At 45.8% G+C, this 123,729-nt stretch overlaps 2 protein-coding genes across 2 annotated transcripts; both read right to left on the bottom strand.

The window, feature by feature from the left end:
- Window positions 1-14,010: 14,010 nt before the first annotated feature.
- LOC144481610 (ceramide-1-phosphate transfer protein-like) lies at window positions 14,011-42,355 on the bottom strand. Its single transcript, XM_078200748.1, has 5 exons — window positions 42,120-42,355; window positions 28,312-28,382; window positions 19,452-19,615; window positions 15,388-16,011; window positions 14,011-14,581 (listed from the first exon to the last, which is right to left on the bottom strand). Exons 1-4 carry the CDS (start codon window positions 42,220-42,222, stop codon window positions 15,486-15,488), a joined length of 864 nt encoding a protein of 287 aa, XP_078056874.1. The 5' UTR covers window positions 42,223-42,355; the 3' UTR covers window positions 14,011-14,581; window positions 15,388-15,485.
- Window positions 42,356-54,078: 11,723 nt separating this feature from the next.
- Window positions 54,079-92,161, bottom strand: LOC144481749 (uncharacterized). The gene is made up of 5 exons (XM_078200898.1): window positions 92,104-92,161; window positions 76,257-76,299; window positions 66,588-66,720; window positions 63,674-63,810; window positions 54,079-54,285 (listed from the first exon to the last, which is right to left on the bottom strand). Exons 2-5 carry the CDS (start codon window positions 76,269-76,271, stop codon window positions 54,157-54,159), a joined length of 414 nt encoding a protein of 137 aa, XP_078057024.1. The 5' UTR covers window positions 76,272-76,299; window positions 92,104-92,161; the 3' UTR covers window positions 54,079-54,156.
- Between the last annotated feature and the right edge of the window lie 31,568 nt (window positions 92,162-123,729).

Raw genomic sequence — 123,729 nt, 5'->3', positions numbered from 1 at the left:
TAGGACACAGTAAGAAGTCTCTCAACACCAGGTTAAAGTCCAACAGGTTTATTTGGTAGCAAAAGCCACTAGCTTTCGGAGCGCTGCTCCTTCGTCGGGTAAGTAGGAGTTCTGTTCACAAACAGGGCATATAAAGACACAAACTCAATTTACAAAATAATGGTTGGAGTGCGAGTCTTTACAGGTAATCAAGTCTTAAAGGTACAGACAATTAGTGAAGAGAGGGTTAAGCACAGGTTAAAGAGATGTGTATTGTTTCCAGCTGGGACAGTTAGTGAGATTTTGCAAGCCCAGGCAAGTTGTGGGGGTTACAGATAGTGTGACATGAACCCAAGATCCCAGTTGAAACCGTCCTCATGTGTGCGGAACTTGGCTATCACTCTCTGCTTAGCGATTCTGCGCTGTCATGTGTCGTGAAGGCTGCCTTGGAGAGCGCTTACCCAAAGATCAGAGGCCGAATGCCCGTGACCGCTGAGGTGCTCCCCCACAGGAAGAGAACACTCTCTTAATAGGAGTGTTCGATAGGAGACAGAGGGTAGTGACTGGAGGCCAGTGACCAGTGGCGTACCACCAAGATCTGTGCTGGGCCCCGATTGTTTGTAATGACATAGTTGATTATGTGGGGGGTTGGATCAGTATGTTTGCCGACATAACAAAGATTGGCCGGGTGGCTAACAGTGAGGTTGAGTGTCTTGGGTTACAGGAAGATATGGACAAGATGGTCAAATGGGCGGATAAGTGGCAGATGGAATTTAACCCTGAAAAGTGTGAGGTGATGCACTTTGGAAGGAGTAATTTGACAAGGAAGTATACCATGAAAGGTCTGACACTGGGAAGTTTTGAAGAACAAAGGGACCTTGGTGTGTTTGTCCATAGATCCCTGAAGGCGGAAAGGCAGGTTAATAGGGTGGTGAAAAAGACATATGGCTCACTCACCTTTATCAATTGGGGTATAGATTACAAAAGCAGGAAAGTAGAAATAGACATAGAAACCCTACAGTGCAGAAAGAGGCCATTCGGCCCATCGAGTTTGCACCGACCACAATCCCACCCAGGCCCTACCCCCATATCTCTACATTTTTACCCACTAATCCCTCTAACCTACGCATCTCAGGACACTAAGGGGCAATTTTAGCATGGCCAATCAACCTAACCCGCACATCTTTGGACTGTGGGAGGAAACCGGAGCACCCGGAGGAAACCCACGCAGACACGAGGAGAACGTGCAAACTCCACACAGACAGTGGCCCAAACCGGGAATCGAACCCAGGTCCCTGGAGCTGTGAAGCAGCAGTGCTAACCACTGTGCTACCGTGCCGCCCAACGTTAGAATTGTATAGAACTTTGGTGAGGCCACAGCTGGAGTACTGTGTGCAGTTCTGGTCGCCACATTATTGGAAGGACGTGATTACACTGGAGGGAGTGCAGAGCAGATTCACCAGGAGGCTGCCTGGGATGGAACATTTAAATTAGAAACATTAAAAAACTACAGCACAATACAGGCCCTTCAGCCCACAAAGTTGTGCCGAACATGTCCCTACCTTAGCGATTACTAGGCTTACCTATAACCCTCTATCTTACTAAGTTCCATGTACTTATCTAAAAGTCTCTTAAAAGACCCTATCGAATCCGCCTCCACCACCGTTGATAGCAGCCCATTCCACGCACCCACCACCCTCTGAGTGGAAAACTTACCCCTGACATCTCTGTACCTACTCCCCAGCACCTTAAACCTGTGTCCTCTTGTGGCAACCATTTCAGCCCTGGGAGAAAGCCTCTGACTATCCACTTGATGAATACCTCTCAACATCTTATACACCTCTATCGGGTCACCCCTCATCCTTCGTCTCTCCAAGGAGAAAAGGCCGAGCTCACTCAACCTATCCTCATAAGGCATGCTCCCCAACCCAGGCAACATCCTTGTAAATCTCCTCTGCACCCTTTCTATGGCTTCCACATCCTTCCTGTAATGAGGTGACCAGAACTGAGCACAGTACTCCAAGTGTGGTCTGACCAGGGTCTTGTATAGCTGCAACATTATCTCACGACTCCTAAACTCAATTCCTCGATTGATGAAGGCCAGTACACCATACACCTTCTTAACCACAGCCTCAACCTGCACAGCTGCTTTGAGCGTCCTATGAACTCGGACCCCAAGATCCTTCTGATCTTCCACTCTGCCAAGAGTCCTATCATTAATATTATATTCCGCCATCCTATTTGACCTGCCAGAATGAACCACCTCACACTTATCTGGGTTGAACTCCATCTGCCACTTCCCTGCCCAGTCTTGCATCCTATCAATGTCTCGCTACAACTTCTGACATCCCTCCACACTATCCACAACACCTCCAACCTTTGTGTCATCAGCAAACTTACCAACCCATCCCTCCACTTCCTCATCCAGGTCATTTATAAAAATCACGAAGAGTAAGGGTCCCAGAACAGATCCCTAGGGCACTCCACTGGTGACCGACCTCCATGCACAATATGACCCATCTATAACCACTCTTTGCCTTCTGTGGGCAAGCCAGTTCTGGATCCACAAAGCAATGTCCCCCTTGGATCCCATGCCCCCTCACTTTCTCAATAAGCCTTGCATGGGGCACCTGATCAAATGCCTTGTTGAAGTCCATATATACTACATCTACTGCCCTTCCTTCATCAATGTGTTTAGTCACATCCTCAAAATTCAATCAGGCTCGTAAGGCATGATCTGCCTTTGACAAAGCCATGCTGACTATTCTTAAGCATATTATACCTCTCCAAATGTTCATAAATCCTGCCTCTCAGGATCTTCTCCATCAACTTACCAACCACTGAGGTTAGACTCACTGGTCTATAATTTCCAGGGCTATCTCTGCTCCCTTTCTTGAATAAAGGAACAACATCCACAATCCTCCGGAACCTCTCCCGTCTCCATTGATGTAAAGATCATCGCCAGAGGCTCGGCAATCTCCTCCCACAGTAGCCTGGAGTACATCTCATCCGGTCCCAGCGACTTATCTAACTTGATGCTTTTCAAAAGTTCCAACACATCCTCTTTCTTAATATCTACATGCTCAAGCTTTTCAGTCCGCTGCAAGTCTGCACTACAACCACCAAGATCCTTTTCCATAGTGAATACTGAAGTAAAGTATTCATTAAGTACCTCTGCTATTTCTTCCGGTTCCATACAAACTTTCCCACCGTCACACTTGATAGGTCCTATTCTTTCACGTCTTATCCTCTCGCTCTTCACATACATGTAGAATGCCTTGGGGTTTTCCTTAATCCTGCCTGCCAAGGCCTTCTCATGACCTCTTCTGGCTCTCCTAATTTCCTTCTTGCGATCCTTCCTATTAGCCGTATACTCTTCAAGATCTCTAACATTACCTAGCTCCCTGAACCTTTTGTAAGCTTTTCTTCTTGACTAGATTCATTACAGCCTTTGTACACCACGGTTCCTGTAACCTACCAAAACTTCCCTGTCTCATTGGAACGTTGCTATGCAGAACTCCAGACAAATATTCCCTGAAAATTTGCTAAATTTCCCAGAGAAAACTGCTTTCCAATTTAAGCCTCCAATTTCCTGCCTGATAGCCTCATAATTTCCCCTTACTCCAATTAAACACTTTTCTAACTTGTCTGATCCTATCTCTCTCCAATGCTATTGTAAAGGAGATAGAATTATGATCACTATCTCCAAAATAAACCATAGAACCCCTACACTGCAGAAAGAGGCCATTCAGCCCATCGAGTCTGCACCGACAACAATCCCACCCAGGCCCTATCCCCATACCCCCTACATATTTACCTGCTAATCCCTCTAACCCTCATATTTACCCGCTAATCCCTCTAATCTACGCATCCTGGGACACTAAGGGGCAATTTAGCTTGGCCAATCAACCTAACCCGCACATCTTTGGACTGTGGGAGGAAACCGGAGCACCCAGAGGAAACCCACGCAGACACTGGGAGAATGTGCAAACTCCGCACAGTGACCCGAGCTGGGAATCGAACCCAGGTCCCTGGAGCTGTGAAGCAGCAGTGTTAACCACTGTGCTATCGTGCCACCCCAGTGCTCTCCCACTGAGAGATCTGACACCTGCCCAGGTTCATTTCCCAATACCAAATCAAGTACAGCCTCTCTTGTAGGCTTATCTACATGCTGTGTCAAGAAACCCTCCTGAACACACCTAACAAACTCCTCCCCATCTACACTCCTTACTCTAGGGAGATTCCAATCAATATTTGGGAAATTAAAATCTCCCATCACGACAACTCTTATTATTACACCTTTCCAGGATCTGTTTCCCTATCTGCTCCTCAACATCCCTGTTACTATTGGGTGGCCTATAGAAAACACCCAGTAAAGTTATTGACCCCTTCCTGTTCCTAACCTCCACCCACAGAGACTCTGTAGACAATCCCTCCATGGTGTCCATCTTTTCTGCAGCCCAAGCCTGATCTCTGATCAACAGTGCCACTCTCCCACCTCTTTTGCCTCTCTCCCTGTCCCTTCTGAAACATCTGAAACCCGGCACTTGAAGTAACCAGTCCTGTCCCTGAGTCATCCAAGTCTCTGTAATGGCCGCCACATCATATTTCCAAGTAGTGATCCATGCTCTAAGCTCATTCACTTTGTTCACAACACTCCTTGCGTTAAAATAGACACATCTCAAACCTTTGGTCTGAGCGCTCCCCTTCTCTATCACCTGCCTATCCTCCCTCTCGCACTGTCGACAAGGTTTCTCTATTTGTGAGCTAACCTCCTCTCTCCCGGTCACTTCAATTTGATTCCCACCCCCCAACCATTCTAGTTTAAACTCTCCCCAGTAGCCTTAGCAAATCTCCCCGCCAGGATATTGGTCCCCCTGGGATTCAAGTGCAACCCGCCCTTATTGTACAGGTCACACTGCCCCAAAAGAGGTCCCAATGATCCAGAAACCTGAATCCCTGCCCCCTGCTCCAATCCCTCAGCCATGCATTTATCCTCCACCTCATTCCATTCCTACTCTCTCTGTCGCGTGGCACAGGCAGCAATCCCTAGATTACTACCTTTGCGGTCCTTCTCAACTCCCTTCCCAACTCCCTATATTCTCCTTTCAGGACCTCTTCCTTTTTCCTACCTATGTCATTGGTACCAATATGTACCACGACCTCTGGCTCTTCTCCCTCCCACTTCAGGATATCTTGGACACGATCAGAAACATCCCAGATCCTGGCACCGGGGAGGCAAACTACCATTCGAGTTTCTTGACCGCGTCCACCGAATCGCCTGTCCGACCCCCTCACCTAGAGTCCCCTATCACTACTGCCTTCCTCCTCCTTTCCCTACCCTTCTGAGTTACAGGGCCGGACTCTGTGCCAAAGGCACGGCCACTGTTGCTTCCCCCAGGTAGGCTGTGATGGTCTGGAATGCGCTGCCTGGGAGCTGGTAGAGGCAAGTTGCCTCGCATCCTTTAAAAAATACCTGAATGAGCACTTGGTACGTCATAAGTGACAAAAACGGTTGACGAAGGAAGGGCCGTGGATGTCGTCTATATGGATTTCAGTAAGGCATTTGACAAAGTCCCTCCTGGCAGGTTGGTTAAGAAGGTTAAGGCTCATGGGATACAAGGAGAAGTGGCTAGATGGGTGGAGAACTGGCTTGGCCATAGGAGACAGAGGGTAGTGGTCGAAGGGTCTTTTTCCTGCTGGAGGTCTGTGACCAGTGGTGTTCCGCAGGGCTCTGTACTGGGACCTCTGCTATTTGTGATAAATATAGAAATGATTTGGAAGAAGGTGTAACTGGTGTTATCAGCAAGACAGGCTGGAAAATTGGGCGGAGAGGTGGCAGATGGAATTTAATCCGGATAAATGCAAAGTGATGCATTTTGGAAGAAATAACGTAGGGAGGAGTTATACAATAAATGGCAGAGTCATCAGGCGTATAGAAACAGGGACCTAGGTGTGCAAGTGCACAAACCCTTGAAGGTGGCAACACAGGTGGAGAAGGTGGTGAAGAAGGCATATGGTATGCTTGCCTTTATAGGACGGGGCATAGAGTATAAAAGCTGGAGTCTGATGATGCAGCTGTATAGAACGCTGGTTAGGCCACATTTGGAGTACTGCGTCCAGTTCTGGTCGCCGCACTACCAGAAGGATGTGGAGGCTTTAGAGAGAGTGCAGAGAAGGTTTACCAGGATGTTGCCTGGTATGGAGGGTCTTAGCTATGAGGAGAGATTGGGTAGACTGGGGTTGTTCTCCCTGGAAAGACGGAGAATGAGGGGAGATCTAATAGAGGTGTACAAGATTATGAAGGGGATAGATAGGGTGAACAGTGGGAAGCTTTTTCCCAGATCAGAAGTGACGATCATGAGGGGTCATGGGCTCAAGGTGAGAGGGGTGAAGTATAACACCGATATTAGAGGGATGTTTTTTTACACAGGGTGGTGGGGGCCTGGAATGCGCTGCCAAGTAGGGTGGTGGAGGCAGACACGCTGACATCTTTTAAGACTTACCTGGATAGTCACATGAGCAGCCTGGGAATAGAGGGATACCAACGATTGGTCTAGTTGGACCAAGGAGCGGCACAGGCTTGGAGGGCCGAAGGGCCTGTTTCCTGTGCTGTACTGTTCTTTGTTTTATAACATTCAGGGCTATGTGCCAAGTTCTGATAAATGGGATTAGGTAGGAGGTCAGGTGTTTCTCGCATGTCAGTGCAGACTTGATGGGCCAAAGGGCCTCTTCTGCACTCTGATTCAAGGATCAGTATAGAGCAGACAGAGGAACTGTTCCCATTGGGGAATGAGATCTAGACAGAGTTCAGATCAAAACAGAATTCTGTAGTGTTGTAAATCTGATATAAAAACAAAACACGCTGGGAAAACCCAACAAGGTACTGGTGAGACCCCATCAGGACTGCTGTGAGCAGTTTTGGTCCCCAGAGTACTGGGCTAATGGTAAGATACTTGGTAGTGTGGATGAGCAGAGAGATCTCGGTGTCCATGTGCATAGATCCCTGAAAGTTGGCACCCAGGTTGATAGATTTGTTAAGAAGGCGTACGGTGTGTTAGCTTTTATTGGTAGAGGGATTGAGTTTCGGAGCCATGAGGTCATGTTGCAGCTGTACAAAACTCTAGTGCGTCTGCACTTGGAGTATTGCGTACAGTCCTGGTCACCGCATTATAGGAAGGATGTGGATGCATTGGAAAGGGTGCAGAGGAGATTTACCAGGATGTTACCTGGTATGGTGGGAAAATCGTATGAGGAAAGGCTGAGGGACTTGAGGTTGTTTTCATTGGAGAGAAGAAGGTTAAGAGGACTTCATAGAGGCATACAAGACGATCAGAGGATTAGATAGGGTGGATAGTGAGAGCCTTTTTCCTCAGATGGTGTTGGCTAGCACGAGGGGACATAGCTTTAAATTGAGGGGTGATAGATATAGGACAGATGTCAGAGGTAGGTTCTTTACTCAGAGTAGTAAGGGCGTGGAATGCCCTGCCTGCAACAGTAGTGGACTTGCCAACATTAAGGGCATTTAAATGGTCATTGGATAAACTTATGGATGATATTGGAATAGTGTAGGTTAGATGGGCTTTAGATTGGTTTCACTGGTCGGCGCAACATCGAGGGCCGAAGGGCTTGTACTGCGCTGTAATGTTTTATGTAGGGAAATATATTATTTTATGGGAGGCAGTTCAGAAAAGGTTCATGAGGATGCTGCTACCCAACTCCATGGCTGACTGCTGTTGGATTGTGACCTTGTTTTATAGAATATTTTAAGGTGTAATTTTAAGCTACAGTATTACATTTTTAATCTTTATTTGTAAGGAATAAGGGGAACTCTATAGATTTCCCTCCCCCACCCTCACAGCGTGTTTGGTAGCGGGATCTTGCCATCCCACCAATGTCAATGTGGTGATTCCCTATGTTTTACATAGGGGTCACCATCAGCAGAACTGGATGACCCTGCCAGCAGGACGGACCGGAAATTTTAACCAGTGTTAGCATTCTTGAGTCCAACATGACTGATGGAGCTGGAACAGGGGAGAAATGTGATGGATTTTATTCTGTGAGAAAAACATTGAGGGGCAGGTGGATCAAAAGGAAAAGTCAGGGATAGGTTAGAGGGCAGCAGAGATTACAAATAAAAAAACCATGGAAGGGGAGTGGTGACCATCGTATAAGGATGAAAGCTTTGGTCCAGAGTAGGTGTTAATAGCAGAAAAAGGGTCAGTGCTGCATGAAAGCAAAGAGGAGAAAGCAAGACACAGACTGGTACTTGTGGGGGAGGGGCCAAAAATTTAAATAGAGGACATGGCTGGAATTGCTGATAGCGAAGAGCATTGTCGGGCAATACAGCAGGATATAGATAGGCTGGAAAATTGGGCGGAGAGGTGGCAGATGGAGTTTAATCCGGATAAATGCGAAGTGATGCATTTTGGAAGAAATAATGTCGGGAGGAGTTGTACAATAAATGGCAGAGTCATCAGGAGTATAGAAACACAGAGGGACCTAGGTGCGCAAGTCCACAAATCCTTGAAGGTGGCAACACAGGTGGAGAAGGTGGTGAAGAAGGCATATGGTATGCTTGCCTTTATAGGACGGGGTATAGAGTATAAAAGCTGGAGTCTGATGATGCAGCTGTATAGAACGCTGGTTAGGCCACATTTGGAGTACTGCGTCCAGTTCTGGTCGCCGCACTACCAGAAGGACGTGGAGGCATTGGAGAGAGTGCAGAGAAGGTTTACCAGGATGTTGCCTGGTATGGAGGGTCTTAGCTATGAGGAGAGATTGGGTAGACTGGGGTTGTTCTCCTTGGAAAGACGGAGAATGAGGGGAGATCTAATAGAGGTATACAAGATTATGAAGGGTATAGATAGGGTGAACAGTGGGAAGCTTTTTCCCAGGTCGGAGGTGACGATCACGAGGGGTCACGGGCTCAAGCTGAGAGGGGCGAAGTATAACTCAGACATCAGAGGGACGTTTTTTTACACAGAGGGTGGTGGGGGCCTGGAATGCACTGTCAAGTAGGGTGGTGGAGGCAGGCACGCTGACATCGTTTAAGACTTACCTGGATAGTCACATGAGCAGCCTGGGAATGGAGGGATACAAACGATTGGTCTAGTTGGACCAATGAGCGGCACAGGCTTGGAGGGCCGAAGGGCCTGTTTCCTGTACTGTTCTTTGTTCTTTTGACAGAGGTCATGGTCTGAATTTGTTGAACTGAATGTTGAATCCAGAAATCTGTAAATTGACTCGTCGGAAGATGAGGTGCTGTTCCTCCAGCAACTTGTGTTGGGCTTCAGTGGACAATTGTCGAAGATTGTAGAAGATTGTACTACACTCCTATGACTGGCCAAATTCCCCTCCAATTCAATTTTCAGGTTTGCTGACGACACCACCATAGTGGGTCGGATCTCAAACAATGACGAGACAGAGTACAGGAATGAGAGAGAGAGAATCTGGTGAACTGGTGCAGCAACAATAATCTCTCCCTCAATGTCAACAAAATGAAGGAGATTGTCATCGACTTCAAGAAGTGTAAAGGAGAACATGCCCCTGTCTACATCAATGGGGATGAAGCACACAGGGTCGAGAGCTTCAAGTTTTTAGGTGTCCAGATCACCAACAACTAACCTGGTCCTCCCATGCTGACACTATAGTTAAGAAAACTCACCAATGCCTCTACTTTCTCAGAAGACTAAGGAAATTTGGCATGTCAGCTACGACTCTCTCCAACTTTTACAGATGCACCATAGAAAGCATTCTTTCTGGTTGTATCACAGCTTGGTATGGCTTCTGCTCTGCCCAAGACCACAAGGAACTATAAAAGGTTGTGAATGTAGCCCAATCCATCATGCAAACCAGTCTCCCATTCATTGACTCCGTCTACACTTCCTGTTGCCTCAGCAAAGCAGCCAGCATAATTAAGGACCCCACAAACCCCAGACATTCTCTCTTCCACCTTCTTCCGTCGGGTGAAAGATACAAAAGTCTGGGGTCACATACGAACTGACTCAAGAACAGCTTCTTCCCTGCTGCTGTCAGACTTTTGAATGGACCTACCTTGCATTAAGTTGATCTTTCTCTACATCCTAGCTATGACTGTAACGCTACATTCTGCGCACCCTCCTTTCCTTCTCTATGAACGGTATGTTTTGTCTGTATGGCACCCAAAAAACAATACTTTTCACTGTATCCCAGTACATGTGACAATAAATCAACTCAAAGGTAATTAGCAGATTTATGGTCATTTGCAAAGAACCAATGGCATGAGGAAAAATCTGTTCATGCAGCAAGTGGTAACAGTCTGGAATAAACGTACTGCCTGAGACTGTGTTGGAGTCCAGTTTGATCAACTGTCCAGTAAACATGAAACTCTTTGGCATGGGGTCCCAACAGGCGGGCAAGGGTTCAGACAAACTTATGCCATAGGAAAACAGGTGTCACACATACAGCCCAGAACAGGGATAATAGCCTCAATTGCAAGACCATCCTGTAAAATCTGGGATGGTTGGTCAGCCAGATACTGACAGAATCAATCTTGCCTTTAAAAAGAGAATTGGATAATTGTCTGGAGAAAAATGTCTTTGTAAGAGTGACTGGGACAGAGTGAATTACACACATCGGGTTCTGTGCTTAAACATTCTATGATATTAAGAGTTGATGTTGAAAAGCTTGGGCAAGGACATGTGTTTTAAGGAGCAGCTTTTCTTTCATTCATGGGCTATGAACATTGTAGAAAGACCAAGTTTATGACCTATCCCTAAATACTCTTGAAGGTGGTGGTGAACCCTGCAGTCCATATGGTGTAGGTACTGTTAGAGGGTTCCAGGATTTTGACCCAGTGACAGTGAAGAAATGTAACTTATTTCCAAGTCAGAAAGTTGAGTGGCTTGGAGGAACTTGCAGGTGGTGGTGTTCCCAAATATCTGTTGTCCTTCTAAATGGTAGAGGTCACAGGTTTGGATGCTGTCAAAGGAACCTTGGTGAGTTCCTGCATCTTGTAGATGGTGCACACGGCTGCCACTGTGCATCGGTGGTGGAGGGAATTAATAATTAAAGTGGACCGAGGGGGCAGTCAAGCGGGCTGCTTTGCATTGGATGGTATCATCTCCCTTGAGTGTTGTTGGAGCTGCACCCATCCAGGCAAATGGAGAGTATTCCATCAAAGTCCTGACTTGTGCCTTGCAAATGGTTAGGGAGTTTGGGGAGTTAGGAGATTAATTACTCTCTGCAGAATTCACGACAGCTCTGGGAGCCACAGTATTTTTGTGGCTGGGTCTAGTTCAACATCTGGTTAAAGCTAAAAGAGGGTGGGATGATTCTATCTTGTTGGAAATCATTTCCAGGGAGTATGAATGTTACTTGCCACTTCTCAGCCCAAGCCTGAATGTTATCCATGTTAAAAAGAAAAAGGAGGCTTATGTTCGGATGAGACGTGAGCACTCGGGTAGTGCACTAGAAAGCTTTAGATTGGCTAAGAGGGAGTTGAAGAGCGAGCTTAGAAGGGCTAAAAGGGGACATGAGAAGACTTTGGCGGATAGGGTTAAAGTGAATCCTAAGGCGTTCTATAGGTATGTCAAGAACAGAAGGTTGGTTAGGGCAAGTTTAGGGCCAGTTATAGATGGCAGAGGGAAGTTATGTGTGGAACCGGAGGAGATTGGTGAAGCATTGAACCAATATTTCTCTTCGGTGTTCACGCAAGGGGACATGAATATAGCTGAGGAGGACACTGGGTTGCAAGGGAGTAGAATAGACAGTATTACAGTTGATAAGGAGGATGTGCAGGATATTCTGGAGGGTCTGAAAATAGATAAATCCCCTGGTCCGGATGGGATTTATCCAAGGATTCTCTGGGAGGCAAGAGAAGTGATTGCAGAGCCTCTGGCTCTGATCTTCAGGTCGTCGTTGGCCTCTGGTATAGTACCAGAAGATTGGAGGTTAGCGAATGTTGTCCCATTGTTTAAGAAGGGGAACAGAGACTTCCCCGGGAATTATAGACCGGTGAGTCTCACTTCTGTTGTCGGCAAGATGTTGGAAAAAATTATAAGGGATAGGATTTATAGTTATTTGGAGAGTAATGAATTGATAGGTGATAGTCAGCATGGTTTTGTGGCAGGTAGGTCGTGCCTTACTAACCTTATTGAGTTTTTTGAGAAAGTGACCAAGGAGGTGGATGGGGGCAAGGCAGTGGACGTGGTATATATGGATTTTAGTAAGGCGTTTGATAAGGTTCACCATGGTAGGCTTCTGCAGAAAATGCAGATGTATGGGATTGGGGGTGATCTAGGAAATTGGATCAGGAATTGGCTAGCGGATAGGAAACAGAGGGTGGTGGTTGATAGTAAATATTCATCATGGAGTGCGGTTACAAGTGGTGTACCTCAGGGATCTGTTTTGGGGCCACTGCTGTTTGTAATATTTATTAATGATCTGGATGAGGGTATAGTTGGGTGGATTAGCAAATTTGCTGATGACACCAAAGTCGGTGGTGTGGTAGACAGTGAGGAAGGGTGTCGTAGTTTGCAGGAAGACTTAGACAGGTTGCAAAGTAGGGCCGAGAGGTGGCGGATGGAGTTTAATGCGGAGAAGTGTGAGGTAATTCACTTTGGTAGGAATAACAGATGTGTTGAGTATAGGGCTAACGGGAGGACTTTGAATAGTGTGGAGGAGCAGAGGGATCTAGGTGTATGTGTGCATAGATCCCTGAAAGTTGGGAATCAAGTAGATAAGGTTGTTAAGAAGGCATATGGCGTCTTGGCGTTTATTGGTAGGGGGATTGAATTTAGGAGTCGTAGCGTTATGTTGCAACTGTACACAACTCTGGTGCGGCCGCACTTGGAGTACTGTGTGCAGTTCTGGTCCCCACATTACAGGAAGGATGTGGAGGCTTTGGAGAGGGTGCAGAGGAGGTTTACCAGGATGTTGCCTGGTATGGAGGGGAGATCCTATGAGGAGAGGCTGAGGGATTTGGGATTGTTTTCGCTGGAAAGGCGGCGGCTAAGAGGGGATCTTATTGAAACATATAAGATGATTAGAGGTTTAGATAGGGTGGATAGTGATAGCCTTTTTCCTCTGATGGAGAAATCCAGCACGAGGGGGCATGGCTTTAAATTGAGGGGGGGTAGTTATAGAACCGATGTCAGGGGTAGGTTCTTTACCCAGAGGGTGGTGAGGGATTGGAATGCCCTGCCAGCATCAGTAGTAAATGCGCCTAGTTTGGGGGCGTTTAAGAGATCCGTAGATAGGTTCATGGACGAAAAGAAATTGGTTTAGGTTGGAGGGTCACAGTTTTTTTTTAACTGGTCGGTGCAACATCGTGGGCCGAAGGGCCTGTTCTGCGCTGTAATGTTCTATGTTCTATGTTCTATGTCTTGTTGTATGCGGGCATGGGCTACTTCAGTATCTGAGGAACTGTAAATGCTACTGAAAGTGTGGAATCATCAGCGAACATCCCCAGTTCTGTTTGCACGCTGGAGGGAAGACTCTTCATAAAGAAGCTGCAAATGTGCAGACCTGTGATTTAACACAAGAATTGTTGCAGTGATGTCTTAAGGCTGAGAGGATTGACCTAAGTACCAAAACCATCTTCTCCCTTTGTGCTCACTATGATAAAAATCAGTGGCATGTTTGCATAATTCCTATTAACTGTATAAAAGCAAATTACTGCGGATGCTGGAATCTGAAACCATTAACTGTCATTTTGATTGGGCTCCCTGATGCGGTACTCCAGTCAAAAGCTACCTTTATGTCTGGGCAGTCACTCACCTCTGGAATAAAGGCTTTTCATCCATCTTTGGACCAAGGTTGGAATGAGGTCTGGAGTCTGACAGATCCCAAACTGAGCTTATTATTTCTAAACAGGTGACACTTTATAGCGCTGCCAATGAGACTCCCCATCACTTTATTTTATTCCTGTAGTGATTTGATACAACTGACTGAATAGCTAATTGCCGAGAGCAGTGCTATTCGATGCGAGATCCAGCAGGTTAATCATGTATTTTTTTTTATTTATATATAAATTGAGTTTCAAGAGGGAGGCAGTGGCACAGTGGTATTGTCAATGGACTAGTGACTTGGGGACCTGGGCAAAGATCTGGGGACCGTGGTTCGAATCTCACCACGGCAGATGGTGAAATTTGAATTCAATAAAGAACTGGAATTAAAAGTTAACGATGACCATGAAACCATTGTTGATTGTCGTAAAAACCCATCTTCCTTTAGGGAAGAAATCTGCCATCCTTACTTGGTCTGGTCTACATGTGACTCCAGACCCACAACAGTGTGGTTTACACTCAAATGCCTTCTGAAGTGGAGGGCAACTGGGGAAGGGCAATAAATGCTGTCCCAGCCAGTGACCCAGCCCATATCCCCGAAATGAATAAAAAAATCTATACTGACTGCTCTATCATTAGATCTTTCAGTCCCAGGTAAGTCACTCATGTCTTCCAGGAACATAGGCTCTACACTCTGTTTCACAGCTGTATATTCAGGTTAGGGTTATTGAATATTTTTCAGCTGTTGGTTCATTGTGTGAAATGCAACCATTACATTCCTGCCTTTCTAAAGCAGTCCTAATTAATCCCATTGACACACAGCGATTGGTCCTCTAATATACAGTGATTGCCCCTCTGATATACGGTGATTACAGTGATTGCCCCTCTGATATACAGTGATTACAGTGATTGCCCCTCTGATATACGGTGATTACAGTGATTGCCCCTCTGATATACGGTGATTACAGTGATTGCCCCTCTGATATACGGTGATTACAGTGATTGCCCCTCTGATATACGGTGATTACAGTGATTGCCCCTCTGATATACGGTGATTACAGTGATTGCCCCTCTGATATACGGTGATTACAGTGATTGCCCCTCTGATATACGGTGATTACAGTGATTGCCCCTCTGATATACGGTGATTACAGTGATTGCCCCTCTGATATACGGTGATTACAGTGACTGCCCCTCTGATATACGGTGATTACAGTGACTGCCCCTCTGATATACGGTGATTACAGTGATTGCCCCTCTGATATACGGTGATTACAGTGATTGCCCCTCTGATATACGGTGATTACAGTGATTGCCCCTCTGATATACGGTGATTACAGTGATTGCCCCTCTGATATACGGTGATTACAGTGATTGCCCCTCTGATATACGGTGATTACAGTGATTGCCCCTCTGATATACGGTGATTACAGTGATTGCCCCTCTGATATACGGTGATTACAGTGATTGCCCCTCTGATATACGGTGATTACAGTGATTGCCCCTCTGATATACGGTGATTACAGTGATTGCCCCTCTGATATACGGTGATTACAGTGATTGCCCCTCTGATATACGGTGATTACAGTGATTGCCCCTCTGATATACGGTGATTACAGTGATTGCCCCTCTGATATACGGTGATTACAGTGATTGCCCCTCTGATATACGGTGATTACAGTGATTCCTTTTCTGATGCCACATTGTATTTGTCTGATTTGATGACAGAATTTGGGCCTAAGGTAATTCAAGCATATTATGTTGTTCATACTTGTGTTGTGTAATATTATAAACTCTTTCAATCACATTCACTGCATTCCAGAGTTTGTTTTTGGTGTCCTTGTTGTCTTCCACACACAATATGTGAAGGAAGTCAGTCCGTAGCGGAAGGGCCAGGAACGCAATCCCAGCAGCTCTTTGTACAAACCAGCTGTGGTGTTTGCTAAGAGACTGTTGGTAGGCATCAGCACAAATGGCAGACATTGACTCATTCTCAGAGCTGATCCTTAGCTTATCGAGAAAGAGTTGGAGCCACCGTAATGCTCGGTGGAGACGCAGTAAAGTACGGCAGCCTGAGGCCAGGCGGTCACTGGAAAATTCATTGAAGTTAACCACATTGTTTGCCAATTCGTAATCTATCATGGACTGCATTGAAATGTATTCTTTCCCATGCATTCCTTGCTGATGTTGGATGATTATCCTCATCTTACTGCTGACCTCTTCAGATATAAATCCAAATAAGATGCCAAGTGCATTGATGAATCTGAAAAAACAATGAGCCAGAATGTGTTATAGGAACAATAGGTCTTGACCATCTTTGCAACAGGTCTCTGGAGCAAGGTTAGTGCCCAAATGTTTAGGTCAATTCATATCCTCAGCATAATGCTGGAACTTAGACAGCAGATATTGTGGTTCTCTTATTTATAAATTCCTTAGGGATAATGAACTACTGCAAATAGTCTTTCATTCTTTATCTGAGGTCCTGCACAATGTTAGATACAGAGCAAAGCTCCCTCTACACTGTTCCCATCAAACACTCCCAGGACAGGTACAGCACGGGATTAGATACAGCGTAAAGCTCCCTCCATTCTGCTCCTCAATATGCTCAAGTTCTGAAGTATCACTCATAAATAGCAACACTGATTCACAGAAAAACATAGAAACTAGAAGCAGGAGGAGGCCATTCAGCCCTTCGAGCCTGCTGTCATTCATTATGATAATGGCTGATTTATGATCATCCAACTCAATAACCTTACCCCCCATACCCTTTAATTCATGTTCACATGTAGCCTCTAAATTAATTTACCCAATGTGTAAATTCACAGCAACTTTAGTGTGGATCTGCCTGTGGAAGAATTCCTCTTGTTACTTTATGTCAACCTCATCGAGGAAGCTTTGTCCTTTGGTGTTAACTAATAAAACTATAGATAAGGTTTCTAGGTATCTTCACTAGCACATTTATGTAATCATTTGGAAAGCTCCCCCACATGAAGTGAAGCTGCTTTCAAATCATTTCATGTGGATAATATTGCACCTTCCACTCCACCCCCATCCAACCAACATATTCTCATTGACAGAAATCTGGCAAAGTGGGTGGATTTAATTGGTCAACAAACTGAGTTGGAGTTGACTGGACTATCCTTTGAGGTGGCTGGTAATGAACCAATTGATTGTTCTAAGAAATAGTTTGGTATTTCTTGGTGTCCAGTCAACAACTTTGCAATTTGAATGTCATGTCACTTTCATGCCAGCAGAGGGCATTGAATTCCACAAGCAGTCCAATGGAGAGGAACATGGACATGAAAGAGATCTTCCATTCCCTATCCGCTGATTCAATCCCTCTCCCCGTCTGGGCCAGACACCTTGCAGCCTTCAATATCAATATTCACCTTGAGCTTAGTTTCCAATCCCAGAGCCTCCCTGTCACCAAGACCACCCACTGAACCTCCATTACAATTCCCATCTCCACCCTGCCTCGACTGACCTGCTCCATAAACCATCATCCATGCTGCTGTTGCATCGACCTGGTTCTTCCAATGCTTTCCTGGCTGCTCCTCCCATTATCTACTCTGAATTAAGCTCAGTTCTGCTGCTTATATCCTAACTTTCACCATCCCATTCCCACAATCCCCTGTTCCCTGGCACAGCTACACATTCTAAATTCTTAAGTTCATAAGATATAGAAGCAAAATTAGGCCAATCCGCTCCACCATTCAATCCTGGCTGATATGTTCCTCATCCCCATTTTCCTGCCTTCTCCCCATAACCCTTCAACCCATTAGCCATTAAAAATCTGTGTAACTCCTCCTCAAATTTACTCACTGTCCCAGCATCCACCACACTTTGGGACAGCGAATTCCACAGATTCACAATCCTTTGGGAGAAGTAGTTTCTCCTCAACTCTGTTTTAAATTTGCTATCCCTTATCCTGAGACTAAGACCTCTCGTCCTAGAATGCCCACAAGAGGAAGCATCCACTCCACGTCTACTTTATCGATACCTTTTTATCATCTTGTATACCTCAATTTGATCTTCCCTCATTCTTCTAAGTTCCAGAGAGTATCGGCCTAAACTGTTCAATCTCTCTTCATACAACAAACCCCTCATCTCTGGAATCAATCCAGTGAACCTCCTCTGAACTGCCTCCAATGCCACTACATCTTTCCCCAAATACAGGGATCAAAACTGTGCACAATACTCCAGGTGTGGCCTCACCAATGCCTTGTATAGTTGCAACAATATTTCCTTACCTTTTTATATTCCATTTCTTTAGCTTTAAATGCTTTATTTATTATTTGCTGTACCTACATGCTACTTTTCTGTGACTCATGAACGAGGACACCCAGATCCCTCTGCACCAGAACACCCCAGTCTCTCCCCATTTAGATAATAAGTCACCTTCCCATTTTTGCGACCAAATGCATGACCTCACACTTACCCCCGTTAAACTCCATCTGCCACATTTTGGCCCACTCATCTTTGTGTTCAAATCTCTCCATGGCCTCACTCCTCCCTAACTCTGAAACTACCTACAAGCATCTGAGAACAGAATATTTCTCAACTCCAGCCTCTTAGAGGCTTAATCCGTACTCCTTTTTTCTTCATCATTTTCTTAGCTTTAACAATCTGGGCCCAAAACTGGAAATCTTTCAAACTTTTTTTCCCCCAAGATGGCGCGGGAGCGAGGCAACTTCTTGCAAGCTGTGCCCAGCATACATTTCTAATTCTATCTTTTATTCTCGTTCTATGCTTCTGAAATTTCATTCTAACTCTTTTAAACACTCTAACAATGCTTTAATGCAATTTCTTTGGCACTGCACTCTCATTTCCTTCTCTATGAACAGTATGTTTTGTCTGTATAGCACGCAAGAAACAATACTTTTCACCATGTTAATACATGTGACAATAATAAATCAAATCAAAACTCTCAAGTGCTTTAAAATCTACAAGATTTTGGCTTTCTATATTCTTTAACTCAGTGTCAATTTTTGGCAAATTGGCTCATGAGAAGTACTTCCTATCTTAAATGTATAGGCAATTTTTCTGATTTTATCTTTTGATTCAAAGTTCATCTACCCCCACATTTCATGTGTTGCCACAACTGCTTCCTTCCATTTCCATGTACATTGCTGTTTATGTCCTGCTCTACTATCCTGGTTCTTGCTGTTTGAGAATTAACATTTCTCAAGACCTCCTAGTTAGTCTCTCTGCCTCAGCCCTCTGCAAGATTTTAACTAAGGTTACCTATCCAATCAGCCAACTTTCCCTCTATCCCACACCTCCTCACTTTCATCATAAGCCGACCATGGGGGATCTTATCAAACGCCTTACTAAAATCCATGTATATGACATCAACTGCCCTACCTTCATCAACACAGTTACCACCTCAAATCACCACAGCGACTCAGATCTCCACGTAACAAGGTCTCATGTCCCTTTCACACCTGTTCCCTCCAAGCTCCATTAGATTCCTTTGGTCCTTCATGCAAACTTCAAAGTATTTGTCCTTTGTCTTGTTCATAATATTTCAGTAATCTTTCCTGTCTTATTTCACTCCTCAAATATTCTCAATTCCTCTAACTGCAGGATTCTTGTCCCATGTTCTCTCTCTCATGTAAATCTCCTAACCCCCTGGACTTCCCTAACCATTTACTGTTGCCTTGCCAACTCTTGTCAAATGACGAAATTTGAATATTTGCTTACTTTTGGAGTTCAGTCCATCCTTCAAGGTAGCTTTTAAGTAAAATATCTTCATTCTTTGTCACACAGGCCTGGAAAGCTGCTTGGACATGTTTGATCTGGAACTTGCTACAGTCGCACTTGTCTCTTGTATCCACAGAATCCTCTGACTCTGAAACATCCGTGTGCTAGAACATAGAACATAGAACAGTACAGCACAGAACAGGCCCTTCGGCCCACTATGTTGTGCCGAGCTTTATCTGAAACCAAGATCAAGCTATCCCACTCCCTATCGTCCTGGTGTGCTCCATGTGCCTATCCAATAACCGCTTAAATGTTCCTAAAGTGTCTGACTCCACTATCACTGCAGGCAGTCCATTCCACACCCCAACCACTCTCTGCATAAAGAACCTACCCCTGATATCCTTCCTGTATCTCCCACCACGAACCCTATAGTTATGCCCCCTTGTAATAGCTCCATCCAGCTGAGGAAATAGTCTTTGAACGTTCACTCTATCTATCCCCTTCATCATTTTATAAACCTCTATTAAGTCTCCCCTCAGCCTCCTCCGCTCCAGAGAGAACAGCCCGAGCTCCCCCAACCTTTCCTCATAAGACCTACCCTCCAAACCAGGCAGCATCCTGGTAAATCTCCTCTGCGCTCTTTCCAGTGCTTCCACATCCTTCTTATAGTGAGGTGACTAGAACTGCACACAATATTCCAAATGTGGTCTCATCAAGGTCCTGTACAGTTGCAGCATAACCCCACGGCTCTTAAACTCCAACACCCTGTTAATAAAAGCTAACACACTATAGGCCTTCTTCACAGCTCTATCCACTTGAGTGGCAACCTTTAGAGATCTGTGGATATGAACCCCAAGATCTCTCTGTTCCTCCACAGTCTTCAGAACCCTACCTTTGACCCTGTAATCCACATTTAAATTAGTCCTACCAAAATGAATCACCTCACATTTATCAGGGTTAAGAACATAGGAACATAAGAAATAGGAGCAGGAGTAGGCCATCTGACCCTTCGAGCCTGCCCCGCCATTCAACAAGATCATGGCTGATCTGAAGCGAATCAGTTCCACTTACTCGCCTGCTCCCCATATCCCCTAATTCCCTTATCGATCAGAAAACTATCTACCCGTGATTTAAACTCCATTTGCCATTTTTCAGCCCAGGTTTGCATCCTATCTGTCTCTTTGCAGCCTACAACAGCCCTCCACCTCATCCACTACTCTACCAATCTTGGTGTCATCAGCAAATTTACTGATCCACCCTTCAGCCCCCTCCTCTAAGTCATTAATAAAAATCACAAAAAGCAGAGGACCAAGCACTGATCCCTGCGGCACTCCGCTAGCAACCTGTCTCCAATCCGAAAATTTTCCATCGACCACCACCCTCTGTCTTCGATCAGACAGCCAGTTACCTATCCAATCAGCCAACTTTCCCTCTATCCCACACCTCCTCACTTTCATCATAAGCCGACCATGGGGGATCTTATCAAACGCCTTACTAAAATCCATGTATATGACATCAACTGCCCTACCTTCATCAACACAGTTACCACCTCAAAAAATTCTATCAAATTTGTGAGGCACGACTTGCCCTTCACGAATCCGTGCTGACTATCCCGGATTAATCTGCATCTTTCTAAATGGTCGTAAATCCCATCTCTAAGGACCTTTTTCCATCAATTTACCAACCACCGAAGTAAGACTAACCGGTCTATAATTACCAGGGTCATTTCTATTCCCTTTCTTAAACAGGGGAACAACATTCACCATTCTCCAGTCCTCTGGCACCATCCCTGTGGACAGCGAGGACCCAAAGATCAAAGCCAAAGGCTCTGCAATCTCATCCCTTGCCTCCCAAAGAATCCTAGGATACATTTCATCAGGCCCAGGGGACTTATCAACCTTCAGTTTATTCAAAACTGCCAGGACATCCTCCCTCCCCGAACATCTATTTCCTCCAGCCTATTAGCCTGTAACACCTTCTCTTCCTCAAAAACATGGCCCCTCTCCTTGGTGAACACTGAAGAAAAGTATTCATTCATCACCTCGCCTATCTCTACTGACTCCATACACAAGGTCCCACTACTGTCCTTGACCGGCCCTAACCTCACCCTGGTCATTCTTTTATTCCTCACATAAGAGTAAAAAGCCTTGGGGTTTTCCTTGATCCGACCCGCCAAGGACTTCTCGTGTCCCCTCCTAGCTCTCCTAAGCCCCTTTTTCAGCTCATTCCTTGCTAACTTGTAACCCTCAATCGAGCCATCTGAACCTTGTTTCCTCATCCCTACATAAGCTTCCCTCTTCCTTTTCACAAGACATTCCACCTCTTTTGTGAACCATGGTTCCCTCACTCGGCCATTTCCTCCCTGCCTGACAGGGACATACCTATCAAGGACATCCAGTATTTGTTCCTTGAAAAAGTTCCACTTTTCATTAGTTCCTTTCTCTGACAGTTTCTGTTCCCAACTTATGCCCCCTAATTCTTGCCTAATCGCATCATAATTACCTCTTCCCCAATTGTAAACCTTGCCCTGCCGTACGGTCCTATCCCTCTCCATTGCAATAACAAAAGACACCGAATTGTGGTCACTATCTCCAAAGTGCTCTCCCACAACCAAATCTAACACTTGGCCCGGTTCATTTCCCAGTACCAAATCTAATGTGGCCTCACCTCTTGTCGGCCTATCCACATATTGTGTCAGGAAACTCTCCTGCACACACTGCACAAAAACTGCCCCATTCGAACTATTTGACCTACAAAGGTTCCAATCAATATTTGGAAAGTTAAAGTCCCCCATGACAACTACCCTGTGACCCCCACACATATCCATAATCTGCTTAGCAATTTCTTCCTCCACATCTCTGCTATTTGGGGGCCTATAGTAAACTCCTAACAACGTGACCGCTCCTTTCCTATTTCTAACCTCAGCCCATATTACCTCAGTGTGCAGATCCCCCTCGAAGTGCCTTTCCGCAGCCATTAAACTATCCTTGATTAACAATGCCACTCCCCCACCTCTTTTACCAGCTTCCCTACACTTACTGAAACATCTATACCCCGGAACGTCCAACAACCATTCCTGTCCTTGTTCTACCCACGTCTCCGTAATGGCCACAACATCGTAGTCCCAAGTACCAATCCACGCCCCAAGTTCATCTACCTTGTTCCGGATGCTCCTTGCATTGAAGTAGACACACTTCAACCCACCTTCCTGTCTACCGGTACCCACCCTTGACCCTGATACCTTCCCCAATACCTCATCACCCTCACTGACTTCTGGACTACAACTCCTTTTCCCACTCCCCTGACAAATTAGTTTAAACCCCCCTGAAGAGCCGTAACAAATTTCCCTCCTAGGATATTGGTGCCCCTCTGGTTCAGGTGCACCCCGTCCTGTTTGTACAGGTCCCACCTTCCCCAGAATGTGTTCCAATTATCCACGTTTTTTATTAACCTGCTATTAATGCTATTCCCATTCATCAAAGAATGCAAGAACAAGAAATTGCAATTAAAATGGAGTTAATTATCCTTCAAAGATCCTGCTTTGCATTATCCATCACTATGTTCCTTTCCCCTCTCTCCTCATTTTGCTTCATATACCCCATAGCTAACTCACTGTTATAGATATGTTCACATTGACATGGCTTGTACTGTCAGTGTACCCAGGTCACTTAGTCCTGTATCTAATAATGTAAATGTAAAACTAAATCATTTCATTTTATACAGCTTCTTTCATAATGCTGGGACATTCTCAAATGTTTCCCAGTCACATTAGAAGTGTAATTCTTTTGGAATGTAAGGAACCACAGTAACTTCCTACAAACTGCAACAAGATAAATGACTACATTTACTTTTGTATGTTGGCCAGAATAATAACTTCTTTGCTCTTTGAAAAGTACCCTGGGTTAGGGCAGAAAGATTTGATCAAATGTTTCATTAAAAATATAGGCAGGGGTTCTCCAGGATTTGTACTGAGACCTCAAACTTTCATCATTTATGTCAAGTAGGAAGTTGGTGAATATGTAAATAACCTGGATGAATGAATAGAATAAAAGTATATCAAAGCTTGCTGAAGACTGTAAAGTAGGAAGGCGAGTAAGTTGTGTATGTGGGAACATTTGAAAAGGATGCATTCAAATATTTTCTTCATAATGACGCATTAGTGGCGATAGAGAACCAATGGGATTTGAGTCTCCAAGTATACAGATACAAAATGTAGCTAAAAAGGCTGAATGAGTATTGGAATTTGTCTCGAGTGGCTGGAATTAAAAGAACTGGGAAACATGCCACAGTTGTATAGGGCTCAGTAAGACCACATCAGTAACCACTGTTCAATTCTGGATACCCTACCTCAGTTAGGAAACATTGGCTTTATGGGGGTGTAGCTCTGATTTGCCAGAATTATACAGAAAGTTAACTTGTGAGAATAAATGCGGTTGATGTAGTGTGCATGGATTTCAGCAAAGCCTTTGACAAAGTCCCACATGGGAGACTTATTAAGAAGGCAAATGCACATGGGATACAGGGTGATCTGACAAGGTGGATTCATAATTGGCTTAGCGGTAGGAGACAGAGGGCTGCTTTAGTGACTGGAAGCCAGTGCCCAGTGGTGTACCACAGGGATCCGTGCGGGGCCCCCTATTTGTAATTTATATAAATGACATAGATGACTATGTAGTGGGTAGGATCAGTAAGTTTGCCGGGTGGTTAACAGTGAGGTTGAGTGTCTTGGGTTACAGGAAGATATAGATGAGATGGTCAAATGGGCGGATAAGTGGCAGATGGAATTTAACCCTGACAAGTGAGAGGTGATACACTTTGAAAGGAGTAATTTTGACAAGGAAGTATACTAAAGTTCCGACAGAGGGAAGTTCCGAAGAACAAAGAGACCTTGGTGTGTTTGTCCATAGATCTCTGAAGACGGAAAGGCAGGTTAATAGGGTGGTGAAAAAGGCATATGGCACACCTGTCTTTACAACCTCTCTTTACAACAATGTGGGGTCCCTATCTGCTTCAAGAAGATGACCATCATCCTGGTACCTAAGAAAAACCAAGCAGTGTGCCTTAATGACTATCGTCCGGTGGCTCTGACATCCATCATTATGAAGTGCTTCAAAAGGTTAGTCATGGCACAAATCAATTCCTGCCTGCCAGACTGCCTGGATCCACTACAGTTCACCTATCACCACAACAGGTCCACAGCAGACGCCATCTCCCTGGCCCTGCACTCAACCCTGGAACACCTAGATAACAAGGACACCTATGTCAGATTCCTATTTGTTGACTACAGCTCAGCCTTCAACACTTATTCCCACGTAACTCATCTCCACATTCCGTGGCCTGGGCCTTGGCTCCTCCCTCTGCGACTGGATCCTGAACTTCCTAACCCACAGACCACAATCAGTAAGGATAGGCATCCACACCTCTATGATCATCCTCAAGACTGTGTTCTCAGCCCCCTACTATACTCCTTATACATGAACAAAGAACAGTACAGCACAGGAAACAGGCCTTTCGGCCCTCCAAGCCTGTGCCGCTCATTGGTCCAACTAGACCATTCGTTTGTATCCCTCCATTCCCAGACTGCTCATGTGACTATCCAGGTAAGTCTTAAACGATGCCAGCGTGTCTGCCTCCACCACCCTATTTGGCAGCGCATTCCAGGCCCCCACCACTCCTCTGTTTAAAAAAAAATGTCCCTCTGATATCTGAGTTATACCTCGTCCATCTCACCTTGAGCCCGTGACCCCTCGTGATCGTCACCTCCGACCTGGGAAAAAGCTTCCCACTGTTCACCCTATCTATACCCTTCATAATTTTGTACACCTTTATTAGGTCTCCCCTCATTCTCCGTCTTTCCAGGGAGAACAACCCCAGTTTACCCAATCTCTCCTCATAGCTAAGACCCTCCATACCAGGCAACATCCTGGTAAACCTTCTCTGCACTCTCTCTAACGCCTCCACGTCCTTCTGGTAGTGTGGCAACCAGAACTGGATGCAGTACTCCAAATGTGGCCTAACCAGCGTTCTATACAGCTGCAACATCAGACTCCAGCTTTTATACTCTATGCCCCGTCCTATAAAGGCAAGCATACCATATGCCGCCTTCACCACCTTCTCCATCTGTGCTGCCACCTTCAAGGATTTGTGGACTTGCACACCTAGGTCCCTCTGTGTTTCTATACTCCTGATGACTCTGCCATTTATTGTATAACTCCTCCCTACATTATTTCTTCCAAAATGCATCACTTCGCATTTATCTGGATTAAATTCCAGATGCCATTTCTCCGCCCAATTTTCCAGCCTATCTATATCCTGCTGTATTGTCCGACACTGTTCATCGCTATCCGCAAGTCCAGCTTCTTCGTGTCATCCGCAAACTTGCTGATAACACAAGTTACACCTTCTTCCACATCATTTATATATATATATCACAAATAGCAGAGGTCCCAGTACAGAGCCCTGCGGAACACCACTGGTCACAGACCTCCAGCCGGAAAAAGACACTTCGACTGTTACCCTCTGTCTCCTGTGGCCAAGCTAGTTTTCTACCCATCTAGCCACCTCTCCTTGTATTCCATGAGTCTTAACCAACCTGCCACGAGGGACTTTGTCAAATGCCTTACTGAAATCCATATAGACGACATCCACGGCCCTTCCTTCGTCAACCGTTTTTGTCACTTCCTCAAAAAACTCCACCAAATTTGTAAGGCACGACCTTCCTCTTACAAAACCATGCTGTCTGTCACTAATGAGATTGTTCCATTCTAAATGCGCATACATCCTGTCTCTAAGAATCCTCTCCAACAACTTCCCTACCACGGAGGTCAAGCTCACTGGCCTATAATTACCGGGGTTATCCCTGCTACCCTTCTTAAATAACGGTACCACATTCGCTATCCTCCAATCCTCAGGGACCTCACCTGTGTCCAATGGAGAGACAAAGATTTCCATCAGAGGCCCAGCAATTACATCTCTTGTCTCCCTGAGCAGTCTAGGATAGATGCCATCAGGCCCTGGGGATTTGTCAGTTTTAATGTTACCTAAAATAACCTAACACTTCCTCCCTTGTAATGGAGAGGACTGTGACACCTATGACTGTGTGGCCAAATTCCCCTCCAATTTGATTTTCAAGTTTGCTGATGATACCACTGTGGTGGGACAGGTCTCAAACAATTACGAGGCAGAGTACAGGAATGAGATAGAGAATCTGGTGAACTGGTGCAGCGACAATAGAATCATAGAATCCTACAGTGCAGAAGAAGGCCATTCGGCCCATCGAGTCTGCACTGACCACAATCCCACCCAGGCCCTACCCCCACATATTTACCCGCTAATCCCTCTAACATATGCATCTCAGGACTCTAAGGGGCAATTTTTAACCTGGCCAATCAACCTAACCCACACATCTTTGGACTGTGGGAGGAAACCGGAGCACCCGGAGGAAACCCACGCAGACACGAAGAGAATGTACAAACTCCACACAGACAGTGACCCGAGCCGGGAATCGAACCCGGGACCCTGGAGCTGTGAAGCAGCAGTGCTCATCACTGTGCTACCGTGCTGCCCCAAATCTCTCCCTCAATGTCAACAAAACAAAAGAGATTGTCATCGACTTCAGGAAGCGCAGAGGAGAACATGCTCCTGTCTACATCAACGGGGATGAAAGCAAAGCCCAGAAGACTAAGGAAATTTGGCATGTCGGCTACGACTCTCTCCAACTTTTACAAATGCACCATGGAAAGCATTTTTTCTGGTTGTATCACAGCTTGGTATGGCTCCTGCTCTACCAAGACCGCAAGAAACTAAAGGTCGTGAATGTAGCCCAATCCATCACGCAAACCAGCCTCCCGTCCATTGACTCTGTCTACACTTTCCACTGCCTTGGCAAAGCAGCCAGCATAAGTAAGGACCCCACGCACCCTGGACGTTCTCTTTTCCACCTTCTTCTGTCGGGAAAAAGATACAAAAGTCTGAGGTCACGTCCCAACTGATTCAAGAACAACTTCTTCCCTACTGCTGTCAGACTTTTGAGTAGACCTACCTTGCATTAAGTTGATCTTTCTTTACATCCTAGCTATGACTGTAACACTACATTCTGCACTCTCTCCTTTCCTTCTCTATGAACGGTATGCTTAGTCTGTATAGTGCGCAAGAAACAATACTTTTCTTTATATGCTAATACATGTGACAATAAATCAAATCAAAAAGCAGAGAGGTCATGATGGAATTATATAAAACTTTGGTGAGGCCACAGCTGGAGTACTGTGTGCAGTTCTGGTCGCCACATTATAGGAAGGACATAAACGCATTGCAGGGAGTGCAGAGGAAATTCGCCAGGAATGCTGCCTGGGATGGAACATTTAAGTTATGAAGAGAGGTTGGATAGGCTTGGGTTGTTTTCGTTGGATCAGAGAAGACTGAGGGGCGACCTGACTGAGGTGTTCAAGATTACGAGGGGCATGGACAGGGTGGATAGGGAGCAGCTGTTGCCCTCAGTTACGAGGGGACACAAGTTAAAAGTGGGGCATGGGAGGTTTAGGGGGGATTTGAGGGTGGTGACTGTCTGGAATGCGCTGCCTGGGAGGGTGGTGGAGGTGGGATGCCTCACATCCTTTAAAAAGTACCTGGATGAGTACTTGGCATGCCATAAGTTGCAGTTAATTTTGGATTAAAATAAAACTAGAGGCAGATTTTGGTGGTTTCCCACCAGAAGTTTTACCTTTGGGGCAGGGGTTCTGTAAAATTCCCTTTCTGAGTAAAGCAGCTTTTTCAACATTGCAGCATTTCCTCCAAATTCTACAAACAAACACATGCCTACATTGGGGCAGGAGTTTACCTTTAGCAGGGTAGATGGTCTTACCTTGTTTAGGCAATCCTCCTTTTCCCTGTTTTCAGTCCCTGATTCCTGAGCCTTTAACGGATAAAATTGGGCTGCAACAAATGATAAAATACTGAAAATCATTGTATGCTGGTTTATAGTGGAGTTTGGAACTAACTGGTGTGAGGTGGGCGCCACTTCATGTGGTGTAAGCCATACATAAACCCATATCTGCTCAGCCAAATATTTCACCTCCTATTATGTTAAAGTAGAGACTCTGTAATAAGTGGAACACCTCCGGATACTTAGTATTAATTCTTTTAAAAGGCCATGTTTGATGAACTATGCCAGCCCAGCTTTCAAAGAACAATACAGCACAGGAACAGGCCCTTCGGCCCTCCAAGCCCGCGCCGCTCATGTGCCCAACAGACCATTCTTTTGTATCCCTCTATTCCCAGTCTGTTCGTGTGGTTATCTAGATGAGTCTTAAACGATCCCAGCGTGTCCGCCTCAATCACCTTGCTTGGCAGTGCATTCCAGGCCCCCACCACCCTCTGTGTAAAATACGTCCCCTGACATCTGTGTTGAACCTTGCCCCCCTCACCTTGAACCCGTGACCCCTTGTGTTCGTCACCTCCGACCTGGGAAAAAGCTCCCCACTGTTCACTCTACCTATGCCCGTCAGAATTTTATACACCTCTATTAGGTCGCCCCTCATTCTCCGTCTTTCCAGGGAGAACAAGCCCAGTTTACCCAATCTCTCCTCATAGCTAAGACCCTCCATACCAGGCAACATCCTGGTAAACCTTCTCTGCACTCTCTCCAAAGCCTCCACGTCCTTCTGGTAGTGTGGCGACCAGAACTGGATGCAGTATTCCAAATGTGGCCTAACCAGCGTTCTATACAGCTGCAATATCATATGCCAACTTTTATATTCTATGCCCCATCCAATAAAGGCAAGCATGCCATATGCCTTCATCACCACCCTCTCCACCTGTGCTGCCACCTTTAAAGATCTGTGGACTTGTACACCCAGGTCCCTCTGTGTGTCTATACTCCTGATGGTTCTGCCATTTATTGTATAGCTCCCCCTTACATTAGATCTACCCAAATGCATCACTTCGCATTTATCTGGATTAAATTCCATCTGCCAGTTCTCCACCCATCTAGCTAGCTCACCTTTTATCCCGTGCGATTTAACCTTTTGCACCAGCCTGCCATGAGGGACCTTGTCAAACGCTTTACTAAAATCCATATAGACGACATCCACAGCCCTTCCCTCGTCAATCGTTTTTGTCACCACCTCAAAAAACTCAACCAAATTTGTGAGGCATGACCACCCTCGTACAAAACCATGCTGTCTGTCGCTAATGAGATTATTCAGTTCTAAATGCGCATATATCCTATCTCTAAGAATCTTCTCCAACAACTTCCCTACCACGGACGTCAAGCTCACTGGCCTATAATTACCCGGGTTATCCTTGCTACCCTTCTTAAATAACGGGACCACATTTGCTATCCTCCAATCTTCTGGGACCTCACCTGTGTCCAGTGAAGAGACAAAGATTTCTGTTAGAGGCCCAGCAATTGCATCTCTCTCCTCCCTGAGGAGTCTAGGATAGGGCGGCACGGTAGCACAGTGGTTAGCACTGCTGCTTCACAGCTCCAGGGACCTGGGTTCGTTTCCCGGCTTGGGGTCACTGTCTGTGTGGAGTTTGCACATTCTCCTCGTGTCTGCGTGGGTTTCCTCCGGGTGCTCCGGTTTCCTCCCACAGTCCAAAGATTTGCGGGTTAGATTGATTGGCCATGCTAAAATTGCCCCTTCGTGTTCCGAGATGTGTAGGTTAGAGGGATTAGCGGGTAAAAATATGGAGGGATATGGGGGTAGGGCCTGGGTGGGATTGTGGTCGGTACAGACTGGATGGGCTGAATGGCCTCTTTCTGCACTGTAGGGTTTCTATGATTCTATGAGATGCCATCTGGCCCTGGGGATTTGTCTGTCTTAATGTTTCCTAAAAAATCTAACACTTCCTCCCTTGTAATTGAGATTTTTTATAACGGGTGGGATTCTAACGGGTTAACACATCTCTCTAAGACACTACCAGTCAACATGTCCCTCTCCTTTGTGAATACTGATGCAAAGTATTCGTTTAGGATCTCACCTACTTCCTTTGGTTCTAAGTGTAATTTAATTCCTGAGAGGTCCGATTCATTCCCTAACAACCCTCTTGTTCCTAACGTATGTATAAAATGCCTTAGGATTCTACTTAATCCTGTCTGCCAAGGACATTTTGTAACCCCTTTTTGCCCTTCTAAGTCCCTGTTTGAGTTCTTTTCTACTTTCTCTGTATTCCTCCAGTGCTCCATCTGTTTTTAGCTGCCTGGACCTCATGTATGCCTCTTTTTTTCTTTTTGATTAAACCCACAATTTCACTGGTTATCCACGGCTCTCGAATCCTACCTTTCCTATCCTTCCCCTTTACAGGCACATGCCTGTCCTGCAGTCCTATCAACTGCTCCTTAAAAGACTCCCACATGCCAGATGTGGATTTACCCTCGAACAGCCTCTCCCAATCAACAGCCACCAAATCCGGCTGTAGTTAGCCTTCCCCCAATTCAGCACCTTATCCATAGGACAACATTCATCCTTTTCCATTACTATCCTAAAGTTTACAGAATTGTGGTCACTATTGGGAAGCTTTTCCCCAGGTCGGTGGTGACGTTCACGAGGGGTCATAGGTTCAAGGTGAAGGGGGGGAGGTTTAACACAGATATCAGAAGGACGTATTTTACACAGAGGGTGGTGGGGGCCTGGAATGCGCTGCCAGGCAAGGTGGTGGAGGCGGACACACTGGGAACGTTTAAGACTTATCTAGATAGCCATATGAACGGAGTGGGAATGGAGGGATACAAAAGAATGGTCTAGTTTGGACCAGGGAGCGGCACGGGCTTGGAGGGCCGAAGGGCCTGTTCCTGTGCTGTTTTCTTTGTTCTTGTTCTATTTGCCACATGTTCCCCTACTGCAACTTTGATGACCTGACCGGGCTCATTCCCCAGTATTAGGTCCAGTATAGCCCCCTCTCTAGTTGGATAAACTTTCAATAAACTTTGATAGCAAATGATTAGCAACAAAGAGTCAAAGTGGGCAACGTTCTCGTGTACAGAACAATTGCCGTCACTACACTTGTACTGCAGTGAGACCTGGACTGTATATCAGTGCCTCACAGCACCAGGGACCTGGGTTCAATTCCAGCCTCAGGTCACTGTCAATGTGGAGTCTCTGTGTGGGTTTCCTTCGGGTGCTCCGGTTTCCTCCCACAGTCCAAAGATGTGCAGGGTAGGAGGATTAGCAGGGTAAATACATGGGGTTAGGGGATAGGGCCTGGGTAGGATGCTCTGTCAGAGTGTCGGTGTGGACTGAATGGCCGCCTTCTGCACTGTAGGGATTCTATGACTAATGAATTCTAGGGTCCAATAGGAGCCAAAACACAGGAACTGATCGGATTGATGGCTTCAGATCCAGTTGTAATTGGATGAAGTGGGTCCTGTTCTCTTCGCTGGAATTCATATAATAAATGACAAGGAGTGGAGAATTTCACCCACTTCATTTTAAGTCTACCCAGTTAGGGGAAGCGAAAAGTTCCTCAATGGATCAGAAGGTAACAGGAAAAGGGTATTTTACAATGAAGGAAGAGCTAGCAGTGTTGATCGGTGAAGGCCTAGTCAAGAAACCAAATGGGAACTGGCTGTGCGATGAGTTAGAGGGAGGGCGGCCCATTGAGAAACTGGATTTGATGTAACGGTTCAGAAAAGGGATTTTCAGATTCTTGCTGCCTCTGTTCCCTCTTTTGGATGTCTCGAACATTGACCAAATAGTGAAACCAAAGTTATGACAGACTTGATTGGAATGGAAGATATTATTTGATCCGTGGGTAAGTAAAGTGCTGCTTTAACATGTGCGTACCATGTTTATTGCATGTAGCCCATAGTATCTGTGCTCAGTAGGTGTATATGACTCTTATAAATATGTAACTGGCCAGGCCTTGGAGACTGCGTGACAGCTAATCTCACAGACATAATCTCTGCAGCAAAATATTGAACCTTAGAAACAGCTGTTGATTCAAATGATCCAGTTGATAATAAACAAATCGCCTGCAATGGAGTTATTGCCTTCATGGAAGTACAGCTGTTGTGTGTAGAAGCCTATTGGATCAATTGTGATGTGCAGGACCAAGGAGAGACGTTCTGGGGAAACCAGGCTTTTGCTGAATTTTTTTTTGTTCATTTTACAAGATTTGGGCCTCGCTGACTGGGTCACTTATTACCCGTCCCTAACTGCCCTCCATTTCAGAGAGCAGCTAACAGTCAACCACATTGGAGTCACATGTAGGCCAGACCTGGTAAGGACCGCAGATTTCCTTCCCTAAAGGAGCATTAGTGAACCAGATGGGTTTTTACAAAAATCGACTGGTTTCATGGTCATCATTAGATTTTTAATTCCATATTTTTATTGAGTTCAAATTTTACCATCTGCTGTGGTGGGATTTGAACCCAGGTCCCCAGATCTTACTCTGGGACTCAGGATTCAAAGAATCTCTACAGTGCAGAAGGAGGCCATTCGGCCCATTGAGTCTGCACCAACTCTCTTACCCAGGCCCACTGTGGTGTTAATGTACCTTTAAGTGGGTTTTTTAAAATCCTGATCTCTGCAGCTTTCAGTCAGTGTGTCTCGTGCTGACAGCCTTAGCTGATGTCATTGGTGGGAGAAGAAATACAACTGTGGGCAGGTCAGGTGAAAGGGTTGTTTTCAGTTTCAGTTCTGAGCTGCAGTTGAGATTTAGAAGGGACAGCAAGCTAAACAAAGTGTTTTCCCTCTCTCCCTGTTTTGAAAATTCTGTTGGTTAGCTCAAAACAAGCTCTTGTTTTCTTAAAGGGTGAAAATCTGCTGTTCTTAGGGTTGGACCAGAGTCTCTCTGGTGCTTTGAGAAGCTGTCTTGTCTTCAAACTCTTTGGAGTGAATTCGGAGAATTGCAGACTTCAATCAAGGGACTCAAATGTCCATTATCAGGTGAGCAGTAGTCTGTGCTGTATTGAACCTGTTTAAAAGATTTTTGTTGTCTATGGGTTTAGGTTTTAATTGGAGCACATTAGAGTTATTCATTAAGAGTTATATAGTGGTTGCTTTGTTTCTTGTTTGTAATTGATAAATAAGAACAAAGAGCAATACAGCACAGGAACAGGCCCTTCGGCCCTCCAAGCCCGCGCTGCTCCCTGGTCCAAACTAGACCATTCTTTTGTACGGTGGGTACGGTACGGGCGGCACGGTAGCACAGTGGTTAGCACTGCTGCTTCACAGCTCCAGGGTCCCGGGTTCGATTCCCGTCTCGGGTCACTGTCTGTGTGGAGTTTGCACATTCTCCTCGTGTCTGCGTGGGTTTCCTCCGGGTGCTCCGGTTTCCTCCCACAGTCCAAAGATGTGCGGGGTAGGTTGATTGGCCAGGTTAAAAATTGTCCCTGAGATGCGTAGGTTAGAGGGATTAGCGGGTAACTATGTGGGGGTAGGGCCTGGGTGGGATTGTGGTCGGTGCAGACTCGATGGGCCGAATGGTCTCCTTCTGCACTGTAGGGATTCTATGATTCTATGATTTTGTATCCCTCCATCCCCACTCCGTTCATGTGGCTATCTAGATAAGTCTTAAACATTCCCAGTGTGTCTGCCTCCACCACCTTGCCCGGCAGCGCATTCCAGGCCCCCACCGCCCTCTGTGTAAAAAAAAAAAAACTTCCTTCTGATATCCGTGTTAAACTCCCCCCCCCCCCCGCCCCCCCTCACCTTGAACCTATGACCCCTCGTGAACGTCACCACCGACCTGGGAAAAAGCTTCCCACCGTTCACCCTATCTATGCCTTTCATAATTTTATACACCTCTATTAGGTCACCCCTCATCCTCCGTCTTTCCAGTGAGAACAACCCCAGTTTACCCAATCTCTCCTCATAACTAAGCCCCTCCATACCAGGCAACATCCTGGTAAACCTCCTCTGCACTCGCTCCAAAGCCTCCACGTCCTTCTGGTAGTGTGGCGATCAGAACTGGGCGCAGTATTCCAAATGCGGCCGAACCAACGTTCTATACAACTGCAACATCAGACCCCAACTTTTATACTCTATGCCCCGTCCTATAAAGGCAAGTATGCCATATGCCATATTCACTACCTTCTCCACCTGTGACGTCACCTTCAAGGATCTGTGGACTTGCACACCCAGGTCCCTCTGCGTATCTACACCCTTTATGGTTCTGCCATTTATCGTATAGCTCCCCCTACGTTAGTTCTACCAAAATGCATCACTTCGCATTTATCTGGATTGAACTCCATCTGCCATTTCTTTGCCCAAATTTCCAGCCTATCTATATCCTTCTGTAGCCTCTGACAATGTTCCTCACTATCTGCAAGTCCAGCCATTTTCGTGTCGTCCGCAAACTTACTGATCACCCGTTACACCTTCTTCCAGATCGTTTATATAAATCACAAACAGCAGAGGTCCCAGTACAGAGCCCTGCGGAACACCACTAGTCACAGGCCTCCAGCCGGAAAAAGACCCTTCCACTACCACCCTCTGTCTTCTGTGACCAAGCCAGTTCTCCACCCATCTAGCCACCTCCCCCTTTATCCCATGAGATCCAACCTTTTGCACCAACCTACCATGAGGGACTTTGTCAAATGCTTTACTAAAGTCCATATAGACGACATCCACGGCCCTTCCCTCGTCAACCATTCTAGTCACTTCTTCAAAAAACTCCTCCAGGTTAGTGAGGCATGACCTCCCTCTCACAAAACCATGCTGACTATCGTCAATGAGTTTATTCCTTTCTAAATGCGCATACATCCTATCTCTAAGAATCTTCTCCAACAACTTCCCCACCACGGACATCAAGCTCACCGGCCTATAATTACCCGGGTTATCCTTCCTACCCTTCTTAAATAACGGGACCACATTAGCTATCCTCCAATCTTCTGGGACCTCACCTGTGTCCAGTGACGAGACAAAGATTTGCGTCAGAGGCCCAGTGATTTCATCTCTCGTCTCCCTGAGCAGCCTTGGATAGATTCCATCAGGCCCTGGGGATTTGTCAGTCTTTATATTCCCTAAAAAAACTAACACTTCCTCCCTTGTAATGGAGATTTTCTCTAATGGGTCAACACTCCCCTCCGAGACACTCCCAGTCAACACATCCCTCTCCTTTGTGAATACCGACGCAAAGTATACATTTAGGATCTCCCCTACTACTTTGGGCTCAAAGCATAATTCCCCACTTTTGTCCCTGAGAGGTCCGATTTTTTTTTTTTTCCCTGACAACCCTTTTGTTCCTAATGTATGAATAAAATGCCTTGGGATTCTCCTTAATCCTGTCTGCCAAGGACATTTTGTGACCCTTTTTGCCCTTCTCATTCCTCGTTTGAGTTCTTTCCTACTTTCTTTGTATTCCTCCAGAGCTCACTCCGTTTTTAGCTGCCTGGACCTAACGTACGCCTCTCTTTTCTTTATGACCAATCGCTCAATTTCCCTGGTTATCCACGGTTCTCGAATCCTACCCTTCCTATCCTTCTTTACAGGCACATGCCTATCCTGCAGCCCTAACAACTGTTCCTTAAAAGACTCCCACATGCCAGATGTGGATTTACCCTCAAACAGCCTCTCCCAATCAACAGCTGCCAAATTCTGCCTAATCCCACTAAAGTTAGCCTTCCCCCAATCCAACACCTAACCCTTGGGACACCACTCATCCTTTTCCATCACTATCCTAAAGCTAACAGAATTGTGGTCACTATTTGCCACATGTTCCCCTACCGAAACTTTGCAGACCTGACCGGGCTCATTCCCCAGTACCAGGTGCAGTATAGCCCCCTCTCTAGTTGGGCTATCTACATATTGTTCCAAAGAACCTTCCTGTACGCATTTTACAAATGCCTCCCCATTCAGACTCCCAGCCCTACGCGATTTCCAGTCTATACCAGGGAAATTGAAGTCTCCCACTACAACAACCCTATTTTTCCTGCACCTATCCATTATCTCCTGACATATCCGTTCTTCCACTTCCCTTGGGCTGTTGGGGGGCCTGTAGTATACCCCCAACATAGTGACTGTGCCCTTCCTGTTTCTGTGCTCCATCCACAGTGACTCGTTACACGACCCCTCTGAATTGTCCTCCCTCTGCACCGCTGTAATATGCTCTCTAACTAATACTGCTACTCCCCCACCTCTTTTGGCCCCTCCTCTGTCTCGCCTAAAACACTTGTACCCCGGAATGTTCAGTTGCCAGTCCTGTCCCTCTTTCAACCAAGTCTGTCACTGCAACCACATCCAAATTCCTCGTAAGCATTATGGCCCTACGTTCGTCTGTCTTACCTGCTACGCTCCTTGCATTGAAGTAGATGCACTCCAGACCTCCAGGCCCAGTGAGGTCATCCTTTCCCAGAGTGCTCGTCTTCTTTGCCAGCCTTGTCCTGGCCCCAAGCTCGTCCCCAGCCTCTACACTTGTAGACATAATTTTTTGATCCCCACCCCCCCCCCTGCCATATTATTTTAAACCCCCCCGAACTGCACTAGCAAAACTCCCAGCCAGGATATTCGTGCCCTTCCAATTTAGTTGTGACCCGTCCTTGTACAGGTGCCCTCCTCTCTTGAAAACTTCCCAGTGATCCAGGAATATAGAACATAGAACATAGAACATAGAACATTACAGCGCAGAACAGGCCCTTCGGCCCACGATGTTGCACCGACCAGTTAAAAAAAAACTGTGACCCTCCAACCTAAACCAATTTCTTTTCGTCCATGAACCTATCTACGGATCTCTTAAACGCCCCCAAACTAGGCGCATTTACTACTGATGCTGGCAGGGCATTCCAATCCCTCACCACCCTCTGGGTAAAGAACCTACCCCTGACATCGGTTCTATAACTACCCCCCCTCAATTTAAAGCCATGCCCCCTCGTGCTGGATTTCTCCATCAGAGGAAAAAGGCTATCACTATCCACCCTATCTAAACCTCTAATCATCTTATATGTTTCAATAAGATCCCCTCTTAGCCGCCGCCTTTCCAGCGAAAACAATCCCAAATCCCTCAGCCTCTCCTCATAGGATCTCCCCTCCATACCAGGCAACATCCTGGTAAACCTCCTCTGCACCCTCTCCAAAGCCTCCACATCCTTCCTGTAATGTGGGGACCAGAACTGCACACAGTACTCCAAGTGCGGCCGCACCAGAGTTGTGTACAGTTGCAACATAACGCTACGACTCCTAAATTCAATCCCCCTACCAATAAACGCCAAGACGCCATATGCCTTCTTAACAACCTTATCTACTTGATTCCCAACTTTCAGGGATCTATGCACACATACACCTAGATCCCTCTGCTCCTCCACACTATTCAAAGTCCTCCCGTTAGCCCTATACTCAACACATCTGTTATTCCTACCAAAGTGAATTACCTCACACTTCTCCGCATTAAACTCCATCCGCCACCTCTCGGCCCAACTTTGCAACCTGTCTAAGTCTTCCTGCAAACTACGACACCCTTCCTCACTGTCTACCACACCACCGACTTTGGTGTCATCAGCAAATTTGCTAATCCACCCAACTATACCCTCATCCAGATCATTAATAAATATTACAAACAGCAGTGGCCCCAAAACAGATCCCTGAGGTACACCACTTGTAACCGCACTCCATGATGAATATTTACTATCAACCACCACCCTCTGTTTCCTATCCGCTAGCCAATTCCTGATCCAATTTCCTAGATCACCCCCAATCCCATACATCTGCATTTTCTGCAGAAGCCTACCATGGTGAACCTTATCAAACGCCTTACTAAAATCCATATATACCACGTCCACTGCCTTGCCCCCATCCACCTCCTTGGTCACTTTCTCAAAAAACTCAATAAGGTTAGTAAGGCACGACCTACCTGCCACAAAACCATGCTGACTATCACCTATCAATTCATTACTCTCCAAATAACTATAAATCCTATCCCTTATAATTTTTTCCAACATCTTGCCGACAACAGAAGTGAGACTCACCGGTCTATAATTCCCGGGGAAGTCTCTGTTCCCCTTCTTAAACAATGGGAAAACATTCGCTAACCTCCAATCTTCTGATACTATACCAGAGGCCAACGACGACCTGAAGATCAGAGCCAGAGGCTCTGCAATCACTTCTCTTGCCTCCCAGAGAATCCTTGGATAAATCCCATCCGGACCAGGGGATTTATCTATTTTCAGACCCTCCAGAATATCCTGCACATCCTCCTTATCAACTGTAATACTGTCTATTCTACTCCCCTGCAACCCAGTGTCCTCCTCAGCTATATTCATGTCCCCTTGCGTGAACACCGAAGAGAAATATTGGTTCAATGCTTCACCAATCTCCTCCGGTTCCACACATAACTTCCCTCTGCCATCTATAACTGGCCCTAAACTTGCCCTAACCAACCTTCTGTTCTTGACATACCTATAGAACGCCTTAGGATTCTCTTTAACCCTATCCGCCAAAGTCTTCTCATGTCCCCTTTGAGCCCTTCTAAGCTCGCTCTTCAACTCCCTCTTAGCCAATCTAAAGCTTTCTAGTGCACTACCCGAGTGCTCACGTCTCATCCGAACATAAGCCTCCTTTTTCTTTTTAACCAACAAAGAAACTTTTTTGGTGCACCACGGTTCCCTAGCCCTACCAATTCCTCCTTGCCTGACAGGGACATACCTATCACAGACTCGCAGTAGCTGCTCCTTGAAAAAACTCCACATGTCGGACGTTCCCAGTCCCTGTAATCTCCTAGTCCAACCTATGTTTCCTAATTCTCTCCTAATAGCCTCATAATTACCCTTCCCCCAGCTAAAACCACTGGCCCGAGGTTCATGCCTATCCCTTTCCATCACTAAGGTGAACGTAACCGAATTGTGGTCACTATCACCAAAATGCACACCAACTTCCAAGTCTAGCACCTGGTCTGGCTCATTTCCCAGCACCAGATCCAATATAGCCACACCTCTAGTTGGCCTGTCTACATACTGAGTCAAAAAACCTTCCTGCACGCTTTGAACAAAAACTGACCCCTCTAACGAGCTAGAGCTATAACAATTCCAGTCAATATTAGTCAAGTTAAAATCCCCCATAACAATTGCCCTATTACTTTCACTCCTAAGCAGGATTGACTCCGCAATCCTTTCCTCAACCTCTCTAGAACTTTTAGGAGGTCTATAAAAGACTCCCAACAGGGTGACCTCTCCTCTCCTATTTCTAATCTCCGCCCATACTACCTCAACAGATAAGTCCTCATCAAACCTCCTCTCTGACACTGTGATACAATCTCTGACCAATAATGCTACCCCTCCCCCTCTTCTACCTCCTTCCCTACTTCGACTAAAACATTTGAACCCCGGGACCTGCAGCATCCATTCCTGCCCCTGCTCTATCCATGTCTCTGAAATAGCCACAACATCGAAGTCCCAGGTACTGATCCACGCTGCAAGTTCACCCACTTTATTGCGAATACTCCTGGCATTGAAGTATACACATTTCAAACCCTGCTCCACCCCACCTCTGCAATGCCGTGCATTGCAGTCCCCATCCATGCATCCCTCACTTTCAGCCCCACTACTCAGGATCCCTCCCCCCCCCCCGAATCAGTTTAAACCTCCCTGCATGGCCTTAGCAAATTTACCCCCCATGTGAAGCTTATGAAGCCCTCCCTCCTGGACCAGTCCTTTAGCCAAGCAACCAGTCCTTTAGCCAAGCATAAATGTTGTTGCTAACTTTCTTACTGTATTCTTAAACTTTGTTTGATAAAAGCTCCCTAGTGGGTCTTTTGAATCATACCTGAAGTAAAACATCTTATGCTTTTCCTAGTCAAATTCCAGATGCAAAACTTATGATTGAGGTGGGCTTCATTTGGAGTTTCTCTCCTGAACCATAACACATACCAATCGCCCTATCCCCATAATCCCACTTATTGTGGTGAACCATAGATGGTTACCACTATGGGTACTGAACCATAGATTGTTAGCACTATGGGTACTTGTACATATGTTACTGTTGTCACTGTTGGGGTTAGGGGTGGGGTGTTCTACCTGTTGGTATTGTTCTGTGGTACACTCCGGTTGGCTCCGCCTACCTGTAGGAGTATAAAGGTCACTGCACTCCCTGATGACCCTTTAGTCTGGGATTGTATTGTTAAGCAGTATGCTCCATTCTTGTTACTAATAAAAGCCTTTATTTCCCGGGTACGATCCAGCCTCCCGAGTGATTTAATCGCGCATCACTTACCCCTCTAATCCCCTAACTTGCACCTCTTTGGATACTAAGGGATAATTTAGCATGGCTAAAACATCGAACCCGCACATCTTTGGATTGTGAGAGGAAACTAGAGCACCCAGAGTAAACCCACACAGACGCGGGGAGAAAGTACAAACTCCACATGGGCAGTCAACAAAGGCCGGAATCGAACCTGGGTCCCTGGCGCTGTGAGGCAGCGGTGTTAACCTGCTCTGACGAAGGGTCATCCAGACTCGGAACGTTGGCTCTATTCTCTCTCCTCAGATGCTGTCAGACCTGCTGGGATTTTCCAGCATTTTCTGTTTTTGTTTCAGATTCCAGCATCCGCAGTATTTTGCTTTGATCTTAGTGCTAACCATTTACTAGTTCAGTGACATTCCCATTCGAAAATGTTTAGGTTGCATGCTTTAACTAACAAGACATCGACCAGTGTTTGCTGTAACAGTGGACTGAAGAATATGTTTTCTCTTGTCACAACTGACTGTTTCCAACAAATAAAATGAAATGTTTGTATCGACGGGTAATGTGCAGCATGATAGCAGGCAGGGCAGGTAGCATGCTGTTACTTCATTCTGGGAATCAATCAAATGCTTCTCTTTCAAGTAAACATAATGATAGGAGTTCTCCGGAAAAGCATTTGGTAATAACTGAAATTCTGCCCATGATTCAAACCCCATTGAAAGCAAATGTGGATACAGTATTTCAAAACTGCTGAGGGCCACAAACTCTACTTGTTATCTGACTCTTTAACATACATTTCGATTGTGTGTGGCAGAAATTTAAGGATACTGAGTGGAAAACAGAAAAATCAACAGCAGAAGAGCGAGTTCCTTCCCCTGAATCACTGGATGTGCTGGATCAGTGCTTCCTTTTGGATTCTCCAATGGAACCCCCCTCGCTCCCGTCCCCCTCACATCTCCCCTCCCCTCGCCCGTCCCCCTCACATCCCCCCTTACCCCTCACCGCCCACCCCCACTCCCCAGCAACCCCAAGAAGGAGATAGGAAATTATCTGTCTCAGTCTTAACACTTAACCGGAATGCTGTTAATTTGATCACTAGATCTAACTCTAGCTCTATCACAAATCCTAGCTCTAATACCTCAAACACTATTGAGAACTCTATTTCTAACCCTATCACTAAAGCTAGCTGACTGACTGATTAATCCTCGTCCTAAATTCAACCGATTATTGTTTGACTGGAAAACGTGTTTAATTTAATTTACACATTTTAATTACTCCTACAGTCCTGTCTTATTCCCCTGCTTCCAGACACATTCCAACGCTGGCATCTCCACATCCAGATACATTCCCAGTGATGTTATTGTGGAGGGCATCACCCTGTGATTTGATACACTAATCCGGAATATCAGGGCTGGGGGTCACCAAACATTTCATTAACCAGTCAAATCAGTATTGCTTTTCTGCTTTTAACTGTGCCCCTCACCAACACGGAGTTGAGTGGAACATGGAAATTAAACAGGTGACATTTAACATAGACTTTGATCATCTTTCTACTTACGGAGGTTAAAGCTTGTTAAATAGATCAGCAGGAGGAGGCCTACTACAAATGGCAGGAACCTGAGGGTCCTTCCTCTACTGCACATCAATCCCTCTGTGTTCATTGTGTGGAGATTTCTCGAAGATATCAGGTTTGCAGAGTTAATGCACTGTCAGGCCGTGTTCCATCTTTCTCACTGGTTGTGAACAAAGTTCTCATTGACAGCGTTCCGACTGAAGCCTTTGTTTCATCTTGTTTAATCAGTGCTGGACATGTCACTGCAAACAAAAAGGTTCCAAAGTACAATTTCTCTCTGAGCGCTCACACTCTAATTTTAAAAGGGAAATGTGTGTCTGTAGTATTAAATACTTACAGTTAATTCTGTCCAGAACCCCACTGCAGATAGACAGTGTTACTCGGTATTAGAGGCTGCTGTTTTTTATGTAAATAAACCAATATAATCCTTACTTTAATAAAAGCAAATATTGTAGATGGACACATCTGAACTAAACACTTTTAGAAAACCTTCATATTGGACTTGAAACTTAAATGATAGATCAGCAGGTATTCAATTTTTTTTAAAACCTGGAATTAAGAATCTAGTGATGACCATGAAACGATTGTCGGGAAAAACCCACCTGGTTCACTAATGTCCTTACCCTCGGGCAACTAGGGATGGGCAATAAATGCTGGCCAGCCAGCGATGTCCCTGTCCCACAAATGAATAAAAACAATTCAGTGGCAAATATTTAAAGGGATATTTCAGAATAAACAGAATAGACCCATTCCAATGAGAAAGAGAAATCCAAGGGATGTCGTTAACTAAAATAGTTAAAGGCCAGAACGTTGCGGCCATTCACACCAGTGGGATTTTCCATCCCATTGCAGTCAACAGAGATTTGCGATTTGATTTCTTATTGTCACATGTATTGGCATACAGTGAAAAGTACTGGAGCAGCACAGTCCATAAGTACCTAATGTTGGAGTGAATACTCTGTACTCTGTCCCAGGAAGATTCCTGGTTAAGTTTTGGTGATGCTGAGTAATGAAAATCCTGGATGGGAAGAAGCAGTTGGAATCAGCCGTGTTCCAGTCAAGACCCCAATATGGTCATTTGGTCAGTGAGTGGGTTCTGCACCTGGTGACTTTGTAGGTGTTGTAGATGGTGGCTGCCAATGTAATTAAGGTTATAGACAATAAACACGGCACTCTATTTCAGCACTCATATTGCTGAACTGCAGAGGACCATTACGAAGATTGATGGAGTGAAGGAAAGAATCCTGTCAAGAATGCAGTTTCCTCAGTTTAGGCCTGCTTTCAATCCTTGGAAATTCACCTACATGGTGTGTCAATATCCTGATCAATCTGGAAAACTGGGACTGGAGGACAAGTGTCCTTGTGAAGGAGCTGAGGGCGAGCTCCGAGCTAAATATTTTGAGCACTGGCTACCACACTTTCTTAATCTCAACACGAAAGTTGGTGTATTAACCTTGAAGGGGCATGTCATATCCTGTTTTCGAGGCCTGACTCCTAGGCCGGTAATCACACGTCTTCATATCTTTGCTCACAGAAGTTTCAATGAAACTAAAAGTCTCTTAAAGCTATCTGAATGCAGTTGCCTTCCTTTACCCTGCTACCCTGAAGGTGACATCTGATGGATCCTTAAGGCTCCTCAACAATCCTACTAAGACTTTAGAAACATAGAAAAACTACAACACAAAACAGGCCCTTCGGCCCCACAAGTTGTGCCGAACATATCCCTACCTTCTAGACCTACCTATAACCCTCCATCCTATTAAGTCCCATGTACTCATCCAGGAGTTTAGACAGACTTTGATGGCAATAACTTGGAGTCCAAATCTGCAGTTCAGATTCAGAGTGATGCCCACAAGGCAGGTTCAATTCCTGTACCGGCTGAGGTTATTCATGAAGACCTGCCCTCTCAACCGTGCCCCTGCCCCTCATTTGTAATGTGGCGATCCTCAGGTTAAATCACCACCAGTCAGCTATCCCCTTGGGAGAACAGCCTATGGTCATCTGGGACTGTGCCAACTTTACCTTTGACCTGCATGCTAAAGTTTTGTGATCTATGGACTACAACAAATGGGTCCCTCAGAATTCTGCAGTTGTTCTCTGTTTAAGTACTACGCTGCCTTTTTATTCTTCATGTCAAAGTGAAACATTTCACATTTTCCTAGGTTATACTCTGCCATATTTTTGCCCATTCACTCAACCTATCAATAACCAAATCCAAGCTCCTTGTGTCCTCTTCGTGTCACGGGCATGAAGAAAACATACATTTTGAATGTCCCAATCCTCTAATAATAACTTGCACAGCAAACTTGAGATAAGATTAAATAAAAAGAGTTGGTTTATTTTTACACACACACTCACGGAAGGGGGATTTCGTAACGTTCGCCCCTTTTGCACTCGCACAATAAATGGAAGAAAAGGAAAAGGCTTCAGGGCATAACAAGAATAAAATACAAATTGGGGTTTTACATGTATCCCAAATCAAAAACCAGAAGTCAATTGAAATGTTCCTTCTGTCATTCCAGACAGAGACTTCCATGAAATCACTTTGAAATTGCTGGAGACAGCTTGTCAGTTCAGCAACTTCCATCTGGAAAAGTACAAAGAAAGTCTTTATAAAGTAGTCCAGCTGACAAATATTTATTTTCCTTCACGTCTTGAGTGCAACATTCACAACGGACTCTCCCAAGTATCTTTGTGTCATCTACAAATTTAGTAACTCATCTGAGTTATTGATGTAAATTGTAAAGTGTGAATAAGTGTAAAGTTATCCATTTGGATAGAAACACGCAAAGACAGAGTATTTCTTAAATGGTGAGAACTTCTAAACATTGATATCCAAAGAGACCTATGTGATGTTGTTCATGAGTCACTTAAAATTTACCAATGCAGCAAGTAATTAGGAAAGCTGTACTATTGGACCCCAAATAGTTGGTGGGAAATTGAGGAGCAAATATATAGCTCTAAGAAAAATAATGGTAATAGTAGGGGATTTTAACTTTCCCAACATTGACTGGGACAGGATTAGTATTAGACGCTTGGATGGAGAGAAATTTGTTGAGTGTATTAAGGAGGAATTTCTCATTCAGTATGTGGATGGTCCGACTAGAGAGAGGGCCAAACTTGACCTCCTCTTGGGAAATAAGGAAGGGCAGGTGCCAGAAGTGTTAGTGAGGGATCACTTTGGGACCAGTGACCATAATTCTATTGGTTTTAAGATAGCTATGGAGCATGATAGGTCTGGTGCAAAAGTTAAAATTCTAAATTGGGGCAAGGCCAATTTTGATGGTATCAGGCAGGAACTTTCAACAGTTAATTGGGGGAGTCTGTGGGAAGGCAAAGGGACGTCTGGTAAGTGGGAGGCTTTCAAAAGTGTATTAACCAGGGTTCAGGGTAAACACATTCCTCAGAGTGAAGGGCAAGTCTGGTAGAAGTAGGGAACCCTGGATGCCTCGGGATATTGAGGCCCTGGTCAAGAAGAAGAAGGAGGCACATGACATGCATAGGCAGCTGGGATCAAGTGGATCCCTTGAAGAATATAGAGGGTGTAGGAGTAGAGTTAAGAGAGAAATCAAGAGGGCAAAAAGGGGACACAAGATTGTTTTGGCAGATAAGGCAAAGGAGAATCCAAAGAACTTCTACAAATATAAAGGGCAAAAGAATAACTAGAGAGAGAGTAGGACCTCTTAAGCATCAACAAGGTCATCTAAGTTCGGATCCACAAGAGATGGGTGAGATCCTAAATGAATATTTCTCATCAGTATTTACTGTTGAGAAAAGCATGGATGTTAGGGAACTTGGGGAAATAAATAGTGATGTCTTGAGGAGTGTACATATAACAGAGAAGGAGGTGCTGGAAGTCTTAAAGCGCATCAAGGTAGATAAATCCCCGGGACCTGATGAAGTGTATCCCAGGACACTGTGGGAGGCTAGGGAGGAAATTGCGGATCCCCTAGCCGAGATATTTGAATCATCGATAGTCACAGGTGAGGTGCCTGAAGATTGGAGGACGCCAAATGTTGTGCATTTGTTTAAGAAGAGCTGCAGGGAAAAGCCAGGGAACTGCAGGGAAAAGCCAGGGAACTGCAGGCCAATGAGCCTCACATCTGTAGTGGGAAGTTGTGTGAAGGTATTTGAGAGACAGGATCTACAGGCATTTAGAGACGCAAGGACTGATTAGGGACAGTCAGCATGGCTTTGAGAGTGGAAAATCATGTCTCACAAATTTGAGTTTTTTGAAAGAGTAACCAAGAAGGTGGATGAGGGCAGTGCAGTTGATGTTGTCGACATGGACTTTAGCAAGGCCTTTGACAAGGTACCGCATGGTAGGTTGTTGCATAAGGTTAAATCTCACAGGATCCAGGGTGAGGTAGCCAAATAGATACAAAATTGGCTTCTTGACAGAAGACAGAGGGTGGTTTTTGAGGGTTGTTTTTCAAACTGGAGGCCTGTGACCAGTGGTGTGCCTCAGGAATCGGTGCTGCGTCCACTATTATTTGTCATTTATATTAATAATTTGGATGAGAATTTAGTGGGCATGGTTAGTAAGTTTACAGATGACACCAAGATTGGTGGCATAGTGCACAATGAAGAAGGTTATCTAAGATTGCAACGGGATCTTGATCAATTGGGCCAGTGGGCTGATGAATGGCAGATGGAGTTTAATTTAGATAAATGTGAGGTGATGCATTTTGGTAAATCGAACCACGGCAGGACTTACTCAGTTAATGGTACGGTGTTGGAGAGAGTTATAGAACAAAGAGATCTAGGGTACATGTTCATAGCTCCTTGAAAGTGGAGTCACAGGTGGACAGAGTGGTGAAGAAGGCATTCAGCATGCTTGGTTTCATTGGTCAGAACATTGAGTACAGGAGTTGGGATGTCTTGTTGAAGTTGTACAAGACATTGGTACGGCCACCTTGGAATACTGTGTACAGTTCTATTATAGAAAGGATATTATTAAACTAGAAAGAGTGCAGAAAAGATTGACTAGGATGCTACCGGGTCTTAATGGTTTGAGTTATAAGGAGAGGATGGATAGACTGAGACTTTTTTATCTGGAGAGTAGGAGACTTAGGGGTGATCTTATAGAGGGCTATAAAATAATGAGGGGCATAGATCAGCTAGATAGTCAATATCTTTTCCCAAAGGTAGGGGAGTCTAAAACTAGAAGGCATAAGTTTAAGGTGAGAGGGGAGAGATACCAAAAGGGTCCAGAGGGGCATTTTTTTTACACAGAGGGTAGTGAGTGTCTGGAACAAGCTGCCAGAGGTAGTAGTAGAAGCGGGTACAGGTTTGTCTTTTAAAAAGCATTTAGACAATTACATGGGTATGATGGATACAGAGGGATATGGGCCGAATGCGAGCAATTGGAACTAGCTTAGGGGCTTTTAAAAAGGGGCAGCATGAACAAGTTGGGCCGAAGTGCCTGTTTCCATGCTGTAAACCTACATGACTCTAAGGCAAATGGTTGGCCTTCATTTCAAAGGGATTTGAATGGCGAAATAAAGATGTCTTGCTGCGATTGTACAGAGCTTTGGTGAGAACCCACCTGCAGTATTGTGTACAACTGTTGTCTTCTTACCTAAGGAAGGATATGCTTGCCAGATATGAGTGCTTCAGAGTTTCCCCAGGCTCTTACCAGGGTTAGCAAAATTGTTTCATGGGGACAGATTGAGGAAACTGGGACTGTATTTTCTAGAGTTTCGAGAATGAGAGATGATCTCAATTAAACTTATAAAATTCCTATAAGACATGATGGTAGATTTCCCCCTGAATGTTAAGTCTAGAACCAGGAGACAGTTTCAGAATAACGAGAGATGGGGAGGAATTTCTTCATTCAGAGGGTAGTGAATCTTTGGAATTCTCCACCCTGAGTGTGGGAGCTCAGTCATTGAGTTAAAGACGAAATCGCTGGATTTCTGGATACCATTGATATTGAGGGATATGGGAAAATGGGGAATAACAGCATAGAGGTAGATGATCAACCATGATCTGTTAGAACAGCAGAGCAACTCAATGAGCCAAATGCCCGACTCTCTCTTCTTTTTCCTATGTTCCTATTCATGGAATGTATGCCCTAGGCTGTTATTGTCTTATTCTATTGCAGCTTAAACTGATGGCAAAAGATATATTATCAAAAGGGAACTTAGTCTCCTCTGCTGATTTATTTTTAAACTGACTTAAATAGAGATAAAGGGTCTTTTTCTGAGTGGCAGGCAGTGACTAGTGGGATGCTGCAGTGACCAGTGCTTGAGCCTCAGCTGTTCACAATATAAAAAGATGACCTGGGTTAAGGAACCAAATGTGCTGACGACACAAAACTGGGTGGAATTGTGAGTTGTGATGAGTGTGAGACAATTTTGCTATCCCTGGTATCAGCCTGGGGAAACTCTGAAGCACTCATATCTGGCAAGCATATCCTTCCTTAGGTAAGAAGGCAAAAGTTGTACACAATACTGCAGGTGGGTTCTCACCAAAGCTCTGTACAATCGCAGCAAGACATCTTTACTTCTCCATTCAAATCCCTTTGAAATGAAGGCCAACCATTTGCCTTAGAGTCATGTAGGTTTACAGCATGGAAACAGGCACTTCGGCCCAACTTGTTCATGCTGCCCCCTTTTTTAACCCCTAAGCTAGTTCAATTGTTATAGATATATATAGAACCATAGAATTTTAGAGTGCAGAAGGAGGCCATTTGGCCCATCGTGTTTGCACCGGCTCCTGAAAGAGCTACCCAGCTAGTCCCATTCTCCAGCCCTATCTCCGTAGCCCTCCATGTTCATCTTCCAATGTGTATCCAGCTCTCTTTTGAAACCTCCGATGGAATCCGCCTCCACCACTCTTCCAGGCAGCGCATTCCCGATCCCAACAATTCTCTGAGCAAAGAAGTTTTTTCTCATCTCACTCCTACTCTCTTGCTGACCATCTTGAAATTATGACCCCTTGTCACTGACACACCAAATGGTGGAAACAGAATATCTTTCTTTATCTTGTCAAAATTGTTCATCATTTTCAACACCTCAATAATGTCACCTCTTCATCTTTTCTGCTCCAAGGAGAATAAGCCCAATTTCTCTAATCTTTCCTTGTATCTAAAATTTCTCATTCCTGGTATCATTCTAGTGAATCTCCTTTACACTCTCTGCAGGGCTTTAACATCCTTCCTTAAATAAGGTGCCTAGAATCATAGAATCCCTACAGTGCAGAAGGAGGCCATTTAACCCATCGCGTATGCACCGAACACAATCCCACCCAAGCCCTATCCCTATAAGAACATAAGAACATAAGAAATAGGAGCAGGAGTAGGCCATCTGGCCCTTCGAGCCTGCCCCGCCATTCAACAAGATCATGGCTGATTTGAAGCGAATCAGTTCCACTTACCCGCCTGCTCCCCATATCCCCTAATTCCCTTATCGATCAGAAAACTATCTACCCGTGATTTAAACATATTCAACGAGGAAGCCTCCACCACTTCAATGGGCAGAGAATTCCAGAGATTCACTACCCTCTGAGAGAAGAAGTTCCCCCTCAACTCTGTTCTGAACCGGCCCCCCCTTATTTTGAGGCTGTGCCCTCTAGTTCTGGTTTCCCTTCTAAGTGGAAAGAATCTCTCCACCTCTACCCTATCCAGCCCCTTCATTATCTTATATGTCTCTATAAGATCACCCCTCATCCTTCTAAACTCCAACGAGTACAGACCCAATCTGTTTAATCTCTCCTCATAAGCTACACCCCTCATCTCCGGTATCAACCTGGTGAACCTTCTCTGCACTCCCTCCAAGGCCAATATATCCTTTCGCAAATAAGGGGACCAAAACTGCACACAGTACTCCAGTTGCGGCCTCACCAGTGCCTTGTACAGTTGCAGCAAGACCTCCCTGCTTTTATATTCTATCCCCCTCGCGATAAAGGCCAACATTCCATTCGCCTTCTTGATCACCTGCTGCACCTGCAGACTGAGTTTTTGCGATTCGTGCACAAGGACCCCCAGGTCCCTCTGCACAGTCGCACGATGTAATTTTTCTCCATTTAAATAATATTCCAATTTACTATTATTTCTTCCAAAGTGGATAACCTCACATTTGCTAACGTTATATTCCATCTGCCAGATCCTCGCCCACTCGCTCAGCCTATCCAAATCTCTCTGCAGACTTTCCACGTCCTCCACGCAATTCACTTTCCCACTCACCTTCGTGTCATCAGCAAACTTGAATACCCTACATTCAGTCCCCTCCTCCAGATCATCTATGTAAATGGTAAACAATTGAGGCCCCAGCACCGATCCCTGCGGCACGCCACTGGTCACCAACTGCCAACCAGAAAAGCACCCATTTATCCCAACTCTCTGCTTCCTGTTAGATAGCCAATCCCCAATCCACGCCAACACCTTACCCCTAACTCCGTGTACCCCAATCTTCTGCAGCAACCTTTTGTGAGGCACCTTATCGAACGCCTTCTGGAAATCTAAAAACACCACATCCACCGGTTCCCCTCTGTCAACCGCACGAGTGACATCTTCATAAAAGTCCAGTAGATTCGTCAAACACGACTTTCCCTTCATGAATCCATGCTGCGTCTGCTTGATCGAACCATTCTTATTCAGGTGCTCTGTTATTTCCTCTTTAATAATGGACTCTAGCATCTTCCCAACTACGGACGTTAAGCTAACCGGCCTGTAGTTACCCACCTTTTGTCTACTTCCTTTTTTAAACAGCGGCGTAACAGTAGCTGTTTTCCAGTCAGCCAGCACTACCCCAGAGTCCAGCGAATTTTGATAAATTACTACTAACGCATCTGCTATTACCTCAGCCATTTCTTTCAGTACCCTGGGATGCATTCCATCCGGGCCCGGGGACTTGTCTACCTTCAGTCCTATTAGTCTACCAAGCACCACCTCCTTAGTAACAGTAATTGTATTAAGGACCTCCCCTCCCACCAACTCTCGATCTCTAATATTCGGCAAACTATTTGTGTCTTCCACCGTGAAGACCGACACAAAGAACTTATTTAAAGTCTCAGCCATTTCCTCGTTTTCCACTATTAAATCCCCCCTCTCATCTTCCAAGGGTCCAACATTCACTCTAGCCACTCTATTCCTTTTTATATACTTGTAAAAACTTTTACTATCATTTTTTATATTTTGAGCTAGTTTAGTTTCATAATCTATCTTTCCTTTCTTAATCGCTTTCTTAGTCGTTCTTTGTTTTTCTTTAAAGCTTTCCCAATCCACTAATTCTCCACTATTTTTGGCCACTCTGTACGCATCTGATTTTATTTTAATACCCTCCTTTATTTCCTTCGTTATCCACGTCCGGTTATCCTTTTTCTTACAGTCCTTCTTTATCACCGGAATATATTTTTGCTGAGTACTTAAAAAAATCTCCTTAAAAATCCTCCACTGTTCCTCAGCTGTCCTACCTACCAGTCTGCTCGCCCAGTCTACATTAGCCAATTCCACCCTCATCCTATCGTACTCCCCTCTGTTCAAGCAGAGGACACTGGTTTGGGACCCTACTTTCTCACCCTCCATCTGTATCAGAAATTCCACCATATTATGATCACTCATCCCAAGAGGATCCTTCACAAGAAGATCCTTAATCCTACCTGTCTCATTGCACAGAACCAGATCCAAGATAGCTCGCTCTCTTGTAGGTTCTGTAACATACTGTTCAATGAAACAATCCCGACAGCATTCCATGCCATTTACCCTAGCTAGTCCCCCTGACACTAAGGGGCAATTTAGCATGGCCAATTCGCCTAACCCACATACCTTTGGATTGTGGGGGGAAACTGAAGCACCCGGAGGAAACCCACACAGACACGGGGAGAATGTGCAGACACCACACAGAGCGCTGTGATGCAGCAGTGCTAACCACTGTGCCACCGTGGCAACTAACTGAACTGAACACAATACTCCAAATGTGGCCTGACCAATCCTTGCTTTTATACTCTATGCCTCTATTTATAAATCCAAGGATCCTATAACCCTTCTCAACTGTTTCAACTTGCCTGACCACTTTTAGAGAATTATGTACTTGAACCCCGAGTTCCCTCTGCACAAAGTTGTACCATTGAGCCTATATTGTCTCCCCATCGTTCTTCTACCAAAATGCAGTACCTCACAGTTCGCTGCATTGAAATTCATCTGCCAGGTATCTGTCCATTTGGCCAACTTGTCAATGTCCCTCTGAAGTCCCTCAGCATCATCTTCACAATTCACTATTCTCCCTAGCTATCCTTTATTAACAGAGAATATAACATAAAAATAAGGATATTATGCTTCAATTATACAGGGTGTTGGTGAGACTGCATCTTGAACAGTGTGTGCAGCTTTGGTCTCCTTATTTAAGGAAGGATGTAAATGTGTCGGGGGCAGTTCAGAAGGGGTCTATTAGTTTGATACCTGGAATGAGCGGGTTGTCCTATATGGATAGGTTGGACAGATTGGACTTGTTTCCAGGAAGAGTGAGGGATGATTTGATTGAAATATATAAGATCATCCACATGGAAAGGACACTTGTAGGTGCGTCCAGAAGTTGGGCATGGTTTTAAAATTAGGGTTCGCCTGTTAGGATCAGGGTTGTACAACTTTGGAACTCTGCCTCAGAAGGCAGAAGAGGCGGGGACATTGAGTATTTCTAAGGCAGAGGTAGATAGATTCTTGTTAGACAAGAAAATCAAAGGTTATCGGGGGATAGATGGAAATGTGGAATTTGAAATAATCACATCTGTCATGATCTTATTGAATGGCCGACCAGATCCACCTTTGTGTGTTCGAGGATAAGGTATCGATCAGCTCGTGATGTTTATGCTGTGGATCTGGAGTCACATGTAGGCTACAGCAGGTAAGGATGGCAGATTACCTTCCCACATTGATATTAATGAACCCCAAATGGGTTTTTTACAACAATTGACAATCATTTCATTGTCATCAGAACTTTAATTCTGAACTTTCCTTGCTGAATTCAAATTTCACAATCTACCGTGGTGAGATTTGAACCCAGGTCCCCAGAGAATTACCCCGGGTCTCTAGATTGCTAGTCCAGTGACAATACCACTACACCATTGCCTCACTGATATAATCTGCCCTGAATATAATGTATGAATTCATCCTCAAACTACTTTTACTAACTTGATTCATCCAACCTAGAAAATTAAAATTGCCCTTTCTTACAAGCTACCATTTTTGAGTATAATTACTGTCAGAGAGCCTGTAAATCACTTCCACCAGTGACTTTTTTCATTTGTTATTTCTTATCTCCACCCAAACTGATTCCATATTCTGAATCAAGGTCGTTATCACGATTTTACTGATATCATCTTTGATTACCAGAGCTACCACACCTCCTTTTCCTATCCCACTTTCTTTTCCTATCCCACCTCCTTTTCCTTCCCCTCTTCCTCCCCACCTCCTCTTCCTTCCCCACCCCCTCTTCCTTCCCCACCCCCTCTTCCTACCCCACCTCCTTTTTCTTTCTTCCTCTCCTTCCAAAATGTAAAATACCCTTGAATGTTCCAATCCCAGCCTTGGTCACTTTGCAACCATGTTTCTATAATGGCTATCAAGTCATGCTCATTTATTTCTATTAGTTCTATTAATTCATCCCTTGAACATCATTGTCTGATGTATGAGCTAATTATTTTGTTACCCTGATCTGTGTTATTTCCCAGCAATCTAAAGAGTTTAACAGTAACAGACACTGATCCAACCTCATTCTGCTTATTAAGTGTGGAATGGATGAGAAACTTGCAGATTTCCCATTTGTTAAGCATCATGAGTCCCACATCAACCTAAAAGTGAATCAATATATTGTGAGAAAGAAATAAGCAAATATGTGATATACTGAGGCATAAAATTAACAGTCACATGTTACAATATATAAGTAGCATCACTACGGCAACCCCAGTCAACCCTGCCACAAGAAAACAAAGAATTGGACAACTGTGAGAGAATAATTAAAATTTAATAAGAAATGGAACCTCTGTTTATTGGTACACTTTAACTGCCTTTTTATTCTTTTGTTTATATTGAAGACTTGCGATCGGTGCTCGATTTTCCAGAGATACCAGCTGTTGACGGGTTCGAAGGCTTCGCATGCAGTGACTGCACCCGACCATGTAGTGGCACTTTTCCTGTGTTTAACCACTGATTCTGCAGAAATGATAATTGTTTAAATGTTGAGTAATTGTAACACGTGTTCCCGGTTGAGATAACCCTGTATTCCCATGCAAACACTCATATCTCATTTTTAAAACAGTCTCTCTCTCTTGCGTATTTTCACACAAAGAACAAAGAAAATTACAGCACAGGAACAGGCCCTTCGGCCCTCCAAGCCTGCACCGACCATGCTGCCCGACTGAACTAAAACCCCCTACCCTTCCGGGGACCATATCCCTCTATTCCCATCCTATTCATGTATTTGTCAAGATGCCCCTTAAAAGTCACTACCGTATCCGCTTCCACTACCTCCCCCGGCAATGAGTTCCAGGCACCCACTACTCTCTGTATAAAAAATCTGCCTCGTACATCTCCTTTAAACCTTGCCCCTCGCACCTTAAACCTGTGCCCCCTAGTAATTGACTCTTCCACCCTGGGAAAAAGCTTCTGACTATCCACTCTGTCCATGCCTCTCATAATCTTGTAGACTTCTATCAGGTCACCCCCTCAACCTCCGTCGTTCCAGTGAGAACAAACCAACTTTCTCCAACCTCTCCTCATAGCTAATGCCCCCCATACCAAGCAACATCCTGGTAAATCTTTTCTGTACCCTCTCCAAAGCCTCCACATCCTTCTGATAGTGTGGCGACCAGAATTGAACACTGTATTCCAAGTGCGGCCTAACTAAAGTTCTATAAAGCTGCAACATGACCTGCCAATTTTTAAACTCAATGCCCTGGCTGATGAAGGCAAGCATGCCGTATGCCTTCTTGACTACCTTCTCCACCTGCACTGCCCCTTTCAGTAACCTGTGTACCTGTGTACTAGATCCCTTTGCCTATCAATACTCTTAAGGGTTCTGCCATTTACTGTATATTTCCTATCTGTATTAGACCTACCAAAATGCATTACCTCACATTTGTCTGGATTAAACTCCATCTGCCATCTCTCCACCCAAGTCTCCAACTGATCTATATCCTGCTGTATCCTCTGATGGTCCTCATCGCTATCCACAAATCCACCATCCTTTGTGTCGTCCGCAAACTTACTAATCAATCCAGTTATATTTCCTCCAAATCATTTATATATATATATATATATATAGATTACAGACAGCAAAGGTCCCAGCACTGATCCCTGAGGAACACCTACAATGTTTTTTACCCATTGGGGAATAGTGGGGAAGTGGTGGAAGGATGTCCCAGCTGATTATCTGCCCAGTTAAATGCTCCTTCTGTGCCAACAAGTCCTGGTGTTCGACTCGAACCCGGAGCTTCTGGTCCAGAGGTAGGGATGCTACCCACTGTATCACAAGGCCCCCCCCCCCTTTTTCAAACAGCGACCAGAGTAGACTATCCTTCTGAACCTGAGTGCAGTCTTCAACATGGCTGACCATACTACCTCCCACAATGCCTCTCCCACATTGTCCAGCTGCATAGGACAGTATTGTACTAGAACAGCATAACCAGGCAAGTACTGCCTTGTCCCATCCAGTCATAGCCAGAGAATCAGTCACAGCTTCCCTTTCTGTTCCGACACTATTGCCTCTGGAGAACTCAAGCATCCATCTTTGGCTTCCTTCCTGTAACTTCACTGCAGTGTTAATCTAAGCCAACTTGTGACGAATAAATAAACTTTATTTTGATGTTGCCACTTGGCATCATTATCAGAATCAGGACAGCAGGATCCACATAAATGCTGACAAAATCCAACTGCAATTAACTATCACTACCTCCTTCGACGTCTCCATAACTGAAGCGTTACTTTCCCCTATTGCTGCTGGTTTGGGGTTTCTCACTCAAACAGTTATTGTGGGTTGATTTTCTTTTATCTTGGAGACACTGATGTTGATTAAGAGTGTTTCTTTAAAAGCTGTTGAAAACATTGCTGCAATGAGATTTTCTGGTGGGTTTTGTTACCATGAACTGCTTAGTTTTGCTGAGAGGTTTCCGAGAAAGAGATGGGCTAATCATAGAATCCCTACAGTGCAGAAAGAGGCCATTTGACCCATTGAGTCTGCACCAACCACAATTCCACCCAGGCCCTATCCCCATAACCCCATACATTTACCAAGTTAGCCCCCCTGACACCAAGGGGCAATTTAGCATAGTCAATCCACCTGACCCGCACATCTTTTGAGTGTGGGAGGAAACCCAAGCAGACACGGGGAGAATGTGCAAACTCCACACAGACAGTGATCCGAGGCCGGAATTGAACCTGGGTCCCTGGTGCTGTGAGGCAGCAGTGCTAACCCACTGTGCCACCTCCAATGCTTTTGTTTCTGTGGCAATCTATGACTGTCAGCTCACATCAGGAATATTTTTATACTCGATAGCTTGGTTACATGACTTCTCTCTGGTTTCAATCTGGGCTTCTCTTAACCACGGTCTCTGAGAGCTCAGTAAACGGTGGACAGAATTTTCCATTCTCTGCGGGATAATCCGGGATAGTCAGCACAGATTCGTGAAGGGCAAGTCGTGCCTCACAAATTTGATTGAATTTTTTGAGGAGGTAACTAAGTGTGTTGATGAAGGTAGGGCAGTTGATGTCATATACATGGATTTTAGTAAGGCGTTTGATAAGGTCCCCCATGGTCGGCTTATGATGAAAGTAAGGAGGTGTGGGATAGAGGGAAAGTTGGCCGATTGGATAGGTAACTGGCTGTCTGATCGAAGACAGAGGGTGGTGGTGGATGGAAAATTTTCGGATTGGAGTCAGGTTGCTAGCGGAGTGCCACAGGGATCGGTGCTTGGTCCTCTGCTCTTTGTGATTTTTATTAATGACTTAGAGGAGGGGGCTGAAGGGTGGATCAGTAAATTTGCTGATGACACCAAGATTGGTGGAGTAGTGGATGAGGTGGAGGGCTGTTGTAGGCTGCAAAGAGACATAGATAGGATGCAAAGCTGGGCTGAAAAATGGCAAATGGAGTTTAACCCTGATAAATGTGAGGTGATTCATTTTGGTAGGACTAATTTAAATGTGGATTACAGGGTCAAAGGTAGGGTTCTGAAGACTGTGGAGGAACAAAGAGATCTTGGGGTCCATATCCACAGATCTCTAAAGGTTGCCACTCAAGTGGATAGAGCTGTGAAGAAGGCCTATAGTGTGTTAGCTTTTATTAACAGGGGGTTGGAGTTTAAGAGCCGTGGGGTTATGCTGCAACTGTACAGGACCTTGGTGAGACCACATTTGGAATATTGTGTGCAGTTCTGGTCACCTCACTATAAGAAGGATGTGGAAGCGCTGGAAAGAGTACAGAGGAGATTTACCAGGATGCTGCCTGGTTTGGAGGGTAGGTCTTATGAGGAAAGGTTGAAGGAGCAAGGGCTGTTCTCTCTGGAGCGGAGGAGGCTGAGGGGAGACTTAATAGAGGTTTATAAAATGATGAAGGGGATAGATAGAGTGAAAGTTCAAAGACTATTTCCTCGGGTGGATGGAGCTATTACAAGGGGGCATAATTATAGGGTTCGTGGTGGGAGATATAGGAAGGATATCAGAGGTAGGTTCTTTATGCAGAGAGTGGTTGGGGTGTGGAATGGACTGCCCGCAGTGATAGTGGAGTCAGACACTTTAGGAACATTTAAGCGGTTATTGGATAGGCACATGGAGCACACCAGGATGATAGGGAGTGGGATAGCTTGATCTTGGTTTCAGATAAAGCTCGGCACAACATCGTGGGCCGAAGGGCCTGTTCTGTGCTGTACTGTTCTGTATATGCACAGAGTGTTGGCTGAGGCGAGAAAACCAGTGTTTAGCTGCAGGGCGGCACGATGGCACAGTGGTTAGCACTGCTGCTTCACAGCTCCAGGGTCCCGGGTTCGATTCCCGGCTCGGGTCACTGTCTGTGTGGAGTTTGCACATTCTCCTCGTGTCTGCGTGGGTTTCCTCCGGGTGCTCCGGTTTCCTCCCACAGTCCAAAGATGTGCGGGTTAGGTTGATTGGCCAGGTTAAAAATTGCCCCTTAGTGTCCTGAGATGCGTAGGTTAGAGGGATTAGCGGGTAAATATGTGGGGGTAGGGCCTGGGTGGGATTGTGGTCGGTGTAGACTCGATGGGCTGAATGGCCTCCTTCTGCCCTGTAGGGATTCTATGATTCTATTCTAGCTCGCAGGCTGCACAGCGAAGTTTTCTCTCCAGATAATCCAGCACACTGCAGAAACAGTGAGGTGTGGTCCATGCATCACACCAGTGGGGCGGGAAAGGAAAAAGCAGGAATCCTGGGATATGGTAAACATCCCCCCCACCCCCACCCCTCCACAAGCACAAGGGGAACCCCTCGTGCACACGCTCAATGGGAACACCCCCCACATGCACAAGGGGAACTCCTCCTACATATGTAGATGGGGAATCCCCCCACACATACAACACGCACATGGGGAGCCCCCATCAACCGATCACAGGAAGGCTCCCAATGGAGCTCACTAAAGTGCCCTCTGTCACTGACCCCTGGTAATCTGGCAGTGCTTCCTGGCACTGTCAATGCTGTGGGTGATGCCTGGGTTCAATGCCAGGGTACGAGAGGCTGTACTTACCTGTGTGCCCCGAGCAGGGGGAAATTCCAAATATGGGGGATGATACAGCGAGGAAGCCCACTAATTATATGGAAATGTATTGAAATGAGGTTCCCGACCTTCCTGGACAGGAACTTCATAACATCACACGGAGGAACTGGGAGAATCAGAAAACAAGATCGTGCCAGCAAGATTTGCGTTTTTGGAGACTCGCGATATTTTGTGTTCATCGGGAAGACGAAGGTAAAATCACAGCCTGTGGCTCCATAAGGCAACTTGTGTTCTTCACAGATATACCAGATTAGCTGCTCTAGCCTAGTGTCCTTTACTCAGCAGAAATATTATTTTCAAAAGGTCACATCTATATAAAGAACAAACAACAGGACAGCACAGGAACAGGCCCTTTGGCCCACCAAGCCTGTGCCGACACATGCGCCTTTCTAAACTAAAGACCTATTGCCTCTACACAGTCCGTATCCCTCTATTCCCTGCCCTAATGTCTGGAATTCCCTCTCTAAACCTTTTCATCTCTTTAGCCCCTCCACATTTATCATAGAATCCCTACAGTGCAGAAGAGGCCATTCGGCCCATTGAGCCTGCACCAACAACAATCCCACCCAGGCCTTTTCCCGTAACCCCACCTATTTACTCTACTAACCCCCCTGATACTAAGAGGCAATTTACCATGGCCAATCCACCTAACCCGCACATCTTTGGACCGTGGCTAAAAAGTAGGGCCTCCAGGGTGGCCATCTCTGGGCTGTTCCCAATGCCTCGTTGGTAGTCATGATGTGGAGATGCCGGCGTTGGACTGGGGTAAACACAGTAAGAAGTTTAACAACACCAGGTTAAAGTCCAACAGGTTTATTTGGTAGCAAAAGCCACACAAGCTTTCAGAGCTCCAAGCCCCTTCTTCAGGACTCACCTGAAGAAGGGGCTTAGAGCTTCGAAAGCTTGTATGGCTTTTGCTACCAAATAAACCTGTTGGACTTTAACCTGGTGTTGTTAAACTTCCCAATGCCTCGTGCCAGTGAGGCTAAGAATAAGGAGTTAGTACAATTGAATGCTTGGCTAAAGGACTGGTCCAGGAGGGAGGGCTTCATTTTCCTAGATCAATGGGAAGTTTTCAGGAGAGGATGGCACCTGTACAAGAAGGATGGGTCACTACTAAGTTGGAAGGGCACGAATATCCTGGCTGGGAGTTTTGCTAGTGCAGTTCGGGGGGGTTTAAACTAGTATGGCAGGGGGGTGGGGATCAAAATATTAGGTCTACAAGTGTAGAGGCTGGGGACGAGCTTGGGGCTGGGACAAGGCTGGCAAAGAAGAAGAGCACTCTGGGGGAGGATGACCTCACTGGGTCTGGAGGTCTGGAGTGCTTATACTTCAATGCAAGGAGCGTAGCAGGTAAGACAGACGAACTTAGGGCCTTAATGCTCACGAGGAATTTGGATGTGGTTGCGGTGACGGAGACTTGGTTGAAAGAGGGACAGGACTGGCAGCTGAATAATCCGGGGTACAAGTGTTTTAGGCGAGACAGAGGAGGGGCCAAAAGAGGTGGGGGAGTAGCAGTATTAGTTGGAGAGGATATTACAGCGGTGCAGAGGGAGGACAATTCAGAGGGGTCGTGTAACGAGTCACTCTGGGTGGAGCTTAGAAACAGGAAGGGCGCGGTCACTATGTTGGGGGTGTACTACAGGCCCCCCAACAGCCCAAGGGAAGTGGAAGAACGGATATGTCAGGAGATAATGGATAGGTGCAGGAAAAATAGGGTTGTTGTAGTGGGAGACTTCAATTTCCCTGGTATAGACTGGAAATCGCTGAGAGCAGGGAGTCTGAATGGGGAGGCATTTGTAAAATGCGTACAGGAGGGTTCTTTGGAACAACATGTAGATAGCCCGACTAGAGAGGGGGCTATACTGGACCTCGTAGTGGGGAATGAGCCCGGTCAGGTCTTCAAAGTTTCGGTAGGGGAACATGTGGCAAATAGTGACCACAATTCTATTAGCTTTAGGATAGTGATGGAAAAGGATGAGTGGTGTCCCAAGGGTAAGGTGTTGGATTGGGCGAAGGCTAACTTTAGTGGGATTAGGCAGAAATTGGCAGCTGTTGATTGGGAGAGGCTGTTTGAGGGTAAATCCACATCTGGCATGTGGGAGTCTTTTAAGGAACAGTTGTTAGGGCTACAGGACAGGCATGTGCCTGTAAAAAAGAAGGATAGGAAGGGTAGGATTCGAGAACCGTGGATAACCAGGGAAATTGAGGGACCGGTCAAAAAGAAAAGACAGGTGTATGTTAGGTCCAGGCAGCTAAAAACGGAGGGAGCTCTGGAGGAGTACAAAGAAAGTAGGAAAGAACTCAAACGGGGAATTAGAAGAGCAAAAAGGGGTCACGAAATGTTCTTGGCAGACAAGATTAAGGAGAATCCCAAGGCATTTTATTCATATGTTAGGAACAAAAGGGTTGTCAGGGAAAAAATCGGACCTCTCAGGGACAAAAGTGGGGAATTATGCTTTGAGCCCAAAGAAGTAGGGGAGATCCTAAATGAATACTTTGTGTCGTTATTCACAAAGGAGAGGGATGTGTTGACTGGGAGTGTCTCGGAGGGGAGTGTTGAACCGTTGGAGAAAATCTCCATGACAAAGGAGGAAGTGTTAGGTTTGTTAGAGAATATAAAGACTGACAAATCCCCAGGGCCTGATGGAATCTATCCAAGGCTGCTCAGGGAGACGAGAGATGAAATCGCTGGGCCTCTGACGCAAATCTTTGTCTCGTCACTGGACGCAGGTGAGGTCCCAGAGGATTGGAGGATAGCTAATGTGGTCCCGTTATTTAAGAAGGGTAGGAAGGATAACCCGGGTAATTATAGGCCGGTGAGCTTGACGTCCGTGGTGGGGAAGTTGTTGGAGAAGATTCTTAGAGATAGGATCTATGCGCATTTAGAAAGGAATAAACTCATTAACGATAGTCAGCATGGTTTTGTGAGAGGGAGGTCATGCCTCACTAACCTGGTGGAGTTTTTTGAAGAAGTGACCAAAATGGTTGGCGAGGGAAGGGCCGTGGATGTCGTCTATATGGACTTTAGTAAAGCATTTGACAAAGTCCCTCATGGTAGGCTGGTGAAAAAGGTTGGATCTCATGGGATAAAGGGGGAGGTGGCGAGATGGGTGGAGAACTGGCTTGGTCACAGAAGACAGAGGGTGGTAGTGGAAGGGTCTTTTTCCGGCTGGAGGCCTGTGACTAGTGGTGTTCCGCAGGGCTCTGTATTGGGACCTCTGCTGTTTGTGATTTATATAAACGATCTGGAAGAAGGTGTAACTGGGGTGATCAGTAAGTTTGCGGACGACACAAAATTGGCAGGACTTGCAGATAGTGAGGAGCATTGTCAGAAGCTACAGAAGGATATAGATAGGCTGGAAATTTGGGCAAAGAAATGGCAGATGGAGTTCAATCCTGATAAATGCGAAGTGATGCGTTTTGGTAGAAATAATGTAGGGAGGAGCTATACGATAAATGGCAGAACCATAAAGGGTGTAGATACGCAGAGGGACCTGGGTGTGCAAGTCCACAGATCCTTGAAAGTGACGTCACAGGTGGAGAAGGTGGTGAAGAAGGCATATGGCATGCTTGCCTTTATAGGACGGGGCATAGAGTATAAAAGTTGGGGTCTGATGTTGCAGATGTATAGAACGTTGGTTCGGCCGCATTTAGAATACTGCGTCCAGTTCTGGTCGCCACACTACCAGAAGGACGTGGAGGCTTTGGAGAGAGTACAGAGGAGGTTTACCAGGATGTTGCCTGGTATGGAGGGGCTTAGTTATGAGGAGAGATTGGGTAAACTGGGGTTGTTCTCCCTGGAAAGACGGAGGATGAGGGGAGACTTAATAGAGGTGTATAAAATTATGAAAGGCATAGATAGGGTGAACGGTGGGAAGCTTTTCCCCAGGTCGGTGGTGACGTTCACGAGGGGTCATAGGTTCAAGGTGAAGAGGGGGAGGTTTAACACAGATATCAGAAGGACATATTTTACACAGAGGGTGGTGGGGGCCTGGAATGCGCTGCCAGGCAAGGTGGTGGAGGCGGACACACTGGGAACGTTTAAGACTTATCTAGACAGCCATATGAACGGAGTGGGAATGGAGGGATACAAAAGAATGGTCTAGTTTGGACCAGGGAGCGGCGCGGGCTTGGAGGGCCGAAGGGCCTGTTCCTGTGCTGTATTGTTCTTTGTTCTTTGTGGCAGGAAACTGGAGCACCTGGAGGAAACCCAGGCAGACACAGGGAGAACGTGAAAACTCCACACACACACACAGTGACCCAAGGCTGGAATCAAACCAGGGTCCCTGATGCTGTGAGGAAGCAGTGCTAACCACTGTGCCACCGTGCCAGCCCCTTGATACATGATACTCTTTCTAACCTCTTTCTAACCAGTTTTTGGCCACCTATTCTAATATTGCCTTTGGTTTGATAATGTTGCGTTGAAGTGCTTTGGTGTGGTAAACCACTGTTAGCTTATTGCCTGTGTGTGTCTGTGACATGCCTGGGCATGCCCCTGCCTGAGCCTCCTCCCCCGGTCCAGGTATAAAGGTGACTGCTCCCAACCCCCCCCTGCCTCAGTGTATAACCAGTTCAGCAGCATGGGTGTGCTCCAAGTCTTTTGCGAATAAAAGCCTATTTGTTCTTGCATACAAACTAGTCTTTGCTTGATTGATAGTGCATCACTTGGCATGTTTCATTTCATTAAGGTGATATATAAACAAGTTTGTAAGGCTTGGTGTCAAATTTTGTTTGATAATTGCTGCTAGGAAGCATCTTGGGCATTTTACTATGCTGAGGATGCTGTACAAATGCAGGTTGTTGCTGCACTCCACTCACACTTCTTCCACTGCCAGAAAATATTGTGGTTAGGCCTGTAGTCTGTTGTGTTGGTCTCAGGGATTTTCCAGCCTTCAGCTCACATATAAGCTCTTCACTGCTTGAGGAAGGTGAAGTCATGTTGAAGTACACTGGATCTGCAAAGCAAGTGAAATAATTTGTACATTACAAGCCAGACATACACTAACAAGGAAACAATCTCAGCTATTTAAACATGGAACATACACATTAGGAGTATGGGTAGACCCTCCTATTTGTATTTTAGAGGGCGTTGTGCCTTAAAGGCTTAATGCCAGACTCGGATTGCTATTCTTATTATAAGGTAATCAAGCAGAATATCTTGGCCCCGGTGGATGCGAACAAAAGGGGTCACATGGTTGTTTATGACTGAGGAAAAAAACCCAAGCTGGAGAATAACCTATTGGTTATTTGCTTTGGGAAGAGAAAGACCAGATGCTTACAAAAAGAAGACAGTAGCCTTTTAGCAGCGCAGAGCCAGAAGTGAATAGAAGCTCCTCTAATTTACTCTGCATGCTGGAATAGATCTACAAGTGTTCCTCGAGTCCACCCAAAAGAGTCATCGATTGTTACACAGAATAACAACCTAGCCCAGACACCATTTGAAGAAATCGGCCATCTTTCCTTTGCCCTTGAACCACTGACCTTTAACCTTTGGCAGAATTCCTCTATTTTACTTGAGTGTGTGTGTGTGAGCGAGAGAGAGAAAGAGACACTTAGAGAGTAATTAGTATACTTTCATACTGTATCTTAAAATGTTTTGCCTTTCTATTCTGCAAGATTGGGTTTATGATAAACTATTAAGTTTGTCATTTATTGAAAGAAGCCTAGTTTAAGTCTCTTTTGTTCTGGGTAACAGTAGCAAAGGTAAATAATTGGCCATTTTGATAAGTGAATTGAACATTTAAACTAATGTTGTAATCTGTGGAGTAATGGCACCAGATCAACTATAAATTACTACCAAGGACTGCCAGTAAAAGGTAAAAAGACATTTGTTCTTTGCTGAACACATGAAAGATATACGATGTGGAAACAGGTTATTCAGTCCAACAGGTCGAGGCTGGTGTTTCTCTCCATTCAAGCCTCCTCCCACCTTATTGAACTTCACCCCATCAGAACAACCTTTGCACAGTACACTGCAGCTCTGAACCAGAGTGGAAAGGTCATTGAATATATCTCTGTGTTAACTTAACAGTTATTACACATGATGATGGCAGGATAAATAGGAAGGAAAATAGAACCATGAATCCTTTGACAAAGGGTCATCTGGACTCGAAACTTCAGCTCTTTTCTCTCCTTACAGATGCTGCCAGACCAGCTGAGATTTTCCAGCATTTTCTCTTTTGGTTTCAGATTCCAGCATCTGCAGTAATTTGCTTTTAACCATGACTCCTGCTCATTATCTACCACCTGCTGATGGAAGTTATGTGAAATATGGTTATTAAGTGAAAGAAAGTTACTTGCATTTCAATGTGAAGTTAGGCGTGTGATGGAACACTCTTCACTGGACTGGCTGAGTGCCATTCTAAGAGATTTAACACAATCCAAGACAAAACAATTATTTATTCGGCACCCCATTTACCACCTTCAACATTCAAACCCTTCACCACCAATGCAGCCGTGTATACCATCGACAAGATGCACTGCAGAAGCTCACCGACGCTCCTTGACAGCGCCTTCCAACTCACGATTTCTACCACCCAGAAGGACCAGGGCAGTAGATGCCCTTGGCACCACCTTTAAGTTTCCATTCTAGCCACTTACCACCCTGACTTGGAAATATATCACTGTTCCTTCACTGTTGTTGGGTGAAAATCTTGGAAATCCCTCCCAGCACTGTGGATGTATCTACACCTATGAACTGTGGTGGTTCAAGGCAGTGGCTTACCTCTACCTTAACGGCAATTAGGGATGGGCAATAAATACTGGCCTAGCCATTGATGCCCAGATTCTGTCTTTTTTCTTTAAACTTGAGGTGAATGACAAAAGACAGGCAAGAAAGATAAACTTTTTAATGTAGTATGTGCTCAGGATCCAGAATGCACTGCCTGAGAGGTTAGGGAAGGCTTGGTCAAAACTGGTTTTCAAAAGAGATTTGAACAATTATCTGAAGAAACTAAAATTGGAGACTAGAGGAAAAAGCTGGGCAGTCAGTCTCGCTCAGTTTCTCTTACAGGGAGCTTGCATTGGTGGTACACTGGCACGATGGTTAGCACTGCTGCCTCAGTGTCAGGGAGTCAGTTTTGATTCCAGCCTTGGGTCACTCTCTGTGGAGTTTCCACGTTCTCCCCATGTCTGCGTGGGTTTCTTCCCAGTGCTCTGGTTTTCTCCCACAGATAAAGATGTGTAGGTTAGGTGGATTAGCCATGGAAAATGTACGGGTTTATAGGGATAGGATGGAGAGGAGTGCCTGGGTGGGGTGCTCTTTCAGAGAGTGGATGCAAGCTCAATGGGCTGAATGGCCTCTTTCTGCACTGTAGGAATTCTATGGTTCAATGAAGGACCAAATGATATTCTAACGAGAAAGACCCATGTCATCAGAGCAATCCTGTATTGTACAGAGAGCATATTGTGGAAACAGCTACACACAGAAAGTGCTACAAGTTTCTATTCAATTTGAATAAACCAGGTATAATATCTCCAGCTTTTAAACTCAAAAACATCCTTTTCTATTTTCCACTCCAATCATTCTTATGTTTCCCTAAATGAAACGATCATTTCATAGGGAACTCTGGATAGATCTGTCTGAATTCATTCCATGTAACAGCCCAAGGATACACCAAACACACCATTAACTTGAGTTGGATGTTAATGTACATTCCAAACATGAAACATCAGCAGCTAATACAGTGTGCCATCCAGTTCCCATTATATAGAATTCCACATTTGTACTAACCTTCATTTGGAAACCGAAGAGGAGATGTCATCCCATTACATACTGGTGAATTTGGAAGTGAGGGTGTAAGTGAGCCTGACACAGGAAGGGATGCTGGCACTAGCCTGTGGTTGTAAGATGAGGGAGAGGAATCCTGAAAAATTAAAAATTGTCATTAATTGCACAGTAGATTGAAGGGTTTGGAATCTGGCTTAACAAGCAGCTTCCCAACATTGGATTCGGAAAGAAGGACAAAGGAGGCATTAATCTGACATCAACATGAGTTGGACATGGATGCTGTCAAAAGTATCCTTTGCTGAATACAAAATCCACAATGCAGATATCACTAAGTGTGTAGATGAAGGTAGTGCAGTTGATATCATATACATGGATTTTAGTAAGGCGTTTGATAAAGTCCCCCACGGTCGGCTTATGAAGAAAGTAAGGATGTGTGGGATAGAAGGAAGTTTGGCCAATTGGATAGGTAACTGGCTATCTAACAGAAGACAGAGGGTGGTGGTGGTGGATGGAAAATTTCGGACTGCTATTTGTCATTTTTATAAATGACTTGGAGGAGGGGGCTGAAGGGTGGATCAGTAAATTGCTGATGACACCAAGATTGGTGGAGTAGTGGATGAGGTGGAGGGCTGTTGTAGGCTGCAAAGAGATATAGATAGGATGCAGAGCTGGGCTGAAAAATGGCAAATGGAGTTTAACCCTGACAAATGCGAGGCGATTCATTTTGGTAGGACAAATTTAAATGTGGATTACAGGGTCAAAGGTAGGGTTCTGAAGAATGTGGAGGAACAGAGAGATCTTGGGGTTCATATCCATAGATCTCTGAAGGTTGCCACTCAAGTGGATAGAGCCGTGAAGAAGGCCTATAGTGTGTTGGAGTTCATTAACAGGGGGTTTGAGTTTAAGAGCCGTGGGGTTATGCTGCAACTGTACAGGACCTTGGTGAGACCACATTTGGAATATTGTGTGCAGTTCTGGTCACCTCACTATAAGAAGGATGTGGAGACACTGGAAAGAGTGCAGAGGAGATTTACCAGGATGCTACCTGGTTTGGAGGATAGGTCTTATGAGGAAAGGTTGAGGGAACTTGGGCTTTTCTCTTTGGAGCGGAGGAGGTTGAGAGGAGACTTGATAGAGGTTTATAAGATGATGAGGGGGATAGATAGAGTGAACGTTCAAAGACTATTTCCTCGGGTGAATGGAGCGGTAACTAGGGGGCATAACTATAGGGTTCATGGTGGGTGATATAGGAAGGATGTCCGAGGTAGGTTTTTTACTCAGAAAGTGGTTGGGGTGTGGAATGGACTGCCTGCAGGGATAGTGGAGTCAGAAACTTTAGGAACATTTAAGAAGCTATTGGATAGGCACATGGAGTACTTCGGGATGATAGGGAGGAAATAGCTTGATCTGGGTTTCAGACAAAGCTCGGCACAACATCGTGGGCCGAAGGGCCTGTTCTGTGCTGTACTGTTCTATGTTCTATGTTCTACATTCCACAGCGATTCATAAATATTAGGTACAGTACATGTTTTGTAACGGTTAGAGAATGCGCACACTACACTTGAAATCTCCGTTTTTATGGTCATTTTAAATCTGATTTCGAGCAGTAGCATTTGAATCCACAAAAATTGTTTATAGAAATGCTGAATAGAATTCAGGGAAAAGCTCTCAAATCTTTTTGTACATTTCAGTACATTTCAAATGTACTGAAGAGAGGTGGCAGTTTTTCAAGGAATGTCTGTCTAGAGTTCTACAGGACAACGTTCCGAGCAGACAGGGAGGAGTTGGTAGGTTAAAGGAACCGTGGTACACGAAAGCTGTGCGGGACCTAGTCGAGAAGAAAAGGAAAGCGTACAAAAGGTTCAGAGAGCTTGGGATAGGGATCCAGATGAGTATACGGCTTGTAGGAAGGGACTAAAGAAGGAAATTAGGAGAGCCAGAAGGGGTCACGAGAAGGCCTTGGCAGGTAGGATTCAGGAAAACCCCAAGGCATTCTATAAATATGTGAAGAGTAAAAGGATGAGACGTGAAGGAATAGGGCCTGTAAAAGGTGAAGGTGGGAAAATCTGTACGGAACAAGTAGAAATGGCAGAGGTGGTTAATGAGTATTTTGCCTCGGTTTTCACAGAGGAGAAGGACCTGGGTGGATGTACTGCGGGCTTGCGGTGGACTGAAAAGATTGAGTATGTGGACTTTAACAAAAAGGTTGTGCTGGAATCTTTGAATGGCATCAAGATAGATAAGTCGCCGGGTCCGGATGGGATGTACTCCAGGTTACTGTGGGAGGCAAGGGAAGAGATTGCAGAGCCTCTGGCGATGATCTTTGCGTCGTCGATGGAGACAGGAGAGGTGGCGGAGGATTGCAGATGTGGTTCCTATTTTCAAGAAGGGGAATAAGGATAGCCCAGGAAATTACCGACCGGTGAGTCTAACCTCAGTGGTTGGTAAGCTGATGGAGAAGATCCTGAGGGACAAGATTTATGAGCATTTGGAGAGGTTTAGTATGCTCAAGAATACTCAGCATGGCTTTGTCAAAGGCAGATCGTGCCTTACGAGCCTGGTGGAGTTCTTCGAAAATGTGACTAAACACATTGACGAAGGGAAAGTGGTAGATGTGGTTTATATGGATTTTAGCAAGGCGTTCGATAAGGTCCCCCATGCAAGGCTTCTAGAAAAAGTGAGAGGGCATGGGATCCAAGGGGCTGCTGCCCTGTGGATCCAAAACTGGCTTGCCCAAAGGAGGCAGAGAGTGGGTAAAGATGGGTCTTTTTCTAAATGGAGGTCGGTCACCAGTGGTGTGCCCCAAGGATCTGTTCTGGGACCCTTGCTGTTTGTCATTTTCATAAATGACCTGGATGAGGAAGTGGAGGGATGGGTTGGTAAGTTTGCCGACGACACGAAGGTTGGTGGGGTTGTGGATAGTCTGGAGGGATGTCAGAAGTTACAGAGGGACATAGATAGGATGCAAGACTGGGCGGAGAAGTGGCAGATGGACTTCAACCCAGATAAATGCATAGTGGTCCATTTTGGCAGGTCAAATGGGGTGAAGGAGTACAATATAAAGGGAAAGACTCTTCGTAGGGTAGAGGATCAGAAGGACCTTGGGGTCCGGGTCCATAGGACTCTAAAATCGGCCCCGCAGGTGGAGGAGGTGGTTAAGAAGGCGTATGGTGTGCTAGCCTTTATCAATCGAGGGATTGAGTTTAGGAGTCCGGGGATAATGATGCAGCTATATAAGACCCTCGTCCGACCCCACTTGGAGTACTGTGCTCAGTTCTGGTCGCCTCATTACAGGAAGGATGTGGAAAAGATTGAAAGGGTGCAGAGGAGATTTACAAGGATGTTGCCTGGATTGAGTGGCATGCCTTATGAGGATAGGCTGAGGGAGCTCGGTCTTTTCTCCTTGGAGAGACGAAGGATGAGAGGAGACCTAATAGAGGTATATAAGATGTTGAGAGGCATAGATCGGCTGGACTCTCAGAGGCTTTTTCCCAGGGTGGAAATGGCTGCTACGAGAGGACACAGGTTTAGGGTGCTGGGGGGGTAGGTACAGGGGAAATGTTAGGGGGAATTTTTTCACACAGAGGGTGGTGGGCGAGTGGAATCAGCTGCCGTCAGTGGTGCTGGAGGCAAACTCGATAGGGTCTTTTAAGAGACTCCTGGATGAGTACATGGGACTTAATAGGATGGAGGGTTATAGGTAGGCCTCGAAGGTAAGCATATGTTCGGCACAACTTGTGGGGCCGAAGGGCCTGTTTTGTGCTGTAGTTTTTCTATGTTTCTATGTTTCTTCAAGTCTGTGTGGAGGGGCCTGCACGCCGCTCCCATAATTTCGGAACCTAAACCATTTCTACATCCAGGTTTCTTGAAGTAAAGTCATCCCTCTCTATTGTACTAATATCATCTTTGTTAATAGAGCCACCCCTCCACCTTTTCCTCAACTCCTGCCCTCCCTAAATGTCACACATACTTCAATATTCTTGTCCCAAACTATGCTATCCTGTAGCCAGGTCTCTGTAATGGTTATTAAATAGTACTTAATTATTTCTATTTTCACTATCAGTTCATCTGTACTGCTTCAAATGTTATGTGCATTCAGATACAGTGCCTTAGGTTTTGTCCTTTTATTACTTTTGTAACCTCTAGCCTTTCTGATTTACTCTGAAATGTATGCTCTCTGTCCTTTCTATCACAGTCTGTTTATCATTTCCATTTTAAGAGATTATTAAGAGATCCGTAGATAGGTTCATGGACGAAAAGAAATTGGTTTAGGTTGGAGGGTCACAGTTTTTTTTTTTAACTGGTCGGTGCAACATCGTGGGCCGAAGGGCCTGTTCTGCGCTGTAATGTTCTATGTTCTATGTTCTATTTTAATACCTTCCTCACTTGCTTTGCCTCTATCTTTTGATGTTTATCTTCCCACATTTGATCCATTCCCCAACTACTCAGTTTAAAACTCTCTCGAATTCCCCAGTTATGCAGTTCAAAGGAACACTGCTCCCAGTACTGTTTAGGTGTAGACCCAATGATACAGAGCCCACTTTACCAACCAGCTTTCTCTCACATTCTAATTCTTCAGTCCTTATTAATCTTTTAGTCATTCTTTGATTTTTTTATATTCTGCCTGTCATCTGACTACCATCTATCTGATCCACTTACTGTAGATGGGAGCCATTGAGAAGGTACTTGGAGAGTTGATCTTCACAGTATGTTATCAACCAAGTTTCTTTGTGTGGAATGATCAGCTCATGGGAGTCTGTTACTTTGTGGGAGTTCTGGATGAGTACCCTTTACAAACTCGTAGCAGTACATTGGTTATGTACTTGGGATGGCAAAGCCAGAATTTACTGCACATCTTTAGCTGCTTTTGGCCGGTGGCAGTAAATCTTCATCTTCAACTGCTGCAGAACGTGTGATTTACACAATTCAGTAGTTAAATAGCTGAAAAACAACAAGGCCTCTGGCAGATGGAATCTCCACTGAAGTATTAAAATGTGGCGGAGAGATACTCTTGACAAGACTCCATAATCTCATCACCCTTGTTAGAAAGGAAGAGAGCACGTCAGGAGGTCTCAAAGATGCCTTACTCAGGACCATCTTCAAGAAGGAAGACAAGTCCGACTGCGGAAATACAGAGGGATTTCCATACACGCTGCGGTGGGAAAGGTCATTGTGAGAATCTTCCTCAACCGCCTCCTCTCAGTGGCTAAAGAGCTCCTCCACGAGTCTCAGTGCAGCTTCTGCCCATCAAGAGGCACAATGGACATGATCTTCAGCCTGTGACAAATGCAGGAAAAATGCAGAGAGTAGCATCAATCTCTGTACATGGCCTTCTTCGATCTCACAACGGCCTTTGATTCTATCAACCGTGAAGAATCGTGGAACATCCACCTCAAATTCAGCTGCCCCCAATCTCCGCCTGCTCCATGATGACATGCAAGCTGTGATCCTCACCAGTGGAACCACCACAGATCCAATAAGAGTGCAAACTGGGGTCAGACAGGGCTGCGGCATCGCACCAACGCTCTTCTCCATCTTCCTCGCAGCAACGCTCCACCCCAGCACCCTGAAGCTCCCCGCTGGAGTGCAGCTAACCTACCAGACAAGCGGGAAATTGTTTAATCTCCGACGCCTCGAGGCCAGGACCAAGACCACCCCAATGTCTGTCACCAAACTGCAGTGTGCAAACGAAGCCTGTGAGCACACACTCAGAGGCCGATCTACAAACCATTGCATTCACCAAGGCACATGAGAGAATGGGCCTTAGGCTAAACATCAAGAAAACAAAAATGTTCTCCACCAGCCTGCTCCTGCAACATAAAACTGCTCATCCGACCATCAGGATCCACGGTGAGCCACTGGACAATATGGATTATTTCCCATACCTCAGGAGCCTCCTCTTGATGCGTGCAAACATCGACAATGAAATCCAACATCGACTCCAATGTGCCAGTACAGTCTTCAGACGCTTGAGGAAGTGCTTGAAGCCCAAGATCTCAAATTCAGCACCAAGCTCATGGTGTACAGACAGCTCTGGTCCCCAGCCTCCAGTATGCATCAGAAACATGGACAATGTACAGCAGACATCTCAAATCCCTGGAGAGATATCACCAATGTTGCCTCCACAAACTCCTACAAATCTGCTGGCAGGATAGGCGTACCAATGTCAGTGTCCTTTCCCAGGCCGATATCCCCAGTATCGAGGCACAGGTCACACTCGACCAGCTGCGATGGGCGGGCTGCATTGTCCACATGCCCGACACAGGACACCCAAAACAAGTGCCCCACTCCGACCTCCGCAATGGCAAGCGATCACTAGGAGGGCAGTGGAAATGCTACAAGGACACTCTGAAATCCTCCCTAAATATCGACACGTGGGAATCACTTATCTTAGAAAGCACAAACTGGAGAAGAAGCATCTGTGAAGGTACCAATCACCTTGAGCGTCACCAGGTGGGGCACGTGGAGGCCAAGTGTAAACAGCAGAAAGAGCGCAGAATCCAGAGCATTCCACCCACCCACCTCACCAAACACCACCTGTCAAACCTGTGGCAGAGTCTGCGGCTCCAGGGTTGGACTATTCAACCACCTCCCTAGAGTGGAAGCAAGTCATCCTCGACCCTCAGGGTCTGTCAAAGAAGAAGAAGTCCTTTCGAGAGGGAAATGAAGAGTCAAGCTTTTCGGTGGTGCTGGAATCACATATACCAAAGAACAAAGAACAAAGAACAATACAGCACAGGAACAGGCCCTTCGGCCCTCCAAGCCTGCGCCGCTCATGTGCCCAACTAGACCATTCTTTTGTATCCCTCTATTCCCAGTCTGTTCATGTGGTTATCTAGATAAGACTTAAATGATCCCAGCGTGTCCGCCTCAATCACCTTGCTTGGCATTGCAATCCAGGCCCCCACCACCCTCTGTGTAAAATACGTCCCCCTGACATCTGTGTTGAACCTTGCCCTCCTCACCTTGAACCCGTGACCCCTTGTGTTCGTCACCTCCGACCTGGGAAAAAGCTTCCCACTGTTCACCCTATCTAAGCCCTTCATAATTTTATACACCTCTATTAGGTCGCCTCTCATCCTCCGTCTTTCCAGGGAGAACAACCCCAGTTTACCCAATCTCTCCTCATAGCTAAGACCCTCCATACCAGACAACATCCTGGTAAACCTTCTCTGCACTCTCTCCAAAGCCTCCACGACCTTCTGGTAGTGTGGTGACCAGAACTGGACGCAGCATTCCAAATGTGGCCTAACCATCGTTCTATACAGCTGCAACATCATATGCCAACTTTTATATTCTATGCCCCGTCCAATAAAGGCAAGCATGCCATACGCCTTCTTCATCACCCTCTCCACCTGTGCTGCCATCTTTAAGGATCTGTGGACTTGTACACCCAGGTCCCTCTGTGTGTCTATACTCCTGATGGTTCTGCCATTTATTGTATAGCTCCCCCTTACATTAGATCTACCGAAATGCATCACTTCGCATTTATCTGGATTAAATTCCATCTGCCATTTCTCCACCCAATGTTCCAGCCTATCTATATCCTGCTGTATTCTCTGACAATGTTCATCACTATCCGCAACTCCAGCAATCTTCGTGTCGTCCGCAAACCTACTGATCACACCAGCTACATCTTCCTCCAAATCATTTATATATCACAAACAGCAGAGGTCCCAGTACAGAGCCCTGCAGAACACCACTAGTCACAGACCTCCAACCAGAAAAAGACTCCTCCACTGCTACCCTCTGTCTTCTGTAGCCAGTTCTCCACCCATCTAGCTCGCTCACCTTTTATCCCGTGAGATTTAACCTTTTGTACCAGCCTGCCATGAGGGACCTTGTCAAACGTTTTACTAAAATCCATATGGACGACATCCACGGTCTTTCCCTCAGTTTTGTCACCTCCTCAAAAAACTCAACCAAAGTTGTGAGGCATGACCTCCCTCGTACGAAACCATGCTGTCTGTCGCTAATGAGATTATTCAGTTCTAAATGCGCATATATCCTCTCTAAAAATCTTCTCCAACAACTTCCCTACCATGGACGTCAAGCTCACCGACCTATAATTACCCGGGTTATCCTTGCTACCCTTCTTAAACAACAGGACCACATTTGCTATCCTCCAATCCTCTGGGACCTCACCTGTGTCCAGTGAAGAGACAAAGATTTCTGTTAGAGGCCCAGCAATTGCATCTCTCGCCTCCCTGAGGAGTCTAGGATAGATGGGGGGAGGTTTAACACGGATAGATGCCATCTGGCCCATCCAGCCCTGGGGTTTTGTCTGTCTTAATGTTTCCTAAAAAACCTAACACTTCCTCCCTTGTAATTGAGATTTTTTCTAACGGGTCAACACATCTCTCTGAGACACTCCCAGTCAACATGTCCCTCTCCTTTATGAATACTGATGCAAACTATTCGTTTAGGATCTCACCTACTTCCTTTGGTTCTAAGCATAATTCCCCTCCTTTGTCCCTGAGAGGTCCGATTCTTTCCCTAACAACCCTCTTGTTCCTAACGTATGTATAAAATGCCTTAGGATTCTCCTTAATCCTATCTGCCAAGGACATTTCGTGACCCCTTTTTGCCCTTCTAAGTCCCTGTTTGAGTTCTTTTCTCCTTTCTCTGTATTCCTCCAGTGCTCCATCTGTTTTTAGCTGCCTGGACCTCATGTATGCCTCTTTTTTCTTTTTGATTAGACCCACAATTTCACTGGTTATCCACGGCTCTCAAACCCTACCTTTCCTATCCTTCCTCTTTACAGGCACATGCCTGTCCTGCACTCCTATCAACTGCTCCTTAAAAGGCTCCCACATGCCAGATGTGGATTTACCCTCGAACAGCCTCTCCCAATCAACAGCCACCAAATCCTGCCTAATCCGGCTGTAGTTAGCCTTCCCCGAATTCAGCACCTTACCCATAGGACAACACTCATCTTTTTCCATTACTATCCTAAAGTTTACAGAATTGTGGTCACTATTTGCCACATGTTCCCCTACTGCGACTTTGATGGCCTGACCGGGCTCATTCCCCAGTACTAGGTCCAGTACAGCCCCCTCTCTAGTTGGACTGTCAACATATTGTTTCAAAGAACCTTCCCGTCCGCATTTTATAAATTCTTCCCCGTCCAGGCCCCCAGCCCTAAGCGATTTCCAATCTATGTGAGGGAAATTAAAGTCTCCCACTACAACAACCCTATTTTTTCTGCACCTGTCCAGAATCTCCTTACATAGCCATTCCTCAACTTCCCGTGGGCTGTTGGGAGGCCTGTAGTATACCCCCAGCATAGTGACTGCGCCCTTCCTGTTTCTGAGCTCCACCCACAGTGACTCGTTACCTGACCCTTCCATATTGTCCACCCTCTGTACCGCTGTAATATGCTCCTAACGAGCATTGCTACTCCCCCACCTCTCCTCGCCCTTACTCTGTCTTGCCTAAGACACTTATACCCCAGAATATTCAGCTGCCAGTCCTGTCCTTTTAACCAAGTCTCCGTCACTGCAACCACATCCAAGTTCCGCGCAAGCATTAAGGCTCTCAGCTCGTCTGTCTTACCTTGACCAGTCTGAGTAAGGACAGCAGTTTATTTTTCATACAAATGCAACAGTGAACCAATTAGATATTAACAATAAATCGACATTTACTGACACCAGTAGCTTTAAATAAACTTACTCTTTCATTATCCATGCTTCTGCTGCGGAAACTGTTTCTTGCACTGAGGGATATATAAAAAATCTATCAAAACCTGTCTGAATAATGAACGGTCCCCCAGTGTACGTTGCACTATCCCCAAAGCAGGAATAGTAACTTTCTCTAAAAAAGCAAATATATCAGAAAACATAGTCAGGGTGTTTACAACAGATAATCAGGGATTATTTCATCAGCATTCACACATCTGAAATTATAAGAAGCAACAGTATGGAGTGAGAAAGGGCTTCAAGACCACATCCCATGTACACCCTATCCTGGCTCTACCAACACTCATTTAATCTCTTTCAACAGACAATGTACAACTCACCACTGACTTTAACTCACCACTTAACATCATTCCAGACCTCATAAGGTACTTATCACTTCTAGTCAGACACAGCCATGTATATCAATTGCCAAGTTGTCACATTGTCTTTAACTGTCCACCACTATATGTTTTATTATCAAAATATATTAAGACAATAAAAATGTAACCGATAATCCAGAAATAATAAAGAACAGATTTTTGCAACAAATGTCAAATTTAATTTTTATTTTTCCATATAAAGGGAAACTAAGGATTGACAAGAGTTTAATTTCAGATTGCCAGTTGCAAGAAATACCATATGATGGAAATTTGTGAGGCATTCATATTTCAGCAATGACGCAGATATCACAAAAATACTGGAAAGATATTCTGAAAGGACAAATTTAGATTAAAATGTGGGGTTTAGGGTGGACCGACATTATACTGATCTCTGCAGAAGATCACATCATTGAGCAGTCCAAATATATCTCCTCTATGATAAGTCCTGCCCTATAAATTTCCTGAGGGAAAGTTACTTATCACAAAGCAATATCCCCCCATCACATCTCCAACCCCAGGGTTATAGAAACCATGGTCTATGTTATCCCAATAACTTTATACCCCAATGCAAAGCCATAATTCTATATTCCTGACTGAAAGAAACATTTCCCACAGTGAGAAGCATGAATAAACTACAGGCAGCAGTAAATGTAGCCACCGATCTATCATAAAGACCAAACTGGTTTATTATTGATCTTTTATCAGAAATGAGCTGCTGCCCTCATTTACACCGGGATATACGATTCCAGTGCCACAAAATGTGGTCCACTCTTGATTACCCTCTGGAAAGGGCATAGTTAACTATTCAATTACATAAACCACATGTTCTGCAGCAGTTGAAGATGATGACTCACCATCATCGGGTAACGTCGGGGGGAGCTATATGATAAATGGCAGAACCATAAAGGGTGTAGAGACGCAGAGGGACCTGGGTGTGCAAGTCCACAGATCCTTGAAGGTGACGTCACAGGTGGAGAAGGTAGTGAATAAGGCATATGGGATACTTGCCTTTATAGGACGGGGCATAGAGTATAAACGTTGGGGTCTGATGTTGCAGTTGTAAAGAATGTTGGTTCGGCCGCATTTGGAATACTGCACCCAGTTCTGGTCGTCACACTACCAGAAGGACGTGGAGGCTTTGGAGAGAGTGCAGAGGAGGTTTACCAGGATGTTGTCTGGTATGGAAGGGCTCAGTTATGAGGAGAGATTGGGTAAACTGGGGTTGTTCTCACTGGAAAAACGGAGGATGAGGGGTGACCTAATCGAGGTGTATAAAATTATGAAAGGCATAGATAGGGTGAACGGTGGGAAGCTTTTTCCCAGGTCGGTGGTGACGTTCACGAGGGGTCATAGGTTCAAGGTGAGGGGGGGGGGGAGGTTTAACACGGATATCAGAAGGACTTATTTTACACAGAGGGTGGTGGGGACCTGAAATGTGCAGCCGGGCAAGGTGGTGGAGGCGGACACACTGGGAACGTTTAAGACTTATCTAGATAGCCACATGAATGGAGTGGGAATGGAGGGATACAAAAGAATGGTCTAGTTTGGACCAGGGAGCGGCGCGGGCTTGGAGGGCCGAAGGGCCTGCTCCTGTGCTGTATTGTTCTTTGTTGACATTATTTTTTCTAAACAGAGGTTCATTTTGAGTGAAATTTGCATAATGGGTTACCACACAGCTTTAGTCAATGATGTAGCAGTTTGAAAATGACTTTGAAACCAAGGGTCTAAGCATTGTCAATTCTAGTTGGAGATAAGGGCGGCACAGTGGCACACAGCTCCAGGGATCTGGGTTCCCGGCTTGGGTCACTGTCTGTGTGGAGTTTGCACATTAAAAAAAGTTTATTTATTAGTCACAAGTAAGGCTTACATTAGAACATAGAACATAGAAAATTCCAGCGCAGTACAGGCCCTTCGGCCCTTGATGTTGCGCCGACCAGTGAAACCAATCTAAAGCCCCTCTAATCTACACTATTCCAATGTCATCCATATGTTTATCCAATGACCATTTAAATGCCCTTAATGTTGGCGAGTCCACCACTGTTGCAAGCAGGGCATTCCACACCCTTACCACTCTCAGAGTGAAGGACCTACCTCTGACATCTGTCCTATATCTATCACCCCTCAATTTAAAGCTATGTCCCCTCGTGCTAGCCATCACCATCCGAGGAAAAAGGCTCTCACTATCCACCCTATCTAATCCTCTGATTATCTTGTATGCCTCTATTAAGTCACCTCTTAACCTTCTTCTCTCTAACGATAACAACCTCAAGTCCCTCAGCCTTTCCTCATAAGACCTTCCCACCATACCAGGCAACATCCTAGTAAATCTCCTCTGCACCCTTTCCAACACTTCCACATCCTTCCTATAATGCGGTGACCTGAACTGTACGCAATACTCCAAGTGCGGCCGCACCAGAGTTTTGTACAGCTGCAACATGACCTCCTGGCTCCGAAACCCAATCCCTCTACCAATAAAAACTAACACTCCGTACGCCTTCTTAACAACCCTATCAACCTGGGTGCCAACTTTCAGGGATCTATGCACACGGACACCGAGATCTCTCTGTTCATCCACACCACCAAGTATCTCACCATTAGCCCAGTACTCTGTATTCCTGTTACTCCTTCCAAAGTGAATCACCTCACACTTTTCCGCATTGAACTCCATTTGCCACCTCTCAGCCCAGCTCTGCAGCTTATCTATGTCCTTCTGTAACCTGCAATAACCTTCCGCACTGTCCACAACTCCACCGACTTTAGTGTCATCCGCAAATTTACTAACCCATCCTTCTACGCCCTCATCCAGGTCATTTATAAAAATGACAAACAGCAGTGGCCCCAAAACAGATCCTTGCGGTACACCACTAGTAACTGAACTCCAGGATGAACATTTCCCATCAACCACCACACTCTGTCTTCTTACAGCTATGATGTGGAGATGCCGGCATTGGACTGGGGTGAACACAGTAAGAGTTTTAACAACACCAGGTTAAAGTCCAACAGGTTTATTTGGTAGCAAATACCATAAGCTTTCGGAGCGCTGCTCCATCGTCAGATGGAGTGGAAATGTGCTCTCAAACAGTGCACAGAGTCACAAAATCAAGTTACAGAATACTGATTAGAATGTGAATCCCTACAACCAGCCAGGTCTTAAAGATACAGACAATGTGGGTGGAGGGAGCATTAAGCACAGGTTAAAGAGATGTGTATTGTCTCCAGACAGGACAGCCTGCAAGTCCAGGAGGCAAGCTGCGGGGGTTACTGATAATGTGACATAAATCCAACATCCCGGTTTAGGCCACCCTCATGTGTGCGGAACTTGGCTATCAGTTTCTGCTCAGCGACTCTGCGCTGTCGTGTGTCGTGAAGGCCGCCTTGGAGAACGCTTACCTGAAGATCCGAGGCTGAATTTCCGTGACTGCTGAAGTGCTCCCCCACAGGAAGAGAACAGTCTTGCCTGGTGATTGTCGAGCTAGCTAGCCAATTTCTGATCCAAACCGCTAAATCACCCTCAATTCCATGCCTCTGTATCTTCTGCAGTAGCTTACCGTGGGGAACCTTATCAAAGGATGTGGAAAAGATTGAAAGGGTGCAGAGGAGATTTACAAGGATGTTGCCTGGATTGAGTGGCATGCCGTATGAGAATAGGCTGAGGGAGCTCGGTCTTTTCTCCTTGGAGAGACGTAGGATGAGAGGAGACCTAATAGAGATATATAAGATGTTGAGAGGCATAGATCGGGTGGACTCTCAGAGGCTTTTTCCCAGGGTGGAAATGGCTGCTACGAGAGGACACAGGTTTAAGGTGCTGGGGGGTAGGTACAGGGGAGATGTTAGGGGCAAGTTTTTCACACAGAGGGTGGTGGGCGAGTGGAATCGGCTGCCGTCAGTGGTGGTGGAGGCAAACTCAATAGGGTCTTTTAAGAGTCTCCTGGATGAGTACATGAGACTTAATAGGATGGAGGGTTATAGGTAGGCCTAAAAGGTAGGGATATGTTCGGCACAACTTGTGGGGCCGAAGGGCCTGTTTTGTGCTGTAGTTTTCTATGTTTCTAAACGCTTTACTGAAATCCATATACACCACATCAACTGCTTTACCCTCATCCACCTCTTTGGCCACCTTCTCAAAGAACTCAATAAGGTTTGTGAGGCACGACCTACCCTTCACAAAACCGTGTTGACTATCCCTAATCAAATTATTCCTTTCGAGATGATTATAAATCCTATCTCTTATAATCCTTTCCAAAACTTTGCCCACAACAGAAGTAAGGCTTACTGGTCTATAATTACCAGGGTTGTCTCCACTTCCCTTCTTGAACAAGGGGACAACATTTGCTATCCTCCCGTCTTCTGGCACTATTCCTGTAGACAATGATGACATAAAGATCAAAGCCAAAGGCTCTGCAATCTCCTCTCTAGCCTCCCAGAGAATCCTGGGATAAATCCCATCCGGCCCAGGGGACTTATCTATTTTCACACTTTCCAGAATTGCTAACACCTCCTCCTTATTAACCTCAATCCCGTCTAGTCCAATAGCCTGTATCTCAGTATTCTCCTCGACAACATTGTCTTTTTCCTGCGTGAATACTGACGAAAAATATTCATTTAGCGCCTCTCCTATCTCTTCAGGCTCCACCACAACTTCCCATTACTGTCCTTGCCTGGCCCTAATCTTACCCTAGTCATTCTTTTATTCCTGACATACCTATAGAAAGCTTTAGGGTTTTAAGACCATAAGACCATAAGACATAGGAGCGGAAGTAAGGCCATTCGGCCCATCGAGTCCACTCCACCATTCAATCATGGTTGATTTTCCTTGATCCTATCTGCCAAAGACTTCTCATGTCCCCTCCTGGCTCTTCTTAACTCTCTCTTTAGGTCCTTCCTGGCTAACTTGTAACTCTCAAGTGCCCTAACTGAGCCTTCACATCTCATCTTAACATAAGTCTCCTTCTTCCTCTTCACAAGAGATTCAACTTCTTTAGTAAACCACAGTTCCCTCACTCGACCATTTCCTCCCTGCCTGACAAGTACATACTTATCAAGGACACCCAGTAGCTGTTCCTTGAACAAGCTCCACATTTCAATTGTGCCCATCCCCTGCAGTTTCCTTCCCCAACCTATGCATCCTAAATCTCTCCTAATCGCACCATAATTTCCTTTCCCCCAGCTATAACTCTTGCCCTTCGGTATATACCTATTCCTTTCCATCGCTAAAGTAAACGTAATCGAATTGTGGTCACTATCACCAAAGTGCTCCCCTACCTCCAAATCTAACACCTGGTCTGGTTCATTACCCAGTACCAAATCCAATGTGGCCTCGCCTCTTGTTGGCCTATCTACATACTGTGTCAGGAAACCCTCCTGCACACATTGGACAAAAACTGACCCCTCTAAAGTACTCGAACTATAGCTTTTCCAGTCAATATTTGCAAAATTAAAGTCCCCCATTACAACTACCCTGTTACTTTCGCTCCTATCCAGAATCATCTTTGCAATCCGTTCCTCTACATCTCTGGAACTTTTCGGAGGCCTATAGAAAACTTCCAACAGGGTGACCTCTCCTTTCCTGTTTCTAACCTCAGCCCATACTACCTCAGTAGACGAGTCCTCATCAAACGTCCTTTCTGCCACCGTAATACTGTCCTTAACTAACAATGCCACACCTCCCCCTCTTTTACCACCTTCCCTGCTCTTACTGGAACATCTAAACCCCGGAACCTGCAACAACCATTCCTGTCCCTGCTCTATCCATGTCTCCGAGATGGCCACAACTTCGAAGTCCCAGGTACCAACCCATGCTGCAAGTTCACCCACCTTATTCCGGATGCTCCTGGCATTGAAGTATACACACTTCAAACCACCTTCCTGCCTGCCAGTACACTCCTGCGACTCTGAAACCTTATCCATACTCTCAATCTCCTGGACACTGGAGCTACAATTCAGGTACCCACCCCCCTGCTGAATTAGTTTAAACCCTCCCGAAGAGCATTAACAAATTTCCCCCCTAGGATATTGGTACTCCTCTGGTTCAGGTGTAGACCATCCTGTTTGTAGAGGTCCCATCTACCCCAGAATGAGCCCCAATTGTCCAGGTATCTGAAACCCTCCCTCCTGCACCATCCCTGTAGCCACGTGTTCAATTGCTCTCTCTCCCTATTCCTCTCCTCACTATCACGTGGCACGGGTAACAAACCAGAGATAGCAACTCTGTTTGTTCTAGCCCTAAGCTTCCACCCTAACTCCCTGAATTTCTGCCTTACATCCCCATCCCTTTTCCTACCTATATCTTGGGTGCCTATGTGAACCACGACTTGGGGCTGGTCCCCCTCCCCCTTAAGGTCCCGAAAACACGATCCAAGACATCACGGATCCCGGCACCTGGGAGGCAACACACCAACCGCGAGTCTCTCTCGTTCCCACTGAATCTCCTATCTGTCCCCCTAACTATGGAGTCCCCAATAACTAATGCTCTACTCCTCTCCCCCCTTCCCTTCTCAGCAGCAAGGACAGACTCTGTGCCAGTGACCTGTACCCTATGGCTTACCCCTGTTAAGTTGTCCCCCCCCAACAGTATTCAAAACGGAATACTTGTTATACAGAGGAACAGGGGATCCAGGGGATCGCTGCTCTGACTGCTTCTTACCCCTTCTCGCCGTCACCCACGTATCATCATTTCTAGGAGTAGCTACCTCCCTGTAGCTTCTATCTATAGCTGCCTCTACCTCCCGAATGATCCTGAGTTCATCCAGTTCCAGCTCCAGATCCCTAACACGGTCTTCAAGGAGCTGGAATTGGGTGCACTTCCTGCAGGTGTACTCAGCCGGGACACTGGTGTCCCTCACCTCAAACATCCCACAGGAGGAACATTGCACTGCCTGCACTGACATCCCTGCTACTTCCCTGACTCAGAAACGAAAGAGAGAGAAAAAGCTTACCTGCTCTCACTCCGAGTCTTTTTTTTAGGTTAGAGGAGGGGGGAGGGTGGGGGACTCTACAGGTGTAGAGTCTCGGGTTACCTCCCCGTTCAAATTTATTGGGCAAAAAAAAAACCTTCCCAGGCCTCCCCGCGGCCTACTTCCGGTTTCCTGTTTAACTGAAAAAAAAACTCAGCTAAAAAGTAAGGTTAGAACATAGAACATAGAACATAGAACATTACAGCGCAGAACAGGCCCTTCGGCCCACGATGTTGCACCGACCAGTTAAAAAAAAAAACTGTGACCCTCCAACCTAAACCAATTTCTTTTCGTCCATGAACCTATCTACGGACCTCTTAAACGCCCCCAAACTAGGCGCATTTACTACTGATGCTGGCAGGGCATTCCAATCCCTCACCACCCTCTGGGTAAAGAACCTACCCCTGACATCGGTTCTATAACTACCCCCCCTCAATTTAAAGCCATGCCCCCTCGTGCTGGATTTCTCCATCAGAGGAAAAAGGCTATCACTATCCACCCTATCTAAACCTCTAATCATCTTATATGTTTCAATAAGATCCCCTCTTAGCCGCCGCCTTTCCAGCGAAAACAATCCCAAATCCCTCAGCCTCTCCTCATAGGATCTCCCCTCCATACCAGGCAACATCCTGGTAAACCTCCTCTGCACCCTCTCCAAAGCCTCCACATCCTTCCTGGAATGTGGGGACCAGAACTGCACACAGTACTCCAAGTGCGGCCGCACCAGAGTTGTGTACAGTTGCAACATAACGCTACGACTCCTAAATTCAATCCCCCTACCAATAAACGCCAAGACACCATATGCCTTCTTAACAACCTTATCTACTTGATTCCCAACTTTCAGGGATCTATGCACACATACACCTAGATCCCTCTGCTCCTCCACACTATTCAAAGTCCTCCCGTTAGCCCTATACTCAACACATCTGTTATTCCTACCAAAGTGAATTACCTCACACTTCTCCGCATTAAACTCCATCCGCCACCTCTCGGCCCAACTTTGCAACCTGTCTAAGTCTTCCTGCAAACTACGACACCCTTCCTCACTGTCTACCACACCACCGACTTTGGTGTCATCAGCAAATTTGCTAATCCACCCAACTATACCCTCATCCAGATCATTAATAAATATTACAAACAGCAGTGGCCCCAAAACAGATCCCTGAGGTACACCACTTGTAACCGCACTCCATGATGAATATTTACTATCAACCACCACCCTCTGTTTCCTATCCGCTAGCCAATTCCTGATCCAATTTCCTAGATCACCCCCAATCCCATACATCACTCTTACCCTCAGCCACTACTGACACGAATCGCTCCCTCTTTACTTTGCTCCGGTGGAACAATGAGCTTCCAATTAACATTGGAATGAAGGTACTGCGAAATTCCTCTAGTCGCCACACTTCAGCGCCTGTTCAGGTCAATGCACCTAACCAGCACGTCTTTCAGACTGTGGGAGGAAATCGGAGCACCCGGGGGAAATCCATGCAGACACAGGGAGAACGTGCAAACTCCACACAGACAGTGACCCAAGCCGGGAATCGAACCCGGGTCCCTGGTGCTGTGAAGCAGCAGTACTAACCATTGTGCCAGTTGGTTTCCTCTGGGTGCTCCAGTTTCCTCCCACAGTCCAAACATGTGCGGGTTAGGTGCATTGGCCATGCTAAATTACTCTTAGTGTCCTGGGATGCATAGATTAGAGCGATTAGTAGGTTAAATATGTGTGGTTACGGGGATAGGACCTGCGTGGGATTGTTGTTGGTGCAGACTTGATGGGCCGAATGGCCTCCTTCTGCACTGTACAGATTCTATGATTCTCTGAACAGGCAATTTTCCCTCCCACAGTAAAGTACTTCAGATCACTCATCTGTTTGATAACTCCTAGCCAGACAATAGTATTCAGTTTTTCAATGTTGTTGTGAAACACAGCCAATTTCAGGGTCTGGAATAAATTGATTCTCATTTATCTGGTATAGGACTTTGCTCATAACACTTGGGACTCAATACTACATCATTGGGGGACACTGTTTTCTTAAAATTATATGTTGAATTAAAATGTAGCAGCATTTTCCACTGTTAATATTTTTATTTACTTCCAAAAAAGTGAGACTGATAACTAAACGAAACATTAACAGGAAAATTAACCATTTATCTGTTTAACTAATTGGACTGAAATATTAAAAAATAAACCACACACTAAAAGAAAAGTGAGTGTATATCAAACAGTCACACAGAAAGAGAGAGCGAAATAAGAGGAAAGAAATGTCAAAGTAAATAAAAAACTTTTTAAAAAATCTTCAAGTAAAAGCTGAAAGAATAAAACTCCACATTTTTTTAAGTTAATTTTAGTGTCAAAGGGGTTCACACTCAGTAAATAATACTTATAATGTAATTAAAATGATGCTTAGACTGGAATGGACAGGGAGTAACTTATTGTGGAACCTTCAGCTTGCTATTACCACACCATTTTCTTATTTGATTTGTGGCATATGGGAATTATTCATTCATTCATTGTCCATTGCTGATTGTCCTTTAGAAGGTGGTGGTGGACAGCTTTCTTGAACCATTGCAGTTTATGTAGTTAAGGTGCTCCAGCAATGCTGTTAGGTCAGGGCTTCCAGGAATTTGATCCAACAATGACTTATTTCAAAGAACAAAGAACAGTACAGCACAGGAACAGGCCCTTCGGCCCTCCAAGTCTGTGCCGACACACATGCCTCTCTAATCTAATATTTTCTTGCTTCTACGTGGTCCATATCCCTCTATTCGCTGCCTATTCATGTATCTATCCAGATGCCTCTTGAACGTTGTTAAAGAATCTACTTCCACCACCTCCTCCGGCAGAGATAGGATGTATGCGCATTTAGAAAGGAATAAACTCATTAACGATAGTCAGCATGGTTTTGTGAGAGGGAGGTCATGCCTCACTAACCTGGTGGAGTTTTTTGAAGAAGTGACCAGAATGGTTGACGAGGGAAGGGCCGTGGATGTCGTCTATATGGACTTTAGTAAAACGTTTGACAAAGTCCCTCATGGTAGGCTGGTGAAAAAGGTTGGATCTCATGGGATAAAGGGGGAGGTGGCTAGATGGGTGGAGAACTGGCTTGGTCACAGAAGACAGAGGGTGGTAGTGGAAGGGTGTTTTTCCGGCTGGAGCCCTGTGACTAGTGGTGTTCCGCAGGGCTCTGTATTGGGACCTCTGCTGTTTGTGATTTATATAAACGATCTGGAAGAAGGTGTAACTGGGGTGATCAGTAAGTTTGCGGACGACACAAAATTGGCAGGACTTGCAGATAGTGAGGAGCATTGTCAGAAGCTACAGAAGGATATAGATAGGCAGGAAATTTGGGCAAAGAAATGGCAGATGGAGTTCAATCCTGATAAATGCGAAGTGATGCATTTTGGTAGAACTAATGTAGGGAGGAGCTATACGATAAATGGCAGAACCATAAAGGGGGTAGATACGCAGAGGGACCTGGGTGTACAAGTCCACAGATCCTTGAAGGTGATGTCACAGGTGGAGAAGGTGGTGAAGAAGGCATATGGCATGCTTGCCTTTATAGGACGGGGCATAGAGTATAAAAGTTGGGGTCTGATGTTGCAGTTGTATAGAACGTTGGTTCGGCCGCATTTAGAATACTGCGTCCAGTTCTGGTCGCCACACTACCAGAAGGACGTGGAGGCTTTGGAGAGAGTACAGAGGAGGTTTACCAGGATGTTGCCTGGTATGGAGGGGCTTAGTTATGAGGAGAGATTGGGTAAACTGGGGTTGTTCTCCCTGGAAAGACGGAGGATGAGGGGAGACTTAGTAGAGGTGTATAAAATTATGAAAGGCATAGATAGGTGAACGGTGGGAAGCTTTTCCCCAGGTCGGTGGTGACGTTCACGAGGGGTCATAGGTTCAAGGTGACGGGAGGGGGAGGTTTAACACGGATATCAGAAGGACATATTTTACACAGAGGGTGGTGGGGGCCTGGAATGCGCTGCCAGGCAAGGTGGTGGAGGCGGACACACTGGGAACGCTTAAGACTTATCTAGATAGCCATATGAACGGAGTGGGAATGGAGGGATACAAAAGAATGGTCTAGTTTGGACCAGGGAGCGACGCGGGCTTGGAGGGGCCGAAGGGCCTGTTTCCTGTGCTGTATTGTTCTTTGTTCTTTGTTCACGTTTCAGCCATTCACCACCCTCTGTGTGAAAAACTTTCCCCCTCTCATTTTCAACCTATGCCCCTGAGTAATTGACCCTTTGACCCTGGGAAAAAGACTCTGACTATCCAATCTATCCAAGCCTGTCATAATCTTGTAAACCTCTATCAGGTCCCCCCTCATCCTCCGACGCTCCAATGAAAACAATCCAAGTTTGTTCAACCTTTCTTCATAGTCCATATCCTCCAAACCAGGCAACATCCTGGTAATTCCTGGGGCAGCACAGTGGTTCGCACTGCTGCCTCACAGCGCCAGGGACCCGGGTTCGATTCCCAGCTTGGGTCACTGTCTGTGCGGAGTCTGCACGTTCTCCCCATGTCTGCGTGGGTTTCCTCCGGGTGCTCCGGTTTCCCCCACAGTCCAAAGATGTGCGACTCAAGTTGATTGGCCGTGCTAAATTGCCTCTTAGTGTGAGGGGAACTAGCTAGGGTAAATATGGGGTTTTGGGGATAGGGTTTGGGTGGGATTGTGGTCGGTACAGACTCGATGGGCTGAATGACCTCCTTCTGCACTGTAGGATTCTATGATTCTATGAAATCTCTTCTGCACCCTTTCCAATGCATCAACATCCTTCCGGTAGTGTGGCGATCAGAAATGTACACAATACTCCAAATGCGGCCTAACCAAAGTCTCCTGCAGCTGCAACATGATTTTCCCATTCCTATACTCGACGCCCTGACCGATGATGGCCAACATGCCATACGCCTTCTTGACCACCTTGTCCACCTGAGTTGCCACCTTCAGGGAACTGTGAATCTGCATGCCTAGATCCCTCCGTATGTTAATTTTTCTAAGGGCTCTACCATTTACTGTATACTTTCCTTCTGCAGTAGACCTTCTAAATTGCAACACCTCACATTTGTCCGGGTTAAATTCCATCTGCCATCTTTCGGCCCAGGTCTCCAGCTGATTTATATTCTGCTGTATCCTCTGACAATCCTCCTCACTATCCGCTACTCCCCCAATTTTTGTATCATCTTCAAATTTACTAATCAGACCACATACATTTTCCTCCAAATCATTTATATATATTACAAGCAACAGAGGCCCCAGCACTGATCCTTGTGGAACTCCGCTTGTCACAGACCTCCGGTTAGAAAAGTACCCTTCCACTGCTACTCTCTGCTTTCTATGCCCAAGCCAGTTTCGTGTCCAGCTTACCAGCTCACCTTAGATCCCATATGACTTCACCTTCTGTATCAGCCTGCCATGAGAAACCTTATCGAAGGTTTTACTAAAGTCCATGTGTACAACATCCACTGCCCTGCCCTGCCCTGATCAATTTTTTTGTTACTTCCTCAAAGAACTCAATCAAGTTTGTGAGACACGATCTCCCCTTCACAAACCCATGCTGCCTATCACTAATAAGCCTTGGTGAGTTGCTGCAGTGCGTGTTGTAAATGGTACACATAGCTGCCCCTGTGTGTCAGCGGTGGAGGGAGTGCATTTTCAATCTGGCAGATGGAGTTGTAGTTAAACAAGTTGCTTCATCCTGGTACTACTGAGTTTCCTGGATGTTTCTGGAACTGCATTCTTCCAGATTTGTGATCTGTAGATGTTGGAAAGGCTTTGGGAATTCCGAAAGCAATTCATTTGCTGCAGAATTTCCAGCCTCTGATCAGCTAAATACTGTCGCTATCATTCAATGTATCTCAGTTTGATTAATTACCCATATCCCCCTTGGTGAATAACTCGCATTTATTTAGAAATAATGGCACTTGTCTTTAGCTTAGATTTTATTTTGACAACAAGTTACGGTCCAGCGTTTCTTTGATTTTAGGATATAAGTGCATTTGTGAGGTTTGGTTATTTCCCTTTGCTTGAAGGCGGTGGACCTTCTTAAGTTTCTGAAATCGTTGCGAAGATTGTGTTCCTGTTCTGCCACAAGTTACAGTAAAGGTAAGTGGACATTGACAAGAGCACCAATCAAAAAATTACACTTTCTCGGAGTTGAGCTTATGTTGCTACACTGGTGGAGTGTAATAATTGAAATATTCGAGAGCACAGAAGTGACCTACTCAAGGATAACACACTCAGCCCTGCTCTTAGATTCCATTTCATAACACAGAAAGAGGCCCTTCAGCCCATCATGTTTGCACTGGCCATCAAGCACTTATCTATTCTAATCCCATTTCCCAGCATTTGGTTCATAGCCTTGTACATTTTATTATTTCTACCACCCTTTCAGGCAGTGTGTTCCAGATTCTTACCTTAAATCTATGCTCCCTGGTTATTGACCCCTCTACTGAGGGGAAGAGTTCCTTCCTATCCATGTCCCTCATGGACATCTCGATCATATTCCCCCTCCGCCTTCTCTGCTCTAAGGAAAACAACCACAGCCTCACCAGCCTCCCTTCATAGTTGAAGGGACGGCATGGTGGCACTGCTGCCTCACAGCGCCAGCGACCTGGTTCGATTCCCAGCTCGGGTCGCTGTCTGTGTGGAGTTTGCACATTCTCCCCGTGTCTGCGTGGGTTTCCTCCAGGTGCTCCAGTTTCCTCCCACAGTCTGAAAGACGTGCTGGTTAGGTGAATTGGTCATGATAAATTCTCCCTCAGTGTTACCCAAACAGGCGCCGGACTTGGCGACGAGAGGATTTTCACAGTGTGATTGCAGTGTGAATGTAAGCCTACTTGTGACTAATAAATAAACTTGATCTTGAAATGCTCCAGCCCAGGCAACATCCTGATGGATCTCCTGTTTTGAATAAGTTATGTTGGACTCAAAACGTTAACACAGTTTCACTCTCCACCGATACTGCCAGGCTTGTGTTTATTACAGAATTTTCCAAGTTGCATCAGGACTTGTAACTGTGCCTTAGATGAAAAACCCTTGCCCTAAGAGGAAGGAACACCTGGTGCTGTTTTGAGACTTTCTACAATTGCTCAGATCCAGGAGCCCGGGGGCTGCAGTGCAGAATGCAAACCGGAACAAACAGAATTTGATAAATTATTAATTTTATCATCATCTGGATTCCAATTGATGATCACATATCCTAATTGAAAGCAAAACGAGGAAAGTGGGAGGGCAGTGGTATTGTCACTGGATTGGAAATCTAGAGACCCAGGTTCAATTCTCACCATGGCAGATGGATTGAATTTAAAAATCTGGAATTAAAAGTCTTTGAAATATTGTGGATTGCTGGAAAAACCTATCTGGATTATTAATGTCCTTGGTTGGACCTGGATGTGACTCCAGACCCACAGCAATGTGGTTGACTCTGAAATGGCCTAGCGAGCCACTCAGTTCAAGGGATAATGCTGTATAATCTATTTTATAAAGATCCATGTTAATGAGTATTAGGGTGAGGGACATCATTGAATACCAAAGATTCAATAATCTGCTGGCATCTTGTGATCATTTTAAACAAACAGCCCACAGTTACTCCCCATAGAAACGTTTTCTATCTGGGTCTCCTAATTGGAGCAGGTGAAGGAAGTACCTTGCTCCATGGAAACAAGCTTTATGTCATTTTGTTTTATTGACATTTAAACACTCCACTTAGTCTTCATCGTTTGTTCATCCTACACACTCCTTCTGCAAGGTCAGTTCTTCGTCTCCTACTTCCCAAAACCTCTCCGATGTAAAATACACCAGCTCCCCTTTCACAAAGAACTTTGGAAATCTCGATGTGGGATTAGCCAAATACTGTTTCCTGATTTATGATCTGTTACCATCTTCCACTTCACCCTCCTGCCCTGTCTCCCTCTCCCCCACCCCCTCCTACTCCTTATCCTCCCCCCTGCTTCCTCCTCCTGCCCCCATCTTCCTCCACTCTCCACCACCTCCCTCCTCATCTTGCCCCCTCCAATTCCCAACCTCTCCCCCACCTCCTTCCTCCGTCTCCCCCCTCCACATCCCTCTTCCTTCCCTCCCCTCCCCACCCCACCCCCTTCTCCCACTCCCTCCATCCCCCTCCCACCTTCTCCCCTCATTCCCCTCATCCCCCTCCCACCTCATCCCCCTCCCTCTCCCTCCACCCTTCACCTGCCCCCTCTCCTACCCTAAATCCTCATCCTCGTTCCCTCCTCCTGCTCCCTTTCACCAGGTTAATTTTAGCTTCGTCACTTGCTCACAGTGATGAGGGTGAGGCCAGATTTAAACTGAGCAGAGATACAGAAAATATCCATGGTTTTTATATTAGAATTTTATTTTAACTCAAGTGAATAGTTAAGGCTCAAAGAACCAGAACAAGAACCTGGGAATGGGGAGGTTAATGAGGATAGTTTAGGTTTAGAGAGAGACAAGCGGGACAGTGACTGGAAGTGAGGCACCTGTCAATGTTTGGCCAGCCTTACCTGTGCCAATAAGTCTGTGCCACCACCAACACGCAGCCAAGCAATAGCAAAAAGGACAGTATCCTCACGATTAAAAGTTAGTCCTCACCATTAAAACAAGCGAAGGCAGATTTCCTGTCGAATTGGGCTTCTGTCTTGGGGGCACCTGTTGCAGCTCTTGTCAATAATTAACACCAGTTCTATACAGTGAAACGGGGTCGAAACCATAGCAACACGAACTGGACTTTCTTGGCAGGGAGAAATCACAAGATCTTTAATTGGCTGCTTAGGTCTGTGGGAACTCAATAGCATCTGTTGAAGCAGCATTTAAAAGGGCAATGTCTCTCACAGAGTGGGTCCAGTGGGTGACATGCCTCCACACTCTGTTCCAAACTCATACCTTTCCAAGCTGCTAAAAGATAGCTGAGGGTGGGACGTATTAATAATGAGGCGAAGCTACAGAAATTGGGGCTGTTAGAACATCAGGTAAAGTTGTTCTCGTCCCAGATAACCACAGGTTGCTGTCCCCTTTGAGGGGGGAGGGAGTGGTGGTGACTGGTGCTGATTTAACCTGAGGGTCAGCACACCTCAGGCAAGGGGCTGGGTTGAGAAGGTGGGGCCTTCATGAATAACATCAACAGCAAAGTGTTGAACAGTGTAAATACTGAGAAACTTACCGCTGGCCAAGGATTGGTAAATTCATTGTGATTTCTTCTCGGCCTTTTGGCTAAGATCAAGTGTAGTATGGTCGGCAGCCCATGGTCGGCCGCACTTGGTTGAGGTCATTAGGTTACACTGAAGCTTCATATGTTTCATATGAAGCAATTTTTAAAAGCGGCATCTCGGCCTTTTGGCTAAGATGCAAATGAGCTCAAGTCTTGGAGGAGGAACCTCCCCCTTCTCCAATCAGCTTGGCTCATGTAGATCAGGCCCAGGACAGGGTGATTTGGTCGCTCGCCCTGTCTTGTCAGCCTGGATCTGAAATGTCTCAACTTGTTGAGACTCTGAATTGGATTTGATTTGATTGAATTGGAAAAGTATTTTTAAAATTTTTAAAAATTCATTGTGATTTCTTCACCGTTCTCTTGACTGAACTTATTATATCCAGGTAGCGTTGCCCCGCCTGCTCGTTTAAAATATTTATCTTAATAAGTAATACTATAAGCAAGAACTTTACTGCATTACAGAGATCTAACTTTAATCATGTATATTTACAAAACTATTTGCATACATTGAGTCCCACCCTGAGTCCATACATCAAACTCCTGTCAAAAGCTCTTATCAAAAAGGGTACAAAGGAGTTCAGAAACTGCTTTGTTCTGCATCTTAGGGATTGTAGCTTTTTCCCTGAACAAACCAGTAATAATCATAGAGTCATAGAGTGCAGAAGAGGGCGTTCGGTCCATCGAGTCTGCACCGATACGCGAGAAACATCTGAACTCCCACCTAATCCCACCTGCCAGCACTTGGCCCATAGCCCTGAATGTTATGATGTGCCAAGTGCTCATCCAGGTACTTTTTAAAGGGTGCAACCCGCTTCTACCACCCTCCTAGGCAGCGCATTCCAGACCCTCACCACCCTCTGGGTGAAAAGGTTTTTCTCACATCCCCCCTAAACCTCCTGCCCCTCGCCTTGAACCTATGTCCCCTTGTGACTGACCCTTCAACTAAGGGGAATAGCTTCTCCTTATTCACTCTGTCCATGCCCCCAATAATCTTGTACACCTCGATCAGGTTGCCCCTTAGTCTTCCCTGCTCTCCTTACCAAAGTTCTATACAACTCCAACACAACTTCCCTGCTTTTATAATCTATGCCTCGATTGATAAAGGCATGTGTTCCATATGCCTTTTTCACCAGCCTTCACCCACATGCACTTCTGCCTTCAGTGATCTGTGGACAAACACATGAAGGTCCCTTTGTTCCACAGAACTTCCTAGTGTCTTACCATTCATTGAGTACTTCCTTGTCAAATTACTCCTTCCAAAGTGCAACACCTCACATTTTTCAGGGTTAAATTCCACCAGCCACTTATCTGCCCATTTGACCATTCCGTATATACCTTCCTGTAGTCGAAGACACTCCGCCTCACTATTAACTCCCGGCCAATCTTTGTTTCATCTGCAAACTTACTAATCCTACCCCCGGATAGTCATCAATGTCATTTATATAAATGACGAACAATAGGGGGCCCAACACAGATCCCTGCGGTACGCCACTAGTCACTGGCTTCAAGTCACTAAAGCAGCCATCTGTCACCACCCTCTGTCTCCTACCGCTAAGCCAATTATGAATTCACCTTGTCAGATCACCCTGTATCCCATGTGCATTTGCCTTCTCAATAAGTCTCCCATGTGGGACTTTGTCAAAGGCTTTGCTGAAATCCATGTAAACTACATCAAAGAACAAAGAACAAAGAAAATTACAGCACAGGAACAGGCCCTTCGGCCCTCCAAGCCTGCACCGACCATGCTGCCTGACTTAACTAAAACCCCCTACGCTTCCGGGGACCATATCCCTCTATTCCCATCTCATTCATGTACTTGTCAAGATGCCCCTTAAAAGTCACTACCGTATCCGCTTCCACTACCTCCCCCGGCAGCGAGTTCCAGGCACCCACCACCCTCTGTGTAAAAAATCTGCCTCGTACATTTTCTTTAAACCTTGCCCCTCGCACCTTAAACCTGTGCCCCCTAGTAATTGACTCTTCCACCCTGGGAAAAAGCTTCTGACTATCCACTTTGTCCATGCCTCTCATAATCTTGTAGACTTCTATCAGGAAACATCAACTGCCCTACCTTCATCTACACACCTGGTCACTTCCTCAAAAAATTCAATCAAATTTGTTAGGCATGACCTCCCTCTGATGAAGCCATGCTGACTATCCCTGATCAAGCTTTGCCTCTCCAAGTGGAGATAGATGCTCTCCTTCAGAAGTTTCTCCAATAGTTTCCCTACCACTGACGTGAGACTCACTGGTGTTAGTTCCCTGGTTTATCTCTACAACCCTTCTTAAATAGCGGAACCACATTAGCTGTTCTCCAGTTGTCTGGCACCACCCCTGTGGAGATGCCGGCGTTGGACTGGGGTAAACACAGTAAGAAGTTGAACAACACCAGGTTAAAGTCCAACAGGTTTATTTGGTAGCAAAAGCCACACAAGCTTTCGGAGCTGCAAGCCCCTTCTTCAGGTGAGTGATCTCACCTGAAGAAGGGGCTTGCAGCTCCGAAAGCTTGTGTGGCTTTTGCTACCAAATAAACCTGTTGGACTTTAACCTGGTGTTGTTAAACTTCTTACTGTGACCACCCCTGTAGCCAGAGAGGGATTGAAAATTTGGGTTAGAGCCTCTGCAATCTCCTCCCTTGCCTCCCACAGCAGCCTGGGGCACAATTCATCTGGACCTGGAGATTTATCCACTTTTAAGGCTGCCAACACCTCCAATACCTTGTCCTTCCCTTTGTCAATTTGTTCAAAAACCTCACAGTCTCTCTCCATGAATTCTATACCTTCATCCTCGTTCTCTTGAGTAAAGACGGATGTGAAGTATTCATTCAACTCTCTACCAATGTCCTCTGGCTCCACTCACAGAGGGGGCCAACATACCATAAGACCATAAGACATAGGACCAGAATTAGGCCACTCGGCCCATCGAGTCTGCTCCGCCATTCAATCATGGCTGATATTTTTCTCATCCCCATTCTCCTGCCTTTTCCGTATAATCCCTGATCCCCTCATCAATCAAGAATACCACTTGCCTTCTTTATTGGCTGCTGTACCCGTGCATTTACTTTCAGCAACTGGTGCATGAGGACACCAAGGTCTCATTGAGTATCCACCTCTCTCAATTTACACTGAGTACACTGAGGGAGAATTTAGCATGGCCAATCCACCTAACCTGCACATCTTTGGAGTGTGCGAGGAAACCGGAGCACCTGGAGGGAATCCATGCAGACACGGGGAGAATGTGCAAACTCCACACAGACAGTATCCCAAGTCAGGAATCGAACCCGGGTCCCTGGCATTGTGAGGCAGCAGCGCTAACCACTGTGTCACTTTGCCACCCTGGCTCAGTAAGTATCCTTCCTGCCTGGTTCAATGATCTCTGCAGCCTTAGTCTACTTCCCTAAGACAACAGTATCAGGCAAGGTCATCCAAAAAGAATGACACTCCCAACTACAGCTATGTAGAAGAGTTTCATGATTATCAGGATTTTAATTATCTGAGGTGGTACCATCAAGTACGTCCCTTGGCCACCACATCCCTGGTGAAAAGGGGACCCAGAGGAGTGAGGAGCAATGTGGCCAATCACAGCGAGAGAGGAGCAATATGGCCAATTACAGCGAGAGTGGAGCAAGGTGGCCAATCACAGTGAGAGAGGAGCAAGGTGGCCAATCACAGCGAGAGAGGAGCAAGGTGGCCAATTACAGCGAGAGTGGAGCAAGGTGGCCAATCACAGAGAGAGAGGAGCAATGTGGCCAATCATAGTGTGAGGCCAGTGCCATGAGGCTGCCACTGCTCTTTATGGACCCCAGGGTGAGAGGAGCAAGGAGAAAGTTGGACAGCAGGACAATGTGTGCTGATATCCCCTCAGCCCATACAGCAGAGCCTGGTCTCCAGTTCTCCTGGACCCCCTTGACACTGGACCATGGCCTTGCTCTGTCAAACCTGTGTGGTAGGTGGTGTGCAATGGCCACACCATGGCCAAATTCTCCAGCCATTCATGCCAATGGGATTCTCCAGTCCCGCTGCAGTGAACAGAGATGTGGCTGAGTGCCAATTTCTCCGTCCTCGCTTGGTGGGACATGAACAGCCGGAGAATTCTGGCCCACGTTAAAGAAACTCATTTACAGGAATCGTCTACCCCTTAAAATGAAGTTGGGGAACTGGACCCTCATGGAGAACTCTGACAATGAGAGTCTGGAAAATATTATTGCTGCTCAGAGCCCAGCATTTCTACACTGACAGTGCCATCCTAGGCGTGACCAGTGGGCAGGACAAGGCCGGAATTGAACCCAGGTCCCTGGTGCTGTGAGGCAGCAGTGCTAACCACTGTGCCATCGTGCTGCCCATCGCTATCATAGGCGTGACCAGTGGGCAGGACAAGACCAGCTCAGGGAACAAGGTGGAGATCACACCTTCTTCTGGAAAGACAATCACTGCCTCCACGAGGATATCTTCACCATTGAAAACAAACTTGTTTGTTACCTGAGAGAGTCTCGTTGCAGGATAAAGAAACACCTCCTGACCCTATGGCTCACCCGAGCCCAGGGCCGGTGCACTACAGTCCTCCACGCATTCACCCCAATACTGGAAGCTACAGACAAGTCCAAAAAGGAATTTTACTCCAGCCTCTAACAATTCTTGTCCTGAGTCCCAATCAAGCTGATCCACCTTGGAGTGTTGGAAAGGACAAAGATCTCTTGGCAGAGAAGGGGTAGGGAAATGTAACACCAACAGTGCTCTGTTACTGACAAAAAACCTAGAATACGGCCTTATCATAACCAACACCTTGTTCCACCAGAGACAAGTACAAGATCTCATGGAAACATCCTCACTCCAAGCACTAGCACCTGTTTCACCTGGACGAGAGACCACAAGGATATCATAGAATCATAGAAACCCTACAGTACAGAAAGAGGCCATTCGGCCCATCGAGTCTGCACCGACCACAAACCCACCCAGGCCCTACCCCCATATCCCTACATATTTACCCACTAATCCCTCTAACCTACGCATCTCAGAACACTAAGGGCAATTTCTTTTAGCATGGCCAATCAACCTAACCCGCACATCTTTGGACTGTGGGAGGAAACCGGAGCACCCGGAGGAAACCCATGCAGACACGAGGAGAATGTGCAAACTCCACACAGACAGTGACCCAAGCCGGGAATCGAACCCAGGTCCCTGGAGCTGTGAAGCAGCAGTGCTAACAACTGTGCTACCGTGCCACCTACTGTTGATAGCCTTCTACATAGCTGTAGTTGGGAGTGTCATTCTTTTTGGATGACCTTGCCTGATGCTGTTGTCTTAGGGAAGTAGACTAAGGCTGCAGAGATCATTGAACCAGGCAGGAAGGATACTTACTGAGCCAGGGTGGCATGTGTATCACCCGCACTGTGGGCGGCACAGGGTGATATGTGTATCACCCGCACTGTGACAAGATCTAACAACTGCTCCTGTCTAATCCACTCTGTGATCAGCACTAATGTAGCCCCAAAGCAGCAATGGCAACAGAAACAATCCCCCAGGAAAACCAATGCTGAAGCACTTACCCTAATAAGGGCGACCTATTCAGCCAGTGCCTCACTGCCAACCTGTCACAGCAACCTCTGCAAGACGTGCCGGATCATCGACACGGATGCCATCATCTCACGTGAGAACACCATCCACCAGGTACACGGTACCTACTCTTATGATTCGGCCAACATTGTCTACCTGATACGCTGCAGGAAAGGATGTCCCGAGGCATGGTACATTGGGGAGACCATGCAGACGCTACAACAACGGATGAACGGACACCGCTCAACAATCACCAGGCAGGAGTGTTCTCTTCCTGTCGGGGAGCACTTCAGCAGTCAAGGGCATTCAGCCTCTGATCTTCGGGTAAGCGTTCTCCAAGGCGGCCTTTAAAAGTGAGGGGTGGGAGGTTTAGGGGGGATTTGAGGAAAAACATTTTTACCCAGAGGGTGGTGATGGTCTGGAATGCACTGCCTGGGAGGGTGGTGGGGGCGGATGCCTCACATCCTTTAAAAAGTACCTGGATGAGTACCTGGCACGCCATAATATTCAGGGCTATGGACCAAGTGCTGGCAAGTGGGGTTAGGTGGGCAGGTCAGGGCGTTTCATGCGTCGGTGCAGACTCGATGGGCTGAAGGGCCTCTCCTGCACTGTAGTATTCTGTGATCCTGTGAACTCATTCATTAGTTTTTCTCAGTGACGATTAATTATCTGGCCCATAATTTGATCAACCATCATAATTTCATTAACTATGGTCTTATGGTCTTATAACTAGCCTATATATTTTTCTAAATGTCTCTGTTGTTTCTAAAGCTTTTCCCCAAAAGAGGTATTGTGGCACAGTGCTCCTGGTTGTACCCCTGGCTTTGGTTTCAACTCCAACTTCTTGGCCATGGAAGGAGTTCATAACACATTTCAACAACTGAGAATCAACTTGGGAATCTTTCCACTACTTCCGAAAGGGAAAAGTGTGAGTGTGAAGAAGATACAGTTTAAAAAGGGTTTTGCACCCTTTAGTTAGGCACTCTGATCAAAGGTTTAATCTCTCAACCCTTCTTTTTGAATCGGGATGTAATATTTAAAACAGTCCAGTGAAATAATCTATCGGCAAGATGCTATCCAGCCTTTTAGTTATATTATAAACCTAAAATGTGAAAAGGCTTCTGACTTATGGGTTCAAAGCTGTGACACAGGCCTTGCATCAGTTCTTCACAATGTGTTATACCTTATCTCAGCTGCAGGTGGAGCTCTTTCCCAAACAACGATCATCCATCATCAGGTTTTCAGTGAGATCTTCCTCTGGGATTAAAGGGTTCGAAGATCCTGCAATCAGATGCTGGATGGACTCTGACAATCCGACCATCTCATGAACAAAGAAATATTGAGTGGATCAAAAGCAAAATGCTGCAGATCCTGGAAATAAAATAAAACAGAAAACGCTGAGAGTCTGCTCAATTCTGGTCAAATCCGTGGAGAAAGAGACCGAGTTAAAATTACAATGCTGACAATACAGAATGAATTGTGAGCTTGAACACTGGGACATCAGGTTGCACTTTATTCCGAGTTTTTGTCCAAAACTTAGTTCTGGCCTTCTCCGGAGTTTTATTTCTGCTGCATGAGCTGTGAATTACATTTTCAAATTGAGGAGAATTCAGAAGCTGGGCCTTCACAGGCATTGCCACAGCTCGCTAGATATTAAACACTTTCACAGAGCCAGTTTGCTGTCGACTGTTAAGAGCAGCAACTAATATTTGTATATTATTATAAAGTACCCCATGGTACAAGCTTGGTAAAGATATATATTAAAAATTATATATATATATTTATCATCTATCTACTGAATGCAGCAAAATGTGTTTCTAAAGTCTATGACTCTTTGAGAGGAAGTGATCTTTAGAATGTGTGACTTAAAAAGACACAAGACCAAGTTTCCCTGAAAGTTTAAATCAAGAGAAGGAATAAACAATTTAGTCTTTTAAAAAGCATTTAGAAAGTAAATGGGTACGATGGGTACAGAGAGATATGGGCCAAACACAGGCAATTGGGACTAGCTTAGGGGTTTAATAAAAAAAGGTGGCATGGACAAGTTGGGCCGAAGGGCCTGTTTCCATGCTGTAAACCTCTATGACTCTATATTTATCACAATACTCAGAATGTAAACACATGTCATACGTATAGATAGGGTAACTAGGAATAAGCATTCCCCCTCAGCAGAGGGTTAGTAACCAGGGGGCATAGATTTAAGGTCAGCGTCAGGAGGTTTCGAGAGGATTTGAGAAGAAACTTTTTCACCTAGAGGGTGGTGAGAATCTGGAACCCACTCCCTGAAAGGGGGTTAGAGGCAGGAACCCTCACAACATTGAAGGAGCTTTTAGATGAGCATTGAAGCATACAAGGCTATGGACCAAGTGCTGGAAAATGGATTAGAATAGATAGGTGCTTGATGGCCAGTGCAACATGATGGGCTGTAAAACTCGAGGACTTTATGACTCCTCATTCACAGAAGGGACATAGGGGTCAAAAATGTCCCTTCTATTCTGACCTCAACTCGGCAGTTTAAAGGTTGCAGGCCTGAAAGATTCTTTCTCAGTTACTGAAGTACGACTTTGAATAGAGTGCCAGGTGTCGGGGGAGTGCTGGGAGTCGAAGGAGTGTGTGAGTGTGTGTGTGTGAGAGAGTGTGTGTTCATGTGTGTGTGTGTGCCTCTGTATGCATGTGTGTGCGTGTGTGTCTGTGCAAGTCTGTGGGTGTGTGTGAGTATGTGTCTATATGTGTGTGAGAGAGAATGTGTCTATGTGTGCTTGTGTCTGTGTGAGCGTATGTGTGTGAATGTGTGTCGGTGCATATCTGTGTCTATGTGTGTGAGAGAGAATGAGAGTATGTATCCTTCTGTGCGTATGTGTTTGTGTGTGTATGTGTGCTGGTGTGTCTGAGATGTGTAGTATGTGTGCTGTACGTACATGAGTATGCGTCTGTGTATGTGAGTGTGTGAGTGTGTGTGTGTGTGTGTGTGTGTGAGTGTGTGTGTGTGAGTGTGTGTGTGTGTGTGTGTGAGTGTGCGAATGTGTGTGTGTGTGTGTGCACATTAGAATATGTGTATGTGAGAGAGTAAGTGCATGTGTCCCTGCATGTGTGTGTGAGGGAGTTGGAGGTTGTATGTGTGTGTGAGTATGTGTCTGTATATGTTTGTGTATATCTGTGTGAGAGAGTATATGTGTGTGTGTGTGTCCATTTCTGCCTGTGTATTGTGTGTATGTTTGTGTCTGTGTGTGTGTGAGAGAGAGAGAAAGAGAATCAGAGAGGAGAGAGAGCATGGAGAGAGAGAGAACTTGTGTGTCTGTATGTCTGTGTATGTGAGTGCATATATATATATGTGTTTGCATGTCTGTGTGTGTGTTTGTGTGTGCATCTGTGTGTGTATGTGTGTGTGTGCGTGACTGTGTGTGCGCGGAGTGTGTGTGTGCACATGTGTGTATATGTGCACGTGTGTGAGTGTGAGTATGAGTGTGTATGTGTGTGAGTATGAGTGTGTATGTGTGTGAGTATGAGTGTGTATGTGTGTGAGTGTGTGTGCAGCGTGCGTGTGTTGTGTGGGCGTCTTTGTGTGTGCATGTGTTCCTCTTTCTCTCCCACATAACATCCGGTTTTTGAGTGTTTCTTATTAGAAAGTGTTTTTGTCATGTGACTATGATGTCAGAGTTTCTATTGTCCACATAACTATTTAATCAAACATCAACACTGGTATTATGAATAGCCTCTGACTGTCCATCTTCTTAAAAAACAATTTTGCAAATATATGACGTGACCTTAGCAACAGTGTGTTGAATTGTAGTTATGAACCCAACATGGTTTCAAATAGAAGCAGTGAGGTGGTCTAAGCATCTGAAACAACCCTTTTCAGAGTCACAGGGATGCAATTCAGAATTAACCGTTATCAAAAAACTTTTACATTGCCAAGACAACGTACAACAGCTATTGATCAATTCACCTGTGTCTTGGTATTTTTGAATGTTGGCACTCAACCACCCTGGATTGAGTAAGTACTGTGCAAATTCTACAATTCATTCAGCAACAAACCAAAGCACATTCCATTAATATAGTTTAATGTTAAAATCTGTACTCGCTAAAGGTAAAATGCCTGTGAAAGATGCACACTAACTCACATTGAGGATTATGCTGTGTGACACTATCACAGTGCTAAATGAAATAGATTTCAAACAGACCATTAGTTTTCGGAGCGCTGCTCCTTCGTCAGATGGAGTGGCCAGATCAAGCACCAGACATACATAAAAATACCTGGTGAAGCTACCAAACAGGACTGCTTGCATGCCAAACAACATAAGCAGAAAGTGATAGACAGAGTTAAGCAACTCCACAGCTATTGGATCAGATCCAAGCTCTGCAGTCCTGCCAGATCCAGTCGAGAATGGTGGTGGACAATTAAACAACTCACTGGAGGTGGAGGCTCCACAAATATCCCCATTCTCAATGATGGAGGAGACCAGCACATCAGTGCAAAAGATAAGGCTGAAGTATTCGCAGCAATCTTCAGCCAGAAGTGCTGAGTGGATGATCCATCTCGGCCTCCTCCAGTGGTTTCCAGCAACACAGATGTCAGTCTCCAGCCAATTCAATTCACTCCCCGTGATATCAAGGAATGGTTGAGGACACCGGATACTGCAAAGGCAATGGGTCCTGTTAACATTCCGGCAATAGTACTCAAGACTTGAGCTCCAGAACTTGCCGCTCCCCTAGCTAAGCTCTTCCAGTACAGTTACAACACTGGCATCTACCCAACAATGTGGAAAATTGCCCAGGTATGTCCTGTACACAAGAAACAGAACAAATCCAACCTGGCCAATTACCATCCCATGAGCCTACGCTCAATAATCAGTAAGATGATGGAAGGGGTTATTAACAGTACTATCAAGTGGCACTTGCTCAGCACTAAGCTGCTCACTGACACTCAGTTTGGATTCTGCCATGCTCCTGACCTCATTACAGCCTTGTTCAAACATGCCCATGTCGGCGATGGAGGCAGAGACCCTGAACTCTTTTAAAAAGTACATGGATCTGCACCTTGAGTACTGTAGCTACAGGGCCATGGGCCGGGTGCAAGAAGATGGGATTAGAAAGGGCCCCTGGGTGGCCTCGGGCTAGCATGGACAAGGCAGACTGAATGGCCTCCTTCTGTGCTGTAACTTTTTATGGTTCTCTGGACAAAAGAGCTGAATGCCAGAGGTGGGGTGAGAGTGACTGCCTTTGACATCAAGGCCACATTCAACAAAGTGTGGTATCAAGGAGCCCTAGCAAAACTGGAATCAATGAGAATCAAGGGAAAACACTCCATGGGTTGGAGTCATACCTGGTACATAGGAAGATGGTTGTGGTTGTGGAGGGTCAGTCACCTCAGCTCCAGGATATCTCTGCAGGAGTCCCTCAGGGTGAGTGTCCGAGGCCCAACAATCTTCAGCTGCTTCATCAATGACCTTCCCGCTGTCATAAGGTCAGAAGTGGGGATGTTCGCCGATGATTGCACAATGTTCAGCACCATTCGCGACTGCTCAGATACTGAAGCAGCCCCGTGATCAAACGTAGCAAGACCTGGACAATATCCAGGCTCGGGCTGACAAGTAACATTTGTGCCACACAAGTGCCAGGCAATAACCACCCTCAACAAGAGAGGATCTAACCATTGCCCCTTGACATTCAATGTCATTCCCATCACTGAATCCCCCACTATCAACATCCTGGGGGTTACCATCACTGAATCCCCCACTATCAACATCCTGGGGGTCACCATCACTGAATCCCCCACTATCAACATCCTGGGGGTTACCATCACTGAATCCCCCACTATCAACATCCTGGGGGTTACCATCACTGAATCACCCACTGTCAACATCCTGGGGGTTACCATTGACCAGAAACTCAACTGAATTCACCACATAAACACAATGGCTAGAAGAGCAGGTCAGAGGCTGGGAATCCTGCGGTGAGTAACTCACCTCCTGACTCCCCAAAGCCTGTCCACCATCTACAAGGCATAAGTCAGGAGTGTGATGGAATACTCCCCACTCGCCTGGATAGGTATAGCTCCATTCGAGAAGCTCGACACCATCCAGGACAAAGCAGCCCCGCTTCATTGGCACCACATCCACCACCTGGAAGTTCCCCTCCAAGTCACACACCATCCTGACTTGGAAATATATTGGCCATTCCTTCACTGTCACTGGGTCAATAACCTGGAACTCCCTCCCTAACAGCACTGTGGGTGTACCTACACCACATGGACTGCAGCTGCTCAAGAAGGCAGCTCACCACCACCTTCTCTTTTTAAGGGGCTGTGCCCCTTAAAAATAAGTACTCCTGTTTGAGTGCTGTTGGGGGGAGCAGCCTACCTGGGGGAAGCAACAGTGGCCGTGCCTCCGGCGCAGAGTCCGGCACGGCAGCTCAGAAGGGTAGGGAAAGGGAGGATGAACAAACTGACCACCGCACCAGGGTACAGGGAGCCGTCCAAGTGGGGGGAGAAACAAGAAATGTAGTAGAAATTGGGGATAGTACACTTTTGGATGCTGTTGGGGGGGACTTAGCAGGGGTAAGGCATGGTGTACAGGTCACTGGCTCAGAGTCTGTCCTTGTGGCTCAGAAGGGAAGGGGGGAGAGGAGTAGAGGATTAGTCATTGGGGACTCCATAGTTAAAGGGACGGATAGGAGATTCTGCGGGAACGAGAGAGACTCGCGGTTGGTGTGTTGCCTCCCAGGAGCCAGAGTCCGCGATGTCTCGGATCGTGTTTTCGAAATCCTTAAGGGGGAGGGGGACCAGCCCCAAGTTGTGGTTCACATAGGCACTCAAGACATAGGTAGGAAAAGGGATGGGGATGTAAGGCAGAAATTCAGGGAGTTAGGGTGGAAGCTTAGGGCTAGAACAAACAAAGTTGTTATCTCTGGTTTGTTACCCGTGCCACGTGATAGTGAGGAGAGGAATAGGGAGAGAGAGAGAGCAGTTGAACACGTGGTTACAGGAATGGTGCAGGAGGGAGGGATTCAGATACCTGGACAATTGGGGCTCTTTCTGGGGTAGGTGAGACCTCTACAAACAGGATGGTCTGCACTTGAACCAGAGGGGTACCAATATCTTGGGGGGGGAAATTTGCTAATGCTCTTCGGGAGGGTTTAAACTAATTCAGCAGAGGGGTGGGTACCTGAATTGTAGCTCCAGTGTCCAGGAGGTTGAGAGTAGTGAGATCATGGATGAGGTAGTGCCGGTTGATTGGAAAACGGCTAATGTTACGCCGCTGTTTAAAAAAGGAAGGAGACAAAAGGCGGGTAACTATAGGCCGGTCAGCTTAACGTCTGTAGTAGGGAAAATGCTGGAATCCATTATTAAAGAGGAGATAGCAGGGCATCTGGATAGAAATGGTTCGATCAATCAGACGCAGCATGGATTCATGAGGGGAAAGTCGTGCTTGACGAACATGTTGGATTTTTATGAAGATGTGACTAGGGCGGTTGATGGAGGAGAACCGGTGGATGCGGTGTTTTTGGATTTCCAAAAGGCGTTTGATAAGGTGCCCCATAAAAGGCTGCTGAAGAAGATTAGGGCACACGGAGTTGGGGGTAGTGTGTTAAAGTGGATTGGGGACTGGCTATCCGACAGGAAGCAAAGAGTCGGAATAAATGGGTGTTTTTCCAGTTGGAGGAAGGTAACTAGTGGCGTGCCGCAGGGATCGGTACTCGGGCCGCAACTGTTTACCATTTATATAGATGATCTGGAGGAGGGGACGGAGTGTAGGGTAACGAAGTTTGCAGACGACACAAAGATAAGTGGAAAAGTGAATCGTGTGGAGGACGGAGAAGATCTGCAGAGAGATTTGGACAGGCTGAGTGAGTGGGCGAGGATATGGCAAATGGAGTATAACGTTGAGAAATGCGAGGTTATACACTTTGGAGGAAATAATAACAAATGGGATTATTATCTCAATGGAAACAAATTAAAACATGCTACCGTGCAAAGGGACCTGGGGGTCCTTGTGCATGAGACGCAAAAGCCCAGTCTGCAGGTACAACAGGTGATCAAGAAGGCAAATGGGATGTTGGCCTATATTGCGAAGGGGATAGAATATAAAAGCAGGGATGTCTTGATGCACCTGTACAGGGCATTGGTGAGGCCGCAGCTGGAATACTGTGTGCAGTATTGGTCCCCTTATATGAGGAAGGATATATTGGCATTGGAGGGAGTGCAGAGAAGGTTCACCAGGTTGATACCGGAGATGAGGGGTTTGGATTATGAGGAGAGGCTGAGGAGATTGGGTTTGTACTCGTTGGAGTTTAGAAGGATGAGGGGGGATCTTATGGAGACTTATAAGATAATGCGGGGGCTGGATAGGGTGGAGGCGGAGAGATTCTTTCCACTTAGTAAGGAAGATAAAACTAGAGGACACAGCCTCAAAATAAAGGGGGGTCGGTTTAAGACAGAGTTGAGGAGGAACTTCTTCTCCCAGAGGGTGGTGAATCTCTGGAATTCTCTGCCCACTGAGGTGGTGGAGGCTACCTCGCTGAATATGTTTAAAGCGCGGATGGATGGATTCCTGATCGGTAAGGGAATTAAGGGTTATGGGGATCAGGCGGGTAAGTGGTACTGATCCACGTCAGATCAGCCATGATCTTATTGAATGGCGGGGCAGGCTCGAGGGGCTAGATGGCCTACTCCTGCTCCTATTTCTTATGTTCTTATGTTTCAGAGTTGCACGAGTGTACTGGCAGGCAGGCAGGCGGTTTGAAGTGTGTATACTTCAACGCCAGGAGCATCCGGAATAAGGTGGGTGAACTTGCAGCATGGGTTGGTACCTGGGATTTCGATGTTGTGGCCATCTCAGAGACATGGATAGAGCAGGGACAGGAATGGTTGTTGCAGGTTCCGGGGTTTAGATGTTTCAGTAAGTGCAGTGAAGGTGGTAAAAGAGGGGGAGGTGTGGCATTGTTAGTCAAGGACAGTATTACGGTGGCAGAAAGGACATTTGATGAGGACTCGTCTACTGAGGTAGTTTGGGCTGAGGTTAGGAACAGGAAAGGAGAGGTCACCCTGTTGGGAGGTTTTTATAGACCTCCGAAAAGTTCCGGAGATGTAGAGGAAAAGATTGCAAAGATGATTCTGGATAGGAGCGAAAGTAACAGGGTAGTTGTACTGGGGGACTTTAACTTTACAAATATTGACTGGAAAAGGTATAGTTCGAGTACTTTAGAGGGGTCGGTTTTTGTCCAATGTGTGCAGGAAGGCTTCCTGACGCAGTATGTAGATAGACCAACAAGAGGCGAGGCCACATTGGATTTGGTACAAGGTAATGACAGTAAGAAGTTTAACAACACCAGGTTAAAGTCCAACAGGTTTATTTGGTAGCAAAAGCCACACAAGCGTTCGGAGCTCCAAGCCCCTTCTTCAGGTGAGTCTGAAGAGGTTGAGAGGGGCTTGGAGCTCCGAAAGCTTGTGTGGCTTTTGCTACCAAATAAACCTGTTGGACTTTAACCTGGTGTTGTTAAACTTCTTATTGTGTTTACCCCAGTCCAATGCCGGCATCTCCACATCATGACTGGGTAATGAACCAGGCCAGGTGTTAGATTTGGAGGTAAGTGAGCACTTTGGTGACAGTGACCACAATTCGATTACGTTTACCTTAGCAATGGAAAGGGATAGGTATATACCAAAGGGCAAGAGTTATAGCTGGGGGAAAGGAAATTCTGATGCGATTAGGTGAGATTTAGCTGGCATAGGTTGGGGAAGGAAACTGCAGGGATGGGCACAATTGTAATGTGGAACTTGTTCAAGGAACAGCTACTACGCGTCCTTGTTAAATATGTACCTGTCAGGCAGGGAGGAAGCAGACGTGCGAGGGAACCGTGGTTTACTAAGGAGGTTGAATCTCTTGTGAAGAGGAAAAAAGAGACTTATGTTAAGATGAGACATGAAGGCTCAGTTAGGGCACTTGAGAGTTACAAGTTAGCCAGGAAGGATGGCACGGTAGCACAGTGGTTAGCACTGCAGCTTCACAGCTCCAGGGACCTGGGTTCGATTCCCGGCTTGGGTCACTGTCTGTGTGGAGTTTGAACATTCTCTTCGTGTCTGCGTGGGTTTCCTCCGGGTGCTCCGGTTTCCTCCCACAGTCCAAAGATGTGCGGGTTAGGTTGATTGGCCATGCTAAAAATTGCCCTTAGTGTCCTGAGATGCGTAGATTAGAGGGATTAGCGGTTAAAATATGTGGGGATATGGGGGTAGGGCCTGGGTGGGATTGTGGTCGGTGCAGACTCGATGGGCCGAATGGCCTCTTTCTGTACTGTAGGGTTTCTATGATTTCTATGAACTAAAGAAAGAGTTAAGAAGAGCCAGGAGGCTCTTGTTAAACCTCCCCCCCCTTCACCTTGAACCTATGACTCCTCGTGAACGTCACCACCGACCTGGGGAAAAGCTTCCCACCGTTCACCCTATCTATGCCTTTCATAATTTTATACACCTCTATTAAGTCTCCCCTCATCCTCCATCTTTCCAGGGAGAACAACCCCAGTTTACCCAATCTCTCCTCATAACTAAGCCCCTCCATACCAGGCAACATCCTGGTAAACCTCCTCTGTACTCTCTCCAAAGCCTCCACGTCCTTCTGGTAGTGTGGCGACCAGAACTGGACGTAGTATTCCAAATGTGGCCTAACCAGCGTTCTATACAGCTGCAACATCAGACTCCAGCTTTTATACTCTATGCCCCGTCCTATAAAGGCAAGCATACCATATGCCTTCTTCACCACCTTCTCCACCTGTGCTGCCACCTTCAAGGATTTGTGGACTTGCACACCTAGGTCCCTCTGAGTTTCTATACTCTTGATGCTCTGCCATTTATTGTATAACTCCCCCCTACATTAGTTCTTCCAAAATGCATCACTTCGCAATTATCTGGATTAAATTCCATCTGCCATTTCTCCGCCCAATTTTCCAGCCTATCTATATCCTGCTGTATTGTCCGACAATGTTCATCGCTATCCGCAAGTCCAGCTATCTTCGTGTCATCCGCAAACTTGCTGATAACACCAGTTACACCTTCTTCCAAATCATTTATATATATCACAAATAGCAGAGGTCCCAGTACAGAGCCCTGCGGAACACCACTGGTCACAGACCTCCAGCCGGAAAAAGACCCTTCGACTGTTACTCTCTGTCTCCTGTGGCTAACACAGTAAGAAGTTTAACAACACCAGGTTAAAGTCCAACAGGTTTATTTGGTAGCAAAAGCCACACAAGCTTTCAGAGCCCCAAGCCCCTTCTTCAGGTGGTAAGATTTTTAAACCATTAGATATTAAGGCACTGACAGCATTCAGTTAAATGATTTTTTTAAATAAAAGTTTTGTGAGCTAACAAGAAGCAATTTACACATATGAGATGCAGTAATTGATTCAATGATTGTAAAACACATATTTTTTATTCATTTGTGGGACATGGGCATCGCTGGCTGGGCCAGCATTTATTGCCCATCCCGAGTTGCCCTTGAGAAGGTGGTGGTGAGCTGCCTTCTTGAATTGCTGCAGTCCATGTGCTGTGGGTTGACCCACAGTGCTGTTAGGGAGGGAATTCCAGGATTTTGACCCAGCGACTGCGAAGGAACGGCGATATATTTCCAAGTCAGGATGGTGAGTGGCTTGGAGGGGAACTTGCAGGTGGTGGTGTTCCCAGGTATCTGCTGCCTTTGTCTTTCTAGATGGAAGTGGTCATGGGTTTGGAAGGTGCTGTCTAAGGATCTTCGCTGCAGTGCATCTTGAAGATGGCACACACGGCTGCTACTGAGCGTCGGTGGTGGAGGGAGTGAGTGTTTGTGGATGGGGGGCCAATCAAGCGGGGCGGCTTTGTCCTGGATGGTGTCAAGCTTCTTGAGTGTTGTTGGAGCCGCACCCATCCAGGCAAGTGAGGAGTATTCCATCACACTCCTGACTTGTGCCTTGTAGATAGTGGACAGGCTTTGGGAAGTCAGGAGGTGAGTTACTCGCCGCAGTATTCCTAGCTTCTGACCTGCTCTTGTAGCCACAGTGTTTATGTGATGAGTCCAGTTGAGTTTCTGGTTAATGGTAACCCCAAGGATGTTGACAGTGGGGGGTTCAGTGATGGTAACACCATTGAACGTCAAGGGGTGGTGGTTAGAGTGTCTCTTATTGGTGATGGTCATTGCCTGAATGTGACTTGCCACTTGTCAGCCCAAGCCTGGACATTGTCCAGATCTTGTTGCATTTGAACAAATATGCTGTTATTTTGAATGTATTATTATTGATTTTAAGGAATATTGTTCGCTTTGGCCAAGAGCAGTTTACTGCTCGGCATCATGGTAAAAAGACAATCAGATGAAGCCATATTTCGAGAGAATAATTGAACCTTGGAATTATGTAAATTTGATCAGTTAAAGTTTCAGTTGGAAAGAACGTTTAGAACACTTAATCATATTTCATGAATAGGGTTTATTCACTGTCCAGATGAGATGGACTGATGCCCAGACATGGTGTCACAAGTTAGTCTGGTTAAACAGTGACCTTTAAGGGAATGCATGAGTATGTTTATTTGAACTCTGGGCTGAACATCTTAGACTACTAGGCAACTGGGGAGTGGAGTCAGCCAAGACATGAGTTAGCTTCCGGATTTCACTAATAAAGTACGCTGGAATTCCCATTATGCTGAGGAGTCGAATGCAATTGGCTAAAGTATTCAACAGGTATTATTGTTGATTTGTGTACCCTGAAGATGATTGATTTAAAGTTACTGAAAGGTGGGAATGATTGCTAAGAAAGCCTATCATTGATCCGCTTTGAATTGTGTACATATTTTATCAGAGAGGTCTCGCTGCTCCAACTCAGAGCTGCCCTGACTCTTTGATGGCCTCCTAGCAGCTGTTGGTTGAAATAAACTTATGTCTTTGTACAGAGATACCAGCCTCGTGAGTCTTGTATTGTCTAAACTTTAGGCAATAACTGGTCATCTCGCTTACCCAACCAACAGTCTGGAAGAGTGGGCAGAAAAGGAGAGACTTTCCCGGTCAAGTTGTTTTATAAATAAATAGGCTAGATTTAGAAATTTGTGTTAGAAAATACCTAGGGATCTGTTTTCAGGTGTTCAATATTTAAGGGAAGTGAAAGACTTTTATAGCTTGCAAAGGTTTCATAAATGATCAAGGGAAGGTTTTTAAACTTTATTTGGCCAGAAAGTAGGATCTAGGAGAAAACATTTTTGTAAAGTTAAATTCAAAGAAGTGCTGAGGACAATGGAATTGCAGATGAAAGAGAAAAGGGATATTTGAGGAGAGGTGTTGAGAAGATTTGGGACTGGCTGTATGAAGAAGACCTGCTTGAAACAGCCCTGGATTGGGAGAAGGAGCCATTTAAACCACTCATCCAGTCGAACCAGAAGTTTGGGATTTCCACAATAGAGTGGAAGTGAGTTTGAGAGCTCATGTGCCTTAATAAAGCAACAACAACTTTGCCTTGGGGTAGTATTACTGGATTTTTATTGTTAAATATGTACAAGGTAGTGTTGCCTGGAGGGTGTTTACTTGTGGGGGGAGGGGGGAATGCTTTGTAATTATTAATGATTTGGATGAGAATTTAGGAGGCATGGTTAGTAAGTTTGCAGATGATACCAAGATTGGTGGCAGAGTGGACGGTGAAGAAAGTTATCTCGGATTGCAACGGGATCTTGATCAATTGGACCAGTGGGTTTGATGAATGGCAGATGGAGTTTAGAATCATAGAATCCCTACAGTGCAGAAGAAGGCCATTCAGCCCATCAAACCTGCAGTGACCACAATCCCACCCAGGCCCTATTCCCGTAACCCCACATATTTACCCTGCTAATCCCGTGATACTAGGGTCAATTTAGCATGGCCAATCAACCTAACACTCACACATCTTTGGACTGTGGGAGGAAACCGGAGCACCCGGAGGAAACTCACGCAGACACGGGGAGAATGTGCAAACTCCACACAGACAGTGACCGAGGCCGGAATTGAACCGGGTCCCTGGTGCTGTGAGGCAGCAGTGCTAACAGCAGTGGGCGGCACGGTAGCACAGTGGTTAGCACTGCTGCTTCACAGCTCCAGGGTCCCGGGTTCGATTCCCGGCTCGGGTCACTGTCTGTGTGGAGTTTGCACATTCTTCTCGTGTCTGCGTGGGTTTCCTCCGGGTGCTCCGGTTTCCTCCCACAGTCCAAAGATGTGCGGGTTAGGTTGATTGGCCAAGTTAAAAATTGTCCCTGAGATGCGTAGTTAGAGGGATTAGCGGGTAAATATGTGGGGGTAGGGCCTGGGTGGGATTGTGGTCGGTGCAGACTCGATGGGCCGAATGGCCTCCTTCTGCACTGTAGGGTTTCTATGATTTCTATCTAACCACTGTGCCACCATGCCGCCCCAAATTTAATTTAGATAAATGTGAGGTGATGCATCTTGGTAGTTCAAATCAGGGCAGGACTTACTCAGTTAATGGTAGGGTGTTGGGGAGAGTTATAGAACAAAGAGATCTAGGGGTACAGGTTCATAGCTCCTTGAAAGTGGAGTCACAGGTGGACAGAGTGGTGAAGGAGGCATTCAGTATGCTTGGTTTCATCGGTCAGAACATTGAATACAGGAGTTGGGACGTCTTGTTGAAGTTGTACAAGACATTGGTAAGGCCACACTTGGAATACTGTGTACAGTTCTGGCCACCCTATTATAGAAAGGATATTATTAAACTAGAAAGAGTGCAGAAAACATTTATTAAGATGCTACCGGGACTTGATGGATTGAGTTATAAGGAGAGGCTGGATAGACTGGGACTTTTTTCCCCAGAGCGTAGGAGGCTGAGGGGTGATCTTATAGAGGTCTATAAAATAATGAGGGGCATAGATCAGCTAGATAGTCAATATCTTTTCCCAAAGATAAGGGAATCTAAAACTAGAGGGCATAGGTTTAAGGTGAGAAGCGAGAGATACAAAAGGGTCCAGAGGGGCAATTTTTTCACACAGAGGGTGGTGAGTGTCTGGAACGAGCTGCCAGAGGCAGTAGTAGAGGCGGGTACAACATTAGACCATAAGACCATAAGACATAGGAGCGGAAGTAAGGCCATTCGGCCCATCGAGTCCACTCCACCATTCAATCATGGTTGATTTCAACTCCATTTACCCGCTCTCTCCCCATAGCCCTTAATTCCTCGAGAAATCAAGAATTTATCAATTTCTGTCTTGAAGACGCTCAACGTCTCGGCCTCCACAGCCCTCTGTGGCAATGAATTCCACAGACCCACCACTCTCTGGCTGAAGAAATTTCTCCTCATCTCTGTTCTAAATTGTCTTTCAAAAAGCATTTAGACAGTTACATGGGTACGATGGGTATAGAGGGATATGGGCCAAACGTAGGCAATTGGGACTAGCTTAGTGGTAACAACTGGGCAGCATGGGCAAGATGGGCCGAAGGGCCTGTTTCTACACTGTAAACCTCTGATTCTATGACTAATTTCAACTGTGTAACTGTATTCCTGTGTGCTTATGTCTTATTTTCTTCTTGTTAATAAATAGAGTCATAGAGACAAAGAGGTTTACATCATGGAAACAGGCCCTTCGGCCCAACTTGTCCATGCCGACCTTATTTTTTTTAAAAAATCCCTAAACTAATCCCAATTGCCCGCATTTGGCCCATCTTTTGCATTTAATGTTAAAATCACAAAAGTGTTACTAGATTTCTTGCTCCTGAGGTCAGAATGTTTTCTTCTCATTTTCAGAATACAAAGCACAGGTATGGCTCATCTGCTGTGATCATAATGTATTCAATGATTATTTGAATAGAAACAATATGCAGGGGTATGGGTAAAAGGCAGGAGAATAGCACAAAATCATAATGCTCATTTTGGATGGTTAGTGCAGGCACAATGGGCTGAATGGCCTCATTCTCCACTGTAATAATGCTGTGATTCTGTGATGTGAATGTCTAACTTTCCCTTATCTCTATGATTCATCTCAACCACTCCTTGTGGTTTTGAGTTCCACATTGTCACCACTTTCTGTGCTCCTGATGTCTTTTATTGCCTTTCCCTTGTTATTAACCCTGGGGTCTAAGCACACGTCCTCATTATTAAAGGGTACTGACCACGATGCTGGGCCCACAACACAATTCAGTTAAAAGGTCAGTTACAGATCAGCAAGAAATATTGTTCTCGTCTCTTGCCAAAGTAACCAGGAAAGGGAAGTTGAGAAAAAGATGGAAAAACTGAAAGTGTAACAGTTGAGAGGAGTGAGAGAGGAAAAACTAAAGTGCAAGGGTTAGAACATAGAAAAAATACAGCACAAACAGGCCCTTCGGCCCACAAGTTGCGCCGGTCATGGTCCTACCCATCTAGGCCTATATATAGGCTTACCTATAACCCTCAATCCTATTAAGTCCCATGTACTCATCCAGGAGTCTCTTAAAAGACCCTATTGAGTTTGCCTCCACACCACTGACGGCAGCCGATTCCACTCGCCCACCACCCTCTGAGTGAAAAACGTCCCCCTAACATCTCCCCTGTACCTACCCCCCCAGCACCTTAAACCTGTGTCCTCTCGTAGCAGCCATTTCAGCCCTGGGAAAAAGCCTCCGAGAATCCACCCAATCTATACCTCTCAACATCTTGTACACCTCTATCAGGTCACCTCTCATCCTTCGTCTCTCCAAAGAGAAAAGATCGAGCTCCCTCAGCCTATCCTCATAAGGCATGCCACCCAATCCAGGCAACATCCTTGTAAATCTTCTCTGCACCCTTTCAATCATTTCCACATCCCTCCTGTAATGAGGCGACCAGAACTGAGCACAGTACTCCAAGTGGGGTCTGACGAGGGTCTTATAAAGCTGCACCATTATCTCCCGACTCCTAAACTCAATCCCTCGATTGATGAAGGCCAGCACACCATACGCCTTCTTAACCACCTCCTCTACCTGCGAAGCCGATTTAAGAGTCCTATGGACCCAGATCCCAAGGTCCTTCTGATCCTCGACACTGCTCAGAGTCTTACCCTTGATATTATACTCCTTCATCCCATTTGACCTACCAAAATGGACCACTACACATTTATTCGGGTTGAAGTCCATCTGCCACTTCTCCGCCCAGTCTTGCATCCTATCTATGTCACGCTGCAGCTTCTGACATCCCTCCAACCTATCCACAACACCACCAACCTTCGTGTCGTCGGCAAACTTACCAACCCATCCCTCCACTTCCTCATCCAGGTCATTTATGAAAATGACAAACAGCAAGGGTCCCAGAACAGATCATAGAAATCATAGAAATCATAGAAACCCTACAGTACAGAAAGAGGCCATTCGGCCCATCGAGTCTGCACCGACCACAATCCCACCCAGGCCCTACCCCCAAATCCCTACATATTTTAACCCGCTAATCCGTCTAATCTACGCATCCCAGGACACTAAGGGCCGATTTTAGCATGGCCAATCAACCTAACCCGCACATCTTTGGACTGTGGGAGGAAACCGGAGCACCCGGAGGAAACCCACGCAGACACGAGGAGAATGTGCAAACTCCACACATCCTGGGTCACTCCACTGGTGACCGACTTCCATTCAGAAAAAGACCCGTTTACAACCACTCTCTGCCTTCTGCAGGCAAGCCAGTTCTGAATCCACAAGGCAACAGCCCCTTGGATCCCATGCCCTCTCACTTTCTTGAGAAGTCTTGCATGGGGGACCTTATCGAACGCCTTGCTGAAGTCCATGTAAACCACATCTACCGCTTTTCCTTCGTCAATGTGTTTAGTCACATTTTCAAAGAATTCCACCAGGCTCGTAAGGCACGATTTGCCTTTGACAAAGCCGTGCTGACTACTTTTGAGCGTACTAAACTTCTCTATCTGTCCTGTCCCTGTCCCTCAGGATCTTCTCCATCAGCTTACCAACCACTGAGGTGAGACTCACCGGTCGGTAATTTCCTGGGCTATCCCTATCCCTATTCCCTTTCTTGAATATAGGAACCACATCCGCAATCCTCCAATCCTCCGGAACCTCTCCCGTCTCCATCGACGACACAAAGATCATCGCCAGAGGCTCTGCAATCTCTTCCCTCGCCTCCCACAGTAACCTGGGGTACATCCCATCCGGTCCCAGCGACTTATCTATCCTGATGCTATTCAAAATTTCCATCACATCCTCTTTCTTAATGTCCATATACTCAATCTTTTCAGTCCGCCTCAATCCTGCAGTACAACCACCCAGGTCTTTTTCCACCGTGAATACCGAGGTAAAATATTCATTAAGCACCTCTGCTATTTCTTCCGGTTCTGTACAGACTTTCTCACCTTCACCTTTTATAGGTCCTATTCCTTCACACCTCATCCTTTTACTCTTCACATATTTATAGAACGCCTTAGGGTTCTCCTTAATCTTACCTACCAAGGCCTTCTCGTGACCCCTTCTGGCTCTCCTAATTTCTTTCTTAAGTCCCTTCCTACAAGCCGTATACTCATCTAGATCCCCATCATCGCCCAGCTCTCTGAACCTTTTGTACGCTTTCCTTTTCTTTCTCACTAGTTTCAGCGCAGCTTTCGTGCACCACGGTTCCCGTAACCTACCAACACCTCCCTGTCTCATCGGAACGTTATCATGCAGAACTCCAGACAAACATTCCTTGAAAATCTGCCACCTTACTTCAATACTTTTCCTCGAGAATGCCTCCTTCCAATTTACGCCTCTAATCTCCTGCCTGATGGCTTCATATTTCCCCTTACTCCAGATAAACACTTTCCCAGCTTGCCTGATCCTATTTCTTTCCAATGCTAGCGTAAAGGAGATAGAGATATGATCACTATCCCCAAGATGCTCCCCCACTGAGCGATCCGACACCTGTCCAGGCTCATTAGCCAGTACCAGATCGAGTACAGCTCCTCCTCTTGTAGGTTTATCCACATGCTGTGTCAGGAAACCCTCCTGAACACACCTCAAAAACTCCTCCCCATCCAAACCCCTTACCCTAGGGATATTCCAATCGATGTTTGGGAAATTAAAGTCTCCCATCACGACAACTCTGTTATTCCTACAACTCTCCAGGATCTGTTTCCCTAGCTGCTCCTCAACATCCCTGTTACTATTGGGCGGCCTATAGAAAACACCCAGCAAAGTTATCGACCCCTTCCCGCTCCGAACTTCCACCCACAGAGACTGCGTAGACAATCCCTCCACGGCTTCCACCTTCTCTGCAGCTGTGACACTATCCCTGATCAGCAGTGCCACTCCCCCCCCTCTTTTGCCTCCCCCTTGTCCTTTCTGAAACATCTGAAACCCGGCACCTGAAGTATCCAGTCCTGTCCCTGTCCCCAAGTCTCCGTAATGGCCACCACATCACACTTCCAAGCATCGATCCACACTCTAAGCTCATCCACTTTATTCACTACACTCCCGGCGTTAAAATAGACACATCTCAAACCTTTGGTCTGAGCTCTCCCCTTCTCCATCACCCGTCTATTCTCCCTCTTACACTGTGTACAATCCTTCTCTATTTGCGGGCTAACCTCCTCGCTCTCAGTCACCTCATCACGATTCCCTCCCCCCAACCTTTCTAGTTTAAAGTCTCCCCATCTCAGCATCTTGGGCAACCCTTTTCGGGAGCTGACTTTTTAATTCACCCATTGCTGTTTGTGTAGTGTTGGCACAATGGATAATAACTGTACAATTTATCATTGTGTAAAGGTGCCTTGAGGCATCTCCAGGAGGCTTTATTAGGTACTATTTATTAGCTAGAAACAGAATAGTGGAAAGGGAAAGGATAAATTTAGTAGAGTAGAATTGATGGAGTTTAATGTGGGGAAATGTAGACTTAACCACTTTGTCAAGAAGAGCAAAAAGCAGTTTAGGATTTAAATGAAAGGAGATTGCCAAACTCTAACAGAAAGGGATCCGGTTTCCCTGTTATATGATTCACAAAAGGTTAATATGCAAGTAGAACATGACATTAAATGAATTCAAATGGAATGTTGGTGTTTATTGCAGGAGGAATGGATATATAAAGACATGTTTTGCTGTAGCTATGCCTGCCTTGGTAAAACCACACCTGGATTACTGTATACAGATTTGGTCTTTTTATTTGGAAAGGGATATAATTATGTTAGAAACTGTTCAGAGAAGATTCATTTGACTCATTCCTGGGATAAAAGGCTTATCTTTGTGAGAAATGTTGAACAGGTTGGGGTCTATATCCATTAGACTGGGAAGAATGAGAGGTGATCTTATTGAAACGTAAGATCTAAGAGGACTCACTGGGTGGATACTAGGAACATGTTTCCCCTTTAGTGGGGGAGACTAGGACTAGGGGACACTGATTTAGAATAAGACATCCCTCTTTTTAAGATGGAGATGCGGGGGATTTATTTTCTCTCAGAGGTTGTTAGTCTGCGGAAGTCTCTGTCCCAGACAACAGCGGAGGCATGATCAATCGAGGCTGACAGATTTTTCAGTGACAAGGGCATCAAGGGTTATTGGGGGTGAGGGACAGACAGAAAAGTGGAAATGTGACCACAATCAGATCAGCCATGATCTTATCGAATGGCAGGGAAGGCTCAAAGGACTGAATAATGGCCAGCTGCTGCTCCTAATCCTATGTCCCGAGGAGACTGTTGTTTTCTGAGAATATGTTAATTGTGAAAAAAAATCCTTTGGAGAATAAATGAAAACTTTGCTAATTAACTTTCTTTCGTATTTACTGCAGATAAACCTGCTGCAGACTTTAAAAGAACATAGAACATTACAGCGCAGTACAGGCCCTTCGGCCCTCGATGTTGCGCCAACCAGTGGAACCAATCTAAAGCCCCTCTAATCTACACTATTCCAATGTCATCCATATGTTTATCCAATGACCATTTGAATGCTCTTAATGTTGACGAGTCCACTACTGCTGCAGGCAGGGCATTCCACGCCCTTACTACTCTCTGAGTAAAGAACCTACCTCTAACATAGAACATAGATAGAACATAGAACAGTACAGCACAGAACAGGCCCTTCAGCCCACGATGTTGTGCCGAGCTTTATCTGAAACCAAGATCAAGCTATCCCACTCCCTATCATCCTGGTGTGCTCCATGTGCCTATCCAATAACCGCTTAAATGTTCCTAAAGTGTCTGACTCCACTATCACTGCAGGCAGTCCATTCCACACCCCAACCACTCTCTGCGTAAAGAACCTACCTCTGATATCCTTCCTGTATCTCCCACCACGAACCCTATAGTTATGCCCCCTTGTAATAGCTCCATCCACCCGAGGAAATAGTCTTTGAACGTTCACTCTATCTATCCCCTTCATCATTTTATAAACCTCTATTAAGTCTCCCCTCAGCCTCCTCCGCTCCAGAGAGAACAGCCCTAGCTCCCTCAACCTTTCCTCATAAGGCCTACCCTCCAAACCAGGCAGCATCCTGGTAAATCTCCTCTGCACTCTTTCCAGCGCTTCCACATCCTTCTTATAGTGAGGTGACCAGAACTGCACACAATATTCCAAATGTGGTCTCACCAAGGTCCTGTACAGTTGCAGCATAACCCCACGGCTCTTAAACTCCAACCCCCTGTTAATAAAAGCTAACACACTATAGGCCTTCTTCACAGCTCTATCCACTTGAGTGGCAACCTTTAGAGATCTGTGGATATGAACCCCAAGATCTCTCTGTTCCTCCACAGTCTTCAGAACCCTACCTTTGACCCTGTAATCCACATTTAAATTAGTCCGACCAAAATGAATCACCTCGCATTTATCAGGGTTAAACTCCATGGGGTGGCACGGTAGCACAGTGGTTAGCATTGCTGCTTCACAGCTCCAGGGACCTGGGTTCGATTCCCGGCTTGGGTCGCTGTCTGTGTGGAGTTTGCACATTCTCCTCATGTCTGCGTGGGTTTCCTCCGGGTGCTCCGGTTTCCTCCCACAGTCCAAAAATGTGCGGGTTAGGTTGATTGGCCATGCTGAAATTGCCCCTTAGTGTCCTGGGATGCATAGATTAGAGGGATTAGCAGGTAAAATATGTAGGGATATAGGGGTAGGGCCTGGGTGGGATTGTGGTCGGTGCAGACTCGATGGGCCGAATGGCCTCTTTCTGTACTGTAGGGTTTCTATGATTCCATTTGCCATTTTTCAGCCCAGCTTTGCATCCTATCTATGTCTCTTTGCAGCCTACAACAGCCCTCCACCTCATCCACTACTCCGCCAATCTTGGTGTCATCAGCAAATTTACTGATCCACCCTTCAGCCCCCTCCTATAAGTCATTAATAAAAATCACAAAGAGCAGAGGACCAAGCACTGATCCCTGCGGCACTCCGCTAGCAACCTGCCTCCAATCCGAAAATTTTCCATCGACCACCACCCTCTGTCTTCGATCAGACAGCCAGTTACCTATCCAATTGGCCAACTTTCCCTCTATCCCACACCTCCTCACTTTCATCATAAGCCAACCATGGGGGACCTTATCAGACGCCTTACTAAAATCCATGTATATGACATCAACTGTCCTACCTTCATCAACACACTTAGTTACCTCCTCAAAAAATTCTATCAAATTTGTGAGGCACGACTTGCCCTTCACGAATCCGTGCTGACTATCCCGGATTAATCCGCATCTTTCTAAATGGTCGTAAATCCCATCCCTAAGGACCTTTTCCATCAATTTACCAACCACCGAAGTAAGACTAACCGGTCTATAATTACCAGGGTCGTTTCTACTCCCTTTCTTAAACAGAGGAACAACATTCACCATTCTCCAGTCCTCTGGCACCATCCCCGTGGACAGCGAGGACCCAAAGATCAAAGCCAAAGGCTCTGCAATCTCATCCCTTGCCTCCCTTGTTTGATCATTTAGTGTAATTAACCATGTTAATAACTTAGATTTCTGAATGATAGTTTCTAAGCTTGTAAATTACAGAAATATTAAAAATCTAATAAGCAGTAAAGATTTCAGTGGGCTTCACCAGGACATAAATAGACAGGTGAAATAAGTTTAAGTTTATTTATTAGTCACCAGTAGGGTACATTAACACTGCAATGAAGTTACTGTGAAATTCCCCTAGTCGCCACACTCCAGCTCCTGTTCGGGTAACACTGAGGGAGAATTTAGCATGGCCAATGCTCCCTAACCAGCACATCTTTCGGACTGTGGGAGGAAACTAGAGCACCTGGAGAAAACCCACGCAGACACGGGGAGATTGTGCCGACTCCACACAGACAGTGACCCAAGCCGGGAATCGAACCCGGGTCCCTGGCGCTGTGAGGCAGCAGTGTTAACCACTGTCAAATGTGTGGCACATAGAAATAAACACAGAAAGAAGGAGAAATGAGGGAGATCATTTAAACTATCTGGCATAACCTTTAAAGAGAAAAATGAGAAACGAGACCTTGGCATTTGCAACTGAATCAAAATCCTGGAACTCCCTAACAGGACTGTGGGTGTACCGACACTCAGGCACTGCAGTGGGTTCAAGAAGACAGCTCACCACCTCCTTCTCAAGGGGCAATTAGGGATGGGCAATAAATGCTGGCCTAGCCAGTGACACCCACATCCCCTGGACAATGGAAAGGAATACACAGGACTTAGATTTATAAATAGAGAAGTAGGGTACAAAAGCCAGGATTCTACATCAAAACTTTGTAAAACATTGGTTAGGCCCCAGTTGGTTTGAAACTGTAGATGCAATGAGCATTAGTATCCCTTGCTCTGCAACAACATCTTCCCAGCAGTTGTCTATGAGGGCACTAAGCTCCACCAGATAAAGTGGGACCTCCAAGCCACATGCACTGCACACAAGTATGTCTGTAAAGTTACACCATCATTTCATTCCATCCAGCCTGACAAAGCAGATCAAATTCCACACCTCGCTCCCATCATCCCATGATTTGGAGGAAGATGTAGCTGGTGTGATCAGTAAGTTTGCGGACGACACAAAGATTGCTGGAGTTGCGGAAGTGATGAACATTGTCAGAGAATACAGCAGGAGGCTGGAACATTGGGCGGAGAAATGGCAAATGGAATTTAATCCAGATAAATGCGAAGTGATGCATTTCGGTAGATCTAATGTAAAGGGGGAGCTATACAATAAATGGCAGAACCATCAGGAGTATAGACACACAGAGGGACCTGGGTGTACAAGTCCACAGATCCTTAAAGGTGGCAGCACAGGTGGAGAGGGTGGTCAAGAAGACATATGGCATGCTTGCCTTTATTGGACGGGGCATAGAATATAAAAGTTGGCATATGATGTTGCAGCTGTATAGAACGCTGGTTAGGCCACATTTAGAATACTGCGTCCAGTTCTGGTCGCCACACTACCAGAAGGACGTGGAGGCTTTGGAGAGAGTACAGAAAAGGTTTACCAGGATGTTGCCTGGTATGGAGGGTCTTAGCTATGAGGAGAGATTGGGTAAACTGGGGTTGTTCTCCCTGGAAAGACGGGGGATGAGAGGCGACCTAATAGAGGTGTATAAAATTATGAAGGGCATAGATAGGGTGAACAGTGGGAAGCTTTTTCCCAGGACAGAGGTGACGAACACAAGGGCTCACGTGTTCAAGGTGAGGGGGGCAAGGTTCAACACAGATGTCAGGGGGACGTGTTTTACACAGAGGGTGGTGGGGGCCTGGAATGCACTGCCAAGCAAGGTGATTGAGGCGGACACGCTGGGATCGTTTAAGACTTATCTAGATAGCCACATGAACAGACTGGGAATAGAGGGATACAAACGAATAGTCCAGTTGGGCACATGAGCGGCGCAGGCTTGGAGGGCCGAAGGGCCTGTTCCTGTGCTGTATTGTTCTTTGTTTATTTCATCATCTAACTCCCCCAATATATTCTGCTTTTTCCATCTCCCTTACCTGTTTATCCAGCTTCCTCTTAAATACATTTATGTGATTCCCTTCAACTGTTTGAGATGGGGCTTCCATATTCTAACCACTTGCTGGGTGAAAATGTTTACCCTAAATTCCTTACTGCATTTATTAATGGCTATCTTATGTTTGTGACAGTAAGTAGTCTCACAACACCAGGTTAAATTCCAACAGGTTTATTTGGCAGCACAAGCTTTTGGAACACTGCTCCTTCATCAGGTGACTCAGGCACTCCGAAAGTTCATGCTACCAAATAAACCTGTTGGACTTTAACCTGGTGTTGTGAGACATTTTACTGTGCCCACCCCAGTCCAACGCCGGCAACTTCACATTATATCTGTGAAGCCAAGTGTTAGCCTCACTCGTAAGTGGAAACGCTTTCTTTATTCTCATCGACCAAACCCTGTCAAAATTCAAATTACTTAATTTGTCACAACCTCTTTTTTCCAATCGAGTAAAGAATCCCAACCAGTTCAATATTTAGTCACAGTTTCACCTTCAGAAAGTCTCTTTAGTTCTCATTGGGCCAA

This window comes from Mustelus asterias, chromosome 31, assembly GCF_964213995.1.
Source record: "Mustelus asterias chromosome 31, sMusAst1.hap1.1, whole genome shotgun sequence".
Classification (NCBI taxonomy): Eukaryota; Metazoa; Chordata; class Chondrichthyes; order Carcharhiniformes; family Triakidae; genus Mustelus; species Mustelus asterias.
Note: the sequence above shows the minus strand (reverse complement) of the source record. Positions and strands in the feature narration are given on the sequence as shown.

Excerpts from the sequence above, each read along its gene's own strand:
- LOC144481610 (XM_078200748.1), bottom strand. The coding sequence starts at position 42,222 with ATGAACACAGAGGGATTGATGTGCAGTAGAGGAAGGACCCTCAGGTTC. Across the intron at positions 28,383-42,119 it reads TTTAACAAGCTTTAACCTCC|CCCAATTTTATCCGTTAAAG; the intron begins GTAAGTAGAAAG and ends CATTTGTTGCAG. Across the intron at positions 16,012-19,451 it reads GGATGGACTGAACTCCAAAA|ATTCATCAATGCACTTGGCA; the intron begins GTAAGCAAATAT and ends TTGTTTTTTCAG.
- LOC144481749 (XM_078200898.1), bottom strand. Across the intron at positions 63,811-66,587 it reads TCTTCGGTTTCCAAATGAAG|ATCCAGTGTACTTCAACATG; the intron begins GTTAGTACAAAT and ends CTTGCTTTGCAG. Across the intron at positions 54,286-63,673 it reads TTTCTGGCAGTGGAAGAAGT|AATCAGTGGTTAAACACAGG; the intron begins GTGAGTGGAGTG and ends TCATTTCTGCAG.